The 144,179-nt window shown below is 40.4% G+C and overlaps 3 protein-coding genes across 5 annotated transcripts; 2 read left to right on the top strand and 1 right to left on the bottom strand.

Moving 5' to 3' along the window:
• The first annotated feature begins 25,250 nt into the window (after positions 1–25,250).
• On the top strand, positions 25,251–66,125 carry CRYBG1 (crystallin beta-gamma domain containing 1). Its single transcript, XM_068411572.1, has 21 exons — positions 25,251–26,017; positions 31,513–32,977; positions 33,062–33,238; positions 35,761–35,808; positions 35,917–36,035; positions 37,413–37,575; positions 38,575–38,714; positions 41,473–41,599; positions 41,916–41,951; positions 42,347–42,489; positions 42,752–42,878; positions 42,970–43,115; positions 49,413–49,539; positions 49,728–49,760; positions 51,517–51,626; positions 51,897–52,026; positions 55,746–55,885; positions 58,199–58,322; positions 59,535–59,693; positions 62,550–62,712; positions 66,037–66,125. Exons 1-21 carry the CDS (start codon positions 25,266–25,268, stop codon positions 66,123–66,125), a joined length of 4,518 nt encoding a protein of 1,505 aa, XP_068267673.1. The 5' UTR covers positions 25,251–25,265.
• A 2,781-nt stretch (positions 66,126–68,906) lies between these two features.
• RTN4IP1 (reticulon 4 interacting protein 1) lies at positions 68,907–94,683 on the bottom strand. The gene is made up of 9 exons (XM_068395352.1): positions 94,323–94,683; positions 92,519–92,670; positions 91,670–91,738; positions 91,305–91,429; positions 86,049–86,097; positions 84,382–84,518; positions 82,020–82,203; positions 80,562–80,654; positions 68,907–69,040 (listed from the first exon to the last, which is right to left on the bottom strand). The coding sequence occupies exons 1-9, from the start codon at positions 94,564–94,566 to the stop codon at positions 68,924–68,926; spliced, it is 1,170 nt and encodes a 389-aa protein (XP_068251453.1). The 5' UTR covers positions 94,567–94,683; the 3' UTR covers positions 68,907–68,923.
• Positions 94,684–94,740: 57 nt separating this feature from the next.
• Positions 94,741–109,473, top strand: QRSL1 (glutaminyl-tRNA amidotransferase subunit QRSL1). Of its 3 annotated transcripts, XM_068395328.1 has the most exons (11): positions 94,741–94,874; positions 95,166–95,325; positions 96,589–96,687; positions 99,129–99,225; positions 100,971–101,147; positions 103,455–103,630; positions 103,752–103,864; positions 105,357–105,549; positions 105,941–106,058; positions 108,246–108,451; positions 108,943–109,473. In XM_068395328.1, exons 1-11 carry the CDS (start codon positions 94,851–94,853, stop codon positions 109,152–109,154), a joined length of 1,575 nt encoding a protein of 524 aa, XP_068251429.1. In that variant the 5' UTR covers positions 94,741–94,850; the 3' UTR covers positions 109,155–109,473. The 3 variants fall into 3 exon arrangements, with proteins under 3 accessions (XP_068251429.1, XP_068251435.1, XP_068251442.1); XM_068395334.1 differs by lacking the exon at positions 96,589–96,687; XM_068395341.1 differs by lacking the exon at positions 100,971–101,147.
• Positions 109,474–144,179: the final 34,706 nt, after the last annotated feature.

Raw genomic sequence — 144,179 nt, 5'->3', positions numbered from 1 at the left:
TGTCACCTCAACACTTGACAGCTCTTCCACCCGTTTCCCATGGTGTGCCGTTATTTTCCTCCTCCTCTCCTGCACTTCTTACCCAGACTTCAACCAGGCGCCTTCCTGGTCTCTTGCCCATACTATGTCACTTGTTCCGCTGCTCTGAGTCACTGAGTTGATAGTCCTCAGTCTACTGTTGCTCCCTTGAGCAGTCTTACAGAGGCCTCCAGTATATACATTAGACAGGGTAGGGTGCAATAGGACCTTTCAGCACTAGGTGAGCAGCTGGTTAATGTGACTTTTGAATTCTGTCATATACAAAGTGTGTGGAACCACCCCAAAAGCAACCTCCATTGGTGGAGGCAGAAAATGAAAATCAAGATGGACAGCTCAAAGTCAGCTATGGCTTGGAGAAGGTAACCCAGGTATTGAGAGTGATGCAGTTTCTTCCTTAGAAATAGGTAAATAAACAAAATAATTGCACATGTTTATTGGCATATGTGTTAAAAAGTCAAAACATTTTCACCACAAGTATGCAATAAACTGAACACCTCTATAAATATGCCTGAGGCTTTTCTGCTCCCTTATTTACTCTTTGAAAACTCTATATGACAGTCAGTTATAGAACTAAATTTGCAACTAAAGCTGTACAAACAGAGCTGGATTTGGGACTTTGTGATGAGTCTGGAAAATAAGCCTATGGGAAAGGGAGTTTTGATCCAACTGAAATGGAAAATAGGCATGTTTTAAGAATAAAACAAAACAAAAACATTTTGAGACTTTTTTTTTTGCTGAAAGCAAAGTATTTGGTGAGGGTATTTTCTGCATAGAGATGTCTCAGTGTTTCAAACTGACGTGAGTTCATCGGATGGCTACCAGTATGGTCAGGGGTTGCCTGTGAGGCTGCACTTGCTCTGTGAGGAGCAGATGGAGAACTGGGGCTTTCAGTCTGGGGGAAGAGGCAGCTCTGGGGGTGATGAGAGGCCTGGAGGTCCTCTCAGTATGTGTGAAGAGGTCACCAAGAAGACAGACCCAGACTCTTTACAATGGTGCATGGCGGGAGGACAAGAGACAACAGGCAAAAATTGAGAAAGGAGGGATTCAGATAGGATGTCAGGGAAAACATTTTCACCATTGCCCAGAGACGTTGTGATGTCTCTGTCCTTGCACGTTTTCAAGAGTTGACTGCTTAAAGCCCTAAGCAACCTGGTCTGATCCCGTTGCTGACCTTGCTTCAAGCAGGACATTGGACCAGAGACCTTCTGGGCTCCCTTCCAACCTGAATTGTCCTATGATCCTATGAAAAATACAGTCCAATTTTGAAATAAAAATATCAAAATACATAATTTTTTTTTAAAAGCTGGATTTTAACTGATTGTTGGATCATCTAAAGGACTAAATATATAAAATGTCATTTTTATCAACCTTTTTAATGAAACCATATCTTCAGAGGATTCTGTATTCTTGCTACTTTGATTTTTCAGACAGTGAAATGAAAGAGATGATATAAGTTGGTCAGTTTTTACTATTTTATTTCTCTCTGAGGAGGAGACTAAGTGAACTTTTCTACATTCTTTGGATTCAGAATTTCAAAATTGACACTGCAGAATGAACATAAGCAAAATTAGGTCTGTTAAGCTTTAGGACTGACTTGATAAAAATTAATGTTTTGTTTTAAAGATTGTATACATTTTCATTGTGACACCATCTTTCCAATAAATGACCTTCTAGTTTGAGAATTTAACTGATTCTTTACTGAGACAGCTTCCAGAGGGAAGGTGAACAGAACGTGTGATGTAATGTGGAACGATAAACTCCAAATGTTGTCATCTGCTGTGTCTGTAGAGGTGGAGTGACATAAGACAACTAATTTTTCTGCCTTGTGCCTCTGATGTGGTTACCCTGCTGAATATTGTATTTGTTTTTTTGTTGTTTTGCTATCAGGAAAAAGCTGACAAGTTAGAGTTTCAGATAGCTAAAGCAAGTGGGATGAATTAATGTCTAATAAGAGGAGCAAGTCATTGGGCTAAAATAAAGCCGTAAACTTTAGAAATACCGGAGGCCTGGAACCACTACAACAGGAGAAAACAGCTTCGTGTGTTTTGAGAAATACAACAGATATTAGCTCAGACTTTATTTTGCTAGGATGTATTAACTGAACAATGATGTTTACTCTCCTTTCAGGTACTATGATATATCAGGCAGACACTGTACTGCTCAAGAAAATGAAATACCATCAGTAATCTGTCCACACTCTTATGTTCTTCCAGCGATATCAATGTCTACTACCTCATTACCAGCAGCACTTAGAAAGGTAAGAGAAAACAAAATATGTGTGTTTACATAAAATATGTATATACACACACTTACGTATATCGTAAAGAAGATGACTATTCTGAAAACAGAATTTAACACTACGTATAACTGTAATCTTCCTTTAAAAGACCTGTGTTTGAAGTACTGGAAAATTTTCAAATTAACATCATATACGGAAATAAGGAAGGTACATAATGACTATAGCTGGCATGAAGAGCCAACAAAGGAAATGGCTCGAGGAGATCTTCCACATGCTCTCACAAACCATATGGCTTTTTCCTTTTCTTCATAAAATATATATAAGCCATAATAATAAAGGAGCAGCACATACACTTTTACAGTTCCTCACTTAACCTGTACTGTTTTCTATGGTAAGTTATATTCCAGAGAAAGAGAAATGGCTACGCATTTGTTTTCTAGTGTTCATTTAGTTTATGTAGTGTTAGTCACTTTCTTGGCAGCAGTATTACTGCATGGAAGCAAGCTAGGGAAAATGCTAATTACTTCTGTTCTAATGTGAGAACTTAATTTCAGATTGCAGACAAGGTTGTGCAATGCTATTATTGTCTTTATTGTAATCTTTCCATGGAGAGAGAAATACTTTTTTTCCACGTTAACAAAACTACACATCAGGCCAGTAATTGAAAAAGTTGCTTTTTTTCTTGGTTGTGGAACTAATACTCACCTGAATATATTTGATGAGGGCTTAAAATATTCTGTCTTTAAAACAAATAAATTTATTGTCTAGTCTTGTCAAGCCAGCAAATCTCATTTACTAATTTCTATATGAAGTGTTTGGAAAAGACTCATTGGTCTTTAGTTGAATACACAATAATATAAACCCCAAACATCCCTTGTGGTCTCGTTCAGCATCTTAGTTCTGTTGATACTGTAGAAACATGCCTACAAAAAGAGCTCAGTTCTTCACAGTTATGGAACAGCAAAATGGTGCAGTACTGTGATGGGATGACATTTCTATTACAGTAGATCTATCTGGGGTATTAGCTTTCCAACAGAAAAAATTGCTGTTCACCCTACTGCTGTCTTGGATGGACTTGTATATTAACTCCTGGCAAGGACTTCTCCTAGAAAAGCAAGTAAATGTTTGATTTTTTCAGTGGAAATTTAAGAATGGCAGAATTCAGCTATTATTTAGTGAGCTCTGAGTTGGCATTTTGTTCTTCGTTTGGAATGAATTATTCATACTTAAGCTAAGTTAAACTGTTGGGGTGTCATTTCTCTAACCTGGAACTTATCCATTTGTACTAAGAACATTTAAAAGCCTTCAAATGAAGCATCTAAAAGAGTATCAGAGCAGGCCACATCCTTTTATACTTTGATGCATAACACAAAGGTATGATTGTTAGATAAATCATAAAAGTAAAGGAAATTGTGTGTGTGGTGTGGGGGTGTGTGTGTGAATTCAGCAGTTTCTTCTGCATTGGGATAATCTGCTAATGTGTGTAATAATATAGAGTCACCTGCTGATGATAGATGGTTTATGAGGATTGGGATTTAATGAAGCCCTGCCTTCCCTCAGCATTTCTTGTTGGGAGAGCAGTAGAAAACGGTGCATGACACAGAATATAAGCTCTTTGCACCAGGCTCATCTCTGTTGCTGTTCTCTCTATGGAAATCTATTCATAAGCCTTTCAAAGGTAAATGTACTAAGCAGAGTCTTGCAGACTAATTTACAGAGCCCAATTTGTATTATCCTCTGTTTTTGCCTAATTTAGGTTATTCCCTTTACTTCAGATAATTAAGAGCTGACTCCAGCAATGACTAAAACAGACAAGCTTTCCTGCATTCTTTTATTAATTAAACAGTCTTCCTAAGAAACCTTGCTTATCAGTCTCTGGAGCTTGTTAACATTTGGTTTTGTTTTATGGGAGGAAGAAAAAAGTAACTTTATTTTGCTGCTTTCCCTTTCCTTTTCATAGTAGTGATCACTAAATGACGGAGTTCACCTTCACCTAAATTCCCTTCCACTCTCAGCCAGTTTGTGCCTACTAGCAGAGGATCTAAAATAGCCACTCCCTTAATAGTTTTCTTCACCTTCTGAAGAAAAAGCTGTCCCCAGCATATTCCAAGAACTTGTTGGACTGTCTCTGTCTTGTATTCCTTTTCCAACAGAGAAAAAAAAATAATTCCAAGAAGTAATTAAAGCTGTCAGGTTCTGTCCTTTTGGATGCTTCCCTTGCTTGATCAAAAAAGAGTCTTCTCTCCACCCAATTAACTAGTGTATAATAAACGTCTATCATAATATACCCTGGTTTTCCCCTTTCATCTTCTTCCAGGGTTGTTTAACAAATCTTCATCTTACATATTCCTGTACTTCACAGCAGCTGTTCTTGATATACAGTGCAACTTTGTTTCTCTTTCTGCTTTTCTTCAGCAGGAAATTAAAAAATGTTTAAAATCACTTGTTTGGTAGTGTTGCTCAGTGAGTAAATGTGTTGCCCAAATTATAAGGCAAAAATATTTCCTCTCACTACATCATTGTTTTAGGAAAAAAGCAACATCCTTCTATATCAATATTGCTTTCTCATCAATACCTCTGATGCTGATTTAGATGTATTCCTAGTTCTGTATAAAGATTTCTACTTTTTTTCCCTTTGCAAGGCCGTCTGGAATTTATCACTTTGTTTTACTGTAAGCTTCTGATTTGAACAGCAGAAGATGTCAGCTATATAATGATGAAAGAGAGATTTTAAAGTGCTCTTATCAAATATATAAATAGCATATGTTTATTAAATCACTGGAGGTAACTAGATCTATGAGAAATTAATAAACCATACAAATTTAAATATCCATTTTATTTTCTTGACTCTTCCAGTCCTGTGCTATTTAATGTGCAAAACATTTGTTTTACGAAAATGAAAGTTAGCAGTTTCTCTTTTGGTATTTTGGCAAATAGGAGTTTGTTAACACACTATTAAATACTAAAAAAAACAAAACAGAAATAATTTTTAGATATCAGTTCTGCAAAATACTCTTTCTCGATTTCTAAAACTCACCTTATTCCTTTTCCTTCTCCCAAATGATGCATTCCATCCCTGGTTACATTTGCACAATCCAGTTTTGCTCAGTGGAGCTAAATAGGAGGAGTGTTTGGTGTCTTTGAGTTTGTTTGCAAATGAAGGCAAAATAGCTTGATTGCTGTTTATATTTAGAATGTCTATGCAGATCCACGTTGAAGATTATTTGAGCCGTCATATAACCTATACTACATGAAGTAGATAACTGTGGCCATAATTTTATGACTTTTAAAAATATCTTTAAGACTGTTTAATTAATAAAACAATGTGGCTAGTGTTCTCACTATGAATGAAGAAACAACTTCCTGAATGTTTGATTCATTCCGTTCTCTTCAAATAAATAATAATTCCATTTAAGGACCAAATCACAGATAAATGTATATTTTGCAGTCATACAGCTTCAACAGTGACAAAATACAAATACCAATTGAGAAGGAGTTCTACCTGTGATACGGAAAACTCAAATTACCTTAAATTATGTAGTTAAAGACAAATAAGCTTTAAGGTGATAGGTTTCCCTATAGTTAAGCTGAAAGGCATTTATTCCTGTAGAGAACAATTTCAAATTTAGATTGGCTTCTGCTGGCAGTAAAATGAGGGAATGAAAAGAGAGTTCTTAATCCTAAATTCTTTATACATTTCCTGTGCACTAGGAATAATGATCACAAAAAATCTAGACTTGAAAATTCCATGTGAGATTGTTAGGTCTAAACAGTTTTTTTCTAAGTCACATCTGCGTGCTCTAATGCTCTCTCCCCTCTTATATTCAGGTGTTGATTAGTCATATTTTGAGACCTGTAACCAGGTACCTGTCTAAAGGTTTCTCAGGATTCGCCGTCTAGATAAGAGTTCTCACACCTACTTGCTACCTGAACGCAGCCACTGCCTTTCACACAAAGATTCAGTCCTATGACATGAATATTTAATGAAGGAAACTGGGTGGAGTACTTCTAACACCCAGGTGTGGCTGTGGAAGCCCATTTTGATTCTGTGTCAAACTACTGGATTAAATGAGTTTATTCTGTCACTGCCTTTGCCATATTCCTGAGGCAGCAGATATGCAGATCCCTAATTCCTCCTGCTCTTTTAACTCATCTTGCAAGTTGATAGCTTGTCAAGGTCTAGGATATTTTCAGCTTAGGATTCCTCAGCTGCTGCTTTAATTTCATTTCTGCCTTGCTCATAGAAATGTTAGCAAGGCATCCAGCCCCGGTCCTCATACTGCCTCTCTTTACAGTGCTTTATTTTCTCAATAAATAACAAAACCTGAAGTCTATTTGGGATCCCACGGGGTTACAAAATCACCTCCCACAGTGATATTTAAATGGTAGAAACAAAGCATTTTATACTGCCATTTGATACGCTTCCAATACCAAGTAAGTGAGAAAGCAGGCGAGCCACTTTGGAAAGTAACAGACAACAAAATTGTCAGTTTGTGGATAGGTGAGAGGAGCCTGCCCTGAGGAGAACAAGTCTTTGCCTTAAGGTTCACCACAATTTTTAATAAATAAGGCCTTTCAGTGGTTAACCAATCTCCTCACAAAACTTGAGACCGAAAGAAGAGAAGGCATCCTTCTCCAGCTTGGAATCGGAAAACAAAACCTTGTCGCCAAAGCCCTACGAAGTGAGTCATGCAGGGGCTGAGAATATTTGCTGTTGTAGTTTTCTCAAAGGAGTAAAAAAAAAAACACAACAATTTCAGGAGAGCACTAACCTGCATTGTGCAAAGACTGAAGGGGAAAAAAGGAAGGGGAAATTATATGATGCTGTAGGACTTTTTTCCTTTGAGGTGGAGGGCAGGTATAGCAAGGCAGTCACCTAAGAGGGGCCTAGGTGGGGCAGGGGGGTGGGGTTGTTCTTCGTTTTGTTTTGTTTTCTTTTAAAATCTGGATAGGTCCTCAACTGTTTGGAACAGGTTATACCTTTCCAGCTAATTAAATGTTGCAACGGGACAAGGTTTTATTGTATTACCTGAAAAAAAAAACAGGGAAAAAAGCCTGCTCAGTGCTGTGCTGGACATCCAGATTCTTGCCTGAGTTCCTGTCTGCTTAACTACACTTGTGCTCAACTTTTGTATAAAATAATGCACTTTGATCTGTTGGTGTTTGGTTTTTTTTTTTTCTCCAGTATAACTGTTGTGTTCTTTAGCTGGTAAAATTACTGTCGTTCCTGGTGTGGGAAATATAGGAAGGGTCACTCAAGTTGGGCTGCAGGCCTCACTGATGGCATGTGTTCAGTGCAGACAGCTCATTGCCACTGTACGATGCTTCCAGTCACCCTCCTCTCTCAAGTGTAACTTGTTTCCCTGAAATAATGGTCGCACTTTCTACCTCCCTCCAGGGCTTAAAAGCTCAGTCATTTTCCTTTCCTTTTTTCTTCCTTTTCTTTCTTTTTTTTTTTTTTTTTTTCTGCCAGGAATTCCCCCTTGTTACTAGACAGGTAGATTCAGAATCTCTTGATAATTCCCACAAAAAGCTGGCATTCACTTTCTCCCTTTTCAATTAGTCATGCTTGTGCTGACTCTGGTACAGCTACTTTTTAGTCACGTTGCTCCCCATTGTCATTTCTGCAGAGGAGAGAGTAGCCTCCCCATGTTTTAAACTTTAAAGCATAACTTTTAGCCTCTTTAAATAGCGAGGTCTGCCTATGAGGTCACCTACATGTTATGTGCCTCTAGTGCACTAATTTATGGGAAATCTGGAGAAATACATTTCTTCAGTTTAGATCAACCAAAAATACAGCAATAGAGATTTTTGTAGGCTAGAATATATATAGGAAATTTAATTACATTTATATATATACATATATACAGATATATATGGATGGATGTATATTTAAATGTATGTATGAATTGAAGAAAGTTTGGGGGATGTTATCCATAAGCCATGATTTTGGGATTGCTGTCCTGATGTATTTGTATGAGTTGAAATGAACGGTATATAGAGAGAATGGAAACAAGATCAAATGTGATGAAGCATGGATCACATGAGAGCTCTTTGACAACATTCAGAACAGCTACATTATTCATTGTCTGTATGGCTTCTAATATGGATTTTAATAGGATGTTATTGTGCTGGCCAGCACAGTAATTCCTTATTGTGGTTTAAAATGTCTAGGAAAACATAAGAACATTATAATAGTTTATCTAAGTTGTTTTTTTTTTCCTTTTATCCTATCTACGCAATTTGTTCCTGTTCTTGGGCTGCAACAATGCTGTGGCTTGGGCAAGAAAGTGATGTTAATAGGAGAAGAACACTGAAGTCTTTACTATAAAATTCGGGGGGGGGAAGAAAAAAAGTAATCAAATTTTCAAACCAAACCAGTTGAGTGGGGTGGAGAGATGTGGGAAGGGAAAAAGAATGCCTCATTTTATCCTGGCCATGCCAGCATTTCTTACATGGTTGACAAAGGATTTCTACACTTAGCAAATATTTAATTTGCTCCATCCTTTAAAGTTGTTATAGGATGTTTACCTCTGAGTCATGCTATGTTTTGCAATAGTTTGAGATGATTAACACTGAAATGTTCTTTCAGAATTATTTAGTTGATAAATAGGCAATTCGTAATTAAAAACACACCACCACCACAACCAATAAGAAGCAAACAGAATTTAAATAGTACTGAAATCATCATGGAAGCCAGAAAATACAAAACTGGGACAGAATTTAAGTGCTGACCATTTAAGTCACAGTGATGTCTCCCACAAACACTTGTGCTCTGAGAAGCCACTGTATCTTAAACTACTTGTCCACAGTATTTGGTGAGTAGTGTCATAAACCAGTAACCTGAAATGATATGGTAAAATGTTAAAAGCAACAAAGTACAGGGGGAATAACTTGAAGATAGCTTCTATCAAAGTGCTTTCCATTGAGAAGATATTTAAGAGCATGGTCTACAGAGACATAATGGCAGTGTTGACTACCATAAGTATATTTGACAAAAAGGGATGCTCAGAATCATGGAAACAAAGCAAAACTGGCCCCAGCATGTACAGACAGTCTTTGCGTAATACCACCTGCTAGCAAGAACCCACATGTAGGCCAGCTCTTCCTGAAGAACAGTACTAAATAACAGTGGAGGACTGAACTATGTTTTTGTTAATTCTTTCAGTTTTAGTAACTTATGGTGCTGTCTTTTAATATAAATATTTCTCAACATTGACACAAAAACTATTGAAGTAGCAGAGCCCCTATACAAGCAATTTACTTTTAATAGCGCATGGTTACTGTTGAACCTATAGGAATGCTGAATCAGGACACTGGGAGAGCCGTCCGTAGTTGTAAGTCACCATTGGCGATGCTTGTCAGGCTGACAGACCTTAGATATCATGTCAGAAAAAAATAAAGATAAACATGATATGAATTTGTGTATGTCAAGAACTTTTGCTTTTGGGCTCTGATAATTGCATGTCCATTGCTTTATCTGTATCTGTTCTTTGTCAAGGCCTCAATACGAGGAGGGAGGGGGGACAAGAGGGATACCAGAGAGGAGAGACCAAAAAGATTGCATGAAAGCAAGCCAAAAAAAACCAAAGCAAGCCAAAACACCAAAGCAAGAGCAATTAATTGTTTCTAGATTAAATTCACAGCAGATAGGAAAGAAAGCAAACCCAAAAATGTAAGTAGGAGTGTTCAGAAGACAGAATAAGCTGTTTCTGTCATTTAAGTACTTTCAGATACTTGATATCAGGTTTATGCTTTTCTAGGATTCTACTGTAAGTCAGGTTTATTTTATGTGTCTGGTTAAAGAACTACAATTCTGGTAATTGCATCCCCAGAGGACTAAGCCATTTACAATAGAATTTTCTTTCTAACATGATTGATCTGTCTGAGGCACACAACAGAATTAAGAATTCCTGAGTTAAGAGTATCCATAATGATATGTACCTTTGGTTAAGCATCCTTCTGCCCGCATTTCCGTGGACACAGCAAGCATCCATAGCATTGCAGCACAGATGCTCTGGATACAAAACTATGATTTCTTCATAGAAGAAAATGCCCGGTGCCCTCAATTCAAGGCATTTGTTAATAATGAAGACAAAAGAATCCAGCAGCTAGTTATACACGCACAGTCATACTTACTGTGTAGGCAGAGACCAAAATTCTGAGACGTCCCAATGTCAAAAAGCTTGGACATCAGTCCACTATAAAACTATCTGATTATTATGATTTGGCTTTGTAACACAGCTCACTAAAGACCTGCTCATCCTTTTATCTTCCAAAAAGTCTGGAAATGTATGGGTAATTACAGCACAAGAGAGGTTCTCGGCCATCCATGACAGAACCTCTCTTGAGTATTGCTCAACAAAATTACTTCTCTGCTTAATAAAATACCATTCTGCTGACTAGATTGATAGCATCATTGCAATTTCCTTGACGGTCCACTTTTTTTCCATATTCCCAGCTCATTATTCCTCTTATCCCCATTTGAACCACAAATTCATTTCTGTATTAACTTAAAAAGGTTTTCCCTTTGCTATTTCCAACCTAGCTTAAGACACCAACTCTCTTATTTCCTACAAATAACATCTAGGTTATGTCCAGTTCTTATGGCTAGTTTGGACACACCTTGAAAGCATCTTTCTTGCTTGTATTTCTGCTGCTTTTTGGTGAGGAGTTTAGCACAAGAGCATTTAAGCTGTGGTTGGTTGCAGGTGTACAGGACTACAGCTGACAGCTAATATGGGCCTCAGGAAGAGAAGTGCAAAAGACAGGAGGGAAGGTGGCAGGGAGTTATTTTGCATTTTCATAGAAGGAACATGACTCCTGGAACATTGGTGTGAGAGGAATTTGTCTTGTAGTCTAACACTTTGGCATTCAAGGTGGCAATGGATGTACTAAGTCAAGAAGGTTCCCTCCACCCCTTTAGAATATAAATAAATTTGAAGGCAGAATAGGAATACCAATAAATTCTTATTCTGATAGACATCTTTCAAGTACTCACAAAGTTTATTGAAGGGATTGTTGAGGTTTTTTACATGCAAAAAACCTCAAAACAGTAACGTGTATCAGACAACTTGTATTTATTCTTGGCTGGCAACTTTAAGACAGACGTCACTTGGAGCGCTCTCCTTCCAAGCAGTTCAACCCATCTACCGTGGTGCAGGAGAATTATAGAAAGGCTATGTCCAACTTTACATTCGTCTTGCATCCTGCATAGTCTTCGTGTTGAGCTGTGTTTGGAATTGAATTTCATCTTAGTTATTGCACGCTCCATGTAATACTGTGAAGAAATGTAGAAGATGTGACGGGCAAAACTGTTTCTGAGAGGGTTAGTGATGGCTTAAAACACAGTCACGTGAGCAGTGGTCCAGGATGTGTGATAGTGCTGAGGTCTTCAGGGCCAGATTGCTGAATAATCCACAGTTCCCCAAGCAGTAACAAAATAAAAGGTCCATCAAACTGGCACAATACTGTGATTTGCAGGAGTGAGATAAGGCAGATAGCCACATACTCAGTGTGGCATTGCCTGGCAAGGCAATGAGCCGTTGTTCATGCATTGCCAAGTATTAAGGAGGTCTGTCATCAATGTTCCAGCACGGACAATACATAATGAGTCTGGTAATGGTGACACGGGAGTGTGCACCAGGCAGTGCAGTGTTATCAGTGGCCATCCTTTATGTGCCCCACCTTTGTGTATCATCGTGCCAAACACCTCACTACACACATTTCAACATTGCTCTGGTCTTGCTCATGCTACTATGTCACTCTTTCTTAGGATGACACCAGGCACTTTACTGCCTTCTTCCCAAAGGGCATACTCCTCCCTTCTCTTTCCCTTGGTGAGTACAGTCCTGTGGAGCTGCTCTTTGAATCACCAGGGGTTTGTTTCTGGCCTCCGTGCTAGGCTGCTCCGCAGGGATCTATGTGAAGAGCTGTAGACTGTTTTGCATCAGGCTTTTCTTGTACCACTTCCACACTTGTGCAATGTGTTGGAATGGTTTTCAGGACCTTGGCAGCTAGCTCTGCTCTCTCCTTGGGTGTAACCCTGTTTCCACTTTGCCATGCTACGTGACCAGGTGGCTCAGCATATGCATAGTACACCTGTGCACCCTCAGATCTGAGAAGGTTGCAACACAAAGCTTTTTGTAATAGTTCATTCCTCCTGACCAGGCTTTTGCCACTTTGTACACCATATAACGATGATTAGGAATGTGTATATATACACATATATGTGTAATTTATTGCTCTGTAGTTCCAGCTGCAGCATAGTAATGGGTTTGCAAAGGATAGTAATGAAAAACTTCATCTTTCTGGTTTTATTCTCTTGAGAACTGAATTATAGTGAATAAACTGGAATGCTCCTTCACTTATCCCTTTAAAGCAAGCACTTGGTCTGCCATGGCTCAAGATCTGCAAAAGCAAAGTGTGATCCACTTCAATAAAGAATTGCCTAAGCTGCTGTTTGGCTAAGATTTAGAGATTCTGAAAGAAATCTACCATTCCTACAAACTATCGTTGTTCATATAATTTTCAAAATCACAGTAGGTAACATTTCGACAGATAAGTTTTGAGTTTATTGTTAAATTATTGTTAATTATTGTTAATTGAGTTTATTATTAAACAACATCTAAAGATTTAAATAGAATATAATGTTTTGTTCTACAAACATTGCTTTTTTGTAATGGAACTTGACATCATAATTTCCTCTAAATTATACCTTATGACATGCAAATAAAAATACAGCCTCTTTTCCTCTCCCATCTTTACAATTCCCCTCTCCTTTTTTTTTTAATTTTCATTTTACCAATTTGATTTCTATGGTGTATTTGCTGAAAAAGAGAATAATTGTCTAGGAGGTAAATAGGGATTGAAAAGTCTAGCTTTTGAAAGCCTGGAAAATCTGAACAAACTACACCATAAATCTTTAGCAACCAGAATTTAATAAAAAGAACATCAAGATGTGTTTACTTTTTTTGTATTTCATCTAGAGAGACTTGTGATTTTAGAAGGCTTATCAGTGGTAATTCTGCATATTCCCCTTCCTTCTTCCCCAGGGGAGTTCTGATTGTTTGCTTCTGGGAATGCTGAAGGTATGTTTTTTCTTTGGCATGTAAGACTTAATTTTTATCAGATAAATTTCTGACTCTTTGACCTGAAAAAGAAAACCACTTTCCAAACATGAAAAAGGTGTAGACAGTTTGTGAGGGTTTTTTCCTAAGCGGCCGCCCAGCAAAACAGAAGCTCTCCCTGCTTGTTGCTGGCTGCTGTTCAGAGCCTTGTGCACAGCTGGGAAACTGAAGAGACTTGTCAGGTTCATCAAGGAGCGGGCTGGGAAAGCCTGAGTTGCAGCAGAGACAAAAGATGGAGTCACTTGCAGATGACAAGGGTAGGTAGCTAGAGGAAAACCATACAGAGTAGCAGAGATTTGTCTTCCCACCCCCTTCCCACCAGGTGCCAGGAAGGCATGGGAGGAAAGCAGTAGAGTAGGGACAGGAGAGAAGACACGTGCCTGCCTTCTACGTACAGGCAGCACTTGTCGTCTACCAGGTTTTAATGGAAGACAACCAGCTCCCTCCTATATTCTCAAGCACTGACAAATAATGGAGTTAGAACTGTGTTTGGTTAATCATGATGCTTTTAAGCATTAGCTTTAGAAGTACCTTTGTAATCTCTCTTGTTCTAAGCCACAGCCACCAAAGCCAATCCTAGAGTATGTTGGATTAGCCTGTGCCCAAACTAATGTTTTACTCAGAAATTCAAGTGCAGAATCAATAATCCTGTGTATTTCTTGGCATTTCCTGGAAATGCTGGTGTTTGTGAACAGTATGGTTTGATCCAATTCCCTGTTGCATTATTGTTAATCAACAAAATATATTTTTCAGAGTAATACTTGATTTTTTTTCTAAGAATACCAAGTAGGAATTTGAACTTTCACCTAATTATCCACTAGTAATAGTAATGAGATTTAAATGCTGTTGCAGTTACATCTCTTTAGCAGCTAAACATTTAGTAGTTTGGGTGCACAGCAGGGTAATGCAACATGTCTGTAATAATATATCTGTAACAGCAGGAAAACATGCATCTCCTTTCTTCAGAAGAAGAAATAATGTATCCATTTTCTGGACAGACATGTATTGTTTATTTTAATGTTTTATATACTAATTAGTTCTGTTTGGAGCCTAAAATAAACACACATAAGAATATGAATGCATTTCATTAAAACATTATCTCTTAGACGTTTCTCTTGCTTAATGGTGAATATTAGGTGATAGTGATGTAATTGTGGGATTAAGAGTAAAGAGTTTGCAGGACTTGATTTAATTTTTGCCCACTGCACTGCAGGGAACCAGTGGGTCTTGAGTCACTCCTATCTTCTCTGTACTGGTTTTATAAAGTTTATTCTAATTAATAATAAGGCAATTTTCTGTAATAAATATTATAATGATTAGTTTGAGGGAGTTCTGGGAGCCTTAGGTGAACACTGTTATTTAGAATAACTGCTAAATTACAACATTGCAATTCAAATGCAAAATGAGATGTCCAGCCATTTTTATAAGGTATTTATAAGGATAAGGTATTTTAGTAATAATAGTTCCTTGTACTTAATACCCTTCATCTGTACTTGATGAAAAATCTGTACATCAAAGAAGTTATCAAAGGGTGTAAACACTTTATGCATTTTACAAAAGGGCTCTTTGAAGCACATAGACTATCAAGCCCAAATTTTCCAGAGCAGCTGCTATATTGGGTGCCTTCATATTGAGGGGTTGACTTGAAACACATTTCAATTGGAAGTTTCTGTTTGTTTAAAGGTACCAAATGGTACCCTGGCATAATGTGTAATAGAAGTTACATTGCGCAATGTTTATCTATTTAATGAGAACTTCCGTGGAGAAGGGAGATTCCATTAATTTCATATTTAAATACACTTTTATTAAATATTGTCATTTTTCATCCTGCTGAATGGTTTCCAGAGTCATAAACATACAGTAATATTTTCCTGTTTCAGGACTATCACATCTACTTCCCAAAGCAAGCATGTCAAACATGCAGTTCACTTTGTTGTTAGGTTTATGAAATTTGGCTTTGGTCAGATTAGCAGTCCAATTTGCAGCTTGTTTACTGTCTTTATTCTTTTGCAGTTTTACAGTCTCACATTAACAACACAGTGCTCAGAAGGATGGCTTTCTGCCTCTTGCCCTGTATGCCTGTGACAGCCTATCTTCTACCGTGCCTGACCTGGGGAAAATCCTCGTGTTGCTAGCAACAGGCTTTTAGTTTGCCATTTATAGTTTCAGACTATCTGCTTTACCCAATGAAAAGAATCCCAGTTTCCTAAATTTCAAATGACATAACAAGTTACCTTTAAGTATCTAGAGCTAGAGCTGCTGAAAGACTAAAACACTTAGGTGCTTTAGTTAGTTAAACTAACTCCTAGGCATATTTTCCCTAGACTGAATTAAAACTGGTACGACCTAGGTTTCCTACCTAGTGCAAGCAGAGAGTGAGACAATTGACATCCTTCATCTGCTGAGCACTTAGAGCTAGCCAACAAGAAAGACTGGGCACAGGAGTGTGTTAGAAATCCTGCCTTGCTCTTGAGCTACATGCAGAATCACGTAGAGATGCCCAAGCTAGCGCAGGAGGAGCCAGCTCAGTTAGCCAGTGCACAGTAGCCAGATGAGTGCTGTGTTTGGCAAAGGCTAATAATATATGTGGCTCCTTAGGATTATTTCCTCTCTGTCCCATAATCATTTACTGTAAAAATGTATAAACAGTCTTGAGAAGATGGATTAGAGTATCTGGAATGAGGTCCAAGGATGATTGGAAATGCTGCAAGACTTTTTCAAATGTCACATACTTTCAAGACTGCTGAGCTCCTATTGACAGCAACAATTTTGCATGAAAGCAAGGAGAAGAGATCAAGATTGATGGTGCCTAAGAAAAAGCTGATTTCCAGAGATTTATAGCTTAGTCTGTCGTACAGACACTCTCAGATTTGCAGCTAGAGTCCTATTTCCTATCTCCAGTAATTATACCTAAATACTTAATCTAAAAGGAATTGGGAAGTGTTATGATGAGCTATAGATCAAAATTAGACAACTTATGTTAAATCTATGTTTACCAATATACACCAGTTAAGAGTTAACGACATGACACGGTACGCTCTCACAAAACAGAAGAGACACCTACAAACCTAGAAGAAATAGACCTAGTAAATGCAAAACTACTTCTGTAACAGATTCTTAATCATTCTGAATTGCATTCAGAACTGGAAAAAGGAAGGGGGTTACATTTATTAGTTGTGGCTTCTGGTTAGGGAAACCTAAAAGACTTCCAAGCCCCTCTCTTCCCCTCCAAAATGCTTTTCCCATTTCTCTTCTATTGCTCAACAGAAAAAGTACTTTCAAATTCCTGTCTCTTAGAACAAAACACAGACAATGTATGTTTATTTTCACTCTACTTCAAAAGAGGTGATGTCTTGCTGAATCTTTACACTGAGTAGGTTATCTAATGATACAGCTCTGACCCAGCAGCAAGACACGAAATCCTGAGAGCAAAGACGTGAGGCTAACTCACATCAAACTTTGTCACTTTCTCTTACACTGAAACACAAAGAGTTACAAGTTCAATAATTTACGTTAATGCTATTTTTTGCATATAATTTTATTTCTGGAAGTCTTCCAAGTTCAGAAGAGTTTAAATATTCTCTCAGTTATTCAGTGTTGAATAATCCCTGCTCCTACTTTTGGTGCTGCTTCTTTTCTGCTTTTTCAAGTCCCTTTTTAGTATCATTTAACCACAGGTTGCTAGAAACATACAGATTTAATATACCAACTCAGGAAGGCGAAGAACCAAGGATGCCTGTATAAATCAGTCTCTTACTGAGTAAAGGCATGAGTGATTTTTTTTCTTTAGCCATCTTAAATGTGGATCAGAAAGCAGTAATCCAGTTTGTGAGAACCAACGTGTGTGGTATATTTTTTCCTCCTGTTGCATATCTACGTTCTAGTGTTGCATGTTAATTAACGCACGTAAGGCATTTGCCCAACACTAACTTCATAGGTCTTTGCAACAGGTTCTCTGCTTCTGTAGAGGTGCTTACTGAAGGACTTGCTGCCACCCTTCTGCAGCTCTTTCTCCTATCCTCTAATTGAGTCCCTTTCATAGTTAAAATTTGTCTGCCAAATGACTTATCAGTTGGAAAGGCTGAAGTCAGATACTACTTCCTTTTTTGCTTGTTTTTAACTGAGTGCTGCCAGAAGAAAGAAGGGGTTAAAGCGTGGGAGGATTGCTAAGAAAAAGGGTTTGGTTAGTGACACACAGGACTGCATCTCACACACCATAGTTTGTTTATTCTTCTGCAAAAAGAATTATCATCAGCATGGTAAGGCAAACAGCACTCTCTCTTTCTCCCTCTTTAAACCCCACCAGAAATCTTTGGGTTAACACACGATTAATTTTTTAAAATCATAAAACGAACTGATCTCCATTAGTTTTATTGAGCGTCTCTTTAACTGACAGATGCTACTGTTGACAGAAGGGGAGGGGGTAAAGATTTTAGTATATGGAAATAACTAGCTCTGGGGAAGAGGAGATGGGAGCAGGCATGCCTTTTCTGACATGCCTTTTCTTTTTTATCAGCCTCCTTTCCTAAATACTCTGTAAGGATCTGTTCAATTTTTATTTATGCTTCGTCTTTCCTGAGCTTTTTAGAAAGATTTCTGTTTATTTGATTTTGTATGATTTGCTTCTTCCATTTTTGCTGGGTTTTTTTGGGTACATCCAGTATCTAAATCTCTGTATTTGGCACCTAAGAAATAACGTGGGATTTACACTTACATCTATGCTTCCTGAACTGATTATTTCCTTTCAAAAAGATCAGTTAAACATGCAAGCTCAGTATTCTCCTTAATCTATATGCTGTTGCAAAATGGTCAGTTTTCAGTGTACATTTGAACTAAAAATTTAGTTTTACAGTGAAAAAATACATTGGAAGCAGATAGGTCCTGTTCCCTTGAAGACATGAACCGCTTTGCTAAAATATCCTGACTTAGCAGAAAACAGAAAATATAGTTTGGGGGAAAATATGACTATTAAGAAAACTTATGTTTGTTTCACTTCACTGTGCTCAACAGTCTCACATTTATAGCTCCTTGGTTATTCAGGTAAGTTCGTCAATCTAGATAACTACATTCCCTGTATACAGAGCTCAGGTAAAGTTGAAATTGTTTAAAATCCAGCTATTGCTGTTTATATCCTCTGTAAAGTGTAGCAAGCAAAGAGCTGGAAGAGGCAGGGAGTAAATTCCGTGCTAGAGTGGACTTGTTAAATTTAAAGTGTATTTCTTTCTCTGCCTCTGAAGAGGACACTGTCAGCCTGGAATCTGATATATTTAAAAGAAATGCTAAAAAAGTTTAATGTGTATGTGCCAAATGCTTGGTATTTGGAAGAAGGCAGTGTATGGGTTAAAATAACGTAAGTCGTACTTTTCGTAATAGTAACCCCTCTTTTGTGGCTTTGTGAAGGGTCAGCATAAACAAGGAAAAAATATTATAGTGAATTGAAGTAATTCAAATCTAGTTGACTGACAGCAAGGTAACTGGTTAAATTTAGAAAACAGTTAGGTTACCTTGAAATGTAGTTGCTTTTTTTTCCTCAGTGAATCACAAAAAAATTGTTTCAGGTCAAATGTTTTGTTAAGTATAATTTTTTTCCCATGCCTTTTAAATAAGAACACAAGCAAAAGCAACAAGCCTTTATTTCCATCTACAGCTCACTCTCTCTCTGCCCGTAGCTAGGGCACTCACCTGTAAGAGAGCGGTAGGAAATCTTCTCTCTGCAGGACTTGAAACAGGGACTTGCGTGGGTCTTGTGCTTCTCAGACTTTTCTCTCTTAGCTTTTATTTGTACATCCTCCCTTCTAGTTTTCCTACTAATATTTTTACAGCACATTGTGCCAGCAATACTCCAGACAAATTTTCAGCCTAACAAAGCCTAGCATTGAGTCTCAGTTGCTGCAGAATGCCACAGCCTGAAGAGTAGTAGTTTATTTAAATGTTTTTGGCTAATGCACTTTTTGGAATATCATGTGACTGCTAGAACTCCGAGGCTTTCTGTTTCTCATGGTTGTGAGAATTACGATACTGTGATTTAAAGATACCCAAAGTTACTGGCATTCCAGTATGAACTTAGAAGGGTCCTACATTATGAGAATTGTACAAGGTAGAAGGGTCTCAGAGGTTTTTATGTTATTTGAAATCCAGTTATTTATGACCTTCTAGTGAATGATGAAGCTCAGACTTACTCTTCACTAAATATTGTTTGTTGCTTTTTTCCCCTCTGAAGGTGAACACATGCTAGCAAATGTTTAAATTACAGAACTGTCCACACTAGATATTACCACTTATTAGTTACCACAAAGTTGCTAATGACTAGTAAAAATACTACTTTTTTCTATGTGTGCTCTAAGAAGTGTTGTCAGTCACGTTCAACTGACTCAGATGAACTAATCTAAGAAAATAACATCCAATTGATCCCTTGAGACACAGTCTGAAGTTCTGATTCAACAAATCACAGTAGCTTATGCTTGCTCTCCACTGCAGACCAGCAAAGCACATGTTTAATTACGTTGTTAAATTAGGGGTTTGGCTGGGGCAACTTACATTAGCTAATGAGAAAAAACCCCAGCCAAAAACAGAGGAAATATTTTAATGCTAACATAAGGAGGTATGAATATAAATGCAAACAAGATTTACATTTCTTGGTTAAGAAGGTGGCGTTTTGCTTTCAGATTAGAACAGTGCTTTAAAGATTCATGCAGTGTACTTGAAACAGCTTCCTCCATGCTGTCCAAGGAATCGATAGGCAAGTCCTCTGTTTTTTTCAGTTGCCAGTGCCTTTGATCAGGGATTTCTGAAACGGCTAATGTCTCAAGGGTAAGAATACTTGAGCAGAAACATGTTGAAGAAGCCTGATCTACAGAGCAAGGATACTTCTTGCCTTCTGAAAATCAAACATTCGGTGATGTGTTCTGGAAATCGAGCATTCCTGTGCTGTGCTCTGTCAGGCTGGGCCCCACTTTGGAGCCTCTTGAGACACTCGGTCTCTGTGCCCTCTTGCACTGGCAATACTGGCTCGCCTACATTTATCTGAGTTAAAATACAAGCTCTTCAGGGCAAGTACCTGGCCTTTTATGTGTTTTGAAAGAGCTGTATATAATTAAGGTACTTTGTATGAAGAAATTACTTCAAAACAGTTTACATAGGGCAGCTATTTCAAGATCAAGAAAAAATCTTTAGCCTTCCTCCCTGAGGAAACAAGGCTTATGTGACTGGACTGGCTGGCTGTCCTTCTTCCCTTCCATCCAACACCTTTTGAACTTGTTGGACAGTTTAAACTACATTTTAAATGGGGAGATGTCTCAAAGATAATTAAGTTCCCATGGACTTTATGAAAATCAGCTGCTGGGAAGAGAGAAATCCAGATCCACAGTTCAAATAACTAATTTTTTCCAAATGTAATCTTCCAAACCCAAAGCTTGACTGCAAGTATAATAATGACTGTCAGGTTGATAATGTAATCCCAAGTAATTTAGAGGACTGACAGCTATTATGCATCCAAATATTAATATGGAGATTGACACCATAATGAAATTAAATTTCCCCTATTTTGTTGTTTCACTAGTTTTTAATAGGAGCAATATAAGCATCCTCCTCACACTTGTAGTTATTATGAATTTTCAGAGAAATTAGTGTCACTCATTGCTTATTGGCTTGCTTTAAGTGTTCCTGAAAATTTCGTATTTTTACTTTTTTTTCAGCTAACAATGTTCATTACTGTCTCCTTATTCCTTCCCTATAATTAATTAGTACTGGCAATACATATGTAGACTCAAGAAATTAGATAGTAATTGGGCTGCATTACTCATGATTGTTGCATCTGATAGGGAAATTTATAGTTGTTTTTGTTATCGCAAAAGCGCTTTAACTGTCTGAGCTGTATGAACTCAACTCAGCCCTCAATGCTCCTCTTTGAGTGTTTTGGTTCTACTGGCTGAAAGAAGTCAGAGAAGGGAGGGAAACAACAGAAATAAAATTTTCTCATTTGTACATTATTTCACTATCTCAAAAAAAAAAAACCCAACAACTCAAAAACTTAAGCTCAAGGTCATGATCACAGACATGCCTATTTGAAAGCCGCTGGGGGAAGATCACCATGCATGCGGAGACAGGACTTTGTTGGTGGTACAGTTGCTTTATCAGTTGTATAACATACATAAGGTACGGAAAGACAAGGGTTCCCATGGATTTCTGTTTGGTTGTGGTATGATAAGCGAACTCTACGTATTCCCCAGTTTAGGCTTTCCATATTTTTCATGTGTTTGGGCAAGCCTTGCTGCTGTACACTGTTCCACTGGCAGTAAGTAGGCTCTGTGGGGCTCTCCTGGAGACCACGTTTCACAGCTTACGTTTGGGGGAGTTTTAGAACAGATGCCAAATGTTAGTCTGTTGATGAAGAAAAAATAACTAACTTAATACGTTTTCACCCGGAGGAGGAAGCGACCGTGTTAAAAAGGCCTTTATTTTCTTCAGTAGCCAGAGGGTCAGACACGCTGCGGGCCTGGCCACCCAGCCAGCCCCAGGCAGGTTGACCTGGTGTCTCTCCCGCCTCTGCGCAGGGCCCTCAGAAGCGCCCAAGAGAGACTTGCGTGGTCCTTCCTGTTGAAGCTGTTCCACTTCATAGAAGTAATTAAGTGTTAATTAGAAGAGGACTAGTTTAGCATTCATTAAACATTAAATACTAATTGAGCGCCCGAGGAGAGCGCCGGCACCATTAGGCCGTGGAGTCATTCTCACGCCGCCCCGGCCGGGGATGGGGGCAGGCGGGGGGGAGCCGCCCCGGCGTGGGGCGCCCGCCGCCCCGGCCCCCTGTAGCGCGCGCCGCGGCCCGCGGGCGGCGCGCCAGGGGCAGGCCGAGGCGGCCGGCGCAGACGGCAGCCAGCCGCGCCCGCCGGCCCCGCCGCCCCGCGGTTGCCAGCTGGAAAATGCGGGTTCATCTCCCCGCAGGGCTTTGAACCGAGATCTCCCACAAGCGCCCCAGCCGCCGGGCGGTGCCGGCCCCGGCATGCCTACCCGGGCAGGTCCTGCCGCGGGGCTGGGGACAGTCACGCCTACTCCCGGGTCCGGCTGGGGCTCGATACCTCCGCGCCGTCGGGGCCGGGAGAAGGCCGGGCCTATCACCCCCCCCCCCCCCCCCCTCACACACACGCCCCGCAGCCGTCGCCGCCGGCGGCGAGACCGCGGCAGCCGGTGCCCCCGGAGCCCTCGTGGCGGCCGGAGACAAACCGGTGCCCCCGGGCCGCGCCCCCCCTTCCCCTCGCCCCGGCGAAGAGAGCGCGGCGGCCGTCTCCTGGAGCGGGCCCTGGTTCACGCGGGCTGCCCGCGCTGTAGCCAGCCGCCGCGGCGGCGCAAACCGCCTGCGTTCAATCCTCGGCGCTTGTCCCTCAACATCAAAAGTTCGTCGGTTTTGCCCGGGGCGGCGTTTTGCCCTCGATACCAAGGAAGCCGCCGCAGCGCGAGCTGCTGGGGCACGTACGGGGCGCGGCGCCCACTCCCGCTCCACCGCCCCCTCGGAGGCCTCGCCCGTGGCCGAGGGCTGCCGTTTTCCCGCGCTTTTCGCTGCCCCTCAGCCTTCGCCCTCGCTGGGGGCCGGTACGCCGCCGCCCCTCCCTCCGCGGCCGAGGGAAGCGGCCCGGCCAGGTAGAGCCGCTGCCCGCGGCGGAGGCGGTGGCTCGGGGCGGGCCGAGGCGGGCTGCGGGGGCGGGCCGAGGCGGAGCGCCCAGACAGCTGGCGCCGGGGCAGCCGCGCGGGTAGCGGCGCGGTGCGCGGCCTGTGGGGCAGCTCCGCGCGGGGGCCGCCGAGCCGCGCCGGGCGGTGAGTGTCGGGGCTGTTGGCGGGGCCCCTCGCTCGACGGGGTGGGCAGACGAGGCGAGGCGCCCGCACCTGCGGAGCCGAGCCGAGCCGAGCGAGGATGCGGCGTGGCTAGGGGCGGGTAAAGTCCGCCGCGGCTCCTTCCTCCCGTTCTGGGACGGGAGAGGACGGCGGCAGCTTCGAGGGGCTTCTCCCTCCCGGTAACGGACGGGCCGGGGGCAGCGGCTCCGCCGGGCTGGGCTGGGCTGGGCTGGCCTGGGCTGTGCGGGGTGGCGGGCGCTGAGGTAGTGCCGGCCCCGCGGGGAAGGAAGCGGTGGCGGCGGGGGGGAATCCGCCGGTGCCGTCCCTGCCGTGGGGCTGCGCGGAGGGCGCGGGTGCTTCAGCGCCGCATGGCCCGCGCTCGGCGGTGGAGGAGTCGCCTGGGCGCTGCCGGGCGGTCGCGGCGGCTGCAGCAAAAAAAAAAAAACAGTTTAAAACGCGCCGAAGCAGCCTCGGCGCTGCCGAGAGGGACCCGCCGGCCTCGGCGGGTCTGGTCCGCCGAAGTAGGAAATACTGGCGGTGTTTTGAAATAGACGTCTCAAAACAAGTATTCATCGCACCGGCATGTAAAAAGTGCTAATATATTAAAATGCAAATATGCATGTATACTCGGCGATGCTGTTGCGTGTTTCCTGTTTACCATGTTAATTAGAAGTTGTGAGGGAAAACTTCACCAAGAGTAATCCAGGGCAGTGTTTGACCCAGTAATGCTCATTGAATGATGCAGTAGCTTTTATAGTTCTGGGTTTTCTAGCCCAAAACACAAGCCAAATATTTACTGGAATTCGTTAGTGAGAAGTGTATGAATTATAATACAACTTACACCTTTGAAACCGTTCTCTACCAGTACAAGTGTCAAAACTAACTCAGCCAGTATGGAGAGGAAAGTTAAACTCCCCACTCTTGTTTTTGTAAGGAAAATTTTGACCAAGCAGTTTGTGCCGTCTTGCAGACACCGGGATGCTTTCCTGTATTATTGTGGGTGACATTACATAATTGTGCAAAAGTTTGAGATTTGGGACATATAATGCTGGTATTGTAAGAGAAGATGAGCATACTTGGAATCAAACACAGGCAAAAACATACAGAAGGATCTTGGGATTTTCATTGTTTTTGAGGGTTTTGTTTTTCTTGTTCTTTTTGAGAGCTAGTATTGTTCAGTAAGCTGTTTTGTTCCTATTCACTGTGTCTTAATTTATAGGTGGTGCTAATACAAACAAATGTATTATAGAAACAATTTTGACATTAACCAAATGTTTGTTCGTTTGTTTTTATAGTCCACCTCACAATTTCCAGATTCTTCCAGAGAAGAGAATAAAAAGAAACCCGTTTTGGAAAGACTTGGAAATTTGTTTGGTACAGGGAAAAGGAAAAATGTCAAAAGTTCACTAGAACACACTTCACATCGGAAAGCAGAGAGGTCACTTTCTCCTAACAGGGCGCAGACGATATACTGTAGGCACGTAAACGAAGGACACGAAGCTCCTCAAGTACAGAAGCAAGTGAGAAACATAAGTGCTGTTACTGAGACGCAGGAATATAGTTTCAGTGGGGAAGTAGGACCGCCGTATCGTGATACCATTTCAGAATGGAGTAGTAGGGGAGTCTCTTCTGACAGTGAGTGGTCAGCAGACTGGAGCAGCAGCAGTGAAACTATTAAAAACCCATTCTTTGAGAGTAGCCTGAATGTGGAAACCCTGGAACTGGAGAAAGAATGCATCACGGATATAAATAATTCCACAACTCCAGATTTCATAAAAAGCTTGAGAAATTTGTCTTGTGAAGACTTAGAAAAGAGTATCTTAAGCCACAAGCAGCTGGTGAACACGTGGGTGTCGGAGGAGCCTGGGCATGCAAAACCAAAGGATTTGCCATACGCGTTGGAGTCTGCGGCGAGTGAACATACACATTCTGCTAGAGTGTTAACGGTTGATATCTATCTAAGAAAAACAGACGAACTCCTTAATGAATCTGTGACTGTGACATCAGAAGAAAATTGTAGTGACTCGGACACAATGGATAGAAAATCTGCTAATAAAAGATCTGGGAAAAGGAGAAAATCTCAGTCGTCTAGTGACATTCCAAATGGAGAGAGAAACCAGACTGAGACTACCGCAAGAGAAGAATCTGTTTTTGAGGATGACGTCCCTTCTGAGGTGCTTTCAGACAAGATAGTAAACTCAGAAAGAAAAGCGAAGTCTCCTCAACAGACTCCTGAAAGGAATTCGTCTTCCCCAGGTAATAATCAGGACCTAAAAGTTGGATCTACTCACAAAGGGGCATCTAAAACTGAAGCTGACAAAGGCAAGCAGCAGATCTCAAACACAACCCCTGCAAGGAGAAGATCATATAAAAAGAATCAGTCGGACACTGTCCCCATTTCCCCTACTGGTTTGAAGGGTCAGGTAAAAGATTACTCCTCAAAAAGGCAACCTTTAGCATCACCAGAGAGTAACCCAGTGACAAAAAGAACTTCGGTGGAAAAGGGAACTATACCTGTGGCTTTTGGGGAAGACAGCTTGGAGTCTCCCAAAGGTTCTTTGGCTGATAAGACAGAAGACACTGCCTTGGTGTTTGCTGAAAGCAGAAATGAGACCAAGGCAGTAAAGCATGGTAATGGTTCGGATGGAAGAGCTTTCTTGCGTACTGATGGGATTAAAAATGGAGACCTGTGTATGTCAGCTGAGAGACAGACAAATTCTGATTTAGACAGCTCAAAGCTGAAGAGTTTGGATGCTTCCAGAACAGTCATGACAAAGATTAGCCTGTAAGTAACATAAGCTAGTTTACCTTATCCCTGTAGCTGTAATTTTGACTGTGTCTGTGTTTAGGATTCTATAGGAACACTATCTGTGTATCTGTTATCTATCTATCTAATTTTCAATTAAGAACTGCCTTTTTTTTTTAAATTTATCGTAATTACAGTTACCACTTAACAAGCACTGTAGTTTACATGTGTTAGAAAAAGAATTCTTTATTCTTTTTTTTTTTATGGATAGGGAATTTCTTTGTATGTCAGTTCCATTATATGGAATAATTTAACATATATAAAAGCTGCTCTGTCATTATCGTCAGTGCCCCTGTTGTTGCTCAGACTAGCTCGACTGTCATTGCCCTTAATGTAGTTTTGCTATATGTAACCAAGTGAGGATGTGGTTTAAGATTTTGTATGTCAGAATCTTTGAATAAGCAATGTGTTCAGGTTATTCTTTGAAACAACATACGTTCTGCTATTATTTTGTGAAAAAATGTGGGATGTAATGTAGGATGCAATGCAATCACTTCAAATGATATGATAAATCGCACTCCAGAAATTTGAATACATATAGTTGCTTTCGTAAGTATGTACAGGATGAATCATGTAAATTTTTATGCATGTGAATAACAACAGGCATTTGCAGAATTATGCATATATTAGTTTGCAGGATTTGGTTTTACCCTCAAACAAATTGTCATCTGTCAAACAGGTGATCAGTGCTTTCCTTAGGATTATAAAGTGGATGTGTTTATAACTTCCACTGTAATCACTAGTATGAGTCCAGCGATTGATTTCCTGGGTTCTATTACATTCTCTTCTACAGTGAATCATTTTATTGCATCAGTCATTGCTGTTGTTGGATTGTCATGGCCATGTACTATGCGCTATTGCTTTCCTCGTTCTGGTACATTCATTTGTAGGTGTCAGACTGCATTGAATCCTATAGGTCCACCTGAGGTACACCAAGTGTTCAGAATTGTCGTTCAGTTGTGTTAGAGGGAGACGAAGGTTCAACATTATGGTTTAAGAAACACATATGTTCCCAGTTATGCTTCCCATGTCTGAGAAGCGTAGGAGCATTAGGAACAGTTTCCTTTGCACAATTTGTAATACTCTGCATCTGATTTGTTCGTTTGTAACTGAATTAAAGGCATCTAGTACTGGAAGTTAAATTGTGGTATTTTTGTACATGCTGATGCTTTGCCGTTGGGCAGCAGAGATCACAAATCTTAAACTCTGAAGTTTTGTATCTTCCCAACTTCAAAGGAAAGGTAGCTTTCATATTTTTCTCTTTGTCTCATTGTCATTAGTGATGATAAAGTTAGAAATGCTTGCGTAGCTGGATTTCGTTTTTCTGGGTATCTCCTTGGCTTGCTGTACAGTGAATTATCTTCTGCTGTACTCATAAAGTAATAGACAAGTATCCTTTCTGACAGATTTCATTTTAATGACTAAACAGCCTCTGCTATTTCACCTGATTTTGTGGGGTGTGTGGTATTCTGTGTCTTGGCCTTATCTGCCGCTATAGGAACTTTAGCCCTGGGTGGGGACTGCTGGTGTTCCCTGCAAGGTTCCTGATGCATTTAATAGCTATCAGTGCAGAGTACCACACAGTTTCTTTAGCTGGACAAATTGATACGATCAGGTTACCTGGTATAATTTGTAGTCATTCATCAGAACACAGGAACTATTAACTTGGATGTGGATTAAGCTGCTGTAAAATGGGAAAGGAAAAGTGTGATGGTGCCATTACTAGAAGGAGGTATGTTTTTGTTCTCTTCTTACTGCTTTGAACTAGAGAACAGATAACTCTTCCATTTTCAAAGGTTAAAAAATTATCGTTAGATACTTTACATGCATCCCTTTCAAGTTGAAAATACTCATTTACTTACAGATTCATTTGCCTCCTGTAAGATGGATTTTATGTAATCAAAGCAGTTTTCACTTAAAAATGCATGTCTCTTACTAGACATTGTGCCAATTCTGGGAATCAAGTTTCTTTAGAAGCAATTTTAAAATAAGTCAGTTTTGCTGGTTCCCTGTGAGTAATGATAGCACTTTCTGTCTTTCTCCTTTTATGTCTGTACTGAGCAACTCGGAAGTCACAGGATACTTTACTTCTAGCTTTTGAAAGGGAAACCTATCAGGTTTGAGACTAAACTGAGGTTGATGGTACATCTTAATCAGCAAGGAAAACCTCAGGCAGTAGCTACTTTGATGTGCTTAGTGGAAATCTTGGCTTCAGTTGTCATATTTGATGTTCAGACATGGTTTTGTTGTTGCCTTTGCATTTATGCCCACTTGATGAATTATTCTGCTCTGTTAACATGCCGTTTTTCTTTGCTCCCCTCAATCTGATGTTTTGGCATCAATACTTTTTGGCATCAGTTACGTGCTTGGTCATTTGGACAGTATGCTTCAACTATGTGACTCACCTTCCATTTATGACTATACTGGGAGAGGTTTAACTGCTGTCTTCCACAGGTTAGCTGGAAGGTGTAGCCGAAGAGAAGGACATCAGAATTTCTCTTGTACCTGCTTGTTCCTGGCATTGCCAATCAGCAGTGGGTAGTAAGAATCAGCCACACTGGGCTGTTTGTTAAGTGAATCCATCTTTCAGTTAGAGCAGGCCAGCTGTAACGGGTGGAGCTCCAGGGCTGAGCTTTCTCTTGCTCTTTGGTCTCAGCTGTTTTGCTGCTGCTGTGAAGAAATAGTGCAGAATGTAAAATACAAAGTGCTGAAGTGGTTGTTTCTGTGTAAATTTGCAAAGCTTGAAACTATACCTTTGAGGTGTTAGCTGTTCATTTAAAACAGGTTTTAGGCGTGGCTGATAACTATCAGTGTTAACCATTACACTTGCTTGTGTCAAGGCATACAGGGAAAGACAGATTTTGTTAGGAAGATACGTGTTGTTATGTTGAAATGCACATAGTGTGAGTGCGACAGGCTGACAAAAGGATGGTATGGAAATGAGTCTGTTAAGATAACTAGGCCATTAGCGATACCTCTTGAAAATACAGGTAGAAGGAAAGGATAAGTACCTTTTTCTGATCAGAAAAGGACATGAAGGGTCCTGGTGAACAGCAAATTCAGCATGTGTCAGTGCATCCTTGTAGCAGGTGAAGGCGAAGCCTGCACTGGGCTACAGTGGCAGAAGCATAGCCAGCGGGTCAAAGGAGAAGACATTTGGTGCTCATGAGGCTGCATCTGGGGCGTTATATCTAGTTGTACCCTTCCCTCCTCTTCCAACTTTCTTCTCCTGGTACAAGAGAGATATTCACAAATTGGAATGAGTCCGGTGGTGAGCCATTAAGAAGTTGATGGCACTGGAACGCACCATGTATGAGGAGAAGCTGAAGCAGCTTGATTTGTTCAGCTGAGAGAAGAGAAGGATATGGGTAGACCTCAATCATCTCTCCCTACCTATAGAGGTATTACAGAGAAGGCAGAGCCAGATCCGTCCTTGAGGCGTGCAGTGAAGGCACAATGGCCATGGTTGCAAGTTGCAGCAGTGTTGTTTCAATGGGATATAAGGCAAAAATAATTCATGGTGACAGTGGCTGACCTGCTGCAATGCTTCCCTAGTAAGACTGTGAAATCTCGACCCTTGGAAATACTCAGCACTTGGTCAGGCAAAGCCTTCGGCAACTTGATCTAACTTTCAAACTGTCCATGTTTTGAGCAGGAAGTTGGGCTAGCTGACCTTCAGAGGTCCATTGCAACATATTGATTTTCCAAAAAGAAAAATCATAAAATAACTTAACTTTTAAAAGTTTAGGAAAAACAGTCGTACTGCAAATGAAAAGTAGTGTCTAAATAGATTTAATTTTATGATGTGTGATAGTTCCCTCCCTGCCTTCCCCCTTTCAGGAATACTTTTTTTCTGTTTCTAGACTTAAATTTTCCAAGTGTTTTATTAGCACTATCTGAAGTATGGCGAGTAGTTTTTAAGTTTACTATTTCCTTTTTTATTGATCACTTCTTCTTCAGAAGAACCTTTCAGTCGTGGACCAACATGAGCAGGCTGGTAGTTACAATGAGCGCTGTTGGGAAGTTTTCTCCGAAAAGACATGGTGATTTTTAACAGTTGCTTTCTGTATAGGTTCTTAGGCAGCTGATTTTGGGTTCCGTCTGTTATTTCAGTAAGTTTGTTCCTCGTGCTTTTCCCAAGAAAAGAAGCTTGTGCAATGGAGAGTCTTGCTTTAGTAGGGTTTACTTTCTTACTTGGGATGGATTTGTTGAGGGAGAGGAGAAAGGAGTGATCTCATTTTTGGGGTTGTTCATGTTCACTCACTTGTACCTCATGCTTCTTTCTTGGGCTAAAGAGCTGTCTGAGAACTCAGTGAACACAGTTTGTGTAGGTATAAAAGAAGAAAGCACTTAAATACCAGAATCGTCCATTGATTGATAGAGCATTTGAGGCCCTGGAGATCGTTGCTGCAAGCTAGTTTCTTTTATCTCCCACCATCATCAGTTTTCACGTAGCGCAGTTTCTGCCTGTTCTCCCACCACTGAGTATCTTCAGATTCCTCTTTGGAGAACAGGTCTGCCTGTGAGGTGATGGTGGGCTCCTTGACTCTCCTTATATCTGACTGATAAATTTTGAAGACACATGCCCTGCATCTCACAGCTGTTCATACTGTTCCTGCAGTAGCAAGTGACATGGTCAAATAATTTTTCCTGGATGTAGGTATTCAGAGGAAGGAGGGTTAACACCCTCGACTGCATGTCATCAGCCTTCTGCCATACTACGAGTGCTACATACTTGTACATGCTTCTTTATCCACTCTGATGGAGAAGTTTCCATAAGTGTTTCCTAATTAAATTCTTGTAAAATCACCAGGGTTAGTTACACAATTTAAACTGTTAGCTGACTTTACCTGAAGGAAATGGGAGAGGCCTCGCATGTGGTGGTCTCTTAGCCAAGTGGTGATGCAGTGACTGGGGACAGTTACCTTTTCCACCAGCACTAAATGAGGCCAGAAGAGGTCTGTCATTCAATTTAAGGTCACTTCTGCAGTGTGAGGGCTACAAATAATCTGGGCAGATGTCTTCAAAACTTGTTGGAGAGGTGTATTTAAATGTTAAACAACTCATTATCACCTTAATGAATTGGGATTTGTTTCCTAAACTCTGTAGGGAATTTTATGCATATAATTTATTCTGCCTATTTACTATTAAATTCTAATGTCTGTCAGTCATAAATAGTTAAGTTCTCTCCCTCAGCTGCAGATGCTGTAGGCTGCTGTGTTTTTTGTTTTACTGAGCATTAAAGAGCTACATACATGTTTGAAATGTGTTTTCCTTATTTAATGACTATTTTTTTTTTGTCATTTGTATAGTTACTCCTTTTTTAGTTAATTCCTTTTGAGATACCAAAATTTAAACTGAATATGGCTATGGAAAATTTAATTACAATGCTACATTTTATTGTTTTGAAAATTGTTACAAGTCTTTTTAAGATTAATCAAAGATGTAACTCTGTATTATTTTGCCTCCTGTAGTCCAGCCAAACCGAAGAATATAGAGCTGAATTTTAAAGCATCTACGAATCAAGACAGTTTAGAAAGTGAGCAGGATACTCTTGAAAAACCAGTTAATAAAACTAATAGTAACATTGCCAACAAAATTTCCTTGTTTGAAAATAAATGTGCTAACCAGAGCCAGAGGCCTACTGACATCCCTGCTTCAAAAAATAGTACTGTACCAAGCACATTTGTTGGCAGAGCAAAGCTGAAATTTGGAAAACAACCTAAGGAAAGTGAACAGCCTGATAAAACGTTAAATAAGCAAAGCAGTCGCCAGAAGTTATTTGAGAATGGCACACCAGAGAAAGAAAGCACGGCAGAATTAAAAGGCAAAAATGAGGAAGGCTCTGCCACTTACGAGGATATTGGGAAGACAACAGAACTTAAAGTAAAAGCTGCAATATCCCTTTTTAACCAAAGCAGCAAAATTGATGCTAGTAGTGTCTCTCTGAAGCCACCTGATCCAGAATTAACCACAGCTAAAAAAGAAAATTCACCTTTTAAACCGTCTTTGCATTCACCCAGTAAAACTGAAAATGCTCAAGATACTTCCTGTCAAAGAAGTAACACAAGCTCAGAAATCCACAGAAATGAAGAAAAGATGCTGCCAAACACAGAGGTTTTATCACCTTGCAATGATGATAAATATCCTCTACCATCTCATCATGTTTCTCGATCAGAATTTAAGAGGATGGAAAATGGAGATAAAAAGGCAAAGCCAGGAGATTTGAGCTTTGCAGCACTGCAGTATGATGACAGCAGTCAAGATAGTATATTGATATCAGAGCACAACATCAATGCACAAGAGAGCCCAGGCAAAACCTGTAATGGATCTACTGAAGACGATAGCATTTTTGATTCCCCATCTGACATGAAGAAGTTTGCTGAAACAATAAAAAACTTGGACAGCTCGGTTTGTTTACCCCAGAAAAAGAAGAGGTCAAAGCTTCCCAAGTCCCCAGCACCCCACTTCGCAATGCCTCCCATTCATGAAGACAACTTAGAGAAAGTATTTGATCCTAGTGTATTTACTTTCGGTTTGGGACTGAGGAGGGAGAAAACACAGGATCTATTACCAGCCCAACAAATTAAAATGCAAAGCCTGGAAACGATAGCCAGAATCAGGCCCAAGCGTGCATCAACAGAGCAAAGTATCATATTCAAAGCCCTGCAGTCATGTAACAGAGAGGAACCTGCCTGTACTCAGGAAATAAATGGAAAAGAGAACAGTGATGGTACAGATGGTGAAGTTAAAAGATCCCGGCTTGAAAAAAGCTCCCTCTTCTCAAGCTTGCTGTCTTCTACATCTAAAGAAAAGTTTTTTAATCCTTCTGTCACCTCATTAAATAACACTACAACAGCTTTTACAACTGATTCCTCAGGGATGCCTCCTTTACAACAGGATGCTCCTGGGCCATTTGGCATGCCTCAAAAATCTGAGGTAATAAAGATAATTCATGAAATGCAACCACGTAAAATTTTGTCTGCCTGCTGAATGAGTGTTAATTTTGATTTTGCAATTCAGTCTCTTTCAGATATGAAGTTTCCAAGTTTTGTGGAGAAGTACATGCAAGCAGATAGTGCAAAAAAAGAACTAAGTTTACAAGTGCCTAACTATGGGAACCCTGAGAAAAACTTTTCCAGCTGGTTAGGGACAAGCAGATATGAATCAAATGTCCCCACTGGTTTATTAGATGTGGATGTAAGTATTGTGTTGTTTAAAATCTGCCTGGAAAGTTACCCAGCTTTTATATTTTCTATAGACAATATGCATACATTGTTTTGTTTTGTTGCCCCTCTTAGGGACATACACAGATTACAAATACATAGAGGTGAATGTAGGTATGGTACCAGTTTCATCTGATGTTGGCTACACATGAAAATGAGATGGTATCTGTTTAACATGATTGTGTTTCTTCATGATGCCCTTATTTTGACTCTTCACAAATATTAATTGAAAATGTGTGTTTGATTATGTCCTCATACTTGATTTTGTATTATTTTGAAACAAATCTCATGCTAACTTTATTTTTTATTGTAAATTAGTAGAATGCTTTCCGTGAACTTTGGAAAACTTGTGCCTGCTTCTTCTGTTAACAGTAATCTCTCTCCTCTTCTAACAAGATATTCAGCCATTGCACTGTTAAATGAGTAGCAGGGCAAACTTTTTTTTAGCCCTCTGTTTTTGTTCCCAGTATTCCCAGGCATTTGATAGAAAATATAGATTCTTTAAGAATACTTTAAGAACTGGATAGTAGTGATTATTGAAAGTGCTGCTACAGTGGAGGGCTGTCCCTTTGTCTCATTATGAGTGTATATTCATCATGAGTGAAGGCAGACCTACTTCTTCCCTTTGAGGCAACTTTACCCTAATGTGAGATCATTTTCAAAACGATAAACCAATGTCCTGTAGTATCTGCTGTTTCTGTTGATGTGGGCCCTTACTCTGTTACCTGAGAGGAAAACTATAATCAGGAGATCTAAGAACCATGGGAAGAAATATGTTCTCCAAAGTTTAGTAGCCACATTAATGTGACCTGTGGAATTGAAGCAGTGTATAAGAAGTTTGAGAAATACTTTTCCAAAGGTAATGGTTTTCTGCTGTTACAGTTCTACTAAAAGGCGTGAGGGAGCAGTAGAAATAACTCCTTTCTTCTTCATCTTGCAGAAGGAAGACATGTGTGCTACCTTGCAATTTTGAGGATGTAGATTTTTCTCTCATGGGAAGTTTTTTTAATTAGTGTGGGGAAGAAAATTAGGGGGGTTATTTGCAGTGGTGTAGACTTATGCTGCCAGTTAAAAAGGCTTTCTTACTCTGGATGGTCCTGCTTGGATTTCAAAACCTGAGTTTAAAGCTAAATGACTAGTACTGATTTTTTTTGTTACTTAAGCTGTTGTTCCTGAGTGGGTTTCAATTTTTCAGTAGAATGTGGAGTCCTGATATGGCAAGGGGGTATGTACACATGAGACTGCTCCTGAGAGAAGTCCATTAGGCTCCGTAGGGTTCTAAGACTTCTGCAGCACTGTTGCTGACTCTGAACTGCCTTGCCCAAGTTAGACAGGAACTGAGAATGTTTGTATGATATGTACTTACTGTGCATCTTCCACTAAGAAAATGATGATGCAGTGGCTAATGGGTAATGTGAAGGAAAAGAGTAAGGGCAGCCCAAAACAATGACTTTGGCATTCCTTGAAACACAGAGCAAGTTCTAACTGGAATTGAAGCACGGACTAAAAAACCAGTCATGCTTCAGCGTATCGTGATGATGCCTACAAAAATCTGATGGTGGTTAGGAACTCTGCCTTGAGACAACTGCCTGCCCTGCGTGCTGACTAATGTGTTCTCATTAGTTCCTTGCAAATGTTGCTGGTTATCTTAGGTTGCAACCTATGTAGGGGCAGGATCTGTTTGTTTGTATGAATAGTTCCTAGAAGAGCAGGACCCTATCCCAGAATGAGCTCTCGTGTCCTTGCTAAGAAACCAAACACATAATTGCAACGCTTTCTTTATTTGTTTAAGATGACGTGATGCAATCACAACTTTCCCATATATTCTATATCATATAATTTACCATTGACTTCAACATTGTTTTAGATTGTGTATACCTCATTGTGTTTTATTTGCTCTTGGCATTTTTAGTCTATCACTTACTGCACAGAGTCTCATGCTTTTTGAAGAAACCTATCTTGTTACAAGGTGTCCGTCACAAAATTGATTATGCTAATTAGTTCCTACATGTATATGCCATCATGCCTCCTCAGTCTTTTCATATATTCCTTCAAAATTATTTCATGCTTTATTGTTGCCAGACATTTAAACTTTCATTAATATCTTTATCATTGTAGAGCATGTACTTTATTAGTGCAAATTTTTAAGTAGTCTCTTGGTATCCTGCAGGATATAGGAAGCTGATCAGAAGGATTTTAAAGCATTTCAAGTCTGAGGTTAGTTGGCTTCAGTGGGATGATAATACAGAGTTTAAAAAATAAAAAAAAAAAAGGTGTGTAAATTTGTACATTTGTGGCAAGATATTGCTCTTCAGGAGGTAGAAGGAATTGAAGCAGTACGTAGGTGTAGTTGAAGTGTTACCAGCTTTTTACTACTCAGACTAATTTTTATTTTGTTTCACTAGCTCTTTTTTATAGCTGAGCATCTTTATTGAATACGTTTTTGGTTTGGGTTTTGGTTTTTTTGGTGACTTTTCTCTCCCCATTGTCTATTAGGCACTTTCAAGAAATGGACAAAGTAAAATCAATCCCAGACCTGGCAAGGTAAGATCAATTTTATTATCTTTACTGTTCCTCTGTATTTAAAGCATTGCAAGATAGAATGATATGTTGTTGATGTTCTGTTTTTTTGTTTTGTTTTTTTTAACACAGCTGGTGATATATTGTGAATCAGACTATCCAAAAAATGGTATTGAAGTTTTCCATGATGTTCTGGATTGCAGTTCTTGGGTTCTGTCACCAGCAATTTTAGTTAAAGTCATCAGAGGATGGTAAGAGATTAGTTTTTACTTTTTATCATTTTATCAGTTATCATTTACTTTTATCCAAAAATCTTTTGAAACAGAACGAGCATGTAATTCACAGGAAGTCTGCCTTGCAAATGTCAATGTTACATAGACACCTGTGAGCAAGAAATGTGGCATTTTACCTCTGCAATATGAAGTTCTAGGCCAGGAAACTTATTTTGCTGACAAATTGAGTGAGTGTTACCATCTGGAGTGGTGCAACATTTCACCAGGTGTAGCAGTGGGATTAAATGACAAGATTCTGTCCAGCTGTGCTGCCCTTTGACTCCTCTCCTCTTTATGGGTTCTTGTATAGTATTTGGATTGGGCTAAAAGGCTAGCAAAGGATTTTAAAGCCAGGTCTGACGTGGATTTGGATGCAGAAGATTAATGCCATGTCCAAAGGTATAAATGAAGTGGTGCTGTAGAGATAATTGACTGTTTCTCTGATGAGTCCAGAGGGAATTTTTCTCTAAAAGCTAGATTGCCTAAGGGTAATTCAAAACAAGTTCATCTCCTACATTCTTCGTAGTATTAACAGAACAGCCATTATTAGTGTAGATAGCATGGCAAATTAAGCTGTGGCCAGGCTATAATACAGTCAAATAACAGGTTCTTAAAAGTAATAATCTGATAGTAAGCTGCAGAAACAAGCGCTAGCTGCAGTAGGAGGTACTGGGAAGAACACTGATTGCTGTTTAGCTTCAGAAAACTGGAATGAAAATCTTTTGATCTGTGTGAACCAGATTGTCTTTTCCAGCATGGACTAGGGGACTGCTGTTTTTTTTTCCTGTTCAACTGAGAGCTCCAGGGGGGGGGTTGTATTTGCAGATGGATATATTTTTTAATCTAGTTACATATTCAGTCTTGCTGTTAAAAATAAAGTTGTTCCTGTCTTCTGAGCAGTCTTATCATCCTTTGGCACATCTATACCAGCCCCTGTGGAACTCCAGGCTGCCGTTCACAGGATCCAAGTAGCTTTTCTGTTTAGACATGACGCAGCAGTGTGCAATGTCAGCATTTTCTGACCTACAAATTGGTTCTGATTAGTATCTCATGCAAAATTCTGGTATTTGTAGGCAGTTGTCTTGCTGCCCCAAATCATCAATTTAAAAAGGTGGAGGAGTTTTTGACGAAAATACAGTCAGCAGTAGGCATCTTTGTTTTAACCATTGCTTTTAAAAGTATCACAGAGACCAGAAATGGCTTGCATCAGTGGTGTTGGGCAAATAAGCTGTATTGGGGTGGCAGGAAGGGTCTGGAAATACTACTTCATGTGAAAGGATTTGTTAAATGGGGGCCTGTTTTTTGCAAATCACACTTGGTAAAGCACCATTAAAAATGATGATTTTTTATTTTAAGCTGGATACTCTATGAGAAACCAAATTTTGAAGGCCCCTCTATTCCCCTGGAAGAAGGAGAGTTGGAACTCCCAGATATTTGGGGTGCAGGTACTTCTGAAGAGCAAAATGAATGCAAATCTCTAAAGCCTGCAGTGATTGGTTCAATAAGACATGTTGTTAAGGCAAGTAAAATAAGTAAAGAAAATTTTGTATAGGTCTTAATGTTTGCTGACGTTTTATACTGATACAAAGAGTGGTTGGTGTATTAGGACACAAGTGTAATATGAGTTGTAAATGCATAAAACAATCTTGCACATTGAATTTCTCGTTTAATCACAAAATAAATGTGGGGGGTTTTGCACAGTGAGGAGTATGGTAACATCCACTGGAAGTTTAGGGCAGGAAGAAAACTTAGTGTTTTTCATTAGAATAGCCTCCAAAATGCTATGTACAGCATATGCTTTTTAGCTTGGTCATTTTCTCAGGAAAAACATCCCAGAAAACCATCAGTAATTGCACAGACTCATATTTTCAAAAGCATGTGTGTGGTTGTTTTTGTTTTTTTGGTTTTTTGTTTTTTTTTTTTAAATATAAACCAAATTTACACTCAATGTGAACTGTAGTGTCAAACACCAAACCTTGTTTGATGCTCAAAAAATGGCTCTGTATGCACAGACTTACCAGGGAGTTTCACACATGGTGGAACAGCCTTCCTACATGCACTTTTAACCTACTATTAAGTAGTTACCTTTGCAGGTTGCCAAAACAAGCATGAACTATAAAGTGATTTGACTAGGAAAGGAAAAAGGAGGAATGTATATTGCTTGTAACTACAATTCTCGTTTAAGTTGCAGTTCTCCTCAAGAATGGCTTGCTTGGTGTTATGTTAGGATTTAATTTGCTAGAGGAGCAAATTAACTGATTAAAGAAGATGCATTCCTAGATGGCAGCAAGTAAACAACGTAAATGTTGATTAGAGATGGACTGACTGTCTTGGTCCAAACAGAGACAGGCAAACTGGCCTAGTTATACTTTTATTATAGGTATCTAATAGCAGCAGTAATTGACAAGAGGGGAAACAATTTAAAATAAACAGGTGTTTAAAAGCTGATTTAGTTACCCACATTAATTACAGAATTTGTAGCACAGATTAAGTGATTACGTCAATCTTCATTTTTCAGGATTACAGGGTTTGCCGAATTGATTTGTATACAGAATCTGAAGGGTTAGGGATCGTGACTTCCTTTTTTGACGACACTGAAGAAACAGGGGTGTTCGGCACCACTCAGAAGACTTGTTCTATCAAAGTACACTGGGGCATGTAAGTGCGTAGTTCTGTATGAACGTGTACTGGTATGAAAGGAATTTGTTTCAAACCGTTGGTTACACCTATCAGATGTGCAAGCAGGCTATATTTATTCTAGTCCTATACTTTGGTAGTATTTGTTGACAGTAGCATTAGTACATCATCGTAATGCTTCACCCTTGGAGAGGCTGACCTCTTAAAATGTTTCGTATCAGAGCCATTTTTTCTTCTGCTTGCATGTAGTAAAGACAGAGTAACCCTTGTGTATTTGTAGCAAAGGAATGAGTTTGCCTCTCCCGCTCTTTCTCATTCAGGCAAACATCATAAGTGAGAGTGAGGGGATGAACTGTTGTAAGACCACATTTCGTACTTGCTTTCCTCTAAACTTGAAATCATTGTACTAAAAGAAGAAAATTTTCAAGCCCTTGTGTTACAGAATAAGAGTTAGTGTCATGTGTGGACTCTGGAAAGCATTCTTTTATTTCACAGTGCATTTTAGTCAGTGTTTTTATGGTGATATTTAGGATATGTATGCTACGTCACCTGAAAATATCTAGCCGTATGAGTTAGGAGTGTAATGTGTGTCATTAACTAAGCAAGCTTTTATGAGAAAGGAGACCTTTAAGGAACAATTCAGACACTGTACCAATGGTAATTTTGATAATTTAATAACCAAACTTGTAAATCAGTACTGAAAATATGCCTCAAAGTGGTACTGGGAAAAGTACACAGAAGAGGGAGACTGCTTTCAGAAAGTGAGTGGAACTACTTTCAATGATGTTGGGTCTTGCAGAAGATTTTACAGGGTGTACAGAGCTTGTTTGCTACCTGTTGGCCATGCCATGTTTGGGTACTGATAGCATTTGCGTTGCTGCAAATAGTCTGGTTAACGATCGAAAACTGCCCAACTAAAGACAAGTATTACAGACCACTGCAAAGATGTATTCAAATATGCCACATGATGGATAGGGCATTTTAGTTGCTAAGTAAAGGGTGTTTTATCTGATTAAATCTTTGTACCTTGATTTGGGGAGAAAATTAAGCACTCGGGTATATAGGAAAACTTTAAGGTATCCAAGTAGTTAGTTCTCTGACAGGAGCTTACTTCTGTTGAACTGCAAGCTTAATCCAAATTACATGTCTGCCAAGAGTAATGAAATCAGGTATGTTATTTGGAGGTTGATTATTGATTGACGTAATCTACCTCTCCACTTCATGTCTGTTCCTCACTTAAAAGCATTCTGTGAATAGTGAAATAACAATTTTTTTGGAAAGGAAGAGGGGCCTGTGCACATCCCTCAGACTTCAAACTGATCCTTCTTTTGCATCAGTGTGAGAGCATTTTTTTGTGCTAAATCTGTGTAAACTCTTACAGTCTTAATTTCTCTCTGTTGCATTTGAATACCTTGAGGGAAGGCAGACTAATATTTGCAGCAGGAAGCAAAATAGACAGTTGGAAAATAATCTTTCTCAGATACTAGTTCATTGGTCCAGTGTAGAAAGTGGTCACTTCTGCCAATTGCTTGCATGAGAAATTCAGTGAATTGCTGCTGCTTTTTTGCGTGTTGTAGTGTTTTTTCTTTCCTGTAGTTTACAGGCATGACATAGTTCACTGTATTGGCCGTTGAGGGAGGCTCTGATTCCGAGTCACCTTGCCATGTGGGTGTGGTTGTATCTTAAGGTTTCCCAGTGTTCATGCTTAACTGTTGTTTACTAAAAGCTGCCAACAGAAATGAGTCAATGCACCTTTATCTTCTGATTGTACTCTCTCCTTGGTCTCCGACATGTTTAAGTTCTTGCAGTGAAGTTGAGGGCTTACTGAGCGATTCTACTATAGGACACAAAATATGCCAAACATTCATCTATAGATAACAATAAAACTAAAGCTCCTTGTTTGTTTCTTGGAACCAGCAGTCTGCACTGAAACGATGTCAACTTGTGCCAGTTTACATCAGCTTGGAATCTGACTTCTAAGCATAGTAGAGTGATGGATTATTTTAACATCTTTCTGATATCACCAGATTTATGCATTGTCATCCTTACACAGTAAAAGGGTTGGCTGCAGTTCTGAGAGATCAGTAAATTTAATTGAAAGAAATACATTGCCATTCTCTATGCAGAGATCAGCAGTATGCTCCTTTGTTTCCAGTAAGTGATTACTGGTTAAGATTTTCTTGAAAAAGCTTTGAAAAACTACTGTTGCTGTCCCAATCAGGAATTTTGAAAATTACATCTTTCAAAGCAGATGACTTAGCAGGTACAAACCATGAGGAAGTAGATTTCTAAGGAGTCATTGGGGTTTTCTACGTATTAATAAATAATACAAGTTTAGAATTCCTTATTGAAGAGATTTTGCAACAAATCCAAGTCTAGGTTAGTAGAGATCTGTCAACTTCTTGAAAATTGATTCTGCGTGTTTGAAAAGTGTTCAAAAATAATACACAGTAACCTTAAGTCTTGAAAATTCTGTCTAAAATTCGTGTTGCCCCCAGATAAGACAGGGTCAAATTCTTTACTGTCTGTTCATTGTAGTGTTTTTTTTTTTTAGCCTGTTCAAACAAAACACATGCATTGTTGGTGGTTCCTGCACAGACACAGAAGTTTGCCAGTATGCCAGCTTGTAGTTAGCAATTTTGATGGTAAAGTCAAAGAAACAGAGTTTTATTAAGAGTACAATGGCATCTTTTCTAAAGTAAGCATATTGCCTTGTTCTTTACTGTTCAGAAATGTTCTGGGATTTTTATCTTTTGTTTTCCTCTCTCCCTTAATTTAGATGGCTTATTTATGAAGAACCTGGTTTCCAGGGAGTCCCTTTAATGTTGGAGCCTGGTGAATATCCTAATTTAGCATTCTGGGAGAAGAAGGAAGCCTACATCAGGTCCATGAGGCCCTTGAAAATGGTAACTTGCAAGTTAACATGAGCTGTGTTTATATGTTAGAAATAATGTGTTAAGGTGGCTGGATTTTTCAAGTCACTCAAAAATTTAAGTCTTCAAAACCTAAAATTTTTAGCCTATAAAATTCTTGAACTTTTAACATTTGATTGCATCCATTTCTGCATTTAATCTTCTTATGTTCACTTGTGTTCTTCAATTAAGGTTTCAACTTGATTCTGTCTTTTTGTGAAGAGTTGATGACTTATATTTGTTTATAAGTTGTGTAAGTAAGTATAGCCAACTTTTTCTTTCCCCTCCTTTTTTTTTTTTTTTTTAACAGGGTGGTCGCAAAGTTGAATTCAGTGGAGATCCAAAGGTAAAAGTCAACATTAATTTGATTGTCCAAAGGTATTTTATAACACATGAACTACACATGGATAGATAAATATATCTTGATCATGTACTGACTGCTTATGACTTAGTGGCTGGTCCTGATGTATGTGGCTACACCATGAAACTGCAATTTCTGTCACATTTTTGCATCCATCATATACATATTAACAGCTATCTGATAATGCAGGTGGGTAATGAACGTTCAAGCCCTAATGTTGCATCTCTAATGGAAAGACCTCTTGAAGAGAATAGAGAGATCCCACTAATGATTTTCATAATCTTGCCATCTCCCTCTATGCACCTATGCAAACGAAACTGTGTGTTGTCAGAATTTATCATACTTTCTGCAACTTTTCTTTTACTTCGTTTCTGCTACAGGTAATCATTTATGAGAAGCCTTTCTTTGAAGGGAGACATGTGGAAATAGAATCAGAAATCTTTATGCTTGACGACAAGGAGTCGGAAAAAAAGACAGGACTTCCATTTACATCAGTGGGATCCATGAAAGTACTGGGAGGAGTGTAAGTGTGGGAAAACACCAGCAGTATTTGCCCTTCAAGAGAAGTAGTAACTCCATAGATTGGAAATTGCAGTGGACAAATTCAGTACCGGCTTATTTTCTCTGTCTTCCTAATTTTGGGGTTTAGATATATGCCTGGGTTAAATTTGCAAATATTCACAGCAAAGGAATAAATTTCACACATCTCTATCTGCTCCATAACAACATGGAGTGACAGTTGTCCATTTTCACATGCAGACTCTGTTGTTGTTGTTGTTATTTAGTTGGGTTGCTTATGAGAAGCCCGGGTTTGAAGGCCATCAGTACTTGCTGGAAGAAGGAGCGTATCGGGATTGGACAGACTGGGGTGGCTATGATGAAGAGTTGCAGTCATTGCGACCGATTGTTGGTGTAAGTTCCAAGAACATGTAGTAGGCATATCCTGAGTGCACTGGAACATCATGTTGTGTTTTTCTTATGATGCTTCTCTTTGTTTTAACAGGACTTCACAAGTTCCCATATGATAATGTACAGTGAAAAAGACTTTGGATCGAAGGGTTCCAATATTAACGTGTTAGGAATTATTTCCAATTTGAAGGATACTGGATATGGCCTGAGGACACAGTCTATAAATGTGCTAAGTGGCGTGTAAGTGATATTTTTAACCACTGTTTATTTTTAAATGTGTTATTCTATTTAGAATTTGACAGTATTTGCAGATGTTTTTCAGCACTCTGACTTCTAATGTCTGAGTGGAGTCTTCAGATAAAATTTTATGCCCTTGACTGCAAAATGTGAAAAGTAAAGGTCATTGTTTTTGTGAATATGGGCAGTAAATCGAATTTCTTCTCACAATAAGATCAGATGGTCCCAGGAAATGTTGCCCTACTGATACACAAAGTAGGAAAGTATATGAGATGACATTTCATCAGAGGTTGAAATACCTTGTTCTCATGGCTATATTTTTAAAAAGCATTTCAATAGCAGAATTGTTATGGAACTAATTTCCAGTTTTGAAGCTTATTTCCAGGCTTCTTGTGTTTGACCAGAGGCAAATTCCTTGCTCTTTTCTCTCAGTTGTGTGTAAAATGGAGATAACTCTTACCATGCTCACTAATACATTCTGATGTTAAGGAGACACTAACTGTTCTGAAAAGTAACATTGCTTTTGCAGTGAATCCTATAGGTTAATAGTGTTTTAGTACCGTGGTGGTGTTTTTTATTGTTTTTTTTAACACAGTGGTTCCCAGAACTTTGCATTGGCATGGCCATTAACAGCTCTTATCTTTGTGCCGTGTGTCTTGTCACACGCAGTTGATAAGTTGATAGACTTTGCTGTTTGATTTGTTCAGTACACCAACTGCAGATTGAGTTTCACAGCGTTGCAGACTGCATCAAAGTATTTTGGAAAAACAAACAAGTATTAGCAATCATGTCTCCAAATATACAAAATTACTTGTGTAGTAGAACCAAAAGTGTGTGAGACAGTCAGTCTCTCCCTGCCTGGTGTCAGGTGACTTGCTGAAAGCTCTGGCTACCCAGCCACACCCTAAATCTGTGTGTATCTGTGTGATATCTCTGCAAGTTTTGTCTGGATAAAGATTGCAAAATCAAGCTCGGTGCATTCCAGAGGAACGCTTTTAATTTGTATATGAATATGGTGCGACAGCAGGTTTTTTTCTGCCTGATGACCTTTGAAGCCACCGTGCCCTTCTGTCTTCTGTAATGTGCAAGGGAGATTCATGGGAAGGAGTCACCTCTGAAGGCTGGGAAACAAATTGTGCGTTACCGATCACACCCTTTGTGTAGTTGTTCTAGTAAATGTGTCTGTTGCAGCTGAGATAGGAATCATACTGGAGTTTGAGTATTCCAGTAATTAAGAGTAACTCTAATACTCTGATGGTAACGGCAGCCAGAAGTTGTTACAAACAGAACTGTTGTCCCACAGACTCTGATACTGCTCTGGAATCTCATGTTGTAGTCTCTTAAAGATGTAATTTGTAGCAATGAGCTTTTTAAAAAATTTAGGTGCATTGTTTGTAATAGGTGTCTAGCAGAACTCTTAACAATCTTGTACGACTTTTCTTTCCAAAGAGGTTGTGAATGTTTGGGACTTTTGTTGTGGTGTTCTTACTAAATGCTAATGTCTCGGAAGGGTTGAATGATTCATGTTAAGTCATGCTTGGTAATAAAATGCTTTATTTTAAGTGTTAAGTAACTGTTCAGGTAGAAAATTTTTATATCTTTCCTTCCAAGAAATCAGTCATAGAGTGATGAATAATCCATTGAGCAATTTCCTGAGCTGTTTAGACTGTAATGTAGATGATGTCATAGTGAACTGTGACAGATTCAGTAAAAGCTTGTCATAATATTTCAAAGTAACCTTCCTGGTATCATATTGAAAATACTTCTTTAAAAAAAAAAAAAAAGTCAAAAATGTAAGAAGCCCTGAACCTCTCATAGCAATTTTTTAACTACAGGTATCTGGGGTAAGCAGATATAGCAGTAACAGATGATCTGTATTTCCCACATAATTAATGTGATTGCTCTGTAATTTAAAGGGTATATCAAAGAAAAGAAAGCCTGACACTGCACTGCACAGATACTACTGAACAAGTTCTAAGCTAAACTGTATCTCTAAACTGTATGCTGAAGACAGCCCAGCTCTGCATTTGGGGAGTGAATATTCCATTTTGGGATAATTGAGTGCTAGCTGCATTAAAATTTTCAGCTATTGTGTTTCTGAAGAATGTTTCCAAGCAATATTTTAATGTCTTTGCTAAATCTATTGTAAAGACATCCCGAAAAAAATATGCTAAGGTGATGAGGATTGACTTCTTTAAAAATGAAAGTGTTTTGCTCTTGAGCATTCTTCAGAGATTGGCCAAGCATAAAATCCAGGATATTTTATTCTTCTGCCATTAGGGCAGGAGAAAGCAATCCAAACTGCCTGAAAATAGGAGAGGCCTTTCTTCTTTTAAATAGGGTTTGATCTTTACTTCCAAATTGGCAGAATTTTAAGTGGTGGAAAATGGAAGTATTTACTAGCAATAGGTAAACGCCCTTTACAAGTTTAAGCAAGCACTAAAATCAACTGTTGTACAATTTTGCTTTCCTCTCTGCTTAAAAGCTCTTCAAGCTTATATTTAATAGTGATCAAAATCACAGGAATTGCTTGTTTGAAATGTGCCTTTTCTTTATCCATAAACACACCAAACTTTTGCCAAATACTGAGTAAGCCCCTGTCTTTTAGTTGATCCTTTTTGAACTTGGTGGAAGAACTTTTCCAGATTTGTTTTTTTTCATAGGCGTTTGTTTTACTGTGGTCCTATAATCAGCCTGGTTTTCCCCTAATTTTCAAGTAATTAGCCCACAGTGCAGATTTGGCCACTTCTAGTGTACATATGGATAGTGATATTAAGGAAATCATTAGGTGATGAGTAGTTCATATACAGGAGCCAAAAAGTAGTAAATTTAATCTCAGTGCACTCGGGAAGGTAACATGGGTGAAACTAAGAGACACAAGGTACAAGAACAAAACTCCTATGGGAGCTGAAAAGGGCAAGAGCCCTTGGGTACCCCATGGGAGAACATTTCAAACAAAGATTCTACTTCCCTCCATCTCTGAACTGAGCTGAACTGACATTTGAAAAAACCTTTCAAGGAGTCAGGAAATTAAAGTTCTCAGGTCCCTGGGATACTAGGAATCACAAGCATGAAGGGGGATGATAAAGAACCTGTTTTCTGTCTCTCTTATGAGCAGAATTTTATTATCTCATCCTTTCTGTTAATCATGCTACAAATCTGCAAGTGCCAGGTAACTCCCTGGCCCCTCAGTGGTCTATCTGATTAGCACATATAGGTCAATTTAAACCCGTTGTCTCCATGTAGTATTTAAAGACTGTGGATTCTATTTCAGACCTGAAGAAGTGCTTCTGTGTCAGAAAGCTTACTTTTTACAACTATGGCATTTAGTTTAATGAAGGTGTTGCCATGTCTTCTGTAGCTGAGAGAGAAGGTCCTTCCAGGGCTTAGGTAATCTGTCCTGTGCTAAAATGAGTCTGAGCAATGCAAAAAGGGGGATTAGCCCTCTCAGCTAACGTTAGAAAGAGCATACATGATGAGAAATGACCAATGTTTTAGAAGATAAAGTTAGGTAAGATGAATCCTGGGCTAACCATGGGCAAAGTTGATTTTTGGCAAGTTACTTGTCTCCGAGTTCTTTTCTTGGCTGTTCTTCCAGACCCTCTTTGGAGCTGCACTTCGTAGGCATTGTATGTAGAAGGCTGTGGGGAAAGACACTGTGCATGTAATAGTACTAAATATATAAACGACACTTCTCTCTACATCTCTGGTTCCAGGGGCATGGATGGTGCAGAGGCGTGAAAGTCTCCAGCACCACCCTGACAGCAACCTGGGATGAGGCTGTTCATCAGCCTAACTAAGGCAATTTTTAGGGCTGGGGGTTACAAATACTGTTGTGTTAGGAGAACTCACTCCCTGTGGGGAAGGGTGGTTGTTGCCATGTTGCAGAGCAGTACTTCAGTTTTTGTAGTGCCTGGCAGCTGGGATGTGACTCTCTGGCTCAGATGTCTTGCTCTCCAGGCCTTTCTGTTAGTCAGAAGTTGGATTAAGGGTAAGACTACCTAGGGGTAGTCTTGAGGTCTGACAGGTTTATCTGGTACTGAATTCAGAGTGTGTCCTTGATGTTGTTGTTACTACTCTCAGCAGCTTATATGGGCTTCTGAAAGAAGTGGAAAAGCACAAGTATTTCACCAATAAGCCCTGACTCTAGAAACTCTCTAACTGCATGAGCTGACTTGCATGGGAGAGTGGTGCTTACTTATTTAAATCCCATTATTTCAACATAAACATGTACAAGTGAGGTATGTTCATTACTTCTGTATTCAGGCTTCTTTTTAGATGGAGGAAATGAAAAAACTGCTATTGAGAGATTCTTAGGAGGCATCTGGCATGTTTTATCATTCACTTAATATCAGAAACACTTGTTTTCATAGATGTCAATCAAGTTAAACTGTCACGCACTGTAATTGTACCCTGGCATTTGTGCATTGAAAAAAATAATGAACGTCTGCTGAAGAAATCGGTTAAGGAAACCTCATTTTCACAGCTTTTGATATATGTGACATACAGGTATAGACACACCTGAGACATTTGAACTGTCTGCTCAATTTTGTTGTACATACCGATGTCTCTTTGATTAATTACTATGAGATAATTTTGAAATGTGCCTTGAAATATGCCTTAAGTAATTACTGCATAACAAGTTAGAATAATTGATTATATCTGAGGCAAACCAAGAGATGTGAGTAGTGATGAATGTGAATTCACTCTATGAATGTTTGCCATGGACAAATAATACCAAGTTCATACTTTCAGCGCATACATGTTAATGCAGCTTTATTTCAGTTTGACGTTACTCCACTTCTTACATCTGCAGATATTCTGGCATTTGTTCTTAGAATAAACCTGCAGCTTAATAGAATCTAGTTGCTTGACACACTTAGGTCATTTTATGGTGAATTTAGATGGTGAGAGTTAGCCTCCAATGCAAATTATAAGTTCCGTATAATTTTACTGCTTTATGATGTGAAATTTTTAGTTAGTGTTGAAACTCTGTAAAAACACTGCACTGAAAGTGAGTTTTGGCATAACCTAGCATACACTCGTTATGCAATGCATTGGCTAAAATTAAAAGCTGGTAGACTATGAGTAGAAGGTTATTTTGTAGAACCAGGAACCAGCAAGATGTCCTGATCCCTGCGTAAATATAATGAATGAAACTCAGCTGTTACTGTGGCCAGTTCTAATGTTGGCACTCAAAAAACAAACAAACAAAAAAAACAGGATGAGTTTAAAAAGCCAGAATGAAATTATGGGAAAGTTTGGGAAGTCTAGCAGTGAAAGGCAAGAGAAGTTATGCACGGTATCACAAAACCAAAGGTAGTGCTGATGCGAGAATGCTTTATTTGGGTTTTCAGTATGGAGCCTTCTATGCCGTAACAGAAGGTTTATTGAATGTAGTAGACTATGCATAGCAAGGCTGGCTGATAGCAGATAGTTTAGACTAGAAATAAGGCGCTGCAGGAGTAATTGAACGTTGGAGAGATATGTGTAGTGATTTGGTTGCTTTTCTAATACTTCAAGTGTGTATCTCAAAAGTTCAGTGTCTTTCAAAAAGGCGTATTCTGACTGAGACAGAAGTTACGGGCTTGACGCAGAAATCTGAGTTTGTGGCCTGTGTCAGGCATGAGATCTGACAGAGTAGTTACAATAGTGGCTTTGAATTTTAATACATTAATCTGGTCAAATTTGTGATGGTTTTAATGCTTAACTTTCAAGGATGTTCTTCCTGCTGATGTCTTTGATTCCTAGCAGGGAACAGCCTGCTCTCATTAGCATACATGCCTGTTATTGCAGTTCAGCTTTCTGTCGGGGTGTGTGTTTGCTTAAACACAACTGAACTGTAGGTACAGGCAACATTAAAAATCAGTATTCCTGTCTTTACTGCCCGCGTGACTCTGAAAGTTAGTTTTATCCAAAAACTTGTATTCTGATATCTGTCAGTTTTTCTAGAGAAGAATGTGATCTAGATAAAATAATAGAATTGTGAAACATCTCAAAATACTTTTACTGGAGACAGCTTTTAGGATATTTAGCAGATGATGTATTTGAACTTGTGGTCTGCTTTAGCTAATTCACTCTGATTCATATCAACATAGTAGGGTGAATGGGAGTGAAATTTGCATGGGTTTTGCAGTATCAGATACATGGGTTTGTTTAGGGTTTTAATAGCATCACAGTTCGGCACTTGAGGAGAGAAATTTTTTATTTCTTCTTACATTAAAACAGTAATGAATATATAAATCTGTATTTTGGAAAAGTAGTGTGACTTTACCCATTGCTGTCTTCTGTCTCTCTCAGGTGGGTGGCTTATGAGAATCCTGAGTTTACGGGGGAGCAGTATATACTGGCTAAAGGGCTATATTCCAGCATTGAGGCATGGGGGGGAAAGAATTGCAAAATATCTTCAGTTCAACCCATCATTATGGTAAGGAGTTCATTTTATACTTGTTTTGCAAGTTTATCTGAAGTATTTGGAGCTATACTTTTTCTATCACATTCAGTTTATTTACATTCTTTAAACAATAATTAATAGTAAACTTTTGTATGTTTGTTATTTTATCACTGTTTAAAATATTTTTTTCCTTTTTTTTTTTCCCCTCCAAACTTTTGCAGGATATTGGTGGAAGCGAAAGGGGTAAAGTCAAGGTAAGATACTTCTCTAAATGCATGAAGCATACTGTGTAGTGTCTGTAACATGTATAAATAAAGAAATGGCTTTCTGTCTAGTATAACACCCAGGAGTTTGCATAGATGGTTGACTAGTCAGACACAGTGAGAAATATGATTCTATGCAGGTGAAGGAAGGCTGCTTTCCAGACCTCTTAAGTGAGGCATGTTAAGGCCAAAGGAAGGTGGGATTTAATACACACCTGCCATCAGAACTCTCTCAGGGCACAGGCAATGTTTTGGTTCAGCAAGTGAGCTGTTCTGAGGTATCAGTGATTGTTCTTAGGAGCTGGAGCCCGCAGACCTCTATGCAGAGCTGCAGGTACCTGGGTTCTGTGGCTGACGCGAGGGCTCTGCAAGTTAGATGTTATTCATGGTACAGTTGAGACTTAATTCCTTTGGAACCAGGTTCTTTGGTTAACAGTGCTGCTAATGGTGGTTGCACTTTAAGGGAATCTCATTCACTCACAAATACTGCTGAGTTGTGCTTAAAAGTTAATGCCATCTTTGTCAATAACTAAGAGAAGGAAATGGCAGGGAGAACTTGTCTGTTCAGTGAGTTAACATATTTTTACGTTGGACTGTCTCCTGTGTGCAAGTACTAATATGTAGTTCTGACAGAGGCTAATGGGTGGCTTTTTTCATCCTTTCATAATTCTGAACCTTTTCATGTTTGTCCCTGTATAAAGTACTTTTCATTTCAGTCAAAATGATGAGTATGTCATGGAACTAAAAACTAGGGAGAAAAGTCTTAGCTGTCTGGTTTTGCGTTTGTGATTAGTAGCATGCCTCACCAGAATCTCCTGCATAGGGGTAATGTATAAACTGTGGGGAATAAAAATCTCAAGGCTGCTTATTTTCAGCTATGTGCATGAAAAATTATTTGCATCTATATATTATGTGCCTATTAAGACCTTATCATAAGGACACAAAAAGTAATGGCTTGTAGTCAACAGACTGCATCTCTCGTCAGCATGTTCCTCTTCGGAGAACGCTCTACGTGCCCACACTCGTATCTCTGTTAAGAGTGAATAAAGCTGGTAGGCATGTGATAACGTGAATGACTTCTGTGTGATCAGGGTTAATTATCCTCTAACCAAATTAGCAGGTTTGCTGCTTAGATGTTTTTTTCTTTTTAACAAGGACAAAAGACTCTGGGTGATACATCCTCTCTTACCCTTCAAGCAGAGAAAGAACTAACATGCCTGTAACTGTAGCTGTAACAGGCACATAAAGCCCATCTACTATGGCAATATATACCATGCCTGTTGGCATGCTGTCTGAGTACTTTCCAAGATTATGCACCATTTATGTTCTGAGAGACAGTTTTAGTTCATTTAGTGGGAAGACTACTATGTATTTTGGAGATTAAATGGATTAATAATCTAAAACAAAACCTTTTATGGCCCTTTACTAAAGATGCGCCTGTTCTGGCCATTCTGTGGGAATTTAAAAATCTTCTCCAGCAGATAGTCCAAGGAGCTATCTTTGTTAGTGTTGTTTTAGTTATTTTGTATGTTACTGAGTGATTTACAGCCAGAAGTAATTTCGGTATTGTTACCTTGCTGTCTTGAACAAGGATTGCAACACTGAAGAGGTAACAAAAAATATATATAACTGAGGAAGTCTGGGTGTTTTAAGTATGTTTTAATCTAATTATGGAAGTAATGTTAGAGACATGTTACTGCAGGTTGAAGAATTAATTGGTTTTAAATATGTTTATAATTTTTTAAAGGTCCAGTTATTTTCAGAGCCTGAATTCAAGGGTAACTGCCAAATATTTGAAAAAAACACAAGATGTATTGATTCATTTCCTGTGAAGTCTTCAAAAATTTTAGATGGCAGGTAAGTTATATTGAATGAATATTGCAAAATCACTAAAATGGTAGAAGTTTTCAAAAAGCAACCAGCTTTCTAACACCTGAAATGTTTTCACATATGGGGACTTAACAGAAAACAATGCTTTGCAGTTTACACGTCAATCTTTAGCTTGTCAGGACAAAACGTTGTAAATAATGTTTCTGTCAGTAGCTCTTGCTAAAAACTGAGAAACACTAGCATCGTTTTACTTGCACACAATTCTCAAGAGGCAATTTCTTCTCCTTCTTCCTGCAGCTGCGTAGTGTATGACCAGGAAGAATTCTCTGGTAACCAGTATGTGTTAGAAGAAGGAATCTATCCTGATTTGACGGCGATGGGTTGTTCACCCCAAGCAGTTCTAAAATCTTTACGGATTATAAATATTGTAAGTAAAGCTATTGGAAATACTGTAAAGTAAAGATAAGTACACTGATGACTCTGACCTGCCCATTTTTTTTCAACAGTAAAAATGCTAGGGATGCACAGGCAACAGAGGAGTATTTTTTTTTTTTTTTTTCTATGCAGTAGCAGTTAAATGTCCTAGCTGCAGTCAGGTTTTTTTGACCTCTGTGCTGTTTTTGCAAAGGAGAGGACATCACAGAAGCAGTTGCCTGGGATCACTGTTCTTAGTAACAGCTTATAAAAGGACTTCTGTAAAAAGTCAAGGATGTGTCTTTCTTTCCCAGTAGGAGAGACCACTTAGAGTGGATGGAGAAATGTCAGTAGGACAGTGTGAAGAAATATCTGTACTGTGGACCTTGTTTTTTATGCATATTAAAAAAGCAGACTTAACTAAGCAACTTTGCATGAAATACATGTAATTATAAAACACTATTGCTGTCATCAGGGAAATGCAATTTGAGTTAATCACAAAATAATGCACCCTTCTAGATAAAGTAAAGCAACACCCAATGCCATTTGGCAAAATCAGACAGTGTTGTTGTGTGTGGTGGATACAAACTAAACAACATTTACATATTTTGTAACTCATCAGTGGCGAGGAACGCGTTTGCTCAAGCCTATAACCAATCATTATGATGGATCACTTATGGAATCTGCAAGTATCCTTTAAGATCAAAGTAATTACTAGCAAAATGTGGTCAAGAATCCAGGAACTTACAGCAATATGAAGAGATGGTACTCATTTTAAAAAAGGAGTACACTATTGACTCTCTTCTTTGAATTTGGCAACTTTATTGCACTCCACTCTAATTTTGGTAACCTGTCAGTGATGTAGCAGTTGGTGAAGGAGAACTAAAATGTGTCATCCTCTTTCATGTCTCTGTAGCATTTTGATGTACAGTGTAAACATCTGCAGCAAGTATGTCTGCCTTCTGAACTCTTTGGCTGTCCACTAGACTGATCGTATTAAAAACAATAGAAGTGTTTCTAGCCAAGCTTTGTGGGTGATCACCATGAATTAAAATAGGCTCTTTTATACGTGTCAGTATTGAGTTCTTGGGTTTAAAACGCTTGTTTCAAGCTGGATCAGCTTACTTTTGGAAGATTTATTATTTGTGACAGAGACTGTTGTGTTAAAACAGCCAAATGCCAGTTCTGTGCCTCTCAAGTTCCTAAAACTTCTGAAACTTGTTCTAGCCCTACTATTTATCACACTTCAGACAGTAGCATGGAGCTGCATCTGTCTGCTGGTCACGTGCTGCTTCTTCCTTCTTCAGAGGCTTCCTACCTGCGGAGAAGAGGAAAATGGGTTGGTTTGCTCAGCTGTTTATTAGCAAACCAGAATACAGAGAATAAGAAGTTAGGTGGAAATGATCATATTATACTGTTCCTTTTTCATAATTTTACAAAAGTTTGAACCTTATTATTTTAAATACTGGTTTCACGTGTCAGATTTATTTTGGGACTGTTTTTTGTCAGCGCCAATCTTAATTCTTTCTCACCACCTGCCATTGCCATAACTTCCCTCGTGATTTTTCTGTGACATTTCTATACAAGAAGCACCTTTGCTATTTTAGTATGTCACGTTACTATACTTATCTAGTTTAATGCCCCTTTGCAGGAATCCATTTCTAAGGGACCATAAAAAAAGGAAATGAAAGGAATATTTGATAGACTTGGAAGTGAAAGTTAAAAGGGCTTTTGTTCATAATCTCAAGGATTTTGGTTTTTTGTACCATAATATCTTTGCTTGATTGTGCTTGCTTTGCATGCTGCACATGGGTATGCTGCAGATAGAAAATAGCATTTTTCTTTCTTGAATTTGCTACCTATTCTTCATCCTGAACATACTATAAAAACAGCTGTGAATGTGGTTTACGCTTGAACAGTCATACTGAAAATACTTCTTTTTAATGAGCAACTCAGTGAAATAACTAAATGCAGATGTACAGGAACACCAGCTTCGTACAGTGCAGTACGTGGGAAGCACTGAAGGAAAGCCGGTGAGCTGACCTTGTACTCCTCTCTGTGGGGAATGTTTTGTGTACCAGTGTTGCTGCTGAATCTAAAAATGCGCAGAGTAGAAGGTGTCGCAGAAAGTTGGAGATTTCCTTTTCTGTCTGTGTGTTTTCTTTTTAAGTAGATTATTTCTGAAGCATTGCATGTGGCTCAAGGGCTGCTGCCTGACCGGTTGTGTGTCTCAGTGCAGCTGCAGGTCTGTAAAAGGGCTGAGGGGGTCAGAGACACCAGGACATCGTCATGGTGCGACTGTTCCTGTTGGGCTCTTTACCTGTGATGACGCATGACAGTCTAACTGGTGTTAACCTTTCCTGGTGGGGATGAGCGTATTCTGATATTGGAGTAAGGTGAAAGGCCTCTCCTGGCGTTTTCCACAGCCTAGCAGCGTATGTGCAATCAGGAAGCATAGCTCAGCTGCTGTGCGATAACCTGGACTGCTGCGGAGATCATGGTGACACTCACGCAACATTGTCATCCGGGCCCTTAAACATCTAAAGGAAGATTAAAGAGGAATTTAAGCACTGTCTAGAATTGGTAGACATGAGGTCGTGCCTAACAAAGTCATACGGAAGCACAGCTATCTGCTGCCATGCGTGTACGGAGCCACCTCTGCCTTGGCGGGCCTGTTTCCATGCCTGAGGCCAGATGGGAGTCTGTCGAGACTTCGCGTCATGTCAGGTGTTCCCGATCCAGTTGATGTGTTCAAGCATGCTGAACCCATGCCAGCAGGAAGGAGCTCTTCTAGCTATGGTGTTGGTTTTATGCAGTCGTTGCTGGAAGACTTGGGAGAGAGGGAGTGGCATGGTCATTTCTATGTATGAGCATAAACTGTAACACCAGGACACTCAGGCTTAATTGACTTTACCTGGAGGGATTTCAAACCTTTACCTCGCAGCTTCCAGGGGGAAGGCCTTAATTGTGAGAGTTTATTTACAGTCCACTACAGATAGATACCCTGCCACACAGAAAAGAGTCCAAGGTTCGTTATCTAGAAGACATTTAAAATGGATTCAGTGATGCAGGGAGCTTCATGTGGGCAGAATCCCTTTGACACCAGAAGCATTTTGGCAGAGAGGGAGAAGAATCATCTCCCCACAGCCCTTCGGAGAATTCAGATGTTACAGTTCTTGCTTAAGTCATGAATTTCACCTCACAAGTATGAATCTTGACGCTTTTGTCTAGTCAGAGATTGACGTTGCCATAACCTACTATAAGAGTTAAAAATGAGAGCAGTAAGTGCTATGCAGTGCTGACAAGGCTGTCATTTGAAGCTGTAGAAATCAATATTCTCTCACTGTGTGTTCAGGTCTGAAGATGAAAATTCCTACAATGAATGGGGTTTAGTGCAATGGAAGAGGGATATGGCATTAATCAAAATGTATTTTAAAATATACTTAAGATATTATGCAAGAATCAACCACAGTGACATTTGTGTGTGCCTTAAGATAAGGAAGTTTTATGTTCTGTGCAAGAAGATCTCTTGTGTGTTTTGTGTAAGGGCTTTTATTACTTTTTTATTTCCTTTAAGTAACCTGTTGCAGAGCAAAAACATTATTCAGGGTCTTTGATCTTAAACAATCAAGAAGAAACCTCTGAAATAAAAGGGCTATGTGAAGTAATGATGCTCACAGTCACCGCCTGGAGTTCTAACATCCTATAAAAGTGCTCATCTTCCTTTTGCAGGAGCTGTCTGAGCCGTGCATAGCTCTTTTTGAAAAGGTGGGTTTCCGAGGAAAGAAAATAGAATTCAGTACAGAAATCTTAAATCTCCAGTTCCTGGGATACAGTCCTCGAATAGCTTCAGTTCAAGTCCTTGGTGGCATGTAAGTTTAATATCACTTCTTGATTCTTTAGAATGATGTACTTATTCAACAGAAAAATTACAGGTGTTAAAAACCAAGGAGTATAAAATTAGAATATCATAATGTGTGCAGTGCGTTAATGCAGTTTCTTCTTACAAAACCTTTTCATATCCTGTTTCAACAACATGTTAACCACTGACCGGTGCCTGGTGCTAGAAGTTGAAATGAATTTTGCTAAAGCTTACAAGGAAAATGGTGTCTTCTCTCATGCCATATTATAAAAACCAGCTTGCATAGCATCTTTAAAACCAGCTTCTGTGCTCGTGGTTTAGGTCTCAATCATAAAAAAAAAACATTCAGTTTGTGATCTGTGTCATGTGTCATAAGCTCAAAATGTTTTAATAAGTCTTCATGTTCATGATTTTACCTGGATGTTACGGACACAGTGGTACAATCAGATCATGATCTGGCCCCTTTTGGCATTAGTAATAATCCCTTTCACTTCAGGAATTGGGTCAGACTTTGGTTGTAAATCTAGCTGTTAAATTTGTTAGCTATTTTTAAGCAGTTGTGTTCTCTAAATTTACTTTTGAAGATCATGTGAAAAAAATAGTCTGTAATGAAGTTTAAAAACTGTCTGGAAGCATTTTGAAAACTACTGTGCTATCTTCTTCTGGTGTTCCAGCAGATCTGTTAAATTTCTCTTTTCATGTTTTTCCTGTTGTTAACCTCTACCCTCCAAGATACTTGCCTCAAGTATATGGTCAGGTTTTTTCTAACCTGAAGAATGTGACTTTTCAACGCTAGATCCATGTTACTGTTGCTTTGCATTTAAATGTGTTCTTTTGAAGAGGTAAATTTCCAAGGTGTGTGCTAGAGAGATGCTGTTGGATAGCTGAAGACTGCCCTCAAGTGGATAGCTTAGCACCAGATCTGTAGAGCAAACCATTTTCCCCATCTGGGTAAGGTGGTCAAAGGGTTTCCTTAGCACCTTGAACTGGTTTGAAGCATAAAGGTCATAAGAAAAGGTACATGCTCTGTGTTCTTAAGTCTCTTGAGATTTCAGTATCTTTCACCGTAACCACAATATAGTTGATTCTCACCTTCCATAACACAAAATAACATGAAGTCAAACATCAAGTTACTTCTTTGCCAAGAACATGGTTACCATGATTCCAGGTAATGGAGTTGTGAATTGTGCATGTTTCCTGTCCAGTGAATACATATGATTTTTTTTTTGTGGGAATGTATAGAGTATGAAAATTCTGATTTCATTATAGCAGTGTCAGCTGCTGAAATGTGTCAAAATACACGTTTCGGAGTGTCCTTGCACCTACTGCCTCTCTTATTGAAGGGGTTTTCATCTTCTCTTCCTTTGTTAAGAGATATCCATTTATAATTCTCTTAATTTCATACCTGGGGGTAGATGTGTATTAGGCTGTGAAAAAGCACCAAAATTAAGGTGAGAGTGCTGCTTCTGGATATAGACTTCTACTGACAAATCAGAGGAAAGGAGGTAACAGGAAAATGTGTGCATTGAGTGTTCAGGTACTCAAAAACCTATGTTGAGAAAACTCAACAAACTGCACTGTACTGCAGCCTGTTCGAAGTCTAGTTGTAATTCACTGCCTGTGCCAATAGTAGAAAAGCAGAAGTCAGGTTCTGACAGGTTGCTGTCAATGTGATTGTAAGCATCGTTGGATGTGTGCTAGGGAATGCTAAACAAAATTTCTCTATATGTTTTTTTTTCCTCTCTCTCTCCCCCCCGCCTGATATTTGGAAAGAAGAAAGGTGTACTGAAATAAAACCTCTATCAAAATATGGTAGAGAACTTCACCCTCTTGCAATTCCAGGATTTGCTTGTTGCAGTCTGCATCCCTGCATCTTTCCCATGTGGGTCGCACCTGTCCAGATTAAGATGCACAGAACTACTAGTTCTGCACATGCAGCAATCTAGCGTATACAGCTTATGTAGCATATACATATATGTGCCTTGAGGAGTCACAGTACCTCCTGAAAACAGATGATATTTAAAAGTGGGTTCTCCCTTTAAGGCAAGAAAATGTTTTGTTTCATTCAGCTAGTAATTTTTAAATAATAGGACTTTAAAATGTGAACTCCAGTGTACTCATCTTAATGCAGTCGATCTAAATCAGGGCATGATTTTATTATTTTTGAAGACCTGTTAAAAAGAAGGCCATTGGCTTTCCAAAGCTGAACACTTCTACTTTGTGGGACAGATTTCCGTTAAACCCATTTATTGATTACAAAGCAGGATTTGGCAGTAAAAGCATTCTGTCTTTTTTTTTTTTTTTTTTCCTTTTTTTCTCATAGATGGGTAATTTATGAGCATAGTAATTACAGGGGGCGTCAGATGTTGTTATCACCAAATGAAATTCCAGATTGGTATAAAGTGAGCGGCTACTGTCAGATAGGTTCTCTGAGACCTTTACTGCAGGTGAGTAGGCTCTGACATGAGATTGTCAGGTACTAACTTATATTTTGTAATGGGGTTGGGAGGATATTATACAGTTGAAAGCAATGTCACAGTCTTGATGCATATCACAAGCTTCAGCAATGGCAATTGTGTAAAGAAATCAGTCTAGTTTTCTTGTAATAAAAGCTATTAGATTATGCTACATGGCTTTGCAGTTCTGACTTTGCTTTGCAGCTAACTTTGCAGCTTTGCTTAAACTGTTCAATAAACTGTCAATATACTTATTGACAGCATATAAGGATTGGCTAAATTATTTTAACAAATAATGGCTATAACTACTATGTATAAATTATTTTAAGTTGTTTTATAATTAGCACCCAAACTGGTCACTGGCATACTGTCTGTACTGTCTGCATTATTTTTGGAACAACAAGAAAATTGGTCAGCAAAAGTGGATACCTCAATTAGTAGTGATTTTGTGTTGATTTAGGGGGGAAGGTCCTTCCCTGCATATTACTTGGCAGAATAATTTGCAAATCTAATACAAAACTTACTCTTGTGGTGTCCTTTTCATTTTTTTCTCTAAATAAGGACCATGTGATTTGGTCCAACGCTGCAGCAGTCCTGTGAGCTTTCACATTTGAGGTTCTTGCTGAGCCATACTTTAGTGAGAAAACAACTTTTTCCGATTCACAGGTTACTTGTACCTGTAACCAAATGCATTTGCTCGCTGTCATATCGTTTTCTTTGTATAGCCTAAGTAGAGTTAGGAATAATGCATCTTGACTGCCCTGGCTGAGAACTTGTCTAAACAGAAATGTTGATGTGTAACAAGCCGCAGCATGAATGTGCAGTGTAATACTTGCTGCCAGTGAAATAAGCAGCGCTGCACAGGTGCACCCTTAATGAAAGCTAAGAGCATCTATACAAGAAGTTAGCAGAGAAAAGTTACTGCTGCTCTGAATTAAAAATTCTGAGCTTTCCACTGTGTGCTGATCTCAGTGCATAGGAAAGCCTAGAACTCTCCTTGCAGAATGGCAAGTCCTCAAAGCTTGGCTTGTCCTAGACATTTATGGACTTTGGAATTAAATTCTAAAATAGAAAAGTTAAGCTTTCTGAAAGAAGGAGGGAGGCACGGGGTTCAGCAGCGAACAGTAATTGCTCTGAAGTTAACCAGGGCAGGATGTGTTCTGTGCTGAGACTGTGGTTAAAGAGTTCTGTTGTTTTCTGCAGAAACGTGTGTACTTCAGGCTTCGAAACAAGGAAACAGGAAAATTCATGTCAGCCGATGGAAACTTAGACAATCTGAGTCTTCTCAGAATACAGGTTGCAGAAGATACAGACTCAGATGATCAAATCTGGGTTTACCAGGATGGATTCATAAGGTGCCGGGTGAGGTTCAAGTTCAATGTGAATTTTCTCTTTTCCTCTCCCATAGTAGGGCTTTCTGATTTCAATTCCTACTATATCATCTTAATTTATTTTATAGGCTTATTCCATTTCAGCTGTAATATAATATTTTTGTAGGAGTTTTTGGTTTTTTTTATTGGACTTTGACTTTTTCAGGTGATATAAACTGTTGTGCAATACCTTTTTTTATATAATTGAAATTTTGAGAGATTTTAGTTATGATTTACTTTTTCCCTAAAGACTAGTAGCCTCATAAGTACAATCAACATCATAAGATCATTGTCTTGTTCTTCATGAGCTCCTTCCACTTTCATGCCCTCTTTCTTCATAGTGAAAAAATCACAGAAGTGTCAAAGCAGGGGAGACCTTTTAAAATGCAGACGCTTCCTGATAATATTTTGAACTATGCATACCTTCTGGTAGGCTGATTAGTGTAACGTAGATTATATCCTCTTCTGCATTCAGGCAAGCTTAAAGATAAAATCCTACTCTTTTGGGTTTTTTGGGGTTTTTGTTTGGTTGGGTTTTTCTGGTTATCCCTGTGTTTGTCGATTTCATCCCTTTTCCGTTCCTCTGTACAAGTTTCCAAATGAAGTCCTGCTTTTCTCACAGTCCATAAAACTAATCATGTGCGAATTGTCATTGAGGTGAGCAGAGGTATGAGCAGTTCATAATGTTTAAGCATGAGCAGTCTTAGGTAGGGATGCTGGCCAAAGAAAATGAAGTTACTTTAATACTGTTAAACAGCTTGACTGCAAAGAATCATGTGAACTTTTTCTATAGGATTGTATAACTTCAAAGGAGCCATTTATAACTATGTCATCTGTGCTGGAGGGAAGAATCTTACTGTTAATAAGCTAAGGCATTGTTTGGACACGTTTACAGGACACATGCAGTAGTAAAAGGGATTTATGCAGACAGCAAAATGATGCAAAGTAAGCTAAAAGCTTTAATATCACATAAAAAAGATCTCTCTCTTGACAGTGCCTCTCAAACATTTAACTGAAAGTATTCATATTGAGACAGTGTGGTATTATGTGGCTTTGGATAAATGCTCTTGGGTTTCGTCCCCGTCTCTGTGTCTCATAAAGCAGTTTTTCTGTGCGCAGAAAATACACAGCTCGTGCTGTATAGCAATCAGGTAGCTTAGTGCAGAGTGCAAGCTGACAACATTGATCTTAATGACTGAACCCTTACAGAGCTCTGCCATCTTTCTGTTGAATGGCAGTAAATGTATTTTGCACAAAAAATTGGTTTTCACCACATTTTAAAAAGAGAATTAAGCTCGTGGGTCGGTAGGTATGTGCACGTAGGCAGACATAGGTCATTGAAAGAACTTGTGCCTTTCTTCTTGTAAGCTTAGGTCATCTCACTGACTGAGTCACGGTGCCTTGAGGTATGCCTGAGGTTTTCAAGGAGGGGCTGTTTTAGGTAGGTGGGATGACCAGTAAGCAGGATGTGAAAGTCATTCTTCTCATTTTGTCAGAAACAGATATGAACAGCAGATATGAATTCAGGTCTTCTCACTCTTCATGAGTTTCTTGGAGATGGGTGAAGTAATGGCCTAGTGGACCTAATGTGTAAGCTTTGTGTCTTCCAAGTCCTACTAGAGAGCATTTTTAGATACAGATGAGAATTTCAGAACTGCAGAACTAAATAGACTTACTTCAGTTCTAGGTTATGACAGTAAGAAGTACTTTTTCAATACTGTATATTTAATAATTTAGGGCCATATGAACAATGGCAGATGGGTGTTTGTTTAATCTGCCACTGAAGTCCATTCAGAAGTTACAAGGTGGCTTATCATGATCTATTGAAAATCACTGTTCACACGGAGTAATTAACTGCAATGTACTGCTAATACAGCCTTAATATTCTTTTCAAGTAAGCTTGATTTTTGCCAGTTCTTTTTTTAACCATAAAGACATTTGCAGAGTTTTGAAATCAAGGATTGCAAACGACTAGGAAAATAATATAGCGCAGAGAAGAAAATATTATCGTGATACGCTGTGAAATTCCAACACTCGATACTGTGCAGTTATGTCCTTTATCTCACAAGGTTATTGCAGAACTAGAAATTATTAAAGCACAAAAAAAAGGATGTGCAGAGGAGATGGAGGGATTCTATGCAAGGAAGAGATGAAATAAGTAGGCCTTTTTAGCCTGCAAAGGGGGCAGTTCAAGGGATGATATGGTTGAAGTCTCTGCAAACATAGCATGGACAAGACACCCCTTAAGTAAGGGAAACGGGGTGAGGAAAGCATCAAATAAAACTAGTAGCTGCCTAACAATTTTTTTTGTTTGTTTTTAATAGTAGTAGTTAAGATTTGGAACTGCTTGCCACAGAAAGGTTATGATACAGAAGGGTGTTCATGTAAAAGGGTTACATTGATCTCAGTGGGTAGTGACTAACAAATTCACATATGGGACAGAAACTGAGTATTAAAGGTACCAGTTCTGCACGGAAGAGTTGCTGGACTGGAAATTGCTGTAGACTGGGAGAGATTACCAGGAACATACTGCATACAAGAGCAGAGCGAATGTAATCTTCCACAGCATCTGTTATTGGCCACTGCTAGAGGCAGGTGCTGATGGTACCTTTTGATCTGATACAGCATGGTTATTTTAATATTCTTACGTAGCGGAGAGTGTCAGCAGAAACAGGAACAAAGGAAAAATAAGTAGTCTTGAGTTTGGGGCAAAAATACATTCCTTTAGGGGAAGTAGTTCCTAGATTCTGTTCTCACCTGCTGACATCTCTCCTATCTGATTAAAAAACAGTGGATACTAGAAGTAAGGCTGTTTTGAATAATTGCTGTTGCCTTTCTGATCATACAGATGGCAGAGGATTGCTGCTTGACAATTGTTGGAAATCTTATAACTCCTGGCTCTAAGCTTGGTCTGTCATTTGAGCGGACTGAAGACAAACAATATTGGCATATTAGTCCCGATGGCAGGATTTATAGCAAGATGAAACCCAAGCTGGTTTTAGATATCAAAGGTAAGCAAATGTGTTATTACGTTGTGTCTTAATTACACGGTATTTACAGTGGGATGGGCACTAAACGTGCCTATAAATTAAGGATGGTGTTACAGTTACTTTAATCTAGAATCAAAAAAGACCCGATTAGCTCGTCTGACCTCCTGAATTATACGGGCCCTAGGACTTCATTTCATTTTTCCTACATAGAGTTTTGTAACTCACAGTACTTGCTTATCTTGTATGCCCAGTGTCCACTCACTGTAGATATCCTCAGTTAATGTTACGTGGCACTGGGTGATGTGAATATCATTATTTAAAATGCTGAAGCAAGAAAAACCTAGCTTCTCATTAACTTTAATTTGTATAGAGCAAGTTTTCTTATATAGTAGCTGTAGATGCAATAGCCAAAGGATATTGGGAAAGCTGTACACTGCTGTGATTAGATGCAAAAAGTTTTTTCATTTGTTTATTAATGGCTATTCCTTTATTGCGAACATGAGATTCTGCCATAGCAGCCTAATAAGGTCTCTGCGCACTTGATGCATGTTTTACAGTTGCTTTTGTCACAGCAATTTGATTCATGTAGATACTGTTTCTGAACTTTGTTTTCATAGTTTCATAGAAGGTCTAAAAAAGCAACAAATGGAATGATTAGCAGGATTAGCATAATCAGATGTTCTTACATAAGTCTGCATTTTTGGGTGTGGGATTAATCATTTTCTTGAGATGTTAATTTTTTTTTAGTAATTTTAAAATTACTTTTGCATTGATGCTGTGACATTAATTACAGCAATTACAAAAAAAAAAAAGGGGCGGGGGGAGAAAAAGAAAAATACCAGAGTCAACAGTCAGCACTTTAGAACTAAAAAGGACAGGACTATCAGAACTGTGAGAAAAGGGTTATCTAGTGTCTGACTGTAATACAACACTGACACAAATAGCCATAAATTCTCTTTACTGCCACAGAAGGTTGGTGATGTTTAATAATAAATTTACCAAAAAGACTCCAGTTCAAGGGAGAGTCTTTAGTCACAATGACTCTGCATACTTTTTTCTAAAGTCAGTTCCAAGTTGCACCAAACAAGCAGAAATACTATTAACGCTGCCTTGTCTTCAGTTAATCATGTTAAAAGCAATTACGTATTCTGCATTTATAATTCAAGAACTTCACAATGGATAGGTCCAGTGATGAAACTATAGATGCACTCTTAGTTAAAAAAAAAAGTAAATCTGTACAGTAAATATGAAAGAGTAGGTACATCTAGCTTTTATTTGAGAAAGCCTAGTAGGAACATTACCTGTTTCTGCCAATTCTGCTGATTCATTCTTGACCACGAATTGAGCATTAAGAATTCTTTAGCAAATGAATGCAGTTGTTCAGCTGTGCAGTTACCAATGCCACCTTGTGGATGTACTGGCATAGCACAAAGCTTTGTCCAGAGCACTGCTCTGTCAAAGTACATAGTCTCTCGTTCCACTGAAAAAAATCCCATCTTGTCCCATGAAAATATGTTTACATTCTGTCAGACGCCGCTTACAAAATAGTTTTTTGCGCTCACAGTGATAACTGAGCTATGTAGCTAATGTTATTTTTTGTAGCTGCTGGTTAGTTTTTTTTTTTCCTATGGGAGTATTTGAGGGAGTATTTGATCTGGTATTCCCTTATTTTTCCCCTCTTTCTGAAGAACTTTGCAAGTATTTCTGCTGTGTATCTCTACTGCTTTTTAGTAATTGCCTGGTGATCGCCACGAGAGAAATCATGTTGGCGTTAACATTCTCAGAGACCTTTCTGATTTGGGGCAGTGGCACCAGAAAGCCTCCTCTAAATTCCTGAAGCGGAGAACAGCTAAGGTCCTTGAGATGGCATTTCCTTAGTACAAAAGAGCTGCTCTTAAGTGTGCCTGCCCATTCAGAACTCCAGGTGCCTAGGGTGTGTCTTTCTGAGATCTGCTAGAATCCGTATTTGTTATATCCATCGTAAGCTTTCAGCTGCCAGGCTTGTCATTTGCTCATTTGGGGAGAGTGAGGTTATAGGGGTGCAGAAAGACGGTGTCTGTAGGAGTGTCCTGGTGCTCTGTATCAATGGTTGGCTCAGATGGCTGCTTCCAGTGGGAATACTACCTGCTATTGCAGGTGTGTTGTACTACGTGATGTGCGTGTGTCCTACACTTCTGCAGCGTGTGCTAGATCTGAGAAAAAAATGTCAGTTCTGACTTTCAGCTCTAGTCGAGTGTTTCTTTCGTTCCGAGTTTCTTGAATCAGATTACTAATGGTGCTCTTCTATGGGAGCATGTTTGGCTTTGCATCACATGAGTCAATTAAGCCCCTCTAAGAAAGGGTTGTATTTTGCATTCAGATATAGAATCATAGAATGGTTTGGGTTGGAAGGGACCTTAAAGATCCTCTAGTTCCAACCCCCCTGCCACAGGCAGGGACACCTTTCCACTAGACCAGGTTGCTCAAAGCCTCATCCAACCTGGCCTTAAACACTGCCAGGGAGGGGGCATCCACAGCTTCTCCGGGCAACCTGTTCCAGTGACTCGCTACCCTCAGAGTCAAGAATTTCTTCCTAATATCTCATCTAAATCTACCCTCTTCCAGTTTAAAACGATTCCCCCTCGTCCTATCACTACATGCCCTTGTAAAAAGGCCCTCTCCCGCTTTCCTGTAGGCCCCCTTCAGGTACTGGAAGGCTGCTATAAGGTCTCCCCAGAGCCTTCTCTTCTTCAGGCTGAACAGCCCCAACTCTCTCAGCCTCTCTCCATAGGAGAGGTGCTCCAGCCCTCTGACCATCTTCGTTCAGCCACCAGTGGAAACAGCCGAACACTGGGTGATATTCTGTGTATGGCAACTTGTGATGCAGCTCATCAAAATACAGGATTATAATGGCAAAGAATAAATGAGTACCAGACCTTGTCCCTGGTGTGGTCATGTTCATATTGTCTATTAGCAGCAGGAATTATTTCATTGTGTAAACATCATCTTTAGAGTGAAGTGAGAACTGGCAACTGTTGAGGGGAAGCTGAACAGCCACATTTGACTTTCGGGAAGTGACAGTCTCAAAGGAGCTACACCTGACTGTATTGCAGCGTTTCCTTCCATTCCCATCCAAGCTGAAAAAGCCGAGGTACTGAATTACTGAAGGGGTGGAGAGGAGCAGGCAGGCGCCCTTGTTTCAAAATTAATTCCACAAGCAGGCAGTGATGAAAATGATTTTGTCTTTTCAGTGCCTTGGGGAGAAGAGAAACTGTCTACACCAGCACTTACTAGAGTTGCTCTGAAACCTAGAGTATGTGTCTCTTATTTCAAAGATAATCTGCACTCTGAAATTTTTCTTTACAGGAGGCGCACAATATGATCGCGACCATGTTGTTGTCAACACAGTCAACGAAGAGAAGTTCACGCAGTGTTGGGAACCACTAGTCGTATAAACCCAAACAAGCAGAGATGACATTTGAATTAGCTATTCCAGACGCTAGGATTGGCACTGCCATCTCTGAAGGATACAGGATCAACAATGAGAGTTTTGTCTTTTCTTTGCAATTTTAAAAAGAACAAACAACAGAATGATTTCACCTCTCTATCTAAGATTATTATCCCTATAAAAGCTTGAATATCTTTTTTTTTTTTTTTTTGTAAATCATCACAACTTAATATGAGAAAGAGAGTGGTAGCACACTTTGGGTTAGAGTGGAAGAACTAAAGATGGAAGAGACTCCATGGAGTTACAGTTATGTCAGTGAGTAGTTAATCCAGAACAGTCAATAAGCATAATTTAAAATTATTTTTAAAAGGTGTTTTTTTATAACAGAGAAGGGCTAAAAAATAATTAAAGCTTATTTTATAAAGGACAGGAGTGCAGTGTGTATGTGGGTATAGCAACTTGGACCTATGGGCTGTAGTATAGAGAAATATTCACTACTGGAAATTAATATATTTGTTTCACTGGAACAAACTTATATTTACTGAAAGTTTAAAGACTGCTAACACACACAGCACATCCAAAGAATTTTTAACATGTGGCTTCAAATATAGTTCATATGCTAATATAGTAAATTCTAAATTAAGAAAAAAATTAGATTTTTCTCATCTAGAGATGATGTAAATTAGTAGATGTTTGTTAGTAAAAGAGAGGGCTGGCAAAAGGATGCATTGGAATGTGAAGAACTTGCCCATTTTCTAGGCTGCCTAACTTTTTGAGTTACGGGTATTTTACTTCTTTGCCAAGTCAAATTTTTACCTTTTAAAACAGTTCCAGTAAGTATAGTCTTCCTGAACTCCAAAACCATATAGAAAACAAGAATTCTTGGGGAAAGTATCCCTAAAGGTGACTGCAACAGCACCTAAGCGCTGTGGTGCTAAGTTTTTCAGCCACTGCCTTTTGGGCTTGGTGTGGAGAATGCCAGGCTCCCAAGTATTTCTGGTGTTGCTGGGGTGCAATGTCCGTGGTGGGCTGCTGGCTCCCAGCGGCTGCTGGGCAGGAGTGTCGGACTCCTCTAGTAAGGGGCTTAATCAAGCCTGGATACGTGCCCCATCACAAGGGCTGTGCCCATTCAAAGTAAGCGTTACCGTAAAGAGCTTGTGACAAGTAAGACATACTAATGACTGCAGGATGTTCTTCTGTTGCCCTGCTCTTAACCTGGTTTTGTTAGTTTTCCTTATTAATGTTGGTAAAAGAGGTAAAATACAAACAAAGTCTTGTACTATGCTGCTGTGTTTTGTTCTGGCTTAGACCAGTGTTATTACAACCTGCTCCTAGGAGCATCCAGGCCTTTGTCTTGAATAGTAAGTCTGTTTAAAATTAACATTTTCATTACTATTGTATTGCCTCAAAGGATACTGGTGCTTTTATTGTTACCACCCTAAAGGAAGTGCCTTACTAATTTTCCTCCTTTAGTACAAAGGTACTAAAGTTTTGTTGCTCTGAAATGTGCTGCTTTTAGTTCTTCATAGAAAATGTGTTGTTATTGGTTCCACACAATGGTACTTTGTCATATTGATGCGCTCTTGCTATACATAATATAGCATTTTACAAATAAATTTAAGTTAGGTAACTTTTTATTGAAATGATTTTTAAAGGTAGAAAGCTGACATCTTACGGTTAGTTTTGCTTCTGTCTTGTGCCCTTCTCTGTCCATAATTCCTCTGTGACAGTGGAGTGAATATGTGCTGTGGAACAGCTGCAGGCTCTGAGGGGTGGATGCTTCTCCTATACAAGCACGTGTTCAATGCATTTGTACACGGGGCCACAGTTCACATGGCTGCTGCTTCTGTCCCCTGGTGGAAGCACTGCATGACATCTTTTTTCCAGCACCGTAGCTGCACCACAGTAAATGTGCGGCTCTCAATTAAGAAGTTACCACTTCCCTTCGCTCTACCTGCATAATTGCAGGGGAGGTCACTCCGTAGCCCATCTCTGGCAAAATGGTAAGTTTAAAAACAGACCAACAGACACATACCCCTCAAGCACTCCACCCCCACCAGCAGTGACAGAGGGCATGGCAGGAAAAGAGTCTTCTGATTACTGACAGAATCACGTCTAGCCTACCTGCATAAACACTGTGGTCAGCTGAATCTGTGCCAGGAGTTAGGGAATTAGAATAATTACCAGTTACAGATTGATTTTGTTCCATGCTTCTACTCAGATTAGCTATGCCGTGAGATATTTGCCATTTCAAGATGAAAGTACTGGTCTTGAGACACCAATGTGACCACTTGATACAGGAAAAGTTTACAGGTCTGGAGAATGAACTAGATTGAGTAATAGCATACATTAATAAAGGTGAACAGGACTAGGAAAGGCTAAGGAAAAAAGGACAACACAAGTTTCATACAGACAATTAGATGAAAGTGTGGCTCACCATTTCAGGACTTAGCTAAAACATCTGGAAAATAAAAGCCCCAAGATGTACGAATGGAAAATGCTGCTGGCTGTTCCTCTTATCCCAAGAGTGAGGGGTGTCCTGCAAAAGTCACAACTACATTCTTACCATGGTTTTCATGTAGAAATACCTAAGGGACATTAGTATTTCTTGTCTGCACATTAAGGGTTATTAACAGGCTCAGTATGAAGGAATCTAAGAGGCTTTTTTAAAATGACTTTTTTTTTTTTAATTATGCATCCTGTGTGAGCTTTTAAAGAGGAAACAGCTGCTACGTACCGATTCATGTTCAAGTGTAGTTTACCAGTAAAGGACTGACTGCAGGCTGAATAATGATTAGAGATACTTTATTTTTTACTAATTACATCGATCACTGTTTTGCCACGTGCATGTCCTGCTTCCAATTTCAGAAAGGCCTTTGGAACTTCAGAAAAAGGAAAGACTTGATCAATAACTGGTTGAATCTACAGAATAAAGACAAAAGTGTCACTATATTAGAAATAAAATAATGTATCACCTTCACACTTCAAAACTGCATGAAGAAACGGGGGAGGTTTCTTCATAGTATTTAGGGCAGAAGTTGCCGTAGTCCCTCACTTTTAACTTTTTTTCAGGGACCCCTCTGCATGCAGGAGAAGGCTTTCTGCTGCTCTTTGCCCAAGTTTTGAAACATCTCTGCTAGCCCAGTTCGGTGCCCTCACCTGGGACTCTTTTAACAATAAAGTCACCATGCAAAGCTCTTTAAAAACTGACACCGTGGTTCAACTTTTTGTTGTCCACAATGGTACACTGAGGAAAAGGAAAAACATTTTTTTCCTCATATTTCTCTATTGGTTTTCTTGTTAAACCCAAGGATTTTCAAAAGGTCAGATGTTTTAAAGATACCTATGAATCTAGTGCCTATCTGCATCAGTACATGCCTCGGTACCCTTAAAAGACTTGGCCACAAATGAAGTACAAAAAACCAGTCTGCAAACGTTTGTTGCTGAATCATTTAGATACACTTGAAAACTCAGCCACTGTGTATTCCAATAGGCATACATCATTAAGCCTAGCTTGCATCGACTGCTATTTTGGCATTAGTTTTGTAGAGTAGCCCTCTGGCTTGTTTTAGACTCATTTCTAATAATGAAGGTGAAACTACCCTATTCACTGTCCCCATTACTGACTAAGGAGCCTGAAAACCCTACGAGCGTTTTCTTTATAGACATCATACGTGTACTGACAGAGGCAGAAGAAATCCCAGCTGCTTCTGAAAAATACTCGTCACTGCTGGTCCAAGAGACTTTTCCTATCGTCAAGTTCAGCCTTCCAAAGGCCAAAATAAGATCTGTGTACAAAAGTATCTTCCCCACCTCCTCCCAAAGATCCTACCTATCCTGAGGTTGATCTCTTACCTTGGATCCCCTAACACCAGCCCAATGTATGTTCGTGCATTGGTGAACTGATCCTAATCATCAGAGGAAAACATTAACAGTAGATGAGTCTGCAGCTAGCTCTTGCAGTGAGGAAGATGTCAAGTAACAAAGATCCAAACACCCTATTTACTGTGCTACAAAAAGATCCTTGTTACTTATGTCAGTGAAAAAGTATCTTCAGGCTTTTTCCTCACAGCTACTAGCATGCACACTATCTTGTTGAATACTCCAGAACTGGTAACTGCCCTCTCCTGGTAGGAGATTCATCTCGCTAAACAGAAAAGGAATACAACAGCAGTAGGGACACAATTTGCCAGCATCAGAACAGTGCTGTCTTTCAGAAGGCTTGCTTACCTTCACCAGAACGCAAGGGGTATGGATTCAGACATGCTGCTTAGAAGGTGAACGTGTAGCACTACCAAGGAAAGGGTTTCATATGCACACATTTCCCAAGCAGCAGCACTGACCACCCAGCACCCTCCCCAACAGCACAACAAATGCAATCTGGTAGTTGTCCGTGCTCACGTTGGTCCTTTTCTCAACTCTCCTATTTTCTCTTTTTTTTTGTGCACAGTGCCTTATCTTGAAGTCTGTTCATTGCACTAAAATGACTGGTTTTGCTTATAACAGTAATCCAAGACATCAATAATCTATTACACTGCAGTATCTCCTAATCTTGTCACTAGATTTTCCTTTTTATTTTGTCAAGGCAAGCTTAGCAGTAGTGTGAAACTTTACATGGTACAAAAGTAGGAATGAGTGAACTCCCTCTGAAGAAAGTCAGAATTAGCAGACAAATCACTATGAGAGCAACTGTGCAAATACATTCAAAGTGCCTCAGACTTCCCATGCTGCAGGCTACAAGGCTGGGGAATTTCTTCCCCTTGTTCTGCCAGGACAGTCTCTGTAAACAAACCTCCAGCAAAGTGAGTAGCAACACAGCAGAGGAGCCACAAAGATACCGTGTAACACTTTCTGCTGCTCAAATGGGTAAGAAAGACACGTGGGGCATGAATGATGAAGTTCCAAGACAAAATCATGTTTGGTCAGCATCCAGCACAGAACGGAATGTTGTCTCGGGCATCAGCAAAGTCAGGGACATGGACCCAGGGCAGCAAAAACGCTGAATGAAACAATGGCTGTGGGTAAACTGAGCATCCAAGTAAACTGCAGCTGCTGTGACTATCAGCAGGAGGAACGTGCTGCTGATCAGTATTGACTGTTTTGAAGCAGACCAACCCTTGCATTCATAGCAGATGCTTGGGGGGGGGGGAAACAAAACAAAAAACAAACAAACAATGAAGCAACCTTGTTGAGCCAAGCCCAAGTGCAGCACTTCTACAAGTACTTACTGTTAATGGCAGTTACATACAAAGCTGTGCCTTAGTCAAGAAAAAAAAAAAAGAATACAGAAACTTGGCCTGCTGGAGCATGGGCACAGCTGACCCTAGTAGGGCAAGAGGCTGGGAGAAGGGGAAAGGTATTCAGGAAAGAAAGCTGTGCAGCAGCACAAGGGATGTGAAGCACAAGCGATTCCAGGGAAAGGCAGAAGGTAATTTCAGACACGTGCAGCAACTGAGAAAAAAAAATGAACAGGACACTTCAAGTTCTACTACCTGCAGTCGCTTATTGCAGGTTGCAGCTTACAACCCTGACAGAACGAGGTATGTTACGTCCTTAGCCTGTTAGGTAAAGTTCAAAGCATCGCATTTGAAAAGTGGTGACACAGGGATTCAGAGGAACCCTGAATTCAGCCTCACAGTTGAAAACGCTGTGTGTATTGCAGCCCCCACACGCTCAAAGCCCATCTGCTACATTGATGTAACCTCTAGCTCCATTAAAACGCTGGCTTTAGGCAGTGCTATAGAGAGCCATGAATACTAAATTGATGATCCTGGCAATCTAGAGCATTAAACATTTTATCTGGCTGGCTGGTCAGTCCCATTGTTTGAATAACCCTGAAAGGGCTGACCGTGTTGCAGCACAGTGATTCACTCAGCCTTTACCATAATCCACTGACTAAGATAAAATTTCTTCCTGTGAACAGACAAACAAGTAGGGGAACGTCTGCTGTTTGTTGAATGTGTGATAATAAATGGAGATTAACTGGATAATACAAACACTGCCTATTTACAGCCACACATCAGTTCCTTGCCAGAGGACACCTATTTGTTCAGGGAAAAGGGATTAAACTACAGTCTGGGAGAGAAAGGATTACACACACCCCCATTGAAATGTTTATCTGAAAACAGATGGGACCTGAAAGGTATTTTCTTCCTCTTCATCCTCTCTGATGCAGGACATACTATAGAAATGAATCTCAGGTCTCTTGAAATGAACTCATGTGTTTGGAAAAATAAAAAGAGTAATTGCTGATGCTGATTAAGGCTATCCTACATAGAGCACAAAAGTGGCATCCGAGCCAATCCAGCTCTGAATGCAGCAGGCATTGAACAGGCACTGGCAGGAGTTGACTGGTCAGCAGGAACACACTCCTGCTAATGGCAAATTCAAGCCCACCCTTGGAGGTCCCCACTTCTGTGGTAGCAAGGACACAGTCTGAATTTATCAGGAGGGGACAAGTGAGAAAACATAAAGGGAATGAAGATGGCCGCGACCCTCATATTAGCAACAAGTCAGTCCAGTGAGTTCAGAGCTGCTTTCTGCCGCTGGGGGGAGAGCTAGAGCCTTGAAATTCTCAGGAGAGAGACGAACCCAACCTCAAGAAGCCCTCAAAGCAAAGCCTAGTTCAAAGTTGAAAAGAAAAAAAGCACCCTCATTCCAAGGGCAATGCCAGTGCATTGGCTCTCCCCCAGGTTTGTAGGGGATGGCTGTGTCAAACCTGCAGGGCAGCCTGGCTTTGCAGAGTGTCTCCCTCCCAGCTGCTGCCTCCCAGTGTGCACGCCCTACTTACAATGCCTTGGTAAGTAGCCATGAGTCTGCTCATGGCTTGTGTACATGCTTTGGCAAAGATACTTGCATGTGCACAGAATGAGAGCTGTGATGTGCTCCAGAAGACCTCAAAATCCTCTTGAGGGCTTGCCATAATGGAAAAGACCTGCTTGCCATTTTGACTAGCTGAGGTAGAAGATAAAGGCTGTCTTCCTCCAGAAATTACCACCGTGCCCAAGCGCAGTATATGAGCACAAATGCAGAGCTTGATACTCTGCTTTAGCCTTCAGTGAATCTCCTTTCAATGTCAACAAGAGAATTGAACAGAAATCATCACAAAGAACAGTACCTGTCCTGTAACTAAACATTTAGTTATCCATTCAGTACTTCATTGTCATCTCATGGAAAAAATGCTGTTTTGGGACACTGCTGTTTCTGTCATTTCTTCCCATTAGCTGAGCATCTTCTTCTCCGCTGTACTCAAGTTGCATGTTCTTTGGGTCTTAATCTTACCCCTTTCTTCATCCTTCCTCCCTCTTAAAATGGCATGCAACAATGTATGCTGAGCTTCATACTGGTTGCCAACATTAGGTTCTAGTGTCAACCCTCACTGAAGACAAAGATTAAAGTTCTTACATTCGGGAACAGCTGGCTCTGGTCACATGTTGTATGGGTAGCTTTGCAACTATACAGTATTATGTTTTTGATTAACTTCTATTTCAGACAATACGCACTCTTCATCCAAGAGCACATTAAAGGCCATCAGGTATGTGATATTTCTGTCCCAAATGCCTAACAGAAGTAAAAATGCTCCAACAATCCAGTGGTGTCATTCATACACCCATAAGTAGAATGGTGGTGCAGTGATTAAGACACGGGAATGGAAAGCATGTGTCCTGGGGTCTACTCCCACAGTCATCTTACAAACAACTGTATTACCAGGTTTGGTTTGTTTGTTTTTCAAGCCAAAGTACATTCTTGCACATCATGCCTCTAACAGCAGCCCACAGGAACTCATGAGTATCATCTACAATTATTAAAATGCTAGAAGATAAATCCCAGTTAAGCAGCTATCAGGGTATGGTTTGGAGCGTAGAAGAGGCTTAAAAAAATCTCTAGTTCATTAATTGGCCCTGGCAGAACAGCTTCTACAGAACACAATGAAGAGCAGTGGAACAAGCCCAGAATTGTAGTGTGTGCCAGCCTAGCCCAAGCTTAAATCAGTAGAAATGAGGAAGATGCTGGGTTTAGTTACCTACTGAACCGTGCTGGAAAACTATTAACTAAAGGACAGAGCAACTCTCTTCTGGAATCCCCTTAGCAGTCACGTTCATGCTAGTTGTTCTGATATTTATGCTGGTAATTAAAGCAATCTATATTATATATATTATATATGAAAGGGTATTATGTATTTTTTATATATATTAGAAGAATAGTCCTGCATGACCTGCATCTTCCCAGCTCTCAGCAAATTAAACTCACAACAGACAAGAGCTGTCTTGTTGACCCCACATTTCACCGCTGTGCTGGACATGATGCCCTCCTACACTAGGGGACTGGAGATCAGAACACTAGGTGTTGCCATGTTGTTGGGTATGGCTGGATGGTCGCACTCAAAGAGTTACGGTCAACGGGTCAATGTCCAAGTGGACACCAGTGATGAGTGGCGTTCCTCAGGGGTTGGTATTGGGACCGGAGCTGTTTAACACCTTTGTCAGCGACATGGACAGTGGGATTGAGTGTGCACTCAGCAAGTTTGCCGATGACACCAAGCTGTGTGGTGTGGTCGACACACTGGAGGGAAGGGATGCCATCCAGAGGGACCCTGACAGGCTTGAGAGCTGGGCCTGTGCGAACTGCATGAAGTTCAACAAGGCCAAGTGCAAGGTCCTGCATGTGGGTCGGGGCAATCCCAAGCACAAATACAGGCTGGGCGGAGAATGGATTGAGAGCAGCCTTGAGGAGAAGGACTTAGGGGTGATGGTTGACAAGAAGCTCAACATGAGCCGGCAATGTGCGCTTGCAGCCCAGAAGGCAAATCGTATCCTGGGCTGCATCAAAAGAAGTGTGGCCAGCAGGTTGAGGGAGGTGATTCTGCCCCTCTGCTCCACTCTCGTGAGACCCCACCTGGAGTACTGCGTTCAGCTCTGGGGCCCCCAACGTAAGAAGGACGTGGAGCTGTTGGAGCAAGTCCAGAGGAGGGCCACGAAGATGATCAGAGGGCTGGAGCACCTCTCCTATGAAGACAGGCTGAGAGAGTTTGGGCTGTTCAGCCTGGAGAAGAGAAGGCTCCAGGGAGACCCTCTAGCAGCCTTCCAGTACCTGAAGGGGGCCTACAGGAAAGCTGGAGAAGAGCTTTTTACAAGGGCAAGTAGTGACAGGACAAGGGGTAACTGTTTTAAACTGAGAGAAGGTAGATTTAGATTAGATATTAGGAAGAAATTCTTTACTGTGAGGGTGGTGAGACACTGGCACAGGTTGCCCAGAGAAGCTGTGGATGCCACCTCCCTGGCAGTGTTCAAGGCCAGGTTGGATGGAGCTTTGAGCAACCTGGTCTAGTGCAAAGGTGTCCCTGCCTGTGGCAGGGGGGTTGGAACTAGATGATCTTTAAGGTGCCTTCCAACTGAAACCATTCTGTGATTCTATGACTGACCTTCTACAGAATATGCAATTACATCAGGCTGAGGCAACACATTTGATTAAATACCTGGTATATGATGAAATTTTTCCAGACCTCAATTGTGGTTTATGTGAATTTACATATTCAAACCATATCTCTCCACTATAAGCAAAATTTCCATTAGTCTTCTTCACAGACACTTTATAATGTAATCACACAGCACTTTCATAAAGAGCGGAAGCAAGCTACCATGTACTGGAGGAAGATGAGCAGATGTTTTAATAAAAATCAGAGTGTTTTTTTTGGTGGCCATGACAAAATGCAGATGGAGGTTCCTTCTGGAAGGCAAAGGACTGAACAGAGCTTCTGGCAACCCCTCCTTGATCAATGTCCCTGGGCTCTAGCCAACCAACCTGGCAAGCAAAAGCACCGCAACAAGAAAACACAAAATTAAGAGAAAAAAAAAAAAAAAGTGCAACCTCTGCATTTCAGCATGGAGAAAGATGGTCATTGGAATGAGTGTCAGTGACTAAAGAGAGTGGGGAGAAGGACTGCTCTCTAGTCAATTTAGACATTTAAGTACAGAATTGCTACCCTAGTGTCCTTTTTCAGATAGGGAGATTAAAGCAAGCATCACCCAAGAGTGAGTCACCTCGGGTACCTTAAGATACCGTAGCACAGCCAGAAAGACAAAGACTGAAATTACTGCAGAGGCAGCCACATCTAGAGATGCCAGATTTGGAGAACATTCAAGGACTCAACATGTTACATTAGCTGTTTGATATTCATACAGATGAGAGAAATCTGCAAAAATTGTGCAACAAGGGCCAGGAAAAAAGTTACTTGCAGAACTGTAACAAGATGAACTGGAAGCAGATCAACACACACGGGTTAAGATATAGAGTCAAGAAGCTGTGATAACCTATGCTAGCAGGAGGAATGTAAGCCACCTTAAATCATGGCCATCCAAGCAACTCAAAGCCCAAGTAATGTCAAAGTGGATGCCCATACCCATTTGTGTTATTTACTTCCCGAATAGCAAAGACTAGCAATAGAAAACAATTGAATTCCACATTTTAGCAGGGTATCTCAGAGCAAATCACCAAAGGTGGATAAAGGGCATCAGCCCTCATTAGCAGACAGAGAAATTATGGTAGCAAAAGGTTATGTGATTTGTACAGCACTGCATGGGAAGACAGCAGCAGGGCCAAAGACCAGTCAGCATCCTCTCCTCCAAACCACAACAGCAGGTGCTCAGTCCAAAACATCTACTGTCTTAATGTATAATCAACACTACACACAAATTACATAAATATAGGCATGCAATTGTTTTTCTTATGTGTGCCTGTGCTGTAAGATTTTTCTAGAAAGCAAACAACACAGAGAATGATCTATTCATTTAATGATCGGAGACTCTACTTGTCCTTTAGCCTTGCTTCTGCAAAATCAATTTCCACTCATCAGCTCATCTGATGCAACTCTGCTCTGAAGGAGAGAGTATTAAGCCACCAGCAATACTGCACGCACACACACACTGGCACTGCATTTAAATGGCACTGAATTTAAGTGAAAATCTCAAATTTCTGTAGGGCTGCATGTTAACCCACATCCTATCATGGTCCAGCAGGAACATACAACATACTTAGCGCTCCCCCTTACGACACTAAAGAGTCTTTTGAGCCTGCCTTTCTCCATCAGGCTTTATAAAAGGCACACTACGTGCTCAATTCTAAGTTAGAAGCTTTCTATGAACTTACGTAGTTATATGAGTTTGGTATATTTTCACCAAGGACTAAATGGCACATCCTTAGAAAAGAGGAAAAAGTTAAGCAAGCAGCAAAAACCAAGACTGTCCATGTTAAATCCACAACACTGACCACAGATACATCAAACTAATTCCTAACAAGCCTTTCAGTGTCGATGCCAGCAGCAGAGACCAGTGACGATGCTTCAGCAAACAGTATGCCAGCAGATCTGTGTCCTGAACTAAAGGCTCTGTTGATTTCAGTTGTCTTTAGATGAGAACCTTGTAATTCACCAGGAATGTTCTGCCATGGAAAGAGATCCCCAGCTTCTGACATGTGCTTCATCAACTCATTTGGTGGAGCCCACATTAAGCCAGTCCTTACTGGCTCGTAATTACCTGGTGGAGTTCAACCCACAACAGGGACTTCCCAGCAGTTTAGAAAGTACCCAGTATCTCTAAAATTTGACAAGGAAATACTTGATTTTCTCCATGCCCACTACCATTGCAGCAGCCTCCCACCCCTCAGTCTCACAATAGTCTCTTTGCAAGATGTCCAGCTGCAAGGCAGAGAAAACAGCTCATAAACTGAAAGTGTTTTACAGTCCCCAGAACTGAGCTGATGTGCAGGTAAATTACAAAAGGAAAATTATTCTCCTTCCTTGCACTACCAGCTCATCAAATCCTCTCCTTCTCCTCTCCGTTAAAAAGAGGCTGTTAAAAAAACTCCTCCTCATAGCTGACATTTTGCAGATCCTATTCCTTGCTGCAAAGATCATCTGTGTGAAAATAAGTATCTTTAAACAAAATGCCCTTCTTATTCTTCATGCACTGAAAGATTGAGAATCCTTTTGCTTTCACAAAGGAAGATGAGGAACTCATCAGAACTAAAAATCTGTGTTGGTGCAAAAGGACTACAAGAAAAAACACTGACAAATCAGTATGATCTGTAACTGCTTCAGGGGTATGCTCTTCAAAGCTTCACTTACTGTAGCACCATCTCTTTCAACCATCAGCTCTTTTTCATTTCCTTCATTTAAATCCCCCATCATGATTTAAACTTTACTGAAAAAAGTCTCTCGTTTTCAGGAGTTCTCTAATTGCTCTCCTGTTCACACGTAATACAATCTCAAAATTAAGATGTCTGTAACAGAAAAGACGATTCTCTGAAATCTGAAAATAGCTAAATCTGCATTACTCAAAACTGTATTCACTCAAAACTAAGAAGTTCAACTACATGAGCTCACTTTGCTGGCTTCCCCAAGTCTTCTGCTATGCTTTTATTGCTTTGTGGTTTTTTTTTTAAACTCTCATTTATTCTCTCCTATTCAAACAGAAACATTTCTTTTCACTTAGTTATGCGAAATTATGGTACACTTCCTCCAGCAATTCTCTCCTGCCTTTTTTCCAAACACCTACTCTTCTGAATAGATGATCTGTCCACTTAAGAGAACTCTTATGTCTAGACAATAAAGGTCATAATCTTATTGACATCTGTCTAAATGGAACACATCTGGGTCTTACAAAATCCTGATGATAGCACGGGTATTAACGACATTTTACAAAATAGAGTAAAATGCTGCTAGAATAATGACTATGCAGATGAACAGTCTGACATGATGACCTGGTTTTGCACAGAGAATAAAAGACCAAGCAGACATCTTTGTCCTCACGATCATCTTACAACAAAAAGTACATCAGGACATTCATATATGTATGACGTACATTTTAAATGGCATTACACTTCACCTGGCCAGATTACGCAGAGAACACTGATTAAGCCCTATCTCTATTGCATAAACAGGTGTTTCCCAAGAGGCTTTCATGGGCATATTCTGCATTTGTTTTGCATACAAGGTAGGAGCAGAACACAAAACAAGTTGTGACTGGCTAAGAATCAGGACAAACGGTAAGAAAAATGACAAGGGCATTTCTGTTTCTTAGACAATTATAATTCAGCAGTGCGACTGGATGCAATCACAGGATGAGGAGCATCTTCTAGGGCTTCTTTCTTGACCATGGGATAATGCCTACAGCACTGGATATAATGCAAAGCAGAGTGGTGCAAAGCTGTAGCCAGGAACACACTTCACCACAGCTTATTTGCTGCTGCAGCCTCTGTTTATGAGTAGGTAACTTTTTAGGAAACACAGACTTTCCCCTGGCTGTGTCAGCAGCGCACTGGTCATGACAGAGGAATAGGAGTGGCTGAATTCAGGAAGATTTTTATTCTGATCAGCAGCACTGAGATGGCAAATAGAAGCAATCAGGCCTTAAGTATGACAGCATTTATTTACTCTTCTCCAAAATCTGGAACATAATGGATAGCAAAAAAGGGGGAATAACACTCAAACTTTGAGACATCTAAATTTTACTAATATGCACAAATTCTGAGCACAAGATGGCCTGACAGTTCACATACTGGAATTACCAGCAGTCATGGCAGACTCTGCTTCCTCTTCTGCTTAGGTATCACATAGAAAGGTTAACAGCAGTTGTCCATATTCTCTAGTCTGGGAATTTTGGCAACATGAAATTATCCAAAAGAGGACACTGCCAGGACCTACAGCACCACACAGTCCATAAACAGCCAATCAGCTGCTCTCACACACATTCTGTAACAAGCTCATAAACCTGGTAAGATCAGAAAAGCAGTAATCTATCTGCCGCTTCATGCCTTTCCTCCAAGTCCACTAAGAGGTCCCCCGAAAGCTTACCAACGCTCACAATATTCCAAGTCACTGCGCTGAATTAGCACAAACATTATACTCTGAAGCACTGAAATAATGAAACACAAGATTCTTGTCACCACTCTGCCAATGCAGATCGTCTATGACCTGCAATAACCTGGATATTCTAGTTCTGTGCACACTATGGGAAGGACTCCTGATCATCCAGGCTAAGCAGTTTTGCATAGGCAGATAGACAGAGTCATGTTCATTCTGACCCAATGAACCAAATGAGGCCTCTTTAAAACATAATCATTTTCAACACCAGAGTTCATGCTAAATTATTCCGACGGGCAAAAAGAAACAATCACTGGACATTCTCTCCTCATAACTTATTAAGCTCTGTGTTTTTAAAAACAGGTAGGGTGCAGAGGGAGAAGGCAGAACAGGCTTAAGGATTAGGAACTCCTAAGTTCCACACAAAAGGCAGAAGTTAGAAACTGGGGCAAGTCAACTCTTAACTAGTTTTCCTCACTGTGAATCTCATAACATTTTATTCCCTAATTTTTGTAAACTACACCATTTTTTAATCAAAGCAGCATCTCTTTCAGCACAAATACTCAACTGACATTACTGACATACCTTTCCAGAATCAACCAGTTCTGCTATTTCATCCAAACTTGGACCACTTGGCACAAAAAATGCCCACCGATAATGGACTCCTTTAAGGAGATGCTGTAAGAAAAATCACAAATATATTAAAAAATTATGAGAGGAAACTAAAACTGGAACTAAAATTAATGACAGAAGCACTAGAGAAGTAATTTAAAGAAAAGACATGGAAATTATATGCTAGTGTCTGAAAAAAATGTCACCTAAGCATGTGGATTAAATGTACAGACAGGGATGTTGTATTACCACAATAGGATCAGGGTGAATTTTGTGTCTGATTGCACAAGTCAGCTAGTTGAGAAAAACAACCACCTTGTCTCTGAAGTTAGAAACAGCATTATTTGTTACGTAAGAGAGAAATGGTGCTATATGTTTATACACATTCACAAAGGGGATGAAATAAACCCAGCAATGTGACATTTAAAACCTTCCACCCCACTGTCAGCGATTAAATTTTCCACCATCACATCTGCCAAAGTCGTCACCGTCCAATGACAGATGGCAGCTGACATGAAAAGCTTTTTGGGAAGACCTCACAAGCTCAAGTCGAGAGTACCTCCTCTGAGTAAGTCATTACAGGAGTAAGAGCCATCATCCGCCAAAGAGAGATGATTTTTAAATACATGGCATACAATGCTCCTCATCATGGAAACATGCACACTGAGAAATAATATTACATTACTTCTTCCTGGCCTTTTCATTTTGTTTTTGAGCTTTCCTTTGAAAGTACTGGTGCAGGACTTAGAATCTCATTCAACCACGCCATCAGAGGAATACCATAGCAACTGCTTGAAAAGCATTAATTTGGGGAGCAAGTACACTTGTTGAGAGAAGAAAGAGAAAAGTTCTAAAAAGCCTCACTGATCTGGCCACTGGCAGAATGTTTTAAGATCCACTTATGAAAACTAGAAAAATCAGTATCACCATCCAGACACATGAACATGAAAGAGATGAAAGACTTTTTAGCCACCCTCAACCACTTTTATTACTCTCTGGTGCTGGAATAGGATGAAGAGAATCAGTCATGGAACAATGTTTTGAGAGAAAGCCTGACCAGCCTAAAGCAAGTAGCAAAATTACCCTCACTTCAATGAGGCAGGGATTTGCTCTGTTTACCATGAAACACTAGCTGTCAGCAGGACTCACCAGGGAGGCCACATGGAAAAGGCCACAACGAAAAGCACAATAAGGCATCAAAACTTCAAAGCACCCCAAACTGCCACATACACCAATCAGCACCACCCCAACACATTTTTTTTGAGTGCAAGAGAGAAGGAAAGAATAAAAACACATCTGAAGTATACTTAATGGTATACGAGGAAAATACAACACATGCCTCTAGATGAGCCACATGACTCGAACCCAAGCCACAAAGGAAGCCACTAGAGTACTACAAAATATTAAAGTATATAGGATTTTGTCAAATACCTTTACAGTTTTGGAACTAACAGTGACTCCTGTTTGTAACATGCCATCAGCCACTCCAAGTCTGTCCATATTGATCAGGAAAGGTGTCACTAAGGTAACATATGTTGCTCCTGACCATTTCTTCAGGAGATCTAAAGCCCACTTCTCAGTGGATCCACCAACGTTATCTAGGATGAAATCAAATCTGCAGACATGTAAAGAACAGGTTTAAAATCACGATATGGGAAAAATAACTTCATCATAACCAAGCTAATTCATATCAAAAATTGGCTATAGTTTACATTTTACCTGTCACTGCAATGCAATAAAATAATCTGCCTGCAAGATAGCAGCAAGAAAGTCCCAAGACTTCAGCTAAATCCTGGCTTTACTGTACAATGGGAGTTAAATTTACAGATTATTGCCCATTCACTGCAGAACAGACACAGGCTATTTAAAGAACTTAAACTGTGCTTAAACTCCAAAAAGCAGACTCTTAGATGCACAACTACCTCTCTACCTGCTTATAGCCTTCTAGAGCTCTATCTCTTCAGCCCTCCCACTGAGACTACTGGAACAGTCTTGCGGTCTGCTCCTAGCATTGAACAATATGATATGTGCATGTAAAAACTAGTCTGGACCCACGCCCTGACTAGGAACATCTCATGTACATGCTGTACTCACGTGAAAGTCAATTCCAGTGGCCAAAGTTACATAAACAAATTACTCTACTAACCCTTATCTCCTCATATCTTTTCCGTGACCCAGTTCTCAGCTTCACTTCTAAAAGTCTTTTTTGACCTCCTTACTTGTTTTGGGGCCATTTTACCTTTCCTGACAGCTCTTTTCTTCGCATCTACCTATTTGATGTAGAACCTAACAATGCAAAGGGTCTAAAACCTTCCGCCCATGGAATGGGTATATGCAGCCTCTGGCAACAAGCCACAGTTTCAGCGTTCCTTCTCATTATCCCAGCACGTGAGCCTGTAAAGGCTGAATACGGCAACAGGGAGCTGTGCACCTATTCTGTTAGATGCACAGCTCATTCTCATTTTCATCTGTAAATTTCCAGCAATCTCCAGATTGCAACAGTTATGTATATACACATACATCTAATCTAAATAGCCTACAAATAAGAGGAAAAATACTTTATGCAAATTAAATAGAAAAGTTCTTATCTCTGGAAAGACAGTTTTCCTGCCTGTCTTACAAGGATGTGATTTCATGTTAAAGTTCAGTCAACCTAACAGTTAGCTGCCAACAACAGAAATTAAAATAATGAAAACTAATGCTCCAGGAAAAACTAGCTCACTATGGGGTCTGAAGAGTCAGTACAACTGAAAAGGGGAGAGAAGTAGGAACATCCCGCTCAGTATACCTGACTGATTAGCTTAGCTGTATCATAAAACTGCACCCTAGGACAGTGCTGTTGACATCTTCTAAAAAGTCACTTGCTAGAATGCGTGTTTAGCATTTAAGATGTTGAATTGCACAAAGGCAAATTTAGCACTGCTTGCAAACTGCTAAGTTAGTTACTGCACGTCCTGCCCACACAGACAGTGCCAGTACCCTCACAGTTGACTTCAGGTCTGCTGACAATCGTACCATAGTTAAAGGGCACATGACTTCTTAGCACAGTTATCAGTAAGATTCTTTCATAGATTGAACAGCTTCTATTTCCCCTCCCAGAAAGTTCACTCAATCTAGCTAAAAAGAGCAGTGTAAATACCATATTCAAATAGAAGTCACAGTAGACTAAGTTTAAACAGATGGAAAGATTACAAAAGCAAAAAAGACTTCAGTTTTAGAGAAAACCCCCAAGCTAGTTTAAACAAAACTGCTGTGACAAGATAAGTGTAATATTGTTTCTCAGAGGCAGCCATACCCAATGTTACAGAATAGAAATTTACTCCCAGTTGAGTTGCACAGTGGCCAAAGACCTTCAGGCAAGTCACTTAACGGCTTCATGACATAGTTCTTCCCTCTAGAAGATCGATTTTACTATTTACTAACCTCACACAGGATTTCTGAGACTTATTTTAATTTATTCATGCTTTGTAAATGCTCCGAGATCCTTGGATGGAAGCTGACAAAGCCGTTCAAATCACAGTCATTGAATAGAAGCATGTGAAAGGGAGCTTGCCTCCACAGGCCCAATTAACTGGCTTAGTCTTAAAATGAAATCTGTGCTTGGGATATTCACTTGGCAAACTGCATTCAAAAAGGGCTGGGATGAATTTGCTTTACAAAGTAATGCTTTAGAAATGGGGAAAAAACAACAAAAAAAGGAGGGAGTTCTGATAAACTGGAGTCAAGCAATCAAAAGGCAGAAGGTCTGACTGCCAACTCCTTCATCTCAGTATTAAGCAACACAAATACGTACAAGGGTAATGTTTTAAGTTGCTCTTCCAGATTTCCAGATTTGTAATCAATCACATCATCCGCTCCAAGCTTTTTCATCAGTGTGCTGGCATCATGAGAACAAACTGCTGTCACGTGAGCACCCCAGGCCTTCACTAGCTAAAAACAAGTATAAAAAAGAAGTCCAAAGTTTAAAATTTAGTGAAATGTTGAGAACAACTTAAAAAGCCAAAGTCTCATTACATTTACAAAATAAATAAGCACCTTTAGTAGGGAGTGGGGAGACTGTGTTCCAACACAGGATAACTTGTCACACATCCCACAGATGAACAAAGTTTAGAATTTATCAATATTTAAGGAGGTTTTGGAGAGGGAGGAGTTGGTGTGGAGGAAGTGAGGGTGTTTTTTAATGCCACTTACAGATATCAGGTCTCAGCATAAATAAGGCTTCAAATGAAATACTCAGTTTGCCATCTGAATCTGCCAGCTAAACGTATAGCAAGAAGTATTGTCCAAGTTACCAATCTACAAAACTGCCACTAGATCAACCATTAAATATTTTTAAATATTGACAATTAAAATATTTTATATTCCTACCTGCGCATTAAGTATTTCATACATCTATCTGACTGTAAATATCTTAAATATTAATAATGAGAAAAAGAAGGAAGTCATCTCTGATTTACCACAGGGAAGATGTCAGGTTATCTTCTACTCCAAAAGGTACAGCAAAGTAAAGGATTTTTGCTAGTTATTCATCTCTTTTATCATCTAATTTTTCATTCACAGTAATCTTTTTTACATTTATTCCAGATTAATTAATGTAGTTTACTCAGGATTAATCAGGTAGAAATTGCAACTAGTCAGTGGCTGGTCAGCCTTTCGTACTGATTTAATTTAGCCACCTGCTTTATTATGGATCAGGCAAATAGCATGCCACTAAAAATTCTCCTGTAAGCCTGTTTAAAACAACTGTGTTTATGGTCTAGTAACATGGAACGCAGTGATGCAACCACTCAACTTCTATATTTTTTTCATATTCTCAAGAGAAAGATGTTCCATCATGAGATGACACTGATTAGAATCAAAATCTCCAAATCAAATAAGAGCATGAGAAGAGGATGGTTCCACAATTAATGGATCAACAAAAAAGAGCATGTTGACTCTCCAAAGCTTAGAGCTACTGAAATGAAGACAGCCATAGGGGCAGCAGGGCAAAGACAGTGAGGGGAACTTAATTAAGTCACTGTGCTTTACATACACTGCACATAAAAGCCTGGTGCCTCTCATATCATTTGACCACCTGCAACAGTTATAGTAGATGATACATTCTCCATCAGTTTGTCTACTGGTACACCAAGTTCTTTTCATAAACAGACTACATATTTCAAGTCACACCAATTAGAGATTTCCTGCACCCAAATTGTGAAATGTGATCTTTCACTACCTACATTCACAACTCCTTTCTTTGGAAGTCCCTGCTTCCTACTTTAAACTTATGTAACATAACAAATGGAAAGCAATAAATCTGAAAATATTTCACTTTTTGAAATATCGATCAGATCGATCAGACAGATCGATCAATAACTTGCTATTTCACTATTCCTTCCCTCAATTCTCTTCCATTATTTTTTTTTTTTCATATTGAATAGTTTGAAGACGCATCCTGGGCATGCTGGTTTATATTACCTGTACAGCAAATGTACCAACTCCTCCTGAAGCTCCTAATATTAATACTCTGTAAGAGAAAATCAAAATATATTAAATAGTTCTTTAAATAAACTCTATCATAACTATGTATTCTAATGCTTCTTATACATCTCTGACACCAAATTATTTGAAGCAAAAGACTGTTGTCACTCAATGTTACTTAGTGGTTAACTCTTCAGATATAGCCAATAATGTGACTTAACACTGCTGATCATGTTTTCTGTGCCAAGAGCATTATCTCAGCGAAGCCAAAAAGACTTCCTCATATGTGCTTGCCACTAAATCCAGGCAGTGGAGCTGTCAGGCAGTAACATTTATCACCCAAAAACCCTGTCCTGACTCTCCCAAACATAATTACTTAGTTTGGGACAAAATCAGTTAAGAGTCTTTCTGTCTCCCAGACTCCACTGTCATATCTCCTAAAGAAAAAAATCTGATTCACCAACATTTTACACAAATTCATGTTATCCGAGAGAAAAAGCTGTTTAGTATCACATTATTTAGGGAAACTGGGAACTTCAGAATATATGGAACATAATTTTCCCATATTGCATAATATTTATCTAAAAGAAAGACAAACATACAATGAAGCAGCCTCATCATAAACAAGCTTAAGTTCTATTAAATTAAGATATCTGCCTTTTTCTTTAGAAAAAAGGCACTAGAATTTTTCTAGTTCAGTACATCTCAAGATGACCCTGTAGATGCCAGGTTGTGGAAACTGGCACACAAGCAAGAAAACGAAAGAGTATATTACCAAATTATTAGCAATTGAGAGTTCATTTAACTGAACACACTACCCTAAATTTCATAAAAATGAATGCAAGTTTAGTTGGGTAAGAACCTTACTGCTAGCAGCCTAATCACTGTTCAAAAATTTCATCCAGATATTTTATTAAATAGCTAAACTTCAGAAAGTGAATTAGTAAGAAACTCTCGCTGCTGAAGTTACAGACTTGGACTTTGGACCCATTTGCTAATTCTAGGACAAAAGGAAGATCCAAGGTGAAGTCTTGGCATAGGATTGGGGAACATCATGTTTCTCAGAACTTCCGTTTGCCAGAAAAATTTCAGTATCTTCAGAAGCTGTGATGTTCCTGTTTTAAATCTCACCGTGCTGGATGTTGAAGGAAATTGCTTTTTACAGTGCAAAATTGTATTATACAATCTGGAGTCTCAGTTTACAAAAATTCTTTGAAGTAACCTAAGAGACTTGGCTTTGGTCACAGTATCCATTTTAAAATGCTTCCTCTTTTGTAACTGATCAGATTCCGTTCCCTCCTATTTCACTCATCCAAGCTGCAAAATTCAGATTAAGAATTTGAAACCACAATGCCTGCAGCTTTTAAATCTGCCAAAAAGTACTTATCCTCAGAACCATGCTTCTAACAACGGATGCCTGAAGCAATATTCATATTTAGATTTTATTATACTTGAAAAGGCTCAGGGATGCTACACTCAAGATACTGGGTTAAGCTCATCTTTATCCTTACAAAGGACAGTCACAATTAAATCCTTTCAAAAAAACGTTGTCAAACTGCCTTTCCAATTTTACTCCTTGTTTAAAGGGCATTTCTTCCACTACAAATTTTGGAGAAAGCTGTCATCTTAAAATGTACATTTTGCTCAAGAATTTAGGTAACATTTTCTGTTTTGGAGAGCTGCTTGGCTAGGACTTTTTTTTTTTATTTTCCCCTTCAATAAAAGCCCTTGAGATTCTTCAGGTAGAAATACTTTTCAGATTTGGTTTGTTCCTATATTACGTGGGCTATTTTCTACCAAATCCTCTAATTATTAAAACTCTCTCCATACATTGTGACTTCAAGAAAGCTTTTCGCTTCAGAGACAAACTATGTCTGCACAGGAGATCCATGTGCCACAGCTCAACAGATCAGCATTTTTACAGCACTGAGGACAGCAAGACACATTGTTTGGCACAACACAAGGAAGTGGAAAAGCGTTTGAAGGTGCAGGACCTTCAGTTAGGACAGTACTGAAGGTCCTCAGGCAGTGGAAAGTGCCAAAGCAGCCACAGTTTTGTTTGTACTGCCTCGGGAAAACACAGCCAGGAGAAAATGTATCAGAGAAACTACCTGTTTCACTGCAAAGGTGAGCTCCGGAGTAAACTAACATATAAGCATGTGCACAAGGGAACAAACTAACAAATTATTTGATCTGAACAGAGATCCAAGAGAATCAGTTCTCTCAAAAGAACAAAACAAGCATTCATAGCCCAGGCTTTTCTCCCTTCTGACAAAGACATAATTCAAGCCAGCATTCACCAAGCCTCATATGAGGCTCTAGCAGTTCAAATGATCAGAGAGTCAGTAGATCTCTCCAGATGAGCATATGATGGGATTTGAGAGTTTAGCCCTTCTCCCTGGGCCCTGCTTGGAACTATGGTGTGGTCAGAAACCAGCATCGGAGAGCCAGGACCTGTTTCAGCTCTGTCCCCCCTGCCAAAAGACACAGGGGGTGGGGAATGTGTATACAGAACAAGGACTACCATTTTCTCCAGATTATAAACAACTAACAATTTTCAGTGACTCAGCTACATGCCGAATAAAAAATACTATACTTATTGAATAAATATATGAATTTTATTCCATTTGATTATGCCAACAAAATGTCCCTAAGAGATTTATTCCTGTATCAAAAAGCATTTACCCTATCAAGCAGTTTTACAACCTACACTCACTTTGTACTTCTCAACAGATAAAATTATGAAATAACACAAAGACTTTGAAAAAAAATTTTTTCTTGGGGTATTATATCATTCAGGTTTTCATTGTAACAATATAAACCAGGAGTGTACATTCAATAGCTTACAGGAACAGAATCCAGTGTCTCTCCCTAGTATACTTAAATGTATAAAATATTGACTCTGTATTTATATAAAAGACCTTTACTTAATATTAATGTAAACATTTTCAGGAACTTCTCAAATTGACAGGTGTGTTTTTATCATGCTTTTTGTGGATACAGCAAGCAAGATATTAAACAGCTATTGTTGAACAAGCATATCCCCTTCCTACTGAAACAGGACACTGGCACATTTGAGAAGCTCTCCAGGTATTATCCCCAGAGAACTTCAAAACAACAGAGTCATTCTGAACATTTTGGGTAACAACAACATTCACTTTTAGCTTGTGCAAGAATATTGACATAAATTATGGAGAAATGACTGGAGTTATACTGAAACAGGAGACATCACAAACAATGTGAGCACACTTCAGGTAACCTGAGAAAATAAATTTTGTGAAAGTGTGTGCAGATGCAGCAGATACTCCTGTCAGATCAACATACAGTCAGATGTTGGACTGTTAGCAAGTATTTCTGGTTAGCCCACCCTTCCATCTTAAAGAGGCAAAGAAAACAATACACACCAATAGAAAAATCTCGCTGTTTCTAAGATGTCTTAACAGTGCAATAAAGTATCAATGAAGTAGCTTTCATCAAGGAATACAGCTGCTCTTTCAAAATAAGACACACTCTTGTGTGTATATGCACCCTTCTACATAGCTATTTACATACACCTACAGGAGACAAAAAGATCAACATAAAATCACGTATGTAGGTAACTTCTTACCAAACATATTAAATTATTTCAAGAAATTAAGAAACATTATGTAAACTCTTGTCTTTTGAAATTACTGCCTTGAGAGAGTAATGTAAAGTTCATGGAACATACTTTTGCACAGCCTCTTCAAGGCATTTTATGTGTCTTCCTCCAAGAAATTTTTCAGGGGAAAAAAGCTACCATCACATAAGTCATTCTTCTCTGCTGTTTTTCCAATTCAAAACTTCTAGATGGGAAACATCATAATTTTTTAAGTACATGAAAATGTTTTTTGCTGACAGAGTAATTAAATATTTATTGGGAACATAAAAGTAAATGTTAAAGACACGATATAAATGCAGTTTGAATTTCACTTTTAACAATCGAAACACTTACCTGAAGATTGGAAAGATACTTTAAACAAGGCTAGCCTATCATTCTATCTTCAGGTTAATTCTATTTACATATGAAAGTTAAGATAACAAAAAAAGTCTAAATACTGAAAAATAAAAAGGAAGCCAAAGTATTCAGAATTTTATCACTACCTGGAAGTTAATTTCAATGACATGTCTTTGAAATTGCTTTAAATTTTGCCACTTCATTTTCTCAAAACATTGTCTATCTTTAGAAGAAACAATTACTTGATATTTTCATGATGAAATTTACCATGACATACGAACAACTACTCACTCACTCAGCTTCTAAAGATGTGGGTGAAGAACGTCAATAAATCTAGTGTTCTTTGCAATGTGTTGCATTACAACAGTAACACCCAAGATAAGAGGAGGTCAAGCATCTAGACTCCTACTGCCCAATAATTACTTTAGACCTAAATTTTTGGTACAGCATAGTAATTTTAATGATTATTTTTCAATTCCTGTATTTTCACTTTTGCCGTTCTTTCCATTCTGAACATTTTGCTATCTATTTACACAAACATCCAAAGGCCAAAATAACTGCAAATTTCAATTATCAGGAGAAAAATGCTATCTGCTCCAATCTTTCAATGCATTTTTCCTCTTCTGTCCTCCATATGCCACTATCAGATTAACAGGCTGATAAAAAAAGCCAATTTTTCTGTTTGATTTGGCTGCTCATCTTGCACATATTCCTTTTCTCTTCTGCGTTCCTGACCTCATCAAAGTTCTGGCCTACAGGTCAAAGGAGACCCAGTCACCTGCTCATTTTTTTCTAAAAAGCTGGAAAACCAGTCTACTCCAAACAGCCCACGCATGCAGGAACTGACTGAACCTCACCTCTGTGGTTGAGGCGGCTTTTTGTGAGTTGTCAAAATAACTCAGAGAGGATATTACATTTGGATAGCTGTCCTAGCAGGCAGAAAGGCAAAATCCCTATAAATTCCTAGAGATACCATCCTTATATTCTCTATATAGTCCTATACATTAGATATACATTGGACTACCTCTACAGAATCACTATATAGAGGAAGCGCGAAGCAAGTGACTAGGTACACTTCAGTTAGGGTCCTGGTCTGAGTCTCCCTCTAAAGAAGCTTCCATCTCAGCAGTCGTGTAGATCGAACCTAGCATCTTCAGGCCAACTGGTCTCTGTGAACGTCATGGTATAAATCTCCATCACTGTCGGATATGTCTTGGAAGCAGCTAATCAGTATAAAAATGAAACACTACGTTTTCGCACCAGAACTATTTACTTACCTTTTCCCACCACAATTACTTCGGTTCAGTCCTCCAACTTGGTTAACTGCAGACCAGGCTGTGAGACCTACATATGGTAAGGAGGCAGCTTCTGTGTGACTGAGACACTTTGGCTTAAAAGACACCTGAAATAAAATCAATCGTATTGAAGTCACACAGCAGATCGTACGTGACACTGAAATATTTAAAACAAGCTTTGCTGAATTGCAGATTGTGTATTCCACACTTTCAACTATCTTCATAACTAGCTGGAGTCTAAATCAATCCAAGCACCAAGAAATAGTTATTTAGTCACCGAAGAAAAAAAATGCCGGTCTTTTACAATTTTGGGGTTTTATCTGTTAGCCACATTTTTGAAGGTTTACCTCGTTTCCACTAGCTACCACAAACTCTGACAGAGTGCCCTGTTTCCATGGAGGAATTGCCGCCCACACCTAAAACCAAACAGAAAACAACGATCAATTTTTGTGACTTTGCACATGACGGTACCTACACAGAAAAGTTTTCTTCATTAAAGAAATCTTTTTTACAATTTGCAAAATGTCTTCACTATTGCTTATCAGGAACCGGTTTAGCTTACTCTTCACACAAAAAATATCACAAGACTGACTAAATGAAGGACTGCAGAGCTATGTAAATAAATTGTACCATACTGTGTATAAGACATAATTTAAAAAAAACCAAACAAACTACTCCCATGCCAGGAAAGCCCAGATTGGAGGGGATGGGGCAGGCAGGAATCAGAATTTCCTATACTAGAACTGGTAAAATGTGAAAGCAAACAATACCAGTACTTATGTGGTGACTCACGAAGTGGTTCTTGGATTATGCCAGAGTTCCTACTCTAAGTAAGTTACTCAAGAAGAAAAAATAACTTCCTGTTAGAATTCTATCTTCAGTCAAAAATGAAGCAGCATCTGGAGTGTGCACTTATAAATAAATTCCTCTCTTGCTACCACAGAAATGGACTACAAATTGAAAAACAGAAGGTAAATTAACTTGCAGAAGCGAGTTTGGGAAAGACTATGTTTTTCAGAGAAAAAAAGGTAGGGAAGAAAGCATTCTAGCAATTTATTGCCAGATAGTCCTCATTCAGAGTGCAACAACACACACAAAAGAAAAATTTTCTTACGAGGAAAACAAAAGCTGAACATCTTGTAGTATATTTTAACTATACATATTAGAAAAAAAAAAAAAGAGATTGGTGGTATCACCTCATCTCCAGGTTTGAAATACGACACACTCAGTCCACATTCCATAACAACACCAGAGACATCTCGACCGAGTGTTAGTGGAAACTCAGCATCCGCGCTTTTGAGTTTCAGGGGATCCCGCTTCATATTTAATGCAGTTGCACCATAGCCACCTGCAAAACATGAAATTAACCGTGACGTACGGTACTGAGTTTTCATTTCTTAACTGGACAATTCCAATTAGAAAGCACTGTCTGTACCTAATGTGCCTCATTTCTGTTATAACTAAAGCATGCAAAAAATCTGCAATATTTTATACTTTTACAGATTTTACAAATAAAGAGGAAATCTCATTCTGGCTTATTTGTCCATTAAATGGCTCTCCATTATATATTTAGTATGTGATAACACTGTCAGAAATTCTAAGAAGTCCACTGGAAATGCTCCATTTTCCAACAGCATCACGTAGCTACAAATTCAAAAGAACTCCAAGCCTTCCACTTTTCTTTTCAAATAAAGTACTGTGAAAAGCAACATGAACATCCTTGTAAAAAATATTAAGGCACGCCTCCTAAGATGAGTAACCTGAACTTCTGTTCAGTAAGCAACAGCTAAATGCTGCGAACTCTCAGAATTACCCATTTAATAACTCAGCTCAGCCTAAAAAAAGTTGGCATTCAGGCCTGTATGCCCTTTCAAGTGTTTGGACAAGTTTGCCTAGCTGCCCTATTATGCTAGGAAGTGTTTTAATACTGAAAAGAAACAGACACAAAAGCAGGCACCCCAAAAACAGGATGAAAATGTCATTTCTTCCAAATACTTTTACAGACTCAACATACTAGTTGCAGCCGAGCAGTTCAAGCAGGTCTTCCAACAGGAATCCTCAGAAAGCAAATGTCCCATAATCAAACCCACAACTATATACAGAGATTTTTTGAAAATTCATTTATCAGCGACCCCAAACGCAAATTACAGCTCTGTTGGTAGGCTTCCTGCAGGTATCTCTGCATGTGCTCCTGAATCTGATTTGATATGCAAGATACTTCTCAACATGAAATACAACTACTGCAACTTCCTTCTTGTGTTTCAAACCTTGAAATCAGGGGAAAAATTGATTAAATGGGTCAAATGCAAAGAGTTAAGTCAGTCAAAGATGTAGATTTCCTGGGCCAGATGACAGCAGGTACTCAGATGCCAATCCAGGATGAAGGGGCATGACAATGAACGACATGGACTGGATTAGGTCACACGTGCCAACTTTGCGGTAACTTTGACCTTCAGCCCCATTCACCTCAAAGAGATGGGAAAATCCAGGACCTCTCAGGGGGAACGCTGCTCCTTGGAAGGACTAAGGCTCTTGATCAAGAGAATACCACCACCCAGATGGTGGAAACAGGGGAGAAGGCCAGGAAATAAACCCCACCATGGTTACACTACTAAAAAAAGGAGGTTGACTTGCGAGTTGCAAACCTGCAGAAGACAGCAATTAGTCACTTAGATTAAAAGCTTACCCCCACCCCAACACACACACACTCTTCTCTTTAGAAAGGCAACGGCGTTTTGTATGGTTCTTCCTTAAGAACTTGGAAAAAAACAGGCGGTTTCCCACAGGGCCGGGGGCGACACGTGCTTCGAGGGGGCCTTCTCGCCACTGCCGAACCAGGTGCCCCCGGGGCAGGCCGGTGACAGTGAGGTGCCCCTGGGGCAGGCCGGGGACAGTGTCTGCACCATTTCGGACGCCGGGGGCCATGTGGAAGCCGCGATCCGAGCGCAGCCCCTGCCACCACGGCAGCCCAGGCCCCGGCCGCTCGGGCCCGGCACTTACTTCTCATGCTAAGGTCGATGGGGTTCAGGCTCGCAGCGTGAACCTTAATGATGACCTCGTTGGGGAAGTCTATGGTGGGGAACACCATGTCCCTGGTGAAGCGCAGCACGTCGTTGCGGCCGTACCGGTCTATGACCCAGGAGGGCATGGCAGACCGCGCCGGCGGAGAGGCGCGGAGGCCGCGGAGAGGCGGCTGTCCGCCCGTCCGCAGCGCCCGCCCGCCCGCCGCCGCCCGCGACAGCATGGCCGGGGGAGCCGGGCCGGGCCGCGCAGCCGGCACCCCGCGGGATCGGGCTGGGACGCGACACACGCCGCACGCGTCCGCGCTCAGCCCCGGACGCCCGGCCCGGCCAGGCCTGCCCTCCTCCCTCGCCCCGGCGGCACCCGCGGCCAATAGGCGGCCGCCTTCTTGGCGGCTCTGCCAATGGTGCTGCTCGGTGTTGCGGCAAGATGGCGGCGCCCAGGCGCCTCGCCGGGAGAAGGGTGGCGGCGGGCCGGCGGGCGTGAGGCGGCGGTGAGCGAGGCGCCATGCTGCGCGCCTCCGTCCGCGAGGTGAGTGGCGCCGGGCCCGCCTTGCGAGCCGCTGCTGCGCGGGGAGGGCGCGTCAAGGAGCGGGGCGGCGGCGGGGCGGGCTCGCAAGGTGACTGGGCCGCGGGGGCCCGCCGCGGTGTCCCCCTCGCGTCGTCCTTCACCGGAGCCTGGGGCGGCGGGGAACCAGCCGCAGCGGGGCCCGGGGGGGGCCCTTCCCGCGGGCTCCTCCCGAAGCGGCAGCGGGGATCGCGCTTTAGGCCCCGAAGCGGTCTCCGTCAGCCGGCTGCCTTGAAAGGGGCATTGCGCTTGCAGGTGTCGGCAGCCTTGAAGGAAGGACATGTCACTCCGACGGAGCTCTGCCAGCAGTGCCTTTCCCTCATCAAAAGCACCAAGTTCCTTAACGCTTACGTTACCGTAGCGGAAGAAACGGCTTTGAAGCAGGCAGAAGAATCAGAAAAAAGACACAGAAGAGGTATGTTTGTTTGTAATTGATATCAGCCCTTAAAAAGCTGTTGTGGAGGAGCTCTTCGTGTTAGATGAAGCACCTTTTCTTTTTAAAGCAGGTGTATGTGCTACTTCTGTGACTATTGGGGGATGAGGATTGCGGTTGAGGCTTCTGTGGGTGCATGCTCATGGGTATATATGCTCAGCACCCAGTGGCGTATTCAGTTCAAAAAGCAAAGGCAAGATCTGGACCAAACCAGGGAGGCACTGCAGGTTAAACAGGCTCTGCGCTTCTTCAGCAGTACTGCTGCTGCTTGCCTCCTCTTTCCCTTGGCATTTTATTTTAAATTGGTAGCCACAGACAGGAAGATGCAGTGATCTTTTGCAGGCCTGCTGACTGGGGTAGACAAACATCTAGCTCAGCCTATCAGGTTTTAAATTAAGACAGCAAATGTAAACAAAGCAACTTTGTTAATTGCAGTTATTCGTTGGTGAACAGAACAGCATTAAACCCTGTTACCTGCAGCATTTAGAGGCTGGCCATCCTCTTTTTCGTTGGTATTTCCCAGAAGACAGAAAAGGGAGATTTTCACCTATTAGGGTGGTCGTTTTCCTTCCTGGGTGACACTTGCTGTCCTCTTAGAGCTTAAGAAAATTGGCAGCCGGAGTATTTTCTTACTGACATAGACATTTTAATTTTTTTTTCCTGTATGGTGGATAATTGATCACCTAGGGAAGAGTTTCTCTGCTTCAGTAATTTTTTTTAGATCATATCTCCTGAGTATGTCAGGTAGGCAGAATTTATGTCTTCCAGCCTAGGGATGGAGTAAATTTAGGCAGCACCTACAGCTCAAGTAAGCATTATGTAGTTGTTAGGGACATGGTTTAGTGGTGGACTTGGCAGTGCTAGGTTAAGAGTTGGACTTGATGATCTTAAGGGTCCTTTCCAACCAAAACAATTCTGTGATTCTGTATTTGAAGAGGTAAGCAGTCCTTTGGGATTGCTAACCTATACAAAAGCAGCTGCCTGTCTTGCAGGCTTAGACACATTTGCAGAGCTCTGCTTTGCTGGGTCAGGTCTGGTCTGGGCAGAATGCTCAATGCTAGAGTTAAAATGGAAGGTAGTTCTTGAAAATGTAACAGACAACCATCAAATGCTAAGTGGGTAGCATTCTTGCTTCCAAAAAACACCCGAACGGACATGTACAATAAATTGTAATTGATGAGATGACTATACACATAGCACGCTTTGCTTTAATCTCTGTTGTTTTTGCAATAATTCCTAATGCAGGTCAGCCACTGGGTGTTTTAGATGGAATTCCTGTTGCAGTAAAAGACAACTTTAATACAGCTGGCATTGAGACAACATGTGCATCAAACATGCTAAAAGGTACAGCAGAGCTTTTAAAGTAAAATCAGATCTCATTTCAGAGCTCTTGCTCTTCTCTTTAGTAGGTTTATGTAGTGGAGTCTTCCAGAAAATGAAATATTTTCAAAAAATGAGTTGAACTCATTTGAGAAGATATGTTTATCTAATTTTTTCTGCCAAGCTCATCTGGTATTACAGATGCATCTTTTTATTGTGTAAGCATGTTATCTCCTTTATTCATGTAGTTACATGCTTTTAACAACGCAATGTTTATTATAGACCATATGCTAAAATAGAATTGTTCTGTAATTCACATTTTGCTTCATGTTACTTCTAGGTCTACAGGAGAGCAGCCAGTACTGTTTGCCGCTGTTCTGTCTAGCAAAATACAAAGACAGTCTTTTTTTTTTTGTTCTGTTGATAATTGTTAACTTAAGTAGTTTTTTCGTATCGCTGTAGGAAGAGTAGACATTAACAATTATTTTCACTATATTCCTGATATACAAGCATGTTCTATAAGGCTTTTTAAATTTTTTGAAATTTCCTAAGCTCACTGTTTCTATTAACATGCCGTGAACATTTTCGAGGCATTAGAATGTTTTCATAGTAAAAGCAAAAGTAGAAAACATTTCTTATTTCTTCTGTCTTAGTCTGCACAAAGTAAAACTGAAAAGTTTTGTGGAAAAGTTTTTCCCCAGGGCTCAGTTCTGGGGCCGGTGCTGTTCAATATCTTTATAGATGATCTAGACGTAGGGATTGAGTGCACCCTCAGTAAATTTGCAGATGACACCGAGCTGGGTGGGAGTGTCGATCTGCTGGAGGGTAGGAAGGCCCTACAGAGGGATCTGGACAGGTTAGATAGATGGGCCGAGACCAACGACATGAGGTTCAACAAGAACAAGTGTCGGGTCTTACACTTTGGCCACAACAACCCCATGCAGCGCTACAGGCTGGGGGAAGAGTGGTTAGAAAGCGGCCCGGTGGAAAGAGACCTGGGGGTGCTGATCGACAGCCGGCTAAACTGAGCCAGCAGTGTGCCCAGGTGGCCAAGAAGGCCAATGGCATCCTGGCCTCTATTAAGAATAGTGTAGCCAGCCGGTCTAGGGAAGTGATCGTCCCTCTGTACTCGGCACTGGTGAGGCCGCACCTTGAGTACAGTGTCCAGTTCTGGGCCCCGCACTTCAAGAAAGATGTTGAGGTGTTGGAGCGAGTCCAGAGGAGGGCGACCAAGCTGGTGAAGGGTCTGGAGGGTCTGACCTACGAGGAACGGCTGAGGGAGCTGGGGTTGTTTAGCCTGGAGAAGAGGAGGCTCAGAGGTGACCTTATTGCAGTCTACAACTACCTGAAGGGAGGTTGTAGTGAAGTGGGAGTCGGCCTCTTCTCCCAGGCAACTAGCGATAGGACAAGAGGACACAGCCTCAAGCTTCGCCAGGGGAGGTTCAGGTTGGACATCAGGAAGAATTTCTTTTCAGAAGGGGTTATTAGACATTGGAACGGGCTGCCCAGGGAGGTGGTGGAGTCACCATCTCTGGATGTGTTTAAGAAAAGACTGGACACGGCACTTAGTGCCATGGTCTAGTTGACAGGGTGGTGTCAGGGCAACGGTTGGACTCGATGATCCCAGAGGTCTCTTCCAACCTGATTGATTCTGTGATTCTGTGAAGATAGCTCAAGTAAATTAGCAGAACCCTAATCGGATTATGGGTTTTTTTAATAGCAGAAGAAACAAAATGTGACTTTGCCATTTTAAAAAGTGTTATATTAGCTGAGATGCTTTTCCTTAAAGCATGTTCTCAGACCCATTGTGGTTGATTGCAATGTCATAGTTGAGAGTATTAAGAGTGTTGTCCTTGTTCCTGTTGAGGGTGGGGGTCGAGAAAGCCCTGTCAATATTCACAAAAGGAATTGGTTGCTACCTAGGATCTCATGTAAGTGTCATGATTCTCATCCTGGTTTATGTAAGGTCTAAGTGGTCAAGGGTGGACACGCTTGATCACAGGATAGCCAGTTAGTATTTCAGCTTGTGGTTAACCGTATGCTCATTTATCTTATGGTAATGGAAGATAATTCAAGATAGCTTAGCACTTTTCTATAAAGAGCTGTTTCTCATTTCTTCTAATTTTAGACAGTTCCTGCAAAGTGGCTGAATGCCGTAACTTGCTACTCTTGCGGTAACATGTTTGTATGAAGTCTTAGCTCCATGCTCTAGAAATGTATAATCCAGAATTACTGGGTTGTAAATTGTGGAGAAAAAAAAAAAGACATTGCAAACAAAACAGTATTTGGTTTACTTTTGCTAAATTTTGGAAATTACTCATGTTATCTTGAAGCAAAATTTTGGCATGGTGAACTGACAATTCTTATGCACAAATAATGACAACTTTGAGGTGTTTAGAGTAGCTACTTCTAAAAATCAGGCGTGTCTCACCAATCACTCTCTTAATTGTTCTGATTGTTTTCAGGTTATATTTCTCCTTACAATGCTACAGTAGTTCAGAAATTACTGGATCAGGGAGCTGTGCTTTTAGGAAAAACAAACCTAGATGAATTTGCAATGGGGTGAGTGATGTTTATTGTTTTTGATGTGTGATTGCACATTAAATAGAATACACACCATCTGTTCTGATCTACCTGTAATCCTTATCTCCTCTTTCTGTGAGGTTACAAAATAATGAATACTTACCTGTGAAGAGTATATAGAGTTGCATGAATTTCTCCCTGAACATTTATACGGTTGTGTAAATTATATAAATGCTGAGTTTTATGAACATAGTGTTCGACTGTCACTGTGTTTGAGGGGGAGGAAGCGGTACAGCCTTTACAGAAGGCCAAGGACAAGCAGACTTCTTCCAGATCCAGTAGTGTGTTAGCAGAATTGGTTACACCACCAGTTAATTGCTGCCTTTTTCTCTCTCCTTACTGGTGGGTTTTGCCCCTTAGCTAATTATTATCATGCCCCTGGTGGCAGTCACTGCTTCTGCCAGTCAGCCACTGGAGTAATTTGTATGAGTGCTCCTTGATTTGCAGCAAACAGGCTAACCTAGAGCAACACTTTAAATTGCCTAAGCTAATGTTGGTGACTTGTTGTCAAGAGCACGTTGGAAAATAGGTAGCCAAGCTGTAGCAGGGAACAGCTTTGGGCCGTTAGGAATGGGACTCTCTGTCACCACAACTGCTGGGTCTGGAAAGGAATGTCTAGGACTTTAGTTACCTACCAGAAACAATAAGTGTTGTGTTTTGGTTTTGTTTTTATTTTACCTAAACCTAAGACAGAGGTTTGATTGGAAATTGACATGGATGGAGTGAAAATACTTTGACTGTATTGTTTTGGATAAAGTCATTTCTGTATCAGAGAGACACTCTTCAGAGGAAGAGTAGGGAAAAGCATGGAAAAAAACTGATTATGCAGTGTTACAACTGGTCTAAGCTCATTAAAGCATAGGATTCTCCTAAAAAGGCTTGTCCCACTGCTGGCCTCTCATCTCTGGTCTGTGTGTTTGCATAGTCTCTTATGCTAGCAGCAACACAGCTGCACCATGATCTTGATCAGGGAACTGATCCAGCTCAAAAGTAATGATGTCTCAATAAGGTTAGTTTTCAGCTGCTGTGTCAACTGCCCACTCATGTCTGATGATTTGGTTAATGACACTGGCACCCTGGAGTCAGGGAGAGCGTGGGGTGGAGGCTGTGAGGAAGGAGGAAAGTACCCCCTGCCCCACTTCTGGTGGCAGCTCACACTTGGGTGACCACAGGCTGACTGAAACCAGTTTCTGAGAAGCCAGTCTGGTACTCTGAACCAGCAAACTGTGGCTTCAGGAGAGGGCTACAGAGTGAGTAATAGTGTGTTATTTACAGAGAAGTGCCCGTTCCTGCTATTGCAGGGCTTTTCCCCCACCTTCTAGCAGCATGGTTTTCCACAGGCTGTGGTCATCTTCGTTTGCCTTTTCCAAATGCAGGGTTAGGAAACCAGAAGACCTTTGTTTTGAAGCAGGCATGCAGCTTTACTCTTACATAGCTTAAATCAGTTTTATGTTTTCATGATTACGTTCTTTTCAGTGTCATTAGCAGAATTTAGAAAGAGGTACAAGTTCAGGTTCTGTGTCAGAAGGGATGCAGATCTATAAACTTTACAAGTCTGTGTGACATTGTTGAAGTTGACTGCACAAGGATTTACATACATCAGTCTTTTTGTGTTGAAATTGAGTTTGCTAGGATGAAGGATGAGGAATTGGATAAAGAAAAAAACCTTGGTGAATGCAGTGTGTCACCTGTCACTTCTGTCTGTATTTTTCTGACTATCTTAGATCTGGGAGTACGGATGGGATATTTGGACCAGTCAGAAATCCCTGGAGTTATTCAAGACAGTACAAGGGAAAATCTGTCCCAAAATCCCATTCTGAGGATGAAGAGTCTAACTGGGTAATAACGGGAGGGAGTTCAGGAGGCAGTGCGGCTGCCGTATCATCTTTCACATGTTTTGCGTAAGAGGCTTTTTAGGATTGTTTTTTATTAAATGTCTCAAAATATGTTGCAAGGCTTTTAATTTTGTAATTTTTCCTCACAATCTAGTTTGAAATTGGAGGGTTATTTGCACTGGCACGCAAGAATTTATTTCAGCATCCATAGTTTATTCATGGCATGTCATGAAGCCAGAATGAATCCATGAAGGCAAATTTAGGCTTGCTCATTTTGAGTGTAATTCAGCACACTGATAATGACCACTTTACACTGTGTGAAATAAAATGATAATGGCAGTAAAGGAATGACAGTTTTATTGTTATTCCCACATACTCTCTTAAAATTAACATGGGGTTTGTGACACATCCTCTTCCTCAGTAAGTGCATTACACAAATACATGCTGAAAATGTAATTCGGCAAATGAGGAGATCCCTTCATTTGTAACAGTATAATAATCTCCTCTCCTTTGTGTTTATAGCAGAGTTACCTAATAATAGAAGAGATTTGGGATCTAAAAGCTTTGAAATCCCTGACTTAAGAAAAGGATACACAGATACTTACTACACTGATACTTATAAACCTTTCTTTTTTAGACGGTATAAGACAGTTTTAGGTTTGGGTTTTTTTTTTTAAAGGAATTTAAACAAGCCGGAACTTTTTTTTACAACAATTATTATTTACATGGAATAGTAACACACTATTTAACAAATCAGTTGTCTATACTATCTTCCCCATCCAACTGTTAAAAGAAATCTGATCATTAGAACTTTACACCTTTCATTTTATGCAGTTTTTAGAGCTATATAGTGGAGCATATTTTATAGAAGATTATTTCAGTTGTGCTCTTAACTGGAAGGTGTTTAAGAATGCTCTTTCGTTACGGTGTCCTTGTTTACCCACAGACTATATTATAAGCATTTATTTTATTTTAAAAATATTTTTTACTAATGTTGATTACAGCTTTTTTAAAAAAAATACGATGTTTTTATACACAAAACCCAATTTATTTTCTTATTTTTTTAATGATACCTCTCTTCATCTTAGTGCCCTTTGCTAGGATGTAGACTACTCAACATTTTAATACTGTTGAAACTGAACTCAGTGCAGCCATTGCCAAGGACTGCTGATCCTTGTCCTGAGCCAGAATGGCCTGATCCTGGTAGGGTCTGGCACCTTCTCTTATGTTGCTGGAAATGCTGAACTCCCATTTTGTACTGCTCAGCACTTTGTCAGATCAGGGAGATTTTTCGTCCAGCTATTTTATTGCCTATAACCTATTGTATATCCATCGCATTAGTTTCTTTCAAGCATCAGGAGTGCTGCACGTCTTTTTCTTTTCAGTTTGAGATTTGGATGTACAGAAATGCTACAAAATTGATGATATTTTATATCAATACAAAAGATTTGAAGAAATTCCGCTTCAGCAAAGTCAATTGAATTGGTTCAGTCATCTCAGAAACAGATGCCTATGGGAAAAGTCACATACCCGCTTCAATAAAAATTATACCTCCTTCTGAAGTTTAATTTATTTTTGGCAAAGATTTCGATGAAAGCTGTTCTATTTTTTTAATGGTGCTTGAGTTAAAATTATGAAAAACGAGAGAAGGGCAAGTTTCATTTCAATATGAATTTCCAATTCCATTACAATTTTTGAAATAAAAATTTCAGTTTAGAAAGAACAAGGTTTCACCTGTGAAAGAACAAAAAAAATAAATCAACTTAAAAAAAAAAGAAAAAATAATACTATGTTCTAAAAATGCACCTATGTTACTCTAACCTGGGACTTCTGATGCTATGCTTTCTAGGTTTGGAAACAGGAAAAACATCCTAGACTTTGAAAAGTATGCCCTATTATTAGGAGCAAAAAGTGTACTGTGATGCTATTTATTTGTATACTGGAAAATGCTGCTTCATAGTGTATTGGCTGCTGAATAAATAAGATATCAGTGTCTGAAAATTGGACTAAACCACATGAGACATATCTTTTGGTGTCCACAGAATTGGAACAGATGAACAGATAAGGCAGAAGTAGATATTAAGGGTCATATTCAGTAGATACTCAGATGGCCTGAATTCTACCTGTCTGCCTCTGCTTTGTGGAGAGAACTGGGCTCTCCTGATGACTGATTTGGAGGCCCTGAGAAAAATAAGAGAACAGATAAAAAACAGCAGATGTAGGGAGCAGACTGAAATTTAGGCTGTGTGATTATGACTTCTAATCTGGAAGAATTTACATGTTTTCAAATCTATGCATGTTGAAGCTGTACATTTTTGTTATTTGGAAGTGTTCTGAATTATTCTACTAATGATAACCCTTTTGAAACCGTAGAGCCTTAGGGTCAGACACAGGAGGATCTACCAGAAACCCTGCTGCTCACTGTGGTGTAGTAGGTTTAAAGCCAACATATGGACTGATCTCTCGCCATGGTCTCATTCCTCTAGTGAACTCCATGGATGTGCCAGGAATCCTAACTAGATGTGTGGATGACGCAGCAATTGTGTTAGGTATTACTACTTCATGTGTCTTTGTATAGAACATATCTTTGTTTACAACATTGTCTCAAAATAAGTTGAATTCTGGCGACCCAACGTTTTTCTGTTCTTCGTACATCATGTCGTATTTCAGGTTCACTTGCTGGACATGATCCTAAAGACTCCACCACAATTCAGGACAACTTTAAGCCATTTGAACTACCCAATTTGACTGATGTCAGCAAGCTCTCGATAGGAATTCCGAAGGTAACATTTAAATCCTGTCAACAATTGTGGACAGGAATAGCAAATAGGACACCTAACAAAAACATACTTGTGTCTTGCCCACCACCTCCCAGTCTCTCATGATTTAAAAGAGTGAAGACAGTAAGAGCAGCTCCTGGAAAAGAGAGTCAGCATATGCTAATGCTTCATCTAAAACTTTTTGTCATCGTTGGTGGGAAGCACTGTCGGGAAATTCCAAGGGAAATGGGGAACTCAGTTCTTGGTTCTCTCTGTTGCTCTTCATCAGTCACCTGTATAACCTCAAACAAGTTGCTCTTAGTGTCTTCTCATACAGTGAGGTTAGTACTGTTTTGTGCAGTGCTTTGAGATACTTGTCTATATGGCACTGTGTTAATACGAAGCAGAATTTTAAAGGCAATTGAGCAGCACAAGGAGCTGTGATTCGCAGAGCTCTAATGGGGATTGGAAGACAACTGTAATCTGGCTTCTGATGTGTGCAATTCAACCATGTTTGTAACTAATGATACTTGCATTTTAGGCGTAACATTTGGGACTTCAGCCTATTATTAACTTAGTAAAGGCTCTGCCTTCAAAGTGACAATGTGAATAACATTTATTGGTTTGATTCTCAGTATTTGAACCTGTGCTAGAACAGGTATGTGAAAAGATTTAATTTGGTAAACAGAGATGTCCACTGACCATTTAATTATTCAGGATCTGTGAAATGCAAAAATTGTATGCCTAGAAAATTAATTAGCTGCATACTGTTTAGATTTTGATAAATCTAAAATAGTGGTATTGGTTAATTATTAATATCCTTTGGACAGTTGTTTTCTACTGCTACAGATTATCCTAAACAGAATCATGCATATATTAAACATGGGTCTCATAGCTACTCAGAAGTCAGACAGTATTATCGCCCTGATATTGTGAGTTAGAACTAAAGCAAATCTCTTAAAAAATAGAGAATTTTAATAGCATATCTTTAACTTGGCTCTTAAACAAGAACGTAGCTTATCTAAGTCTTCTCCCAGCCCCTTGATTGTAGTTCTTGGGTGGGTTGGTTTTTTTGCTTCTTAGGCACGCCAGTTGCCACTGATATGCTGTGACCATAATTTATTTTTCTCTTTCCTACTCACAGCAGCCTTAGTGTTAGAATTTAAACCTGAAGAGTTTCTACCCATGAACTGCAGAGCAGTGCAGTATAGTCTCCATGAATTAGACAAATAAGTGGATAACTGGGCAATTTCTCCTTCAGAAGAAACTGCTGAAATTCCATGGTCTGCAGTATGTGGGTTGATCCTACTGAGATGAACGTAATATTCTTAAAACGACTGAATCCTATTAATTTAATACTGCTTGATTGTATAACATTTAGTAGATGCAGGAAGCTTTAATAAGCACTTTAAATCATCTAGTGGTGAGGTAATAGTTTCAGTATATTTTTAGCAAGGAGTATTTGCATTTTGGTTGCTGGTATGTAAAATCAGCCCCCTTCTTGTTTTTCTCTAAGGAATACCACGCACCAGGGCTTTCTAGTGAAATTCTGGCTCTCTGGTCAAAGGCTGCTGACCTCTTTAAGAATGCAGGTGCTAAAGTAATTGAAGTGAGTCTACCACACACTTGTTACTCAATTGTCTGCTATCATGTGCTGTGCACAGCAGAAGTGGCATCAAATATGGCCAGATTTGATGGACTGGAATATGGTAAGCTTTGAAAAAACCTTTTTCTCAGACAATAGGAACATTGATGGATGCCATTAGAAATTATGAGTTTTAATAGATAGGCTTTTCATGGTTGAAAGTTTGGTGTTATTTCTCCAAGATTGAATAAAGTAAAAACCCTGTCCAAATAAAAATGAGTAAATAAATACATATTTTAATTTATTTCACTTCTAGACACAGAAATGTCTGGGCTTAAAATCCGTTTAATATTTCTGTAATAAAACAGGAATATGCTTTGTTGTGTTTCCACAATAGTAGCACGTCAGACTGCAGCAAACTGGCCTATTGTATTACTATGTATAACATTACCGTATGTTGTTAAATTTTAAGGATTACAAAAAGTATTCATTTTCAAAGTGCTTTTTCTTTTCAGGACACCGTTCTGACATGAACAAGTCTACAGAAAGTTTGTATGCTGCAACACGACGAGAAGGCTTTAATGATGTAGTAAGGGGTAGAATTCTATCAGGAAACTTCTTCTTGTTGAAACAGTAAGTGGAACGTCTTGAAACTCAAATTTGCCAAGTTAACAATTTTTTAAGCAAATGGTGATTAATTGTTCATAATGACGTAAAAAAAGTTATCCTTACACTAGTAGCTGCTTATATTATTATTATTGCTTTAGCTATATAATACCTAGTGAGCTGTTAATAATGGATGAAAATTTTTTCCTGTAGTCTTACCAGTGAACATCCTGAATTAAATAAGTAAAACAACTTAGTGATCTTTATTTTTTTTCCCCTACCAGAGTATTATTGGCGCCCATTAGTTAAATTAAGCATTTAATACTTAAATTAAGCATTAAAAATCTATCCTATGGTATGACATTGAAATCATACTGAAGCCATTACTGTCGTAGTGTTAAAAGTTCTGTAGCTGTTCATCTCATTAAAACTGCATAGAAAAACTGCTGGTACATTCTAGTGAGGTCTCCTAGAGAAAGTCAGAAAGTACGGCAATTAAATTAACTATAGCTCTTTGTCTCAGTATACAGGGAAAGGAAGGCACTGGCAAAAGTACTGAACTGATGTCTTTACAGAAGACAGGTTTTTATCCAGCTTGTGTAGAGAAGCTGGTGCATGGATCAATTTGTCTTTTTTTTCTTCTTAGTTTTCACTCCTTATCCAACAGTCCTAATCTATGTTAGTAAAACTGCTGCTTTTCTCTGCCTTAATTTGTTCAGATACTAACAGAAATATTAGTTGTGTAATCAGTCTCAAAACAAGTGTGCTACAGAAAGAGCTCTGTCAGCAGGAGTATGCATCAGCTGTGACTTCTAGTTGCTCTCAGAGGCAGGAATGCTGTCAGTCAGTATGTAACAGACAGCTTTTATGGAATGCCAATATTCCTGCCAAATGTGCTCTTTCTGGTTACAACTGTCCAGATCAGCTTTCCTAAGGCTGCTTTAAAATTCATGTAGTTCACTCTTCTGTGAAGGAGTATACAACTGGCTTCCAACAAGATTGAACAGGAGAGTCCTGTTACTGTCCACAGTAAATTGCTTTTGAAGAACAGAACCCAGGGTTCAAAAAGCATTCTTAGATTAAATAGTAGAGAAAAAACATCTGTCTCTAGATGCATTTTACACATTATTTTTATCTTGCTTTTGGGATGTGTAAAATAACTAGGTAGTTGTTCAGGAAGCAATGGAAGCTTGTCAACATTGTATTAGAATTAACAGAGAGTATGTGTTTGATTTAACAGTATTTTTTCACTTTTTTTTTAAACCCGAAACAGTCTTTCTAGCTTAAAATATTGGGGGGTTTGTCCTTTTTGTTCCTTTTACTGTTTTTCTGAAGTTAACAGCTAGGATGATTTCAGAACTGATTGTAGAAAAAGGGCTAATTCCCATGATATAACATCTTAACTTGAATTTGCTGTCTATTATTGATTATAATGTTTGTCATTGCAGTTTTTCAGAAACATAAATCTTTAGATTACTCTAACAAAGTGGCTTTTGGGCAGTTTCAGTTGTTTCGTCTACAAACGCTCTGGCATGTAGCAGTTGTTAATACCCCCCCCGCCTTTTTTTTTTTTTTTAGAATAGCTGTGGTTTTGGCAATTGCTTTTGAAACTGAACTTCTCTGAGTTTAAGGATTCCACATTTACCAGTTCCGCATATGAAGTTAAAAGGAACACTAAACATAAAGCTGACTAATTTGTTTCTGCTTCAGAATTGTGTAGAGACAGTTTAGAAACCCATAGACCACATGGAGTCCTCTGTAGATGACGGGACTTTTTCACATGCTTCAAATATCTTGCTGGATTGAATCTTAAATGATTAATTCCTGTTTTCCAGGCCTGCTTAGTTCCATGTTGTTTCTAGGCTTGGCTGTGCTGCCCTGCAGTGAAATTCAATACGTGGTTTAGTTTCAGACAGGTCATAAAAGTGTTGTTTTGATTTTTAGATAATTATTGTAAACTAGGGTTTTGTTTTCCCTTCACCTTTCTTCAGCAGTATGCCCTCACCTCTTCCTTCTCTGACAGCTTTGTTGCTGTGAGAACATAAACAGCATGTTTGTTTGATGGCTAAGCTTCTGGTATATCAAAAACTCAAGTACCAGTGTTAGTCTTTTAACCAGAAGGAATATTAGCCTTATCTTTTTACAGTAACTAAGATATTAAATTCTTTATTTTTGGAATTATTGTCAGGCCCTCATGTCCATATTTCTTTCTAGGAACTATGAGAATTACTTTATCAAGGCACAGAAAGTCAGACGTCTCATTGCCAATGACTTTGTGAAGGTTTTCAGGAGCGGTGTTGATATTTTACTCACTCCTACCACTCTGAGTGATGCAGTACCATATATGGAATTCATCAAAGAAGACAACAGAACCCGCAGCGCGCAAGATGACATCCTAACACAGGCTGCAAACATGGCTGGTGAGTAGGGACAGGATTCAACTGCGTTTTCCCCTGCCTAGTCATTTTTAATATCCATTCCCTTCAGCTATTTAACCTCTTTAGAATCAAGATATTTCACATCTGTTTTGTAACACTTACAGTGATAACCAGGTATAAGGATCGCTTATTTATGAAATGGTTTAAAATGTAAGACTAGATTTTAAAATGAGGCACCTTGGAGCTGGGTAGGGGCTACAGATAAGACAAATCCATTCAAGTTTCAGAGACTGAAATCTCTCTCTTAGGAGAGTTGGTTCTCTTTTCAGAGGATGCTGACTTCTTAAATCATTCTAATTCATTTCTTGTGATCACCTAACAGTACCCTTACTTCATTGACTGAAATTATTTTAACTGGTCTTTTTCCTCTATATAAAAACAATTCTAAGAGTAGAATTGTTACAAAAATTACTCCAACTGGATTCGTTTAATTTGCATGTGTATCTTTTTTTTTTTTTTTTTTTTCCTTTCAGGACTGCCAGCGATAAACGTTCCTACAGCTCTTTCAAAGAGAGGCTTGCCAGTTGGGCTTCAGTTCATTGGACGTTCATTCCAGGAGAAGCAGCTTCTCACTGTAGCCAAATGGTTTGAAAAACAAGTAAAATTCCCAATGATCCAGCTAGAAGAAGTGAAGAGGCACGACCGCAATGTCTTTCAGTATCAGAAATCTGCTTCTTTTTCATAACACGGGACTTGCTACTCAGCTAAAGCAAGAAGGCTGTGGGAATGGTCTGAAAATGTATTCCTGCAGTTAATTCTCTTTTGCAGAAATAATAATCCCTTTTAAGAAGACCATATACAATAATGTGGGATGGAATCATCACAGCTTGTTACTATGTAATTAAGGCAAAGTGAATCATTAAGTAAATATGTCTGTTATTAAGAACCATTTCTAACTGATATTAAAAACACCAGGTTGAAATTATGTATCATGCCCGTGGAACTGCTGTTTTCCATCCCCAGAGGGTGGTGAGGTATCTGGCCAATTAAAGAACTAACCTGAACTTTCCTGTGAAAGTTGCGTTGTTGCCAAAGGATTGGTTTCCTTCTGGAGCGTAGACTTTTGTGATGGAACAACCAGACAACCTCTAATGGAACAAAGGTATCAAGGGTTCATTCACCAACAGGTAAATGCAAAAGGAAACGAGAATAACATATAGATAGTTCATTTAAAAAAAAAAAAAAAAATCTCTTCTAGCAAACTCATGCAAGAGGTGAAATAAATTCTAGGTTTACAAATCATGCAGATTACTGTAGTTACATTCATTGTAAGAGTGGTGAATTCCAGATTTCTGCTGGGGAAAGACACCTGCTAGTCCTTGAGTAGTTATTTTCTTCTTCTTTCATCACTGTTGTTTATAATCAGCACTTAGGTGGTGGAGGGGAACTGTTCTTAGACCTGCACGATTTCTTTTATTTAAAGCAGGGCTTTGATTCCAGTCTCCAGCATCCTCTAAACGAGCATTCAGATGATCAGAGAAATTGGCTATTCTGATACAGGTCCTTCAGAGTTTCTTCTGTTGGTAGATTTCTGAGCGTAGAATAACTGCAGTGAAATACATAGTAGAGAAGGTACAAACCAGAGAAGCGAATATCCATTCTGCCTGGCATTTATAACTTTATGTTAGTGGTTGAGACCCATCTTTGAATTAAAGGTTGTAAAGACTTGAAAACAAAACTCTTGGGTAGATACTTAAATTTCTGGGCTATCAGATTCAAGGCAACCCTAACAAGGCTTCTGACCTGCTCCCACTTCCAGCTGTTTTGCATTTTTGGGAACCATGTACCTGATGCTCTTTCTGCCCTTCCCTATCTAATACTGGAATTTCACCAAGCCAGAGGTGAGAGCTTGGGAACCAGCTTGGCCGAGCAGCTTCAGGATGTACACAAGAGTTCCTGAAGTTTTGCAAGAGGACATCTAAGAGACTTTTGCTGTCTTTGTATTAGAAAACCATTTTGAAGTAGTTGACTCTGGGCCCCTCAGCAGTTTCTGAAGTAGCTTAACACCCCGGCTTACCTGTAGATACAGCGGTTGTGAGGGGTATCTCTAAGCAGAGCTTTGTGCAGCTGCTACCAGTGCCAAGTCCAGAGTTACAAAGTAAAGTTTCCATGTCAGATAACTGGACTCTTTAAACCCCTTGTTACAGAAGTAGAGGAATTCCAGGGAGCAGGAAGGTCTGGGGGTGGAAAAAAAAAAAGGAAAAAAAAAAAAATCTGCCTATACAAATATTTTGTACAGCTGCCTTGAAAAACAATTCGCTGAAATGACAGAGTTGAAAGTTTTATGGCACTGCAGCATAGCCACAGGAGGGGGTAGGTGTAACCTTAGTACAGAGTGAGCCCAGATAATTCCAGTGTTTCCTGAAGGAAACAAAAGGTAGAGCTTTAGCAAATGAGCAATCTGCTCAAATGTTTGGGGGTGCAAAATTTTTTCTTCAGGTCAAGAGGAACTGTAAGGACATTGTATAGTAGAAATGTTATTTCTGAGAAGAAAATTTTTAAGAGCTTTTGCTGTAAGATGTTTTTAAATACAACTGCAGTCCAATGTTGTAGTTTATGCAGTTTCCATATATGTGTTTCTCCCTCACCTTCCTTAACAGACTCACAGGAAGGAGAAATTCAAAGCAAAATTTAACTTGACTGCTGCTACTTCTCTATTCCTGCATTTCTCAGTTTTCAGGTGTTGGGCATTTAATAGTTATTGTGACTTCATTGTAGCTTCCCCTTACATAGTGCTAGTCACTTCTCCATTGCTTTTATGATTCACCTAGGAGCTAATCTGTCTGGCAAGCTGCAATGGGGAGTGGGCTTTGTAGCCTACATGAGGTGTCCCAGGGACACCCCCTTCAGCTCTGCCCCCCCCAGAATTCTGAGAGCAATACCACTGAACTCATACAGGAGACGGACAACTGAAAAAGGATGAAGAGATGTGCACAGTGTGTCTAAAAATACCACTGCTAGGGTTATACGGCAGTTATACTTCATGTTAAACTGGTGCCCACAATGCCACCACAGAGGGCAGGGAAATAAACAAAAAAGTCAGAGGAGCAGAAAAGGTTTATCTAAGTTTGTTATTTTTCAATATGTCTCTCAAATAAACAAGAAGGTATCCAGTTACAGGAGTGTTAGGAAGAGGCAGGAAACAGAAAACATTCACAATCATCTTAATGAGCTTCCCACACCTTTGCTTGACTAATGTCCAGATGCAATTAAGGGATTCCAAGCTAATCTTTTTTTTTCTGTAAACAGAAGAAAGGTTTTTTTCCCACCCAGCATGGGCATCCTCCCGTGCTTGCTGTTGAACAGTGATAAAAAGTGTCTTTAGCTCAGCGGTGCAGGGCATTGAGAGAAAGCAGCAGGAACCCAGCCAAGTGGCTTTGCCTGGTCCTGCGTGCAGTTTTAAAGCCTGGGGTACAGTCCGATACCCGTACAATAAGGGTGTAAGTGCTATCGAGAGTTGCAAGCAAATGCTGCAGCACAATAGGCGATGAAATGGACTTCAAAGCACTGGGAACTGAGGTTTTTTTAGCTGGAGGGACTGTTCTTATATGTCACTGTGTCAGTTGGTGAACAAAATTGTGGCCTGCCTTGCCACGCTGATGGTGACATATGGTGGACAGGTGCTGTCATGTGTGCCGGCTCAGACACCCAGGGTGGCAACGGAGACTCCTGGGTTCAATGCCCCTCTTCACATGAGGGTGCATGGTGGTGGGAGAGGAAAAGGGCTTGGAGTTACAGGGCAGAGGAAAGACTGGCTGAAAGGCTGCTGCAGGTGAGTGTGAAAGATGCAGCGGTAAGGGAGCAGGAGCAGAGGTGGTAGGTGGTCAGTACTGGATGGCAGCAACCGGGGACCCACCTGCACCGTATTGCAAACTGGGACAGCTGCTGGGTTGCAACTGCTGTTTGCCAACACTCATCCCAACAGGGAGACAAGCTCCTGCCCTGCAGTGTATGGAATAAAAGCACTAGGCACTTCAGTGTGCCACCCAAGAGGGGACGTTTCAGCTTGGGAAGAGACAGAGAAGCGCAGAAAGGTTGTCTAGGCAGGCTGTGAAACACCAGGAGGTAGAAAACACATAGAAGAGAGGAAGGATTAAGCATCATAGCAGCTGGTAACTCATTTGAGAAGCCAGAGACTTGGGTGAGGAAGATTGAAGAGATAAAGGATACGGGGACGAGGAAGCAGAAGTATTCTGGTGAAGGAGGGCCCCCAACTTCATGTTTCTAAGTTAAAGTCTTTGAAGGTGGGTATGTTTGTGAGTTGTATCTCTCTGAACTAGAGAGTCTGCTTGATTTAGTCCAAGACCAGAGTGTTTGAGAAAGACTTGCATTTGCAAGATTTTAGTCCCAAAGTGAGTGCTATTCAAGCACACATAATGCCTGGCACAGCCGCACATAATATGTGCTTAACAAAGATCAAAAGGAAAACATGTTATTAACAATATACTTCAGGAAGCCTGGAAGCACACTGCAAAAGGGACCCGTGGGCTCGATTTCTCTTCATAGCTAACTTTCATACAGTCATCTCCATAAATTTATTTAAATCTATCTAAAGAGTATTTTGATTTCTTTCTCCTATTAGTATTCCAGAACCTTGTGTTAGAAACTTTAATCACAGCCAAGCCACACACGCCTATTTGCTCAAGGCACTATTGTTCTTTTGTTTAAATATGCCTTCTCGCTCCTTATGTTTAATGCACTCTTGTATTTATGAAGCACAGTTGCATTCTTCCTTAGCCTTTATTCTGCTAGGACGAATAAGTCAAGCTCTTCCAGTTTGCTCCTGTATATTAGAGTGCCCTGTGCTAATCCCTGTAGCTGTTCACTGCACCTGCTCCAGCTGAATCCGTCTCTCTTCCAACATGGCTGACGAATATTGTAAAGACAACTCCAGGTGCAGTTTTACAAGCGCAACAGCATTCATATTTCCCCATCACTCTCGAAAAATTCCTCCCCAGAATGCTCTGGAATCACGCTTGTCTTTTACTCAGCATATTACACCACACCAGTAGCTCAAAGCCGATTTGTGATTAACCAATGCACTCAGGGCTTTCTCTGCCTCCATTGCTTTCAATGGATAAGCATTTCTGGTATGAGCTGAGAGCTCATTGTTAAGCCTCTAGGTTCATGACCCTGCACTCCTTCTCATTACTGCTATTCCAATTATCAGTGTTTTCCATTTTTTTCCTGTAGGGTCCCACTTTCCACTGTTTTGACAGTAACTCCCAGCTTCATGTCATCAGAAACAAAGACTGTGTCCTTCAGATAACTTTACTTATCACCATAAATTTAACCTCATTGCAATCATTTTCCAAACCATTGCTGCCAATGGACTTAGAGGACAATAAAATCCAGTTTCTCCTGTGTGGCTTCTGTAAATGTCACCTGTGTCCTGATGAATCGTGACGATGCACCACCTATTGACAACAGCTAGATACAGGCTGAGGAGCTGCAACTGCCCTTAACAAAAACTTGGGGTTTTGGTCCTCACCCTGTTCCATAACTGGCTTGCTTTGAAGGCTACAAGCAAAAAGAGCCCTGTTGCCATAAACACTGTGCAAGGATATCAAGAAAAGAACTTGCCCCTCAAAAGAGCTTGCATCTATTGTGTATCTATCCAAAACCCCCCATAAAAAACAACAACAAAAAAAACACCCCAGGATAATAAGCTATTGTGAACAAGAGCCGCCTTTTTCCTTTGTATCCACAGCACTGGAAACATAAGAGCCTGAATGATCTACTTTCAATTGCGAACAATGGAAACACGCTGAATCACTAAAACCAAACCTTCAATAGGCAAAATGCAGCCTTGTCACTAAGACAAAGTGCTAATAGCAACAATGAGGCCTGGAACAGCTTGTATGGAGCCAAACTGGCTCTCATACTTCAGCTGAAGTTCATCCAAAGTTGAACAGGGAAGTCTCCAGATGGTCACTGCAACTGGGGCTAGAAGGAGAAGCTGTTGTGTTACTTTCTTGTTCATTCACAAAGTGTAGAATTTTGTTTAATGCTTAAAATTAAGACTTACCCCCAGAGGAGTGTACAGGATAAACCATGAAGGAAATGGCAGCACTTAAACAGGGAAGATGTTACTACTTTAAAAAGATACTGTAGTCATCATAGCACTTCAGCAGTTATTAACTCAAAAAACAGGGGGAAAGCACAATTGTGTTGCAAAGTTTGTGCTGTGCTTTTTTCATACAGCATGTAAAACAATGTCATTTCTTTTATAGAAGAAAACATCTAACTTCACAGTATTTAGACAAGCAACAAAAATCCTCTATTGCAGCCCTGGTCAAGAATGTGACAGGCAGGGGAATATCCATGTTGTTGAACTGAGCTGTAAGCTACACTTCATTCTGGGTCTTCCATTTTGGGTTGTATTTGTGTCTGTCCCCTGTGCTACCACAACCACGCTGACAATGCAGACTTTGTCAATACAGCCTGTCTCAGGGAGAGCATGAAATACCTCAAAAAGACTTTCAGAGAAAGGCATCAGCTGTAAGTTAATCTGCCCACTCCCAGGGACACCAGCTTGCCTGCTGGGCAAGGTGCTGGGCTCCATCAGTTCAGTCACAGAAGTCAGAGAACACATTTAGGAGGAAAACTGCCCCTGAGAGGGCTGCCCACTACACCAGGGCAAAGGGTGTCTTCAGGGAGACAGGAGGGCAGGCCTGGTGCCTCTCCAGAAGTGTTGGCCCATAGGAAAGCTAATATCGAGTTCAGGAGAGGGGCATTTCTCAGAACTGTTTTTTAATAGATCTGTGCTTACAGTTTTGAAGCATAGTGATGATAAGAGTTATTAGGCTTCTTAGCTTCCAAGAACTCAATGATAAATTTGTGTTTCTCCATTTTCCATCCCAGTTTTGAATCTTGAATCAATCACAAGGTTCAAAGCACCCATAGTAGCACCAACACAGTGAGCGTGAGGAAAATATAAGAGCCACGAAAGCTATGTGAAACACTGACTGTGCAGTCGAGACAATAACCCATCCCAAAACATGAGACCTGCCCTGGGGAACATGCCTAAACATCCTGAGGGAGGAACAAGGACCCAGCTCTGCTCATGCCTGTTTGATTTGGGACTTAAAGCAGCCAGTTGACAGAAGCATCCTCAAAGCCAAAAAACTTTCAGTCTGTGTTGTAGCCAACACTGGTGCACACCTTTACCATGAGACCTCCTCACTTGAGGGCAGCCCAGCAGGACCGCAGCACATCCTGGCAGGAGGGACTCCCTCACACAGCAAGCAAAGAGGCCGTACTGATCTTCAGCCAAAGGGAGAGGAGATTACACCTCCTAGTATCTCTTCTGGAAGAGGAACTCAGTGAAACACACTACTCTTAGACAAAAATACTCTTTGTTTTGTCCCCAGAATATATACTGAGACGTTGCAGGTGCCAAGTGTATTTCTCCCACCAGCATGTTTTTCTTGAAAATCAGATTCCCCTTTTCTAGTACATGCTACAAGAGGAAAGGATGGTGGTGGGGTACTTGTAGCATGCCTTAAAAAATGAGGGGAGGTGAAATGGAATACCAAAGGAGAAAATTATTTTTGCAGGCAAGTCAGCGAAATATTCAAATGCATTTGCTCTTCAAGCACAGTTACATTTGCAAACAGCCTGATGAGAGGGAGGTGTGTTGCTCCAGTTCCATCATCTCAGCAAGACCGAATTGGAGCGCTGAAGGATTAGGAGTTGATCTAACATGCTTTGAAGCTGGCGAAAAACAGACTTCAGCTGAACCTGCACTGAACTAGCACCGTAACTGAAAATAAAGAATACTATTTTTTCCCTTTCTTCTTTAAAAGTGAGACTCTAAGACAAGTTATGGCATAGACGATCTTAAGGAAACTATTGCTCTTCTCTGGGCAGCCTTTGCGCTTTTCGTGTAGAGCATCTCTAATTCCTGTTCTTCCAGTCTGACACTTCGTTGCCACTAAATTTATTCCATTTAAAAACAAGATTTCCTAATGAATTTGTCCAATAAACGTGGAATTAATTGATAGACTGGAGATGGTGGAGGAAACCTTTCAAAAGTGAGAAGAAAACTGGTTCTACTTGCTGTAAATGGAATGGATATGCTGTTGTCAAGAAGAGACACCAGTAAACATAGTAATGTGCATGCTTGCCTAACAAAGGTGTCCAAAACTTCCTTCTCCTGCTGTTCTTGTCTGTGGCTTTCATGAGCAAACTCACTAAACAAATGTCTCATTTCCATGCAGTCTAGTATTAACAGAGTTGAATGTGCTATTGAATTAACAACACGTTGAAGCCATTTTAGAGCATATTTCAATCTTAATTAAGATATGAGAATTTAGCTCGTCTCGAACTCCAGTTCTTACAGTTAGAAATTGCTGTCATTGCCTGAAGTATCAGTTAGCACAATGGATGGGATGGGACAGGAAGACTAAATACTGCTTAATTATTCTGTTGATCTATTTCATTTTAAAGTCTTTTTTTCTAGGACCTGCTGCAAGCACTAACCTTTATCTGTAATTACAATTAAGGAACATCAGCAAGAAATAGTGCTGAAAAATTATGAACTCTCTGGACATGAAGATGAAATCTGAAAATGAGTTTCATTATTCATGAATAGCCTTTGGAGATATCTGTTTCTATAAGGCTGACATTGTCAGGTCCCTACCTATCTGCCACTTTTATATTATCTGTTATATTTTTCTATTTTTCAGTATATTAATCTTTACCAATAGGTAGGAGGCACTGGTTTTCTCCGCTTTACTGAGGAAGAGCAGCTGCACAGAGAAAATGAAGATATAATTTTGAAATTGATCTTTTTCAGAAGTGACTTAGCTCTGTACTCATGGCACCCCTTCTGAAAGCTTGATCAGCCATCAGACTTGAGGTTGCCTTCCAGGAGCCTGATGAAGTGTTCCAAGGACAAGACCAATACTCAGAGACCTCACTTGCATCACTTTGCAATAAATAATTTTTCTTACTATTCTGCTGAAGCAGGCCATATTTACTTTAGAGTGCTACACTGATTTTGTATCGCTCCCACTTTTGACACAAGTGTCAAGTACCATCCAAGAAAAAAAATCACTCTACAACTCTAAATATGTGGTAGCAACATTATTTTTATCAGCCACCTCTTATAATGACATTACAAAGCTCTCAGGTTAGTTTGATGGGAAGCATTTTTCTGTCAGTCTGTTGGCACTCATTATATAGTTTCCAAAGCAGCATCCATCCAGTGCCCCCCACCATGGTTTCTATTATTTTTTCCTGTGACTAAGACCCAACAGACTTCTTATGATTGGCTGTGTCCATTGAAATGCTAACAGGTTTAACAGGATGGCTTCCTCCTCTTCTTCCTTGGGGCTTCCCCAGTGGCCACACCAACGCTCACGACAGCCCCTCAGCCCCCCACAGTTTCCTGTAGTGAAGTTACACCTTTTCCAACTTTTAGCTGCAATTTAGCATTCTCCCATATTATTACTGGAGGGGGAGATATCATACAGTCATATGACATGGCTATAACATCCCTATTTTGTATCTATGAATATCTTTAAGTCCTTTCTCTGCTGTTAGTGACAAAGCTTTTGTTTCACCAATGGCACCAGTAGACGACCAGGAGCACAGCTGGGCTGAGAAGAGAAGGACAATTTTTATTCTTAAGAAGCTTAGGGCTCAAGTATTTAATATTCTACCTTACCTCAAGTGTTTAGTATCTCATCCTATGGGAGGAGCTGTATCATCTTTTCCAGTTAGAAGTTTCTGTCTTATATTTGTCACTCTAAGCTTCCCCTTTTGTCTACTTATTATATATTCACAGAGAGGAGGATTATTATTTTAACAGCTCCCTCTCAGGCAGGATGTTGTTGTTTTTCTTTTCTTAAAACTAATGCACCCTTATTTTTTCCCAGTTATGGCTTATTAGGCAACCTGTAAAATATTCTTAGACGTTTTCCAATTATCATTTACATTTTTCCCCCCAACTGACTTAGTTCAGAATTGTTTTCTGCTTTGTGAAATTGTATCAGCTAAAGTTACTGATTTGCATTTTGTTTGCCTTCAACAAACGTAATCACCTTATGAACATTTTTATTTATTTATTGTACCACTGATTTTTAGTACCTTGATTCCTCCTCTCTGCTGAGGCAAAAGTCTAGTCTAGGGTGTCCCTGGTCTCTGGTGCAATAGTTTTTAAGGAAGAAAATTAAGAATGTTATTTAGTGACTCTGAAGATGCTTCAGTGCTGGCAGCAGGAGACTGCCAGCATATGTCATTTGGATTAACATCTCCCACAAAAACGCAACTTTATTTTCCCTCCTATACATTATAGATAGTAGCTGAAGGAGCCAGTCATCTGTTCCTCCGTGAAAACGGCTGCTCTCTCACAGACAGCAACTCATATTCCATTGTGCACTTTTCGTGGTGGGAAATCAATCCATTAGATCATTTCTTTGTCATTTGTCAGTAGTAAATAAATCATGACCTGTTTTTTTTTTAGTGTGCCATTTCTCATCCCCTTCTGTCCACTAAACCTTTCTTAAGAGATTATAACCAGTGATTTAAACATTTCAGTCACCAGAAATTTCCCATCAAGTTCCAGCAATGCTCTCTCTATTGAATTTATGCTCATAAATGAGCAATTCCAGTTCCTCTGTTTATTATCTAGGACCCTTGCATTGATTTAAGCAACTAAATAATTTCTCCTTATCATGTCCTTGGGCATTTGGGTTGGTTTTATTCACCATAGCTCGGCTTGGGGTTAAACAGGAGCTCATTTGTTTCCCCTTTTCACTTTTTCCTAATGCTGGGGCTACCAGACGTCCCACGCTCCCTGCTCTCGGTCCCTTTCTCACAAAGGGCAGGAACAGCAGTTTCCCGGAGCCAGCTCCAGGGCTGCCCACTCACCGGAAACCCTCCAATAGGAGGAGCCTCCCTTCTCCCCCTCGTCCAAAAGCAGGAGACATTAAACGAATTTACGCCTGCAGCCTTTCTTTGGCATGCACAAGTGATGTCTGTCCTTACTCTGGTGTCACGGTTTAAAGCTGGGCCAGCTATTAACCAGGTGGCAGATGCTCTCTGTTAACCCTCTCCCCCCCCCCCCCCAAGGGAAAGGGAAAAGGGAGAGAGACTTATGGGTTGGAAAGTTAAAACAGTTTTAATAAACTATAATAATGAAAAAGAATATAATAACAATAATAATAGAAATAACCAAATATATACAAATATGTACAAAACCAAGATCAAGAGCTTGGAAATCCTCCTCAGGCAGAGTTGCTCCCCCCAGTACAGGCAGAGGGGAAAAGGCAGTACCTGCCCCCAGCACAGGCAGAGGGGAAAATGCAGTAGCTCCACCCAGCACGGGCAGAGGGCAAAATGCAATAGCTCCCACTGCCATCACACCTGCAGGCTTTTAACTGGAAACTGGCAAAGCTGGTACCAATCAGTGGGAGACAGGAGGGCCCCTCCCTCCTGGGCCCCACCTCCAGGAGGCAGTGGGTTAGTGATAAATAGGAAAGTGAGAATGACGTGTGTGGGATGGAATACCTCGTTGGTCAATCTTGGGTCACCTGCCCTGTCTGCTCCCCCCTGCAGCTGCGACCCCCCTTTGGCTCTTCACTCATAAGCAGTGAGAAATTTAGCAGTGACTTTGGTTTCTTTAAGACTAATTGGCCTGGTTTGGGCCAAACCAGGACATCTGGTTAATTCTTGACCATGTGTTGCTTTGCCTCTCCCTCCCCCTTAAAAATCTCCAAAACATTGCCCCATGAATAGCTTTGCACCTCAGAGGAAGATAGGCAGGAATGAACCTTTAAAACAAAACTCATTCTTTGTGTGTATCCATATCCTTGCTCTTAGCTTTCATTGTTTTATAGGAAACATGGCATTAAAAATATCAGAGATCAGTTAAAGGTTGGAGTTGTTTTATTGCGCATAAATTCAGGCATTAATGGCGCAGTCCTGTCCTTTGATTTCTAGTATGATATAACATTTCACCAGGATGGTTGTCCTGCACAAATAATCAGAACTGCAGAAGCCAATTCTTGATATCAGTGCTGCGTCTTATCAGAGATGTATTGGATGCCGAATGAGAACAGCTTTAGCCATCTCCTGTCAACACCTTGTAAAATGGTCCTTTTACAGGATGTGCTGTAAAACAGGACCAATTATTCTTACAGATTGCAATACAAATCGTAGTGTAATTAGTACTTAACAGCAATAAGGAAAGTGAGAAAAATAGTGAAAGAAAAAGAGAGAAAAAGCAATTTGTTCAAAGTAATTGCACTTCTGCCTGTTTGTTTAATGTTCGCCACTTTCAAATCTTGTCCTCTTGCCAATACAGTAGCACAATGTTCTCTGCTAGCCCTTTATATGTCTTTGTAGAATAAAAATCTCAGCTGCTGTATTCCCTGACTCTCAGAACAGAAATGATTCCTTCCTAATCCAAATCTCCTAATGGCTCAGCATTTTGTGCTGAGAGATCTTACATCTTCTTGGGAGATCAAATAAGCAACTTTTCAGTTGAGTGTCCTAAAGGAACTATTGTCTATACAGCCACTTTAAAAGCCAGGACTTTTTTCCTCCCATATCTGAAGCGTTTTCTTACTTAGGAGATGTTTATTGCATTCTCTGTAACCACTTCTTACTCAGTTTGCTTAGCCCAATACACAACTCACATTTAATGACCTCTTTATTATTTCAAACGCCTAGAGAAACTTGATTCAGTTCAGAGCCAATACCACTGCAAGGCTATTGTAGGTCTAAAAGATTTCCTTGCAAGTCTGTTGGAAGAAAAAAAAAAGAAATAAATTTTAAAAAGTCTAGAAAATAGCCACCAAGAACAAAGGTACAGGCTGCGTTAACAAGCATGGCTGAATGACATCCAGGATTTTATACTCTTTCATCAATACCCCATGGAGCTCAGAATCCCCCAGTCCTCCAAAATTTAAGGGCTTTTTTTGGTTTTGGATCTATGTCTCCAGATCTATGGCTGTGAAAACATGAAACGAGTGCAAATTGCTACAGCATTGATTCCCAAAGTTGGGAGCCAGACTAAATCAACGGTATTCTGAAAGTATGAATTGCCTCACGCGTTTCGATGGGTTGCTTGGTCACTGAGCTGCAGACAACCATTTGGATAATGAGTTTTTTTTACCTGTTTCATCACTGATGGTTCTACCAAAACCATTGAGAAAACACATTCCTCTCTGTGTGCCAGTTGCTTTCTAGCCAGTGGTCAAAACCCTCCAGGTTCATCCTTCACAATTCCTATGGCATATCAATGAACTGGCAATACGGACCTTTTAGATAACATGGAACTCAGACATGGTATAAAACAGTGAATACACCAGAAGCGTCAGGAAAGCAAGTGTACAAATGTATTGTCCACAACTATGCAGAAACTCATCAATTTTCACAGCGGCTGCTTGGACTTTCCAGCCTGCCCTAACCTCGTGTCATGGCAGCGAGGAGCCTTGAAGCAACCTTCAGATCCTGCTTGTCACCAAGCATCCAGGTGCACCTGCCTTGTGTAAATTGGTCTGTCAGCAAAAGAAATGATCAACTTTACATTTCAATAAAAAGCTTATGCTTTCGTCTGCTGTGCAAGAGTGGAGACGGAGAACCTGGACTTGTTTGCAAAACCATGTGTTAATAATATGTGGCAGGATGAACTTAAAGGTTTTAAAGCCTGATTTAAAGCCAGACTGAGTTGGGAAGTGTTCAATTGTTTTAGTGTGATTTTTTTAAAATACAGCAATGCACTGCAGGGCTTGTTACCTGTTGTACATAAGTTTGTGTGTATTTCCTTTTCCACATGGGAACAGCTATTTATTACAAAGAACCTATACAGTGTTGTAGTAACTGTGTCTGTATCTGTGGTTGTGTAAGGAGCAGACAGTCTGGAAAAAGGCCCAAGTACCTGAAATCTCTGTTTCTTCCAGTGCACTGGTTGCTCTAACAAGGGCTATGACTTTTCTTTGCAAACCTTGCTTGCTTTATACTGTACCCACATTAACAAGCTTGTACCACTTTATTTACCCTGACAGGTCATAGCAGAATAAGCTGTGCTCTGTAGGCATATCCTAAGGAGCATGAAAAGTGGAACTAGAACAGGTTCCTGCATTTTAGAGCTGCATTTTAAGCAACAGTTACTCTCTGCCTCCTCCCTGGCCAGCTCACAGACAGGGCAATTTCTTTCCTAAAGCTTTTAGTAGTTTCCAAAGAGCTGCTCTGATCAGCCTGCCTTGCCCACTTCCTTTACCAAAGTTACCTGGGACCGCTCATGTGAGGAAACCTGCTGGCGCAGGTAGTGAGGATGCAGCCATTTCCCAGCAGCCTCCACGGATGCTGTTCCTGAACTGGGACCATGGTTGTTTGGAATTAATTATTCCCCTTGGCAAGCAGCGCTCATCTCTTAGCAAGTACCACATGTACCGTAAGGAAGTTTTTTCCCCAAATCTGACACCAAATCCCCCAGGCCTGCTCAGCTCCATGTTCAGAGATCAGACCTGCCCGATGCCTGCAGCTCTGTCCTCCTCTTCCAGCGCCACTGGTACCCCCGGCAGCAGCGCTGTGCCACAGCTTCTCTTTGCCCCACTGCAGCATCAATAATCACTGAGCCACAGGTCCTTCCCGGGAGGCACAGACATATCAGCCCTTGCATCCTTGTGCCTGGGCAGTTCTCATTGCGTTCTCCCACACGTGACAGGTTGTGCAAGCATTTTGCCCTTCCAGATCAAATAACCTGACCTAAGGTGTCTCACATGATGGGACACAGGAAAATTGAGAAGTCTGAATTTCTATGGTTTCACCTTTCTGAAGTGAAGCACCTGAACCAATGACATTTTTATGCTTCTGAAGCCTGGGGACCCACATTTTTTGATCATCCCTCAAAAAAAATGCAGTAAAACTGTTCTTCACAGAAACAAACTGAGAACAAAAAAGACTGACACCAAAACAGAAATATTAGTATTGAGAGCATACATGTATGATTTGCCTGAAGGAGCAGAAGGAGAAGGTTTAACTGAAAATACCATGCAGATATCTGCTGAATATCTCCAGACTAAAGTCCCAAAGCCACACTGCCGTGCAAAACATCCCATCCCACCGGCGAAAGGAAGAGCATCCCTAAGCATCCACTGCATGCTGCAAGCTAAGCAAAACTGAGCTCCTGACTTTGTGAACATGCACTTGATATAATGTAATTATCATATAATTTTGCAGTGCACCGTCAAGAATTTGAGGAGGAAGAGCTTCGTCTTCTCTGCTGTGCAACTGAAAGGCCAACGAAATACATCGTTCACCTTCTCTGAGTAGCACTGCCACTGTGAGTTTTAAAGAGACAATGACTAAAGGGATTAATGCTTATTTATTCTTAAATCAATGCTTCACATTTACTTGGATTCAGAGAAGAAATAAAGCCTTTAATCTTCCAGCTGTTCACGCAACTAAAAAATATAAATATACTGGAAATATTTTTGAGAGTGTAAAACTGAAATATGCTTCCTTGCCACCTCTGATTCTGTTTTCAGTTATGAACTGAAGAATCAGAATATTATTACTATGATTATGGTATTTTTATCCAGGGCAAGATGTAAAGACCCTTGCTCCCATTGCCTTACTGTGTTGCTGACATTCTTGATACCTGAGCAGCCATGATGTTTTGCCATTTTTTTTAAAATGGCAGCTGGCTGTTTATATCTCACAAACATATATAGTTTTCTCTGAAAATGCAGCTTCTGAAAGTCCAGGATAGCAAATAGAGTCAATCCTGGTTTGGCAATGGCTTTCAAAGAAGATACTCTGCAGTTCCCAGTACTGCCTTCCCATTCCAGTCTCAAGGATAAGAGATGTAATGAGAACTGGCTGCTTTTTGGGAACACCAGCAGCTACTTTAAAGTGACAGCATAGGTACAGAAAAGTGAGAAATGAGTAATTAAAATTCATTAGGAGCTACTAGCTACTCAATGTTACCTTAAACTTCAGTCAGGCCCCTTTTCCCTCCATACTAAAGCTTGGATTTAGGATCTCAGGTTTAGGCTCCTGAGTTTGAAAGTTTCAACATTTGTTTTGGGCAAGAGGATGCTGTCTTGAACCTCTGTTACTGCACTGTAAGACTCTTTTCTCACGTCCCAGGACTTGTCCAGATTTGGCTTTCACTGCAAGACCCGCCATGCTTCTGACGCCTCTTTCTGCAGGTGCTGAAGCAGCTTTGACTCTCCATGACATGGATAGCCACCTCACCAAGCAACTACGTCAAGCGTATCTTAATTTCATTTGAATTAGTACTTCGTTGGTAATTATTAGCTGCTGCAGCAAGTTCAACAGTCACCATTTGCTGCTTTCTTGCAGTCCTCCACACCCCCGTTGCCACACTTGCTGCTGCACTGTCAGCAGAAAGAGGCTGTTTACGTGAGAGAGCTGCCTCTGCCTGTGTCCCGTATGTGGGCTGCTCTCTCTGTCACCAGCTTCTGCTGTTTCAACCTTCAAAATCTTTGCCTGTTTCATGCCTCGAGCTCAGACCAGCACGTGCAGGTGTGCTGTTCGTGGGAAGCCATACCTCCATAGTGAACAACAGGGCCGACCTGCAAGGCGAGACGTGCCAAAGCTCACACAGTGAAGGCTGGAAATGTGCAGAGGTACCTACTGCCAAAAGCAGCTTGTGCAGCCCCCTTTCTTCCTCACTGTTGTTACTGTCATTTCTTATGAAGGCAAAAACCACCAGGACTCAGCCCTCTTTGGGCTGGAGCTTCCTCCCGGGGGGCTCCTGGACAAGCCCTGCTGAAGGACAAAGACCCCCGCAGCGCCCTGGGGTGCCAGCCCCTTCCTTAAAACATGATGCCCACACACACCCACAGACACTTACAGAGGTGATGTGTCACACACACCCACGTACATTCGTCAGGAGACAAAACCATTAGCTGATGCTGTCCCTACCATGAGAAAATATTTTGACTTTCGTTTAAACTACTGGCATCAACAAAAATGGCATTTGTGAGCCACAGGCAAGGAGGAACGTATAGACACTGGTGTGGTGACTACTACCACTAAATGGGCTGGCAGGCTGGACTGTTTTCGACTCACAGTGCTGCCAACAAGATGATACCTTGCTGGCTGGAGTGTTTTCAGACCCTGCTCAGACAGCAGTCACGGCATCTTAATATCCTTTTTCTTCTCTGAGAGTGCAACACAGACTTACAAGATCTCCTAATGGTGTACTGAAGTTTTACCAGCCCATTACTGCAATGGGACACATTCCTGGAAGAAAAATTCAGCCACAACTAATACAAAGGTGGTGATCTTGGTTTGGGGTCACCTGGGGCAATGCTGACCACTCAGTATGGCTGTTCTTACAGGCTCACACTTGCAACACGCATGGTTTGAGTTTCCTTTGCGTCTCTCCCCTCATCTGCCATCACCTGAACTGCACTGATTCACTACCCACTCATAGAGATCCCTCTGCAGTTTTCTCTGGCTGCAACCCATTTTGCCCAGCATGGCCAGCCTGTGCCCTGCCAGTTGGGTCACACCAGCACCCCATGAGCCTTTAGCTGTCCTGGCCGGGTGCTGTGGGGCCAGCACAGACCCTGGGTTAGGTGGCCCTAGGGAGGAACGTGCCTCCTCAGCACACACACCGTGTAGCACGACTGGCCACCAACACCCAGCCAGGGCACGAGCTCCTGCAGAGAGCCCATCTCCCCAGGGAGCTGCAGTGCTGCCAATGTCACCTTACCCCTCATTTCTTTTTCCAGATCATTAACTGTTAAACAGGGAGAGAGAACAGAAGTGAGTCCTGCTGCCCTGAGAACAGCATACCATCACTCCTCTGCTAAAGCAAGCATAGGGAATGTCGTTGCCAAAAATAAGCAGGAAGGGTGAGAGTACTTCTACAGAAAAAAACCCTCCCCAGGCCTTTTTGGCTTTCTTCTGCCAGCATGTGCCTGTGTGCAGGCTTTGGCAGCAAGTCCCCACTGACTTCATCTGACTGGGTGCCGCTGTGACCATCCCCTGTGTGCCAGTGGCTGCTGCCGAGGAAGGATGGAGGCCGGCATGGGCAGTGCAGCAGAGCAGCACATCAATAGCTGCCTCCAACTTAAGGTTTTCTGTGGACTGCAGTGAAGTCTCAAGGTACCTTTGTTAATTCACCTTCATCCCGAAATCTCATTTTCCATCTTCTTGAAACCCTCGTGAGCACACAGGAGTTTCCCTGCTGTAGTGGATGGCTGTATCCCCCCACACCCCTCACTGTTTTCAGCCCAAAACAGTTTCCAATTTAATGTCCCAAGTGGGAATTTCCAGCTGTAACCTGGCTGCACTTTTAGTGCAGTGAGCAAGCAGGCTGAGTTGCAGCCACGTGATTTGCTTTTGACATTGAACTGTTTGTTCTGTTCACATCCTGGCCACTACTACCATGCCTAAGCATCGCTCATAAAACATAAGGGCTTGAAGACATAACCTCCAAAAAGCTGCAGAACTGTTTGGCTTGTACTTCTCAACAATTAGATCCTTTTCGACACTTTTAGTCTTTGTTTCTAAGAGTTTGTGTATCCTAAACACACCATGCTGTTGTATTCTGGTCACACAGCTCATTTAGATGCATGAGCATGCACTGTACTGCACCCAGCTCCCTATCTTTGGGCACCAGCAGCCTCTGATGCAATTGTATTTATCAAAAAAAAAAGATGAAACCAGAGGGTTTTAGAAAGTTCCAGGCAGACTTTTCAGCAGCTCCCTTTGATTTTAACGATATCAAAGGATGGAGGTACACCTTCAGGAGGTGTAGAGGACTGGAGCAGGAAGAGCTGGGCTTTGCCATCTGCTTCAGTAATGCTGTATTCCCTCACTTGTAGGCCAGCCAGCCCTGGGTTAATGCTGAGGGAGACAGCTCAGCTCCACCTCCTCCCTGCACCTTTGGGATGGTGGGCCCTCCTGGAGGTACCAGGAAGAAGCAGGCTCCATACTCTCCAGTGCAAGGGCTGCAGTCACAAGGAACTGTCTAGTCATTGCAAATACATTTTTTTTTTTTGGAAGTTTTTCTTTTGCACAGGGCAAGAGTCAGACATTGCCTCCTGAAATGACCGAGGTATAATTCTTCTGGAGCTACTTCAGGCTTAAATAAAGATGAGTTATAACACCAAGATTTGTGAAAAGCATTGAGGAGAATGCTGATCAGGAAGTTTTGTGTAACTTCTTGGCAAAACTCAAGAAGGGAAGGATAGTTTAATTTTTATAGATTTATGGTTGCCTATGAGAGGTGAAAAGCTTGATGTGGCTGTGATTCAGATAACTAATTTTCAGTGAATTGTTTCTGCATCCCATATTTTAGCTGATTGATCCCTATATGTATGCTGAGTCCTTCAGGCAGAGTCTGTCCTCTCAGACACAGTGCCAGATTCCAGGATGAATATTCAGGAGGGAGAGAAAATACAACATGAATCCAAACTGAATGGAATTGCTGCTTCAATGTAGCCTTCCATTAAGACCGCAATGGCAGCAGCTGTCGAAGTCCTTGTGTTACCTACACTACAGCCTGCAGCCAGTCTGAAGGCAAAACCAACTTCTCCTTTCATGTTTTTAAGCACTCCGTTGCCAGCATTAAAAGTCCTACACCTGTAACATTGTGTAACATTCTTATTTTATTAGTTTTGAGCCACTGGTTAATAGACTGGTCAACCAACAAATCCCTAAACGTCTGTACTATATTTTTTAACTTTTCTATTAATATGCATATTTGTTCTCATTAGAAAGTTACTGCCTACGTTCAGTTAGAGATTAAATAAGCCATTATAAATTAACTTTAATTTCTCCATGTGTGAATCAATCAGTAAACTTTTCATCCTCACTATTCTGGTGTTTTCAAAAAGGTGATTGTTCTTTTTCTGTCTTTGCAAGCTGGTTACTATTATAACTAGTGTTATTAGGGATTAGCTTACAGTGTAGAGGAACAAAGACAATCCTGCAGTTGCCACTAGTTAAAAGCAACAGAAATAGCAACAAGATTGCACCAAGCACTAAAACAAAGTCAGCGAATTAATTATTTGATTGCCAAAGGCAGCTACTAGGGATGACCTCAAAAAGCTATAGGCCACTCATCATAATTTCAAAATCTGAAGTGTCCAGAAAATCACAAGATAACTAGAAGTTGACAGAACACTGTCAAGTAAAGTCATATGCCACCTGGTGAAGTGTGGGTGAAGCACAGGACCTATTAATAACATAAAAATGCTTTAGAACGTGTTTTAAAATTAATGTGCTTGACCCAGTTACCCCATCTTTTTTTTGCATGCTTCTTGAAAGAGAGAAACAAATGGATTAAAATCTGATCCTGAGGCAGGAGGCCATGTCACCGAGAATGACATCTTGCCAAAGACAGTGAACATCTCAACATGAGACATTGACTGTCAGCCATGAGCACTTCTCTGCTTGAAATGAAAATCACGTATTTCTTTTGATATTTAAGAGGTAGCTGAATTATCCTGGTTATTCTGGTCCATCTCTAATCCAGATGGCCATTAAAGGCTCGTTTTATCAATCTACTTTCCCTGGGAATAAGCCACTAGTGGTTGCCCAATTCACCTCCAGAGGCTGAAGGCCGCTTTTAGAGTTACTTTGACTCCGCAGTTGGGCCACAGAGGAAAGCCCACATTTGGGGATTTCCATGCTCAGTCTGAGAGTGAGAGGAAAGCATGTCCACAAAGACCTCAACAAGCACTGGCTCCATGAGGTCCCTTGGCACGTGGTTTAATAGTTGACTCATTGATAGTGATACAGAAACCTCAGGACTATAACCCAAGTGGCATAGATTTTTCAGGGATTTCTGTGAATGCTTGCTCCTTTTTTGAAAAGGACTAAAGACCAACCTATTGAGGGGGGAAGAGAGGAAAGGACAAAAAAGGACACAAAGCTAAAAGGATCCCAGGAAATAATTTACCAGCCCTCCTCCAGAGTTAAACCCAGTACATACATTTAATTCCTGATACTTGTCTAATCTGCTCTACACAGCTGGAAGTCTAGAAATTTTGCTGGACTGCTCAGGCAATCTGCTCCACTACTTCACTAGTTTTATCATTGGGAAGCTTTTCCCATTGCTTAACTTTGCTGTAAGATGAGACGTCTTTCTTGTCATATCCACCCCCAGACAGAATAAACTATTAATTCCTCTTTCCAAAAGTCTTTTTAATTGACAATGTTTAATTGAAGAGGGATTTTAGGAAAATGTTTCTCAACAGATCAGGTACTTTTCTGGCAAGTGTACATTTTATGCACTAAAATACAATTATCTGTTACTTGAAGTAACATTTTATTCCATTTCTGATTTAAAAAAAAAAAATCCATTCCTTATACATGCAATATAAATTAGTTCAAAGTTAGCCTCAGTGCAACCATTATTTATCAGTTTTCCACAGTATGTCCAAGTCAGTTTACCCAAGGGAAATATTCTTTCAGCTATTACATCAGGAGTAAATATGAATGGAGCATTTATAGACTTCATTGAGTAACCAATAAAATGAGCTTTTACAGATAGATAGAAAGTTATACCATTTCTGAAATCAATACTCCCATAGCGTGTAAACACATACTCCTCAATCTCTCAGTACATAATACTCCTCACACCAACACAGTGTCCAACCTTCTGTCAAGTCTGTAGGCTCTAATAAGCAGCAGAATTGCCTGAACTGTACATCATTTTTCCAGAGAAAGTGGTTGAATTAAACTAAGACAATTGTTTTCTGAAATCAGAAGGAAGTTGGGTATTTCAGAGCTAGTACAGACTGTCACATAAACTGTGTTTGTATCTTACTGTGTTTCTGTATGGGTACACTTATAACCAAAATATTTATCATCAGTTCTTTAATGATCTAATGTATTTATAGCAGTTCTTCCAACATAACACAGTCAAGATGTGACTATTTTGATTTTAAAGCTATCATAAAACATTTGGTATGCTGTTAAAAAGAAGCACTATGAAATTACTGAAAGAGTCTCTTCATCATCCTTAATAAACAAAGTTTAATTATTGTAGACTTACCTAATGTGCAGAAATAACTTATAGGAGCTGTAAAGTATTTTAAGATCCTGTTCACTGCAGGCTAGAGAGATAAACATCTTACTAGGGTGTACCTCAACACTTCCACGGTTTGAAAGCTGACAGAATGATTCCCAAACTTTTTCTTAGGATCTGCAGAAAAGCAATCAAACTATTTTGCTATATCAACTTCAGGAGTACATTTGTCCCCTGATTTAAGCTGCCTATGATCTAGAAAAGTAGCTGGAAGCAAGTATTGCTTCTTATTGTCTACTAATTTGCAGACAAAATATCTTTTTCTAAATAGTAACATTAGCCATAGCAACTGCAAGCCGTTGTACACCAGTAAAGCTCAAACCATCTGTCTGTAGTGCAATTTTTACAGTTTTAGATATTTATAATGCTGTTTCACTGAGGTCTTGAAAAAAACTCACTTAGAGCGCACACTCTTCTTTTCTACCTACCCAACAGTAAACGTTGGAAATATTTGGGTATTTCCAGGGTTTTGAGGCATCAGTAGCCACAATCTTCGGTTGTTTTCTAAATTGAAAGAGAATCATGTTATTCACAGCAAATGAAGCTCTCACTCTAAAAAGCTAGACAGCTTCAGAAATGGGTAGAAAATGTAATTGAATTTGCTGTCATAGTCAAGAGATTTATATAAATGGCTGCAGAGAGTACCATTGCTCTTTGCTGCTTTCACAATGCTAATTTTTGTTTTCTCTCTGAAAACCTATTGAGTTGTGTTCATAAAAGCTTTATTACAATAATTTTTTCTAACCTACTCTATTTTCCTGCCCTCTTACATCTGACAGTACCTGATCAGTCATAAAAAAAATATTTTCTGCATGTGCTGATAAGCCATATGTCCATGCACCTGAACTGATCTGTGTGCAAAGTCATTTCTCTGCTCAGAAAGGCAATGCAGAAAATTTCTTCCAACACAGGCAGGAGTGGACACGTTGGGGGAAACGCTACCATAATACTCACTGCACATGATGCAGACCAGTCAAACCATTGACACATCACTAGTATTTCAAACTTGTCTTGTTTCACAATCAGCTTGCAGGTCTTGGATGTACTCTATTTGGTCAATATTTAAGTCATGAGAAATGGGATTAAAGTCACCCCTAGATCATGCAAGGTTGAGCATTTAAGCATAATCACAGGTTCTAGCCTTTTACATAAGCTACAGCTATTTTGGAGACAAAAGTTAATTTAAAGCATATTTCTTTATGTGGTGTGGAATTAATGATGTTTCAGATGCTTTGCAATGTAAACTGCTGTTTGGTCAAATTCAAAGGACTTGGTGTGGCAACAAAGAGGGGGCACTTAGCCCTCTGGCACTGTCTGTGACAGGAAGTCAGAGAACCTTTCCAGAGAAGTAAAGCTCTTCTCTGCCTTTCCCAGGCCTTGACCTTCACCCAGCCAGGCTCTTCAGCCCTCAAGCAACAAGCCTTCAGACAACATCCATGGAGCCTCCACTCCGGGTCTTCTGAAGGCACCCTCCCTCTACATCTTTTCTGAACTCTCGCTCAGTTCTTCTCCTCAGCTCCAAAAGTAATGTTTTTCTCTTTCCAGTTCCATGACCAAGTTGTGAAACCCTCATTTTATGACTTACCTCTCTGCTCAGAAAGTGCCAGTAATGTAGTAACTCTTTATGGACTGAGGGCCTCACCTATTTATAGGCTGCAAGATGAACATTTCCAGAGAGCCTTGTTACGACTTCTGCGCAGAAGTTTCCATGCCATGCCCGAGTGAATTGGCATACCATCACACTCTAGCACAACACACTTTGTGAAATGCTGAATTGTCTTTTGCAATAAAGCATGTCACATTTGACATTTACATAGTAACTAACAAAACTTTTCAGAAGTTCTCCTCGCAGAAGGTTTCTTTACCTGGGGTACAAGTACAACACTTGATGCATAGTGTAATATAGTGATTTCATGGGTAAAGTCTGTCATCCTCAGCTATAGTTAAATAGCTTTTTCTTTAGAAGACAGATTTTCTTGGTTTTATCCAAATACTGGGGCTCTGCACACTAAAGCAAGTGCCTTCAGAGAAGACAGATTATACTGAAGATAGATCCTTAACCCATAACTATGGCATGCCTTAGACAGAGATTAACAGGCTGATTTGGGCCACACTCACATCACAAAGAAATGCAGCAAGGGATGCCCCTGAAAATAAGCTGTGGCTGATGACACACCCTCAATGCATGGAAGTACATTTCCCAGTGAGCCCAGATCACCCCAACAGACTCCGCAAGCCTTCTCATCACACAGCTCTGTCTTTTGTTCAGCTGTGTTTACAAGGGTTAGTCAACCCGCTTGCCTACATGGTGGAAATACAGCCTCTTCATTGATCTCATGTGACAGACCTTCCTATCTGCATGTGAGGGACCTTCCCCCATGCTCACAGCACTGAGGACCTTTGTGTACTGCATCATTCCTCATGCAGTACAACCACATTGGCAGTTTGTACCACAGTCCCATTTTCTGTGAGATTTGTCTTTCACTCTCTGTGCTACAGAGGAAGTGCCACATACTCAGAAGGGCTGGCTGGCACTGGCAGCCCTCCATCCCAGGGTATGTCTGAGCCCTTCCAGACAGGTTCTCCTGCTCTGCTGTCTCTGTGCACTGCCACAACTACTGCCCATGTCCTGAGCTAAAGACACACAAATACCCTGCACCCATCTTTGCACAGCAACATTGGTTCTGTGAGCAAAGAGGGAATGATGTTACAAGAAGAAAGGAAAAGACAAAAGAAGGAAAACTAATCTGTTTTTTTTTCAGCAGTAATGGAAAGTGAGACTCCAGATTATTTCTGTCTTCCAAAATGCATCTTTAATTTTCAACTTTTAAAAATTATATCTGTCATGCTTTTCTGGAAAAACATAGCTGACCTCTTATAATAAATGTCATTCAGATTCTAAAGCATGTATTGGATTGTCTTAATCCAACAAAGTCTTAATCTAAGACTTCATTTCTCAGGATGTTATGGACATTTGAAAGTAGAAGAATCTGGATTTTAAGACCTGTTATTAGGAACATTAAGGCAATGTATATCAGGTCTTATGAGTTGAGGTCAGTAACATCTACTGCAAGTAATTATTCACAAGTCTTTTTAATAGATTTTAAATCCCAAGGCAAACTTTATATGAATTCCAACCTTTCCTAAACAGCAGATATTTTACTAAATTAAAGGCTTTTTTAACTGAATAACCACTCATGCTTATGTAAGCACTTTCAGTGGCCTTATGCATTTTATTTCTGGTATAACTCTTCTGGTTTCAGCATTAAACTTTCTTACGACCACCTTCTAGGCTGAAGAACTCTATTACAACAACATTTGTCTCCACAAGGTAATGGAAGTTTCTGGACAGCATGCTTGTTAAAACCAGTGTGCCAGGTGCAATGCCATCAATATTGTAGACAGTAGTAATGAATTACTGAGTTTTGACCAACTTTACAAACCTTATCTTCTAGTTTCATTCAATTTTAGTTTTATTCCCCCAAGAGCGCTGGTCAGTTGATGCATATCTTGGCCCTTGTGTTAGGGTGGATACAAATGTGACCACACACTGTCTCTCCTGATAGAACGGAGCTACTGCACAGGACCCCATGGAGATTCCTTGCTGTTGCCTGGAGGACAACCTCCTCTTCCAAGAACGAGGAGACATCTCTCAGCTTCCAGGACAACACCTAGATGAGGTTCTCCAGAGCTTCCGTGCCCTGATTTAGTGGCAAATGTCTCTTGGTGACAGGATTCTGCCTGCCAGTGGTAACCCTTGGAGGCCACCACAAGGGAGTCATAGAAACTCATTCTGGGTTTTTTGCTTCTGTGTCATGCGTAATAAGAGACCTACATGTCAGTCTCTGCTCTCATTCAAGCCTACACATTCGTTTTAACTTATATGGAGCTGCAGCTGAGGAAACAATTTTTTTCCAGCATCCAAAATTTAACAATTCACCCCATAAATATACCACTTTATAAACCCAGTATATCTATCCAGAGATCTTCAGATTCTAGTAATAAAAAAAAATAAAATACCCACATATGCAGACATGTCTTCATTCCTGCTTGCATTCAGAGGTAAAACCTTTGACCAGGAAACCCTGGATTTCAGTGACACAAAGCAGTCAATTCAGTGGTTCTCCTGTTACCCTCTGGAGTCTGTGACTATTCCTGACTTTTGGGAAACAAGGTACTGAATATACACAAAAAGCAGCTCCACGGATGAGTAGAACAGTCTAATACTTACAGAGCAATCTTCAAAATCTTTGTGCATGTGAACTACTGAACACCTACTCCTGTACTAGAGGCAGATAACAAAGTTAAAACATACCAATGTATCCTGAAGGTATGAAAAGTTCTAACCTTGTATGGAAGCCCTCAGTAACTGAGAAGGTATATAAAAAGTTAAGACAGATTTGGTATTATTTATTCATCTCCTTTTCTAGGCTTAAAATAAGATTTATAACTACTATATGAACATCTTCCTGACATCTTGGCACATAAGACAAACTATTCTAAAAGAAAAATACATTATAAACAAAGAGAAAAAAATACAGATATAATCAATCATATTCAGCTATAATTTAATTCTCTAGCACTCCTCCTTCTTCTTCTTTCCCCTTCCCCCAGCGTAGGGATGATTATCAGTCTCTAGCAAATTCAAAATCAACAGGAGACACTTTGGGTCATATCTGACCGATGTAGGATTTGTCAGGAAACAAAATCAATGCACAAGAGCATTGTCACTGAAATTCTAACTACAAAGCAGTTTTCATCCTCTATTTTCTTGGGCAATTTTGGTTCTCTTGTAGAAAATCCAGCAAACAAATTTCTTCTCCACTACTTTTCCTGTGATTCCTTACTCTGCTTGGCCAACGGATTCCCAAAAAAAAAAAAAATAAAATCAACAAACATTGTTTTAGCAAGTATATAAAAACCTATTTAACAGGAACATAAATCAAGAATTGAAAAGAGAATTTAATGAAAACAAAACATATTTAATAAGACCACTATTTTACTCAAAATATACAATTATGAGTCTAACGTGTTTTCTTAGGCGACAGCATTTAATGTTTTTAAACACAGGTTGAAAGCACAGTCTTAAGACTCAGTGACATAGTTCTTTCTGCAGTTCTTTACAAGATATGACTAATTTTACCCCAAAACTCAAGTTTTCCAATCAGTTAAATCTGAATTTCAAAATTTGAATATCTAATCTTCTGAATTAGTGCCACAAATAAAAGACTTGAGGATAAAATAATCTTCTGTTGGCCTTATTGCTTTTCTGACAAAAATTTAAGATCTACAAAATACCTTGGTTTTGATATACTGCTGTCTTCATATAGAAACCATATGCTTCACAAACATACAAGAAACTGGGCAGCTTTCTTGAGCAGCAGCTCCAACCTATATGACCACAGTGTGGGAGACTCATTGTCTTGCTGTCATAACGCAGGAAGGCTCCATATTTCAAACAGGCTTTTCAGTAAGAAAGGAATTCAGAGAAGTACCATATTTCCAGCCATTTTGTGGCAAACTAGTTTTCTATTGCTTCCATTCAATTCTTTGCCCCAAGGTACATTCTTCATGCAGGTTTTGTGAAGATTACTTCATACTGAACCTTCTTCTATCCTACTGTTTCTACTTCGGAGACATAACAAGGGAAGAAGAGTGGTGATAGAGGCTACTGTAAATGCCCGTAAGATTTTCAAAACCCTGCTGAAATTATTTCTCCCTGAAGAGCGTTTCCAAACTCACTTCACCATCCTTTCAGTTTCCTGCAACCCCACATCAGCTAATAGGATTGCCCATTTTGCACAGGAACCACTCTTAGATCTCAGTCTTCAGCACTTTCTGAGCCTGCCTTTTCATGTACTTTCAGCCAAAAATGTCATTTTAACTTTGAAACAGAGTCCTCTTGAGATGAAACTCCTCTGTGCAGAAGCCTTCCGCCTTTCAAAACGGTTTTGTCCCCAGCAGAATTCAAAACCCTGTCAGTATAAAAATACTTAATATCTCCACCAAATACCACCAAAGAGGCTCTGCTTGGCCAAGTGCCTCAGAGCTGTGGAGCTTGGAAACCCCCAAGCCCTACCACTGGGTACCTGCCAGAGGAGCCAGGAAAACAAGCTGTCTGGAGTCAAAAGAGGGACAAGAGGAAATCTGGTTCATGGGAACCCAAGTGTCACAGGCACTCAAGCTTCTCAGTGTCCTTTCCAGACCAGACCAGTTACTGTTGCCCAGGATTTTCCTACCTGAGCACTCCTTCATTCATTTAAACCCACCCACCCCTTTGATTTGCCAGGATTGATTTTGTAGGATGGGCATTAGGGAGCACTTGGCCAGGAGCTCATTTAGGAGCAGCCTATGGCAGAGGAGCTGCAACAACCCCTTTCATCAAGCACAGTGGTCCTGGGAGAAAATATCTGTGGCTTCCACTAAACCAGAACCATCTCCACATAACATTTTAATTTTTACAAAAATCAATAAATTCTGCTGAGTAGGTGTTCTATTGATTTTTTTTTTCCTAACCAGCTGTACAATTGCTAAGAAACTGATGCACTGTCAGACATTTCGGTGACTAAGTAATGAATAATTGGCACTTAATTCAACCAACTGTCACATTAGACAGTCTCTGAAAGCCTGTTCACAATAAATACTGGTTTTGAGTGGGTAGTTGCAGGTACAAATATTCCCAGTGTGCATTTCTTGATTCTTGCTTCTTCAACTATTGTCTCCACATAAGCTCATCTCTCCTTTACGTACATTGCAACATTTTAGTTCTGTGACATTTTAATCCTGTGAGATTTTCAGCGTAAAAAACTAAATCCCACAATACTTGCCTGCAGAGGTCTTTATAATCATTCATAGGCCTTTATAATTGTCTCCGTTTAGCCCGGACCCAGTGCTAAACAATACGCTGTTGTTCTATCACCCCGTCTCCCTTCCCCGAGCAATAAAGGGAATTGGGAAAAGGAGGGAGACTTGTTTAAAAGTTTAAACACATTTAATAAAATAAGAAAACCAATATCAATGCTAATACAAAAGACACAAAATTATACTCAGCCCATAGAGTGGTGGCAAGTCAAGCAAAGGCCCCACCCCTCCCCAGCAAGCTTTCCCTTTCAGAGTGAACCATGTTAATGTTACAGAATACACCTGTGGGCCAGCCTGAGTCAGCTGCCCTGGCTTACTGCTAATGGCCTTGATCACCATACCATGGCTGGCCACAAACTGAAACAAGAAGTAACAGAAAAGTGATTCTATAATTTTATCCCCACAAAACCAGGACAATAATCATACTAAAGTGTTTGATTCTGCCCAGAGAAACCTATAGGCATAAGGTTGTTGTGTGATAAATGACTGTCAACTTTCCTCAAATCAAGTTGCATATTCTATAGCCAGTGGCACATTCCACAGCTAGTGTCCACAACCACACTTGTGGCATCACTTGAAACTTCCTGAGAAGAGCAAATAGACACAGAATTTGAGTCTCGGATATCTGTAACCTTCAAATTCACTTTCCCAGGAATATATTGCTTTTCATATTCCCTTCCTTAGGTGCACTAGAAAAAAAAGTGTTTCATGACAAAAAATGTAGTGCTATATTGGAATATGAGTCCAAATGATTACGTGAAGTGAATTACCGCTCCACTTACGCCTTGCACAGAAGGGGATATTGGATGCTAAAAAAAAAAAAAAAAAAGGGAGACTATATATCTGTTGGTTTGAATGATCAATCGTTCATATCCGTGTAAAATATTTAGGAGAATGAAATCTTCCTTGTATGGAACAGAGCAGTCTTGGCAAGGAAGAAGACTCTCTCTCCAAGTATCTTATGCTATGTATATCTAATGTACCTGTTTAGCTTAAGGCATAAAACTTTCCTTCTTCCAGTTTCCATAAGAATGAACAGACCCTGCTACTTACAGCAAAACACAGATCTTGCTCCACGCACACCCCCTCATCTCCATTATTTTTAGTGCAAATGTTTGAAGCAGTTCATTGAAGAAAAACCTATTAAGGAACAACAAGCCCTCATTTCCTTTCAGCTTGCAAGGTAATTAGACTGGCAAAGCAGTTACAGTGTTAATTTATTGCTGGCAGAGAAATTAACTGCTTCTTTGCAGACACTGGAGGAATGACTCACATCATTAACACAAGTTCATTAACTACAGTCTTTCCCCCTACCCCGCGTCCCACCTTCTGCTTTGGGCATAAAGCTAAGACTGGAATGTCAGCTTCACTGTGTTTCACAGTGTTTGCGGGGGTTGTCTCTGTCATCTATCCCCAGTCCCAGGGCTCAGCCTCACCAACACTGAGGAGCAGCTTCTGCTCCCAGTACAATCGATCAGCTCCGCTGGGAGCCTGGCCAGGGCCTTAATCCATTCATCGTTTTTCACAGTCATAGTAGTCAGCTAAATATCAGCAATACCTTCTGCACCACAGCAACGAGTCTGCCAGGAATGTTATTAGGATCTGATTTTTAGGTGTTTTTACACAAAACACAGCTAGGAAAGTTTCCTACAGACTGAAATTAGAGGGCTGGGTCCCTCAAGCAGTCATTCACACAAGCAGCCCTTACCTGCGAGCTTCATCAATGGCACTATTCACATGAGATTTTATGGCTTACGGGATTAGACACTGTATGTAATGTCTCAGGCTGAGACGCAGCCACACACCCCACTCATTGCTGAAACCCAGTCACACAGCACAGCCCTTCTACCCTCTCTCCATCAGCAGCTGAGAGATTCGGAAACACAAATATTAAAAAAAAGTGAATGGAAGTTGCCTTTTAAATCCTCAGTTTCGTCATCGCTCAGAAAAATCCAACTGCTCGTGAGATGTGTGCAGTCTCCCTTTAAACCCACCACGATGAATACAGCCTTCACAAAGGCCTGCATTGTAAATTGTGGTAAATAAATTGCTGCTAGCCCTATATAACTGGTGAATTCATTTTCTAGGCTTGCCGATATGACGTGTTTCAACAAGACTTACATTCAGTTTTTAAAGATATCATGTTAATATATTTGTATAATTTTTTTTCTCATACAAATCCCAGCAGAGATGGGGACCAGTTTTAAGGACCCCTGTCATTGCAAATGACACTTTGTCTTCATCATGGGACCCCTGCTTATCCACAGGCCCTTTGGCTCAGCAAAATTAGCCTCTTGCCACATCAAGAAAATTTCAAGTTTTCCTGTTTTTTATGTTAAACCAGATGCTACAGCAACTCCAAGTAGAACCTGTTATACTGGCTCAGGTCTGCCAGCATGGTATGCGAGTTTCGGGTGCTCAGTTAAATTAACAGGGATGATGAAGGAGGCACTTGTACCTTAACTCTCTCCAGCCCTTGTGGGAATAAAGCTGTTAGAGCCTACATTTCACTGGTGACACAACCATGGCATGGTATTTGTCCGTGAGTTAAAGTTTTGGCTACCATGTCTCTGGAAGGAGGTATTCACCTCATCTGCTCTCAGACAAGCTTCTGCAATAAAAACACTGCAGTGGGTTTTGTCATGGGTTCTTAATCCATATGCTGCCCACTGCCACCAGTCCCAACAGTTCACCCCAGTGCCCCAGGGTATGCCAGGTGCAGGAGGTCTCGGACCACAGTGCCCCCCCCAAGCTAGACCAAGGAAGGAAACACAAGGTCCCTCCATTACTCACAGGAGAGCCCTGGGTGCTGGTGTGGGCAGTATCTTTGCAGGGAGAGCCCTTTCTGGACTACTTATGAAGGCTTTGTGGGATCCAGCAGCAAGCCAATCTCTCCAGCACGTAACAGCCTAACTCCTAATCCAAACTTCCCAATACCCTCAGCACTGCCCAGAGACACCTGTGCAACCAGTTAAAGACAAACCTTTCCATCCTCCTTTGACACTGTCTTTATTTAGCCTGCATTCATGGCTAAACAATAAGCACTTGTTCGCTCACCCAATGTCCCTTCCCCAACCAAGAAAGGGAATTGGGAAAAGATGAGAGACTCATAGGTTAAAATTTAAACAAATTTAATAAAATAAGGAAACTAATATCAATGCTAACACAAAAAACACAAAATTATACTTAGCCCACATAGTGATAGCAAGTTCCTTTCAACAACAGCAATCATTGAGAACAAAGCAGAGCAAATAGCCTCTCATCCTCCCCAAGCTTTCCCATTTATAGTGAACCTGACATTAATGTTATAGAATACACCTGTGGGCCAGCCTGGGTCAGCTGCTCTGGTTTACTGCTAATGGCCTTGATCACCATACCATGACTGGCCACAAAATAAACCAAAATGTAACAGAAAAGTGATTCTATAAATTTTATCCCCATAAAACCAGGACAGACACCTAATTCCACCCCAAATTCTCATTCTGTTGGTCTTGAATGATAAACCACCCCAACCCTTAGTCACTGCTATGACCATAACCTAACTGCTAGCCCGGTCTACATGTGCTTTTTATTTGTTCATTAGCATCAATAACAGAACTGGCAACAAATGAGAAAAGAAATGGCACTGAATACAATGACCTACAGTTCACTTTTTAAAAAACCTAAGCACCAGGCTCCTAAAAGATTCACAGTCATTTGGCATAAAGCCAGCACCAGATCGTACTGGGGTAACAGGATTACTGCTTGCACTGGGATTAGGGCTATCTTAAGACTTAGTATTTAGGAAAGCAAAGAGTGAAGAGTTTGATTTATGGTAAGGAGAAAGCAATATGAATAGCGTATGGGATGGAAAGTTTAACTTTAGCTTTTAGGTTGAGCAGGGTTTAGGGTTTACTGACAGCAGGGCCCAAAGTTTGTAGCCAGATCTGAAAATTGTGAGGACTAGAGTGACACCTGTGTGTGAGGACTAAAGCCCTGCTCACACCTGAGCAGGGCTCATTTACCTGTGGGTTGGCGTGAGGTAACAGGAACTGGATGGCAGGGATGTGGACAGTTAGGGTGTGAAGCAGGAGAAAACTGTTGCTGTTCACAGAAGGGATGAGAGGGCTGCTGTTCCCCTCTTGCTAATGAATTAGGGAAGGTTCAAAATGTAGAGTATGAAAGATGGAGGAGGCAAGTGTATTGCCTGCTGCCTTGAAGTAGCAGCATTAGCAGGTTGAAGAATGGCTTATATTTGTGTTGGTCCAGGTAGGGCTTACCGAAGTAGGTCTAAGGATATTACTGCGTGAGTCTACAATAGCTTTTCAGATCAGAGCTACAACATGCTTTTAAAGTTAATCCTCTAACCATTACCAAGTGGTAATGGTGCATGTAAATAGACTCCTTGCAGACAAAACAAACCTGAAAGGCCCCCTCCAAGTGTATTCCCACCCTTAAAGCGGACATGAGGGTCTGTAATTCTGTCTTGCTGATGCACCAAGGTCTGCAGGATGGTCTGTTCTTGAAGACTCCTAAACAGGTTTTAGCAGCATGCCACAAGCTGCAATGGAAGCATTGTTATTCAGATAGTATTGTGGGTCCCAAAACAACCTGGCCAGATAAACTGCTATTCAAGGACCTGAGAAAAAGCTGACCTTGTAACAGAAAAGGTCTTGCTTGTATTTAACCCAGCTCAGTAAGAACATAAACTGGATAAAGGCAGTTTGGAGACTGCAGCAAGTTAAAAGAAATGCCGAGTCAGAATGAGATATCCATAGTAGATGTGATAAAACCTCTGACCGGATGTAAAAACCAGTTTTGCATAGCACATAGGAGCTTGTAAAGAGTGATTGATGAGGAGAGATGAGTGGAGAAGAAAACTAAAGAGAGAAGATCAGGATCCAACATCAAGGAGCATTGCCAGGATGTGAGAAACAATGCAAGAACCTGGGATGCCCTATGGTGATGTGTAAAATCTGATCAGCTATCATTTAGCTACAGTTTTGCTTATTTGTAACAGATACAAACTTAATCTAACATGTCCCATAGTTGATGATAATAAAGTTACACCCTAGCTGACTGGTGGCTGTGTGTCACTGTATTTGCACTTTGAAGTGTGATGGTAGACCACAACAGCTATTCCTCTACTGTAGGGATTCACTTGCCCCCTACCCAAAGAGCTGGCAGCTCTCTCCTTGTCTGGCTGGCCCAGCTGATGAGCCATGGAGGTTGCAGCACACGGGGAGGCTGATGCAGCTCTGCCTGCCCCCAGCCAGGCACCAGTTGGACTGGATCCTATGAAAAGCACCAGTATTTTCCAAGAGCTCAAGGAAAGCAAACACCTGGATGAGTTCATATTCATTTCCCACTCTCATTACCCAGAAGTAGAGAGTTTGGACAATAGCTTCAAAGATCTTTAACGCAACATTAACACTAAGACTCCAAGGAACTCATTGTCCATGTCTTCTTCCTGAAACAAAAGGATGTCCAGGAGGTCTGCAAGCAGTTCATCTGGGGTGTTTTCCTGGAACAGCTGCTCTATTTGTAAGATTAAGCCCACCATTCTCCCACACAGTGTCTTTGACCAAAGACCAAACTCAAAGGTGGGTCAGCAACCATGGTGTCACTTGTAAGGCAGGAAAAGAATGAGCCAGAACAGATATAAGGCATGAACATATGCAGCAGTGGAGGCAATGCTCATTTCTGCATGGTCCACTGATACGGAAAGCAAATATGGTCAAGAGAAGGACAGAATAGCTTATGTTTTTTTTCTTTCTTGTCCAGGTAGATATTTCCAGGCTATTGTTCGGTTTACAGACAAAACTGGTGCTGGAGATAGGGTTGCAAAACATGGGCAACAGAAGGTCAAAGTAAAATAGAAGGCACTCTGAGCCAGAATAAGGATCAATGCTAAAATTAAATTGTTCTTGCTGTAACAGGGATCTCCCCAGCCCTAGGCAAGTCTAAGTTCAGGATGGACTTAGATGTGAGGCTCTGGACTGGAAGGATCAAATTGCTAGGACGTTTGCTGTATCCTGCTTGTTTTTCCTTTGGTTTCAGACTTCTGGAATGATTGTTAAGAAAGGTTAGGGTACTCTTTAAGGTTACAGTTACTGGGAGCAGGAACAGCTTTGCCATGGATCTGTCATGTGCAGAGGAATGGAATGGAGATTCATGCTGAAAAGACAAACTGGGTTAAGGCTCATCATGACAAGTCCATCTCAGTAGCTAAACTCATTTTTATGTCTCTTGAACAATTATTTACACCTAAGATTAAGACTGGAGAGGGGATGAGAGTTACGGAAAAGGGGCTGAAGATCTCAATTTAGTGGTGCAAGGTTCAATGACAGAGGATGAGATGTGAGGCCATGTGCGAGAATGGTTTCTTTGTTACTCTAAATTCAAGGGAGAACTAAAGAGAAGAGGCAGCTCTGGGCTATATAAGTAAGCCAAGATTCAACTGAAGAGCTAGTTTGATTTACAGATACTAAATGCCTCCGGACTGGACTGCTACCAATAGGAAAGTATGATCTTTCTTCTAGTTTGGATAAGTTGTTTACTATTATTAAGCCTGTGGTTAGGGTTGTGGTTATGTTTATGGTTAAGGCTGGGTTATAGGGAGCAGAGACTGAAGGACTGTGATCTTGTCAGGCCTAGCAGATTAGGATGAGGGCTGATACCAAAAGGAAACAAACTCCTTATGAATACATCTGCTACTGGGATGTGTCTCTTGATACAACTAGCATTAGGAGTGTGGTTAGCATGTGGCTATGGGACAATTTAGTGATGGGGAAACGATTCCTCTCTACTATTCATTTTAAATTTGAGTGTTTTACA

This window comes from Nyctibius grandis, chromosome 1, assembly GCF_013368605.1.
Source record: "Nyctibius grandis isolate bNycGra1 chromosome 1, bNycGra1.pri, whole genome shotgun sequence".
Classification (NCBI taxonomy): Eukaryota; Metazoa; Chordata; class Aves; order Nyctibiiformes; family Nyctibiidae; genus Nyctibius; species Nyctibius grandis.
This window is presented reverse-complemented; position numbering and strand designations above follow the sequence as displayed.

Coding starts and splice junctions, on each gene's coding strand:
- CRYBG1 (XM_068411572.1), top strand. CDS start 25,266: ATGGATAGAAAATCTGCTAATAAAAGATCTGGGAAAAGGAGAAAATCT. Junction 35,809..35,916: donor TCAATCCCAGACCTGGCAAG/GTAAGATCAATT, acceptor TTTTTAACACAG/CTGGTGATATATTGTGAATC. Junction 38,715..41,472: donor ATCAAAGTACACTGGGGCAT/GTAAGTGCGTAG, acceptor CCCTTAATTTAG/ATGGCTTATTTATGAAGAAC.
- RTN4IP1 (XM_068395352.1), bottom strand. CDS start 94,566: ATGCTGTCGCGGGCGGCGGCGGGCGGGCGGGCGCTGCGGACGGGCGGA. Junction 91,739..92,518: donor ATTTCAAACCTGGAGATGAG/GTGATACCACCA, acceptor GTTTGGTTTTAG/GTGTGGGCGGCAATTCCTCC. Junction 69,041..80,561: donor AACTGGTTGATTCTGGAAAG/GTATGTCAGTAA, acceptor TTTATTCTGTAG/ATTCAACCAGTTATTGATCA.
- QRSL1 (XM_068395328.1), top strand. CDS start 94,851: ATGCTGCGCGCCTCCGTCCGCGAG. Junction 94,875..95,165: donor TGCGCGCCTCCGTCCGCGAG/GTGAGTGGCGCC, acceptor TTGCGCTTGCAG/GTGTCGGCAGCCTTGAAGGA. Junction 96,688..99,128: donor TGCATCAAACATGCTAAAAG/GTACAGCAGAGC, acceptor GATTGTTTTCAG/GTTATATTTCTCCTTACAAT.